This window comes from Rattus norvegicus, chromosome 2 (genome assembly GCF_036323735.1).
Source record: "Rattus norvegicus strain BN/NHsdMcwi chromosome 2, GRCr8, whole genome shotgun sequence".
NCBI classification, from domain to species: Eukaryota; Metazoa; Chordata; class Mammalia; order Rodentia; family Muridae; genus Rattus; species Rattus norvegicus.
In genome coordinates, this window is record NC_086020.1 from 102005509 (window position 1) to 102149687 (window position 144179).

The 144179-nt window shown below is 38.9% G+C and overlaps 1 long non-coding RNA gene and 1 other non-coding gene across 2 annotated transcripts; both read left to right on the top strand.

Annotated features, from left to right (window-relative positions):
• Window positions 1–37128: 37128 nt before the first annotated feature.
• LOC120100778 (uncharacterized) lies at window positions 37129–92858 on the top strand. The gene is made up of 3 exons (XR_005500802.2): window positions 37129–40012; window positions 44514–57760; window positions 89568–92858. It is a non-coding gene; the product is annotated as an uncharacterized LOC120100778 (long non-coding RNA).
• Window positions 45587–45695, top strand: Mir124-2 (microRNA 124-2). Its single transcript, NR_031867.1, has one exon. It is a non-coding gene; the product is annotated as a microRNA 124-2 (primary transcript).
• Window positions 92859–144179: the final 51321 nt, after the last annotated feature.

The window sequence follows — 144179 nt, forward strand, 5'->3', positions numbered from 1 at the left end:
TTACCAAAGTTAAAGCAAGATCAGGTAAACAATTTTAATAGACCCCCTAAGAAAATAGAAGCAGTCATCAAAATCTTTCAAAAAAAGTCCCAGGTCCAGACAGTTTCAGCACAGATTTCTACCAGACATTCAAAGAATTAATACAAATACCCCTCAAATTATTTCATAAATTCAAATAGAAGAATCACTGCCAAATTCGTTGTATGATCACACAGTCACCCTGATATCTAAACCACACAAAGATTCAACAAAGAAAGAGAACTTCAGACATATTTCCCTTATGAACATTGATGAAAAAATACTCAATAAAACACTCCCAAACATCAAATAAATTATCCATCCACCATGGCCAAGTAGACTTCAACCCAGAAATGCAGAGATAGTTCCACATATGAAATTTTATCAATGTAATCCACCATATAAAGAATGTTGAGCTCTCTGTACCCAAATCCTGTGGGGATGAGAGCTGGACTCTCAGAAGTAGGGATATTCCTGAGAGCACAAAGAAACCTGCCTAGTGTCCTCTGGATAAAGGAATATAATAGCAGTTAGAGGCAGGAACCTTCTGGTTTCTGCCTGCATCCGGAATTGAATTGAACTGGTCCCACAGCTTCTTGCACCCATATCTTGTGGGAGAGAGAGCTGGACTCTCAGAAGTGCCGACAGTCCTGAGAACTCAGAGGAGACAACTACTTCTGTCCACATTCCTAACCCAAGAGGAACCCGCCTAGTGCCATCTGTGTCCTCCAGGCACAGGGACCTAGGAGCAGTCAGTGGCAAGACCCTTCTGGTTTTTGCATTGAATCTGTTGATTGTTTTTGTCAAAATGACCATTTTTACTATATTAGTCCTGCCAAGCCATGAGCTTGGGAGATCTTTCCGTCTTCTGAGATCTTCAACTTCTTTCTTCGGAGACTTGAAGTTCTTGTCCTCCAGACCTTTCACTTACTTGGTTAGAGTCACACCAAGATATTTTATATTATTTCTGACTATTGTGAAGGGTGTCATTTCCCTAATTCCTTTCTCAGCCTGTGTATCCTTTGAGTAGAGGAAGGCTACTGATTCGAGTTAATTTTATATACAGCCATTTCGCTGAAATTGTTTTTCAGGTTTAGTAGTTTTCTGGTGAAATTTTTGGAATCACTTAAATATAGTATCATATCATCTGCAAATAGTGATATTTTGACTTCTTTCTTTCCAATTTGAATCCCTTTGACATCCTTCTGTTCTCTAATTGCTCTGGCTAGGTCTTCAAGAACTATATTGAATAAGTAGGGAGAGTGCAACCTTGTCTCATCCCTTGATTGCTTCAAGTTTCTCTCCATTTAATTTTATGTTGGCTGCTGGTTTGCTATATATTGCTTTTACTATGTTTAAGTATGGGCCTTGAATTACTGATCTTTCCAAGACTTTTAACACGAAGGGGTGTTGAATTTTGACAAATGCTTTCTCAGCATCTAATGAGATGATGATGTGTTCTTTTATCTTTGAGTTTGTTTGTATAGTGGATTTTGTTGATGAATTTCCTTATATCGAACCATCCTTGGATCCCTGGGATGAAGCCTACTTGATAGTGGTGAATGATCCTTTTGATGTATTCTTTGATTTGGTTGGCAAGAATTTTATTGAGTATTTTTGCAGTGATATTCATAAGGGAAATTGATCTGAAGTTTTCTTTCTTTATTGGATCTTTGGCGTAGGGATAAACATCAGTGTGGCTTTGTAGAATGAATTGAGTAGTGTTCCTTCTGTTTCTATTTTGTGGAATAGTTTGAAGAGAATTGGTATTAGGTCCTCTTTGACAGTCTGATAGAATTTTGTACTAAAACACAGGATCAGCTTGCTTTTTTATAGAACCCAAGACTATCTGGTCTATCAGTAGAACACAGCTTCTTTGTGCTCTCAGAAAATACTTCCCAGAAGACTTTACCTCATTGATGCTGGTCTTTTCTTAATCACTACTAATTTCTTAGTTCCAGCTAACCAGCATCAAAAGTTCCAGTAATGCAAAGGTTTTGTTTTGTGGTTCTGGTATCTTGTTAATCACAACTGATTCTTCAGGTCCAGCTAACCAAAACCACAGAATCTTTATAATCAAAACAGCAAGAGCTTTTAATCATCCCTCTGAAAATTCATAAGTCAGGACTCCATCTTCTGCACTGTACTCAGCATTATCTCCCAAGCTCCTCCATAACATCCTACAGAACTCTTAAAACCCATGGCTCTTCTAGCCCAAATGTCCAAAATCCTTCTACAGTTCACCCCAAAACATGGTCAGGTTTTCACAGGATACCCCACTATGCTTTTATCAATTTGTCTTCATCAAGGTTTGTATTCAAGCACAAAACATCATAACCAAGAAGCAAGTTGGTGAGGAAAAGTTCTATTCAGCTTATACTTCCACATTGCTGTTCATCACCAAAGGAAGTCAGGACTGGAACTCAAGAAGGTCAGGAAGCAGGAGCTGATACAGAGGCCATAGAGGGATGTTACTTGCTGACTTGTTTCCTCTGGGTTGCTCAGACTGCTTTCTTTTCCTTTTTTCTTTTTTTTTTTTTTTTTTGGAAATTTTTCATTTACATTTCAAAAGTTATCCCATTTCCTAGTTTCCCATCCATAAACCTCCTATCCCATCCCCCAGTGGTTGGCTGCTAGCATTCACCTCTGTATTTGTCATGCTCTGGTAGAGCCTTTCAGGAGACAGCTATATTTGGCTCCAGACTATTTTCTTATAGAACCCAAGAATACCAGCCCAGGGATGGCACTATCCACAATGAGCCCTCCCACCCTTGATCACTAATTGAGAAAATGCTTTATAGCTGGATCTCATGGAGGCATTTCCTCAAGGGAGGTTTCTTTCTGTCTGATAATTCCAGCTTGTTTCATGTTGACACACAAAACCAACCAGCACAATTGACCCCTTGTCAACTTGACAGACAAACACCTCACTATTAAATCTTAACCCTTACTTTCTTATTCATCCACAAGATTTAAATAACTTTAAAAGTCCCACAGTCTTTACATATTAAAATTTCAATCCATTTAAAATATCCAATATCCTTTAAAATTCAAAATCTTTTTACAATTCAAAGTCTCTTAACTGTGGCTTCCACTAAAGTATTTTCCTACATCAAGAAGGAAAATTATTAGGTCACAGTCCCAGTCAAAATCACAATCAGACACTAACCATCTAATGTCTGGGATACACTTATGAACTTTTGTGCTCCTCCAAGGGCCAAGTAACAAACACTTCAAAGAAATTTTTGACATTCTTAGCCCTCAGAGAAATGGAAATCAAAACCACTCTGAGATTCCATCAGAATGGCTAAGACCATAAATACAAGTGACAGTTCATGCTGGTGAGAATATGGAGCAGGAGACCATCCTTTCATTTCTTGGGATTGCAAACCTGTACATCTGCTTTGGAAATCAATATGGTGGTTCCTCAGAAAATTGGATTTACCTCAATGCCCAGCTATACCACTCCTGGGCATATACCAAAAAGATACTTTATTCTACCACAAAGTCACGTGGTCATCTATTTTCACAATAGTTTTATTCATAAACACAGATACTGGAAAGAGCTTAAATTTTCCTCAACCAAAGAATGGATTTTAAAAATGTGATATTTTGGTCCCCAGCTCCAAAAAAAGAAAAAAGAAAAAAGAAAAGAAGAAAAATGTGATATTTACACAGTGGAATGTAACTCCAATATTAAAAAACAAACAAACAAACAAACAAAAACAACCCAATGACATCATAAGTTTTTGCCTGCAATTGGTTAGAACAAGATATGACCATCTTGAGTGAGGTAACCCAGACACAGAAAGACAAATATGCTATGTAGTCATTTATAAGACGATATTAGCTATAAAGTATAGGATAAAGATGCTACAATCCAGTGACCCAAAGAAGCTAAATAACAAGAAATGCCCAAGGGAGGATGCTTGGCCCTCACTGAAAAGAAGAAATAGAATAGACATCTGGGGTAGATGGAGGAAGGGGATTACATTATAGAGGGAAACAGGAGAGATCAAATAGGGGTAGGATGGAGAGCACTGGATTTTTTGGGCGGGGCATCTATGGGCCAAGCTATAATCATAGAACAATGGAAACTCCCAGGAATCTATGAGGGTGATGCTAAATAAGACTTCTAGCAATAGAGAATATGTAACCTGAAGCAGCTCTCTGACGTAACTAGAAAAGACTAAAGACTTCCAATGAAGTAATTGGGACACCAACCCAGGCACAAAACCTTCTACCTGCAATCAGCTATGCCTATAAGACTTACAGGCATAAAAATGGAGCAGAAATTGATAGAATGATCAACCACTGACTATGCCAGCTTGATATCTATGCCATGTAAGAGAGCCCATGGTTTACACTATTAATGATATATTCACACACAGGAACCTAGCAAAACTGTCATCAGAGAGGCTTCACCCACCCACCAATGGAACCAGATGCCAACTGCCAAACATTAGGTGGAACTTGGGGAAATCCTGTGGAAGAGACAAAGTAAAAGTTTGTAAAAGTCAGAGAATTCAAAGACACCACAAAAACTACAGAATCAACTAATCTGGGCTCATAACCAGAGAGTATGCATGAGTTGTACATATGTAACAGTTGTTCAACTTGCACTTCATGTGGGACTCCTAACAACAGGAGTAGGAGATGTCTGTGACTCTGTTGCCTACCTTTGGATCCATTTCCCCTAACTGGGCCATCTTGTCTACCCTCAATAGCGGAAGATGCAACGAGTCCTACTAGCGCTTGATATGCCAAGACTGGATGCCATCAATGGAAGGCCTCCCCTTTCCTTTAAGTTTAGTGTTTTGATTATTTTGTGCCAAGGATACTTTCTTTTCTAGTGGAATCTATTTAATTTTTCTATATGCTTCTTCTGCCTTTGAGAGTATCTCCTTCTATAGGCTAGAAAATTTTTCTTCTATAATTTTGTTGAAAATATTGTCTGTGTGTTTGATCTGGGTTTCTTCTTTTTCCTCTATTCCTATTTTTCTTAGATTTGGTCTTTGCATAGTGTCCCAGATTTCTTGTATTTTTTGTGTCTGGCTTTTTAACATTTTCTTTGACTGGAATATCTATTTCTTCTGTCATATCTTTAATGCTGTAGATTGTCTGTTCCATCTTTGGTTGGTGAAACTTGCATTTGTAGTCCTTGTTTAAATTCCCAAAGTTTTCATGCCGCAAGTTTAGGTTTTCTTTATTGATTTCATTTCTGTTTTCATGACTAGAAGTGTTGTATTTGTTTATTTGTTTTCTTCAACTGTTTGTGTTTCCCTAGATTTCTTTAAGGGATTTAGTCCTTTCATTTCTTCCACCTGTTTGTTTCTGGGTTTTGTTTTTGGTTTGTTTGTTTGTTCTGTTTTGTTTTGTTTCTTTAGTTAAGAAATTTATTCATTTCCACTTTAAAGACTTCTATTATTTGTACACAGACGTTTTTATGTTTTGTTTTAGTTTGAGCTTTTTTTTGGTTTTTTTGTTTGTTTGTTTGGTTGGTTGTTTTTTTTGTTTATTTTTATTGTTTTGTTTGGCTACATTGGAATAAAATATTCAACTGGCATGTTGATTTTCAACACTGGCAACAGTAATGAGGAATAATGTTTAATCTAAGGATAATCATGAAAAATGAAAAACCAGACACCACGAAATTTCTTTTCATAGTAGTAGCATACTCTTGGTGGTTGGCATCAAATTGAATCAAGAAAAAGGCAGAAATGCCAGTCAGGTCTCTTAGTTTTGCCAGACCAGGGAGATTTTACTTAAATCTAGAGCTGTGTTGGTTTACAGAATGCAAGAAATTTTTTACTACAGCTTTGTAGTCAGTACATCGATGAAAATCATGTGCCCCATGTGCTCAACCAAGGCCCTTATAAATAGTCTTATGCTCGGTATGATGACCCACTCCTTTAATCACAGCACTTGAGAAGGAAAGACATATAGATCTCTGAGTTCAAGTACAGCCTGTTATACAGAACAGATTCCAGGAAAATGGAAAGCTAGGACTACACAAAGCAAAATCCTATCTGATTTTTAGGGATGAGAGAGAGAGAGAGAGAGAGAGAGAGAGAGAGAGAGAGAGAGAGATATTAATATAGGCTAATATATTTTGAAAACAGAATTTCAAACATAGCTCAACTATTTATTCAACAAACTGTACATAAACTTAAAGATATCGTCTGTTAAATTTCTGTGTTTGGATTTATTGGCTTTGAACTTGCTCATATTTTTCTCTTAATATTTATCATTGTATTTTCACAAGTCATCCAAAAGTCAAAAGAAGTATATCTTTAAAATAAACAAGATTCTACTGGCCTCCCTTGATGAGAGAATTATAACAACTGGATGTTCATCTGTGTGCATAGAAAAGTGAAAATGCCCATGCCAACTTCAGAATACTATACATTGCATCTTCGCTGCACTATTATTGGGGTCATTGTTACCAGAACATTAAGATCTTAACAGTGAGCCCCTGACTCACCCATTCTGCAGATTTGTCTATCTTAATGGTGTATAATCCTGTGCACAAGTCACACTTCTCTGAGTACTTGTGTGCAAAAACCCTATCTTTCCCCCAATTCACAGCTCTCTAGCAGTCCTGGCACCCTCTGGCTCTTACATATCTGAGCCCCTCTTCTAGGATGATCCCTGAGCCTTAAAGGAAAGAAAGGCCTGTGATGAAGCTGTCCATTTCAAGAATAACACTCCATAGTCTCTTATTTTCTGAATTTGACTCAGTTGTGAGACTCTACTAATCCGTATCTACTACAAAAAGCACATTCTCTGATTAGGGCTGAGAACTGCACTACTCTAGAGTACAAAGAAAAACACATAAAGAGTGGTTTAAAAATATGTCAATTTAGCAGAATAAAAGTAATCAGCTGGCACCCATGAGTATGCTCAGGCTACAGATGAGGCTTATCTCTAGTGTCCTCCACTGCGGTAAAAAGGAGGTCTGGTTGGACTCCAATGAGACAAACAAAATCACCAATGCCAACTCCCATCAGATCAGGAAGCTGATCAAAGAAGGGCTGATCATCCGGAAACCCGTGACTGTCTATTCCTGGGCTCACTGCTGGTAAAACACCTTGGCCTGACAGAAGGGCAGGCATATGGGCGTAGCAAAGAGGAAGGGTACTACCAATGCTCTGGTGTCTGAGAAGGTGACCTGGATGAGAACAATGAGGATCCGGCGCTTGCTTCTCAGCAGATACCAGGAATCTAAAAAAACTGACCACCAGATGTATCACAGCCTGTCCCTGAAGATCAAAGGGAAAAGCAGATTCTCATAGAGCATATCCACAAACTGAAGGCAGACAAGGCCCACAAGAAGCTACTACTGACCAGGCTGAGGTTCGCAGGTCTAAGACCAAGGAAGCACAAACTTGCTGGGAGGAACGCCCCCAGGCCAAGAAGGAAGAGATCACCAAGACTGTCTAAGGTGGAAGACACCAAGAAGTAAAGCTTCTCTCATGTCTGTTCTTAGTGACCTGGCTGTGGCCTTATATGGATTAGCCATTAAAATAAAACAAGCTTTACGAAAAAAAAAAAAGTAATCAGCTCTCCCTTAGGGCTTATGGCCTACCAAGGTGATGTGCTCTTTGTCCATTTAATAGTTCTGTCTTCTTGAACAAGTCCAGTGTATAACTCTACACCCAAACATACAATGGCAGCACTAAGTGGACTCAGAGCTTTAGGAACATTGTAGGCTATTACTATTGTAACAGGGCTCCAGACCTTAGCACAACTGACTCCGTGATGCAAGTACAACTCAGTCTGTAAAACTCAACAGATAGAATCATCAGCCAAAACTAAAGCAGAGGTCTAATTCATTAAAGTTCATAGTTCTGGGGAAATCTCTAAATGTGGCAACCTTGAATTTTGGCTTTCATAGTTCTGCTCCTTGCTGTCTATTCCTCGATAACTGAAGTATGTCAACATGGAACATGCATTATGTGCTTAAAAACTTACCCTGAGAAAGGCTAGTAGTATGCACAGGTATCCTGAATACCCATTGTGGTTGCTGGCCAACTCATAGAAACCTTCCATTGGCTTAACCCATGTCTCAGCAGGCTTCTCTGGTGAATTCCCACAAAACTATGCCAAAGTTTCATGGTTTTACTGGTCTTAAAAACCTATGTGTGTCAAAGCAACTAGGCAGTGCTCATCTGTATGTGGTCAGTCATTTGTACAGGAGCAGCTGAAGCAGATTTACCAGCGCAGGGGTTCTGGGAGATCTCTCAGCTTTTAGTGAGCAGGAGCACCTTATAATGAGAGTCTTTCCTCATTCTTTTCTGGAAGCGTAAAAATAATACATAAAAGGAAAGAAAGTCAGAGAAGAAAATATAGCGAGGGAATGGAAAATGTGAACTAAAACAATAAAGACAGAAATCCAGGTTTATCACTCAGCAAGAAAAATTCTATGCCTGCCTCCCAACTGCCAAGGTAGTACCATGAACCTGCATTACCTGATTCCATTTAATTTTTGCCTGAGTGTACTTATACAAGCCCTTGGGATATGTCAGAGTCTGATACTCAGCAGACAAGGCACACTGAAAGACATTTGTTATGAAGACGATGGATTGTCAAACTAGTTCAAGAGTACTTGAAAACAGAATTCTGAGACAATCTAAGTTGTGTTTTTATCTCCACATAAACACATCACCCCTTATTTTAAGCCTGCCAGCTATGGATCTTCAAAGGCACACTCAATGCTTCTTGTACACTGAGATCATTGCAGTTTCTCTAAAAAAAAAAAAAAAGAAAGAAAAAGTACCATCATTTGAAAAAAGAAAATTTTCTTTGATAAAATATTGCCCTCCCGGTGATTCTGCCGTTAAGAGGTAGAGGAATTCAGTTTAGCTTCCAGATTAATGACAGAAGACTATCTCAGACTTGAGACCATAATATCACAAATTTTGAACCTGTAAGAAATATTAGAGAGTGTTGGATTCAATCCTATTATTCTGTAGATAAAATGGTCAAACCTTTAAATGTCCCTAATATCCAAGGTGCCCATTACCTTCTTTTCTAAAATTGACTGATCTTTTTATAACAAGCAAGACACCAAAGTTTTAGAGAAAAATAAAATCATACCAGATAACAGCATCTCTTTATTTCTAGAATGATTTTTTTATTAGAAATGTGCTTATACATTCAGTAGTTAAAATTGGATGCTGAGTGAGATTCTGGTCACCAGCAGAGGTTAAAGATGTGTGTTGAATGCACAATCCTACTGCTTATAAATAATACCATAGTACCAAAAAAACTTATTTGGATACATGCACAAGAACTATTACCTCATCTATTCATTGAGACATACAGTATTCATTTTTCTCTATAAAATTGAAGAGATGAAACCGTAAATGGTCTATACCAAATTGACAGAGCAAATAAAGTACTAAGTGTGAACTAAAGTTCATAATAAACACTTCTTAGAGGAGTTACTTGGCCATAAGATTAGTGCAAATTATGGAAATTAGAAGTAGGAAGTAAGGATACCAGCCTACCAGATGGATACAAGCATATGAGACTTTATGGATCGAAGAAGTTGGTAGAACAATAGCCAAAACCGATCCCGAACTCTCAGTATATCAAGAAACCTTTCCTATCATCCAGTATATATGGACAACAAGACTGAGGCTATAAGCATTGGCAGGAACTTCTGCTTCCAAATGTGATGTAAAGCACCAAGAATAGGAAAGGCTTATGTATAACCCAAGACAGCATGACACATGGCTATTTGACCCAAACAGCATGCCTTTATGACTACAGCAGACTGACAGAATCAGTCCTGGAAAGGAAAATCACTGGGCTGCACAAAATCCCGGGATCAACACTTCAGATCCTCTGCTAGCTGAGGAAGGTTCTAGAGCCAGTCATGGTTACATATACTTATAATACCAGCATTTGAGTGGCAAGGTTAGTTTAAACTTTAAGCCCAGTCTGAACTAAGTAATAAGACCTAACTTTATGAATTTAAAAAGGGATGCAAGTTTATTATCATCACTGTCTCAAAATGCCAATGTTTAAATACTGGTCATGGGCCCCAAAATTGGTAAAAGAGTCGAAAATAATTAAGAAGTAAATGGATATCCATACTGAGAAAGTGTTTTAAACATTTTGTTTGGGATGCAGCTAGGTAATAATATAACCTAACAAAGACAATGCAGAAAAAGAAAAAGTCCTATTACTAATTATTATCACTATTAATATCACTGAACAAATCACTGTAGGTGGCAATGAGATCCCAAAGAAATAGTCCTATTACTGTCCAACCAAAGATGGGAAAACAAAGACCCAAAAGCAAATAGTAATTATTCAAAACTCAAAATTCTTAGGATGTTTGGAAGTAGTGATGTAAAAAGGCAAATTATAAGCCAAGTCACAAATTAGTGACATGAATTAAATCATATCATAGAAATGTGTTTGTGATTAACCCTGGGGAAAGAAACAAAAGAGAGAGAACATGAAAGATTCCTAACATCCAGTAGATAGCTATGCAAGTAAACATGGAAGGGCTAAGCAAATCTCTTGGTGGTGTCTCTCCCTGATCCAGTAGAAGGGGGGTATATCCCATCTTCCACAAAGAGACAGAGGAAGTCAGATTTTGATTCCAACCTACCAAGAGTGAGAGACAGCCTTGAATACAGGCCATGTAGTAACTTGCCAGATTCCCAATGTACTTGGCACTCAGAGAGCAATAGATGGCTCCTAGAGCCTCTTGACATTTTCTTATTCTTTCATTTGCTCTAAACATCTCTGCACACTTATGATAGGAGCACATGGAGGTAGGGAGCACTAGGAACACTGTATTCGGTTCTCTGCTTTCTAATTGCCAAGTGCCTTTTTTGTAAATGTACAAAAGGCTAGATAATTTTTTATACCATCACATTTAAAGATTAACTAATCAGTCTCTCAATTATAAATTAGAAAACAAAGACATAACTAATTAGAGTCAAAGCCACAGCTAGAGGCCAGGTTTCTGGGCTACTAGCCCAGAGCTTTTAGATTAAATTATGCCATGTCACTCTAACACCACACTAAACTTAGAGGGAATGATGAGGGTAGAAGAAGAAGGGGATGTATTATGCCTCCCAGTTCTGGGAAATCTTTCTCACAACTCTTCCTAAACAATTGCCTTCCAAGGTTGTTTCACTTGGAATGGCAAAAATGGACTGATTTCACATTTGTCTTCTCTTTTCGTTCATTCTTATCCTTTAATGAGAAATTACTACACAATTGATGGTACATGTATACACAAAGAACAATATATGAATGAAACCAATTCTGAACATTATTTTGATTTCTAGGCTGTATCTAAGGTGGTATTTGTTGTTGTTTGTTGTTGTTGTTGTTGTTGTTTTATTTGTTTTTTGAACAAGAAGTACTGAATAAAAATTTGTTCTTTTAATTATAAATTTACTCTCAATAATAAAGTAACTTGAAGATTAAAATTAAAAGCTTAAAATTTCATTTATGGAAAATTTGTAGCAATATATTAACTTTTACATTGCAGGTTGCTTTTATGACTTTTAGGTTTCATAAATATTTAAGGCCCATATGGTGTAAATGCAATACATGCTTCTGAATCACCACTATTGGATTTAATATCTAGGCATAGCACATGCTGACATTTCTATAGTTTCAAGTACATACTGTGCCTGACTTTTTCCACCATAGGGCAGCTGTTGAAAAGTAATAGTAAACTACCTGACATATTTTATACTATACACCAGATCAGGAAGCAATAATTTAAGACTTAAAGTTGATCTCTGAAAAGTCTCACTTCTCCTTACGTAGGACCTACAGCATGATCACAACCAAGACAATTTTATTTTTCATTTTTTGTTAGTATGCAAAATCATGGGTTTTATGATAACATTTTCCACCATATAGCTCATCACATTTTGTTCATATTTGGCCCTGTTGCCCTTTTACTCTTCTTCCTCCTCCTCCTCCTCCTCCTCCTCTAGTATTTTGTACTTCTCTTCCCCTTCCCTTCATCTGTATAATTTCCTTTCTACTTTCACTTTGCAAATACATAGTTTATTGCAAATCTAGATTTTTGCATGAGAGGGGAAAGTCATATTTCTTAATGCTAGGTAGTAAATATAGCTAAGTCCACATCCCTGCTAAGACCATCTGTTAAGTGCAGGAACAACAATCTTTCTCCAGGGGCTTAAGTGGCAAAAGCAGTCCCAAGAGCTGGAAAGTTCTGCTCTTTGAAGTGAAACTGTTTGCCTGCCTCTACCTACTGTGTCCCTCTCAGCGCTACAACATCACATACACATGACCTTCACATAATTCCCTACAACGATACCTTTCTCCATACTTTTTCTATGTGATGGACAAGAGATGGCACTCCTGAGAAGCCCACCATTTTAGTCTAAGTGTCACAGATGCTGGACAACTTCTGGATACATTTAATACTTGAAACTGAAGAGCATGGTGGCAGAGTGCCTCTGCTGGATTGACTGAAGAGAATGCAATCTGCAGAGCCTTTCTGAGAAGGAAGAAGACTATAAAACCCTCGTGTTCTTGGTAGTTAATGTCACTGCTGTATCTTTAGGAAAGCTTGTCCTTCAAGGTTCCAAATGATCATCAATGGAATCTTTTTAAAGCCACTAAGCAAAACTAATTCTTCTATCACACTGCTAATTGTATAGAGCTTGCTCACTATACAAATATGTTTAAAACAATGTAGAATTTTAGCATTTCCTTTCAGTTACATGAGGTTGTATCTCTGAGTGGAAACTGCTATCTATGTATATATGGTTTTTGCTATATTGTCTGATAAATCTGCCTAACAAATTTGTCTCTTTCCTATTCTCTCCCAAGTCCTTCCTCATGGTTAGTTCATGGTATCTTTAAAAACAAAATAACAAGTGTAATCTATTTATCTTACAGTGTATCATTTAGGAAGCAATCCTTCCAAAAGATTTAAATGCTTCCATTGACTTCAGGTCATCCAGACTGTCCATGGAGCCCTGAACTCTGTCTTGTGCACCTGACTTTAGCTAGCAAGACCTAGACTAAACTTTAATGCCTTTGTAACTTACTACTCTGGATGCAAGGAGCAAGAACTCCAGGAGCATAATCAATAAGATGCATATCAAGACTGGCCTACAGAGCTCCTTAAGAAACTGTACTCAGCAAGTGTTCTCTGGTTTGAGCTTTGTGTGCCTGAAAAAAACAGCAAAAGTATTTTTCTGCTTTGTTTCCTTAATAGCTTGGCTGTTGCTTTCAGATCTGCTTTGAAGGCTGCTTCTAAGATCGTCCACTTCCTAGATTTCCCTTGTATTCTTAGGATAGAGGTTGACCTTCATTTTCCTACTTTAAACTTCAATTTTATAATTCTTACACAGTTTCTTCAGACCTAAAACTAAGAGAACTTGGCATCCTTCCCCAGGAACATTCTTTCCCCAGGCATCTTCCATACAACCATCTATGTTCCCTGTAGCCCCACTCCAGAATTCACAATGTAAATTGTACCTATAAGAAATGTTCTGCAGCTTTTTCCTTTCAAGAATTTAAAACTATTTTAGGCCACACGATGATATTTCAACCTTCCTAGGGCTTCCCATAATAGAATCAAGGGCTTTGAAATACCTAAAACCAGAGTATATTTTATAATTTTGTTAACTGCTCGTTTCATGGTCTTGGTTAAACTATCCTAACTATCAAGAATTTCTATAAAAGTTCAGAATCATATGTCACATGATAGGCACTAGAAAAGTAATAACCATTGCTGTCAAGGAAGAACTAGTTCTTCACTAACAGCATTCAAGATGCATCCACAGGAAATCCAGTTGGAAAAATAAAAAGAATTTTAAATCATTTTCATCATCTTGGCCTCCAAACTCAACACCTTGCTTAAAATGGGATCTGCTAAACCAGTTAAACAACCCCATAACTCCTAAGGAAATAGAAGTAGTCATTAAAGGTCTCCCAACCAAAAGGAGCCCAGGTCCAGACGGGTTTAGTGCAGAATTCTATCAGACCTTCATAGAAGACCTCGTACCAATATTATCCAAACTATTCCACAAAATTGAAACAGATGGAGCACTACCGAATTCCTTCTATGAAGCCACAATTACTCTTATAGCTAAACCACACAAAGACCCAACAAAGAAAGAGAACGTCAGACCAATTTCCCTTATGAATATCGACGCAAAAATACTCAATAAAATTCTGGCAAACCGAATCCAAGAGCACATCAAAACAATCATCCACCATGATCAAGTAGGCTTCATCCCAGGCATGCAGGGATGGTTTAATATACGGAAAACCATCAACGTGATCCATTATATTAACAAACTGAAAAAACAAAACCACATGATCATTTCATTAGATGCTAAGAAATCATTTGAAAAAATTCAACACCCCTTCATGATAAAAGTCCTGGAAAGAATAGGAATTGAAGGCCCATACCTAAACATAGTAAAAGCCATATACAGCAAACCAGTTGCTAACATTAAACTAAATGGAGAGAAACTTGAAGCAATCCCACTAAAATCAGGGACTAGACAAGGCTGCCCACTCTCTCCCTACTTATTCAATATAGTTCTTGAAGTTCTAGCCGGAGCAATCAGACAACAAAAGGAGATCAAGGGGATACAGATCGGAAAAGAAGAAGTCAAAATATCACTATTTGCAGATGACATGATAGTATATTTAAGTGATCCCAAAAGTTCCACCAGAGAACTACTAAAGCTGATAAACAACTTCAGCAAAGTGGCTGGGTATAAAATTAACTCAAATAAATCAGTTGCCTTCCTCTATACAAAAGAGAAACAAGCCGAGAAAGAAATTAGAGAAACGACACCCTTCATAATAGACCCAAATAATATAAAGTACCTCGGTGTGACTTTAACCAAGCAAGTAAAAGATCTGTACAATAAGAACTTCAAGACACTGAGGAAAGAAATTGAAGAAGACCTCAGAAGATGGAAAGATCTCCCATGCTCATGGATTGGCAGGACTAATATAGTAAAAATGGCCATTTTACCAAAAGCAATCTATAGATTCAATGCAATCCCCATCAAAATACCAATCCAATTCTTCAAAGAGTTAGACAGAACAATTTGCAAATTCATCTGGAATAACAAAAAACCCAGGATAGCTAAAACTATCCTCAACAATAAAAGGACTTCAGGGGGAATCACTATCCCTGAACTCAAGCAGTATTACAGAGCAATAGTGATAAAAACTGCCTGGTATTGGTACAGAGACAGACAGATAGACCAATGGAATAGAATTGAAGACCCAGAAATGAACCCACACACCTATGGTCACTTGATTTTTGACAAAGGAGCCAAAACCATCCAATGGAAAAAAGATAGCATTTTCAGCAAATGGTACTGGTTCAACTGGAGGGCAACATGTAGAAGAATGCAGATCGATCCATCCTTATCACCCTGTACAAAACTTAAGTCCAAGTGGATCAAGGACCTCCACATCAAACCAGACACACTCAAACTAATAGAAGAAAAACTAGGGAAGCATCTGGAACACATGGGCACTGGAAAAAATTTCCTGAACAAAACACCAATGGCTTACGCTCTAAGATCAAGAATCGACAAATGGGATCTCATAAAACTGCAAAGCTTCTGTAAGGCAAAGGACACTGTGGTTAGGACAAAACGGCAACCAACAGATTGGGAAATGATCTTTACCAATCCTACAACAGATAGAGCCCTTGTATCCAAAATATACAAAGAACTCAAGAAGTTAGACCGCAGGGAGACAAATAACCCTATTAAAAAAATGGGGTTCAGAGCTAAACAAAGAATTCACATCTGAGGAATGCCGAATGGCTGAGAAACACCTAAAGAAATGTTCAACATCTTTAGTCATAAGGGAAATGCAAATCAAAACAACCCTGAGATTTCACCTCACACCAGTGAGAATGGCTAAGATCAAAATCTCAGGTGACAGCAGATGCTGGCGAGGATGCAGAGAAAGAGGAACACTCCTCCATTGTTGGTGGGGTTGCAGACTGGTACAACCATTCTGGAAATCAGTCTGGAGGTTCCTCAGAAAATTGGACATTGAACTGCCTGAGGATCCAGCTATACCTCTCTTGGGCATACACTCAAAAGATGCCCCAACATATAAAAAAGACACATGCTTCACTACGTTCATAGCAGCCTTACTTATAATAGCCAGAAGCTGGAAAGAACCCAGATGCCCTTCAACAGAGGAATGGATACAGAAAATGTGGTACATCTACACAATGGAATATTACTCAGCTATCAAAAACAACGAGTTTATGAAATTCGTAGGCAAATGGTTGGAACTGGAAAATATCATCCTGAGCGAGCTAACCCAAACACAGAAAGACATACATGGTATGCACTCATTGATAAGTGGCTATTAGCCCAAATGCTTGAATTACCCTAGATGCCTAGAACAAATGAAACTCAAGATGGATGATCAAAATGTGAATGCTTCACGCCTTCTTTAAAAGGGGAACAAGAATACCCTTGGCAGGGAAGAGAGAGGCAAAGATTAAAACAGAGACTGAAGGAACACCCATTCAGAGCCTGCCCCACATGTGGCCCATACATATACAGCCACCCAATTAGACAAGATGGATGAAACAAAGAAGTGCAGACTGACAGGAGCCGGATGTAGATCACTCCTGAGAGACACAGCCAGAATACAGCAAATACATAGGTGAATGCCATCAGCAAACCACTGAACTGAGAACGGGACCCCCGTTGAAGGAATCAGAGAAAGGACTGGAAGAGCTTGAAGGGGCTCGAGACCCCATATGTACAACAATGCCAAGCAACCAGAGCTTCCAGGGACTAAGCCACTACCTAAAGACTATACATGGACTGACCCTGGACTCTGACCTCATAGGTAGCAATGAATATCCTAGTAAGAGCACCAGTGGAAGGGGAAGCCCTGGGTCCTGCTAAGACTGAACCCCCAGTGAACTAGACTGTTGGGAGGAGGGCGGCAATGTGGGGAGGGTTGGGAGGGAAACACCCATAAGGAAGGGGAGGGGGGAGGGGGATGTTTGCCCGGAAACCTGGAAAGGGAATAACACTCAAAATGTATATAAGAAATTCTCAAATTAATAATAAAAAAAAAGAAAAGATAAGCTAAAAAAAATGTGATCTGCTTTTTTGCTTACTTTCCTTCAGCCCATCTATACATGGGAAGAGAAGTAAAATAGTTCTCTAAAAGATAAGGAAATCTAAAATGAACTACATATGAGGTTATCTGCATTTGTCATCCCTGTTTCTGTAAACAGTGGTGTTACCATCATTTTGCTTAGAGCATGGATTTAGCATATCCATAAAAAGGGTAGGCCCAAATGGAAAGTTCTTTATTAATTCAGAAATTAGATTAATCTTTTAAGTCAAGTTCTCACCATCCTGATGAAACCCTAAGCTTTAAAAGTTAGCTCAAACATGCTTTCATAGCATAGCACTTGCTTCCACATAAAGCACAATTTCTTCTCAATTTTAATAAAATGAATACTGTCAATCAAAAAAGTCAAATGATGAACATACTCAAGTTATCTAAATTTTTTTATTTTACTTTTTTAACCTCCTAAACTTTAACTACTCCAATGAGTAGTATTAAGAGGAAAATTGGGAAGAAATTTCCTATTGAAAAGGGGACATTAATAATACTGGAACTTATTGGGTGGGAGAACAGTAAAGAACAGTTTTTATAAAATTATCCCATAATGTGTTCCGGCTCCTGAACTTTATAGTTCATATGTGTGTGTGTGTGTGTGTGTGTTTCTGTGTGGGTGTGGTTTTGTGTGTTCATATATGCATATATGACACATATATCATATATATATACACATATACTTATATATATAACCTTTGGCAGATGTCTCTTTAACCTATTCATATATTCCTTGACTCATCAGTATTATTTATTGACAATGTCCTATAGCACAGATACTGTGATATAATGATGGAAATAATAGAAGAAATAAGAAATATTCTCTCCCTGACCTCCAATAAGCATAAACTTAGCTTCTGGTCTCCATATACACCCAGAGCTGGGGGTATTCCACAGCTCTCAGACACAAAACCTTCCTGTAGAGATCTGGTCTGCCAGGAGCACTCTCCCTCCTAAGCCCATAGCCCACAGGTGTAACCGCACTTTCTCTCCATTGACTGTCTAAGGAGAAACCCGCTAGGAGTGCACAGGGCTCAGGAGCCTAATGGTGGCCTAGGACAGGACCCTTATAGTCTCCATTTGCACCCAGAGCTAAGGCAGTCCCACAGCCTTTTGGACCCAGAAACTGCCCACAAAGAACTGGTCTACCATGATCCTTCTCACTCATAAGCCCACAGGAAAAACTCACATTTTCTCCACTTACTGTCCAAGGAAAAACCTGCAAGCAGCACACTAAAGCAGGAGCCACAGGGCTCCTACAGGACCTGTCCAGTCCCCATCTGCACCAAAAGCTAAGGCTGTCCCAGAGAACTCCAGACACAAAGCCTGTCAGCAGATATCTGGTCTTCCAGGAGCACTCCCACTCCGAATACCACAGGCTCAGAGAATCACAGAAGAGACAAGGTACAGTCAGAGAAAGCAACATCAACTTACATCAGAGATAACCACATGGCAAGAGGCAAGCACACTACCATAAGAAACAGAAAACAAGACTACTTGGAATCATCAGAACCAGTTCTACCACAGCAAATATTGGATATCTCAGCATATCAGAAAAGCAAGATTTGGAGTTAAAATCACGTCTCATGATGATGATAGTGGATTTTAAGAAGGACATAAGTAACTCTCTTAAAGAAATACAAGACAACACAAGTAAACTAAAAGAAGCCCTTAAAAAGGAAACCCAAAAATCCCTCAAAGAATTATAAAGAAAAACAACCAAAAAGGAGAAGGAATTGAAAAAAACTGTCCACAATCTAAAAATGGAAATAGACCCAATAAAGAAATCACAAAGGAAACAACCCTAGAGATAGAAAACCTAGAAAAGAGATCAGGAGTCATAGACACAAACATCACCAAGAGAATACAAGAGATAGAAGAGAAAATCTCAGGGGCAGAAGATACCATAGAAAACATTGACACAATAGTCAAAGAAAATACAAAAAGCAAAAGCCTCCTACCCCAAGACATCCAGGAAATCCAAGATACAATCAAGAGATCAAACATAAGAATAATAGGTATAGAAGACAGCAAAGATTCCCAAATTAAAGAGCCAGTAAATATCTTCAGAAAAATTATAGAAGAAAACTTCCCTAACCTAAAGAAAGAGATGGCCATGAAAATACAAGAAGTCTACAGAACTCCAGATTAGATCAGAAGAGAAATTCCTCCCATCACATAATAGTCAAAAGACCAAATACACAAAACAAAGAATACTAAAAGCAGTAAGGGGAAAAGGTCAAGTGAGATATAAAGGCAGACCTATCAGAATTATTCCAGACTTCTCAGCAGAGACCATTAAAGCTAGAAGACCCAGACAGATGTCATACAGACCCTAAGAGAATAGAAATGCCATCTAAGGCTACAATATACGGCAAAACTCATAATTACCATAGACGGAGGAACCAAGATATTCCATAACAAAATCAAATTTACACAATATCTTTGCAAAAATCCAGCACAACAAAGGATAATAGATGGAAAACTTCAACACAAGGAAGGAAACTACACCCTAGAAAAAGCAAGAAAGTAATCTTCTTGTAACAAACACAAAAGAAAATAGCCACACAAACATAATTCCACCACTAACAACAAAAATAACAGGAAACAACAATCTCTATTCTTTAATATCTTTTAACATCAATAGACTCAATTCCCCAATAAATAGACAAAGTCTATCAGACTAGATACATAAAGAGGACTGAGCATTTTGCTACATACAGGAAACTCACCTCAGTGAAAAGACAGATACTACCTCAGAGTAAAAGTTTGGGAAAAAATTTTCAAGCAAATGGTCTGTAGAAACAAGCTGGAGTAGCCATTCTAATATCAAATAATACTGAATTTCATCTAAAAATCATCAAAAAAGATAAGGAAGGACACTTCATTCACATCAAAGGAAAAATCTACCAAGATGAACTCTCAATTCTGAACATCAATGCTCCAAACGCAAAGGCACCCACATTCATAAAAGAAACTTTGTTAAAGCTCAAAGCACACATTGCACCTCATGCAATAATAGTAGTAGATTTCAACACATCACTCTCATCAATCCACAGAACATGGAAACAGAAACTAAATGGAGACATGGAAAAACTAACAGAGGTCGTGAACCAAAAGAATTTAACATTTATAGAACTTTTCATCTTTAAAAAAAAATGTCTTTGTCTCATGGTACCTTCTCCAAAATTGACCATATACTTGGTCACAAAATGGACCTCAACAGATACAAGGAGACTGAAATAATCCCATGCATCCCATCAGATCACCACTCACTAAGACTGTTCTTCAATAACAACAAAAATGACAGAAAGCCCACATATCCATTGAAGTTGAACAACACTCTACTCAATGATAACTAGGTCAAAGAAGAGATAAAGAAAGAAATAAAAGACTTTTAGAATTTAATGAAAGTGAAGGCAAAACATACCTAAATTTATGGGATACAATGAAAGCAGTGCTAAGAGAAAAAACTCATAGCTCTTAGGGCCAAAACGAAACTGGAGAAAGCATACCGTAACAGCTTGACAGCACACCTAAAGGCTCTAGAACAAAAAGAAGCAAATACACTCAACTGTAGGAGATGGCAAAAAATAAACAAACTCAGAGATGAAATCAACCAAGTAGAAGTGAAAAGAACTATACAAAGAATCAACAAAACCAGGAGCTGGTTCTTTGATAAAGTCAACAAGATAGATAAACCCATTAAGTCACACTAACCAGCAGTCAGAGAGACAATATCCAAATTAACAAAATCAGAAATGAAAAGGGAGACATAACAACAGAAACTGAGAAAGTTCCAAAAATTATCAAATCCTAGTACAAAACTGGTAAATCTGGATGAAATGGACAATTTTATAGACATATACCTGGTACCAAAGTTAAATTAGGATCAGATAAACCATCCAGACAGTTCCATAACCCTTAAAGACATAAAAACAGTTATTAAAATCTCCCAATCAAAAAGAGCCCAAAACTACAAGGGTTTAGTGCAGAATTCTATCAGATCTTCAATGAAGACTTAAACCAATACTCTTCAAACTTTTCCACAAAATATAAACAGAAGGAACACTACCAAAATTGTTCTTTGGAGCCACAATGGCACTTATACCTAAAGCATAAGTATACCCTACAAAGAAAAAGAACTTCAGGTGAGATAGCTAAGAAAACTTTTTAGTATCCCATTTTTAGCCCAAGAAAGATCATGAGGTAAACAGGTAAAGATAAGCTAAAAACCAAACTAGACATATGCAGAAACAAATATTTTAAATTGATGTAAATGTGTTTAAACTTTACAACAGCTAGAACAGGGAAGGAATGTGGGAAGACTATTGTCTATTTTTGGCTGTCTAAATTTCTGGTTTTCTTGTCAAAGACAAAGATTGGTTCTAAAATAAGAATGAGAACTAGGTTGTATTTTAGTTTTAATTAAGAAGGGTTGTATACCAGGAGGTGAACAGCAGTGAAACAAGCCATTTTGATTTTTGTTCTAAGAATGGCAGATATTTTAATGAACAGTGATGTTTGTCAGTACAACAGAGTCACATGCTAATAATGACAATGTTGATAGTGACTAACACAGTGAGGGTGCTTTACAGTAGGCACTGCTCTGGGCATTCTACTGGTCATGTCATTGTGTGTTCAAACATTTTATATCATAGGCATTACCATCATTGTACAGAAAAGGAAATTAAAAATATACTGCCTACAAAATTCACTCACAGTCACAAAATAAATAGTTGATGGGGTCATAGGAAGCTGGATCTTTTTCTGTCTTACTAATTGGAACTATACCCATGCCTACTTCAAAATAGCAAGCTGAGAGTGGAGAGCATTGATTCATAAATCAACAAAGGCACAGAGCTCTGATCTGCTGAAGTTCTGGGGCAAGTAGGAATTAGATTTTACAATGTAGACCTTGCCCTATCTCAAAAATAGATATTCTTGAGACAAGGAAAGTGAAATGAATTAAAATTGCATCTCTTATTTTGTTCCTGCGGAAGATATCAATATCAAAAGAGAAAAGAACATTTTATCTTCTTTACAATCCCCAGGCCATAGGCTAGTTCCCCAGAGATCTTTATTCCTTCAGCAATTGTAAACAAAGTATTAATCACTGGTAATTTAAATATATTATGGCAAACACAAAAATATACGAGCTAAATTCATGAAATATACTTTTTAAAAATGACATAAGGTCAAAATTTATATGAACTAGAGAATGGACCAGCTCCTTCTGGACATAAAGGATATAAAGAAGGTGTAGTATATCAAGAAGGGTTGGAGTGTTGTTAACACAATCAGTATGAGTATTAGTAAACTTATTACTCTCTCAGTATGAAAGCAGAATAGGAAAGATGGAAAAGTTCACTAAGGAAGCTACTAGAAAACTTCATATGAGATATGATGAATATTCATGTTCATAGCAGCCTTATTTATAATAGCCAGAAATTGGAAAGAACCCAGATGTTCCTCAACAGAGGAATAGATACAGAAAATGTGGTACATTTACACAATGGAGTACTACTCAACTATTAAAAACAATGACTCATGAAACTCACAAGCAAATGAATGGAACTAGAAAATATCATCCTGAGTGAGGTAATCTAGTCACAAAAGAACACACAAGGAATGTATTTACTGATAAGTGGATATTAGGCAAAAAATAGAGCTCAGAATATCCATGATACAACTCATAGACCATATGAACCTCAAGAAGAACGAAGACCAAAGTGTAGATCCTTCAGTCCTACTTAGAATGGGGAGCAAAATAATCACAGGAAGTCAAGAGAGGGAAGGACCTGGGAGGGACAGGGAGAGGGAGAGGAAAAGAAGGGCAGCATCAGATACAGAAGGAGATAGGAGATGGGTGTGAGAAGTACAGAGGATCAGGAACTTGAACAGAGGTGGGTAGCAGTGGATGATGGGGAACTGGGAGTAGCCACTAGAAAGTCCCAGACGCCAGGAAGCACGAAGTTTTCAGGACCCAATGGTGATGACATTAGCTGAAATACCCAACAAAGGGGAGAGAGAACCTGTAGAGGCCATATCCAAACTTAGGTAGGATCCCTGGTTGAGGAATGGGGCCACCCGCAGATCTCAAAGACTATTAACACAGAATTGTTCCGTCTAAAGGAAATGCATCGACAAAGAGTGGAGTAGAGACTGAAAGAAATGCCATCCAGAGATGGCATCCACCTAGGGATCCATCTCATAAGCAGAAATCAAACCCAGACGCCACTGCTGATGCCAAGGAGAAGCCTGGTATTGCTGTCCCCTGAGAGGCTCTGGCAGAGCCTGACCAATATAGATGCTGATGGTCACAGACAATCATCAGACTGAGCTTGGGAACTCCAATGGAGGAGTTAGAGGAAGGACTGAAGGAGCTGAAGGGGTTTGGAACCCTACAGGAAGAACAAAAATAGTAACCAACTGGAACCCCCAGAGCTCCTGCAGACTAAACCACCAACCAAAGAGTACACATGGAGGGAGTCATGACTCCAGCTGCATATGTAGTAGAGGATGGCCTTATGTGGCATCATTGGGAGAGCAAGCCCTTGATCCTGTCAGAATAGATGCCCCAAAGTAGGGGGATGCTAGGGTGGTGAGGCAGGATGGGGGCTCCCTCATAGAAGGAGGTGTTAGGGTGAAGGAGGAGTTAGGGGGATTTTGGAGGGGAAACCAGGAAAGTGGATAACATTTGAAATGTAAATAAATAACCAATAAGAAAATTTTATAAAACAGTTATAAAAAGACTGGAAAAGATTTCTTGGAAGATTTTTTTAAAAGAAAGCAAAATAAAGTTACCTTGTGTTTAAATACTCCATTAAAGAGAGGACTTTATGCATGAGGAAAGAGATTCTCAATTGAACATCTTACTTGTAGTTTAGTTTTTTAGATATTTAGTTCTGCTTCTTCCCAATACAAGTCCCTTTGCATGTGTTGAATTTTTCAAATTACATCTTGCGGGAGGCTTCATACAATCCTCCTGTAAAGGACTTTTCCTAAGACGAATGACTTATAATACCAGAAAGTCAAAACCTTCCAGGAGGATTTAGGTATGTTTCCTGGATGCTTACTTAAATAAGATATCAAATGCAAACTGCAAGTAGAGTGCCTGGCGCATTAGAAGCACTCAATAAATTTTAGCTATTTTGCCATTAAGGTTTAGTCATCAACATTGATCACAAGCTTTCTCTAGATGGTTAATTAATCATCAAGAATTTTAAACAACATGTATTTATTGAATATGTCCAAAGCTCTCTGCAGGCAACATTGTCTGGTGTGTAGATTATATAGAATTGATTCTGGGATCACAAGTGCACTCTTTAGAAAGATGATATAGTATTAGGAAGGACTTCCACCTACAGATCCAGAGATTTGGACCTCCACACAAAGGACACATGATGTTGATCCAGTCATTATTTGTAGTTGAGGAAAACAGTGTTGTTCATGACCAAATTCATTTGCCTACACATGGGAGATCCCGGCTCTTCTCCTAAATCCCTATATACGGGACTGACACACCTGGTAAAACACTCGTATGAGGTAATGTAACTACCTGCACAAAGGATGCTGTCATATGATTTTTGAAAACCTGAAGCAGAATTACTTAAAATTATACTAGCAGGTCAGAGACACCAATGCCAATTCAAGCCACCCTGCTGAATCCCTGGCAGATATGGCTATACATCCAGACAAAGAATCCATTCTAGAAACTGGAGATTAATACTAAGTAAATTCATTCTAATTTGAAAGTTTGGATATCTAAATGTATGACTGCTTAAAATGAAAATAAAACTAAAGCATAAACACATGGAGAAATGCTCACATGCTTAAGACACATATAAATCTATAGATAAAACCTGTAGAATTCAACATTTCCTACTAAAAGTCTATTATGATCTGATGAACGTAGCTGTGACCTGTCCAAGAAACTCATGTATGTGTTATATAAGCTCAGTACATGTTTAAACAATGCAAACATTGACATCCAATACACATTACATGGTACCATTTTTAATCATATCTGATTTTCTGGAGTTGAAAATAGATCTTTTTAACAGAAATGAAAATAATAAGTATTTTCAATGCCTATTACTGAATATTTTCTGCAAGTAAGGAGTTCTATTTTCATATAGGGATGAAAAAAATCAAGACAACATCAAACCTATACCTGGGATTTGACTCCAAATAAACGCCTGATTATTGACATAGTGTTTTGATCATTGGTATTACAGGACTTTGCTTTCAGAATTCAGATGATTATTGTTCTTGTTGTTTTGTTTTGTTTCGTTTCATTTTGTTTTGTTTACCTTTTCTTCATTTGAACCTTTAATCCCTCATTGGAAGCATAACTACAAAGAGCAACTACGACTGTAAAGTTGAATATCTAAGGTCAGTTTCAGTCATAAAAGCAAACACATCATGTGAGTTCTAATGTTCAATTTTTGTTGCTGAGGTAGTCTTAAAAGTCAGTATTCTGTCTTCCATATTTCTACCTTAGTTACAAAATCACCCAAATTCTACACTGTTAACCATCTGTGTTTTTTAACCTCATATTATCTCTGAAAATTTTTTTAGTTTAATAACATTGATTCTTAGATTGTCTGCATAAGTTCTTTTTTGCAGTAATAGTCATCTGTAGCAGACATTTACAACTTTTAATATGAGAGTCTTTGAAGAAATTAATATTCCAATGAGGAGTAACTCTGAGAAATAATGAGAAATACTCATTCAATGTTCAAAGCTAAAGAGTAAACAGAAGTTTTAGTTTCAAAGTTTTATTTTAGGTTTTATAATTTTATTTTTCTATTTGAAATTACTTTTTTTGCAATGTGGAAAACTTTGTTATTCTTACCTTTTTTAGTTTTTTTTACTGGACATTTTTATTTAAATTTCAAATGTTATTCCTTTCCCAGTTTCCTATCCACAAACACCCTATCCCATTGCCCCTCTCCCTTCTTCTATGAGGGTGTTCCCCCACCCAACCACCCACCCCTTCCTACCTCCCACCCTGACATTCCCTACACTGGGGGGTCCAGCCTTGGCAGGACTAAGGGCTTCTCCTCCCATTGAGGCCCAGCAAGGCTATCCTCTGCTACATATGCAGCTGAAGCCATGGATTTGTCCATGTGTACTCTTTGTATGGTGGTTCAGTCCCTGGGAGCTCTGGTTTGTTGGTACAGAGCCTGCCCCACCTGGGATCTAACCCATATACATACAGTCACCAAACCCAGACAATATTGCTGATGCCAAAATGTCCATGCTGACAGGAGCCTGATATAGCTGTCACCTGAGAGGCTCTGCCAAAGTAGGACAAAATACAGAGACAAATGCTTGCAGTCAACCATTGAACTCAGAATAGGGTTCCCATTGAAGGAGTTAGAGAAAGGATTGAAGGAGCTGAAGGAGTTTGCAACCCCATAACAACAATACCAAGCAACCAGAAATTAGTTATTATTATGTAGCTTATTAATATCTACCAATATTGGTAAATGTTAATTTCTTTGATAAATGATTGTTTCTTTCAAGACAGAGAGACTGAAAGAATAATTATATTGCATTCATATAGACTTATATACTTGTATCTCAAATAAACTGCAATATAATTTGCATAATTCAAAGATGCTTTTATTTATACTTTCTTTAGAATCACATGCTTGGTATCATATTTACTAAATACAAAATAGTGAACCAGAGGCTTGATTGTGTTAACTCTGCTGGCTACATAATGCATAACCTCAATAACAAACTAGCTAAACTCCTCCAAAAGTTCTAATTCATGATTTACTTGTCTAGATTGTGAATTAGGAAATGAAGTAGGGTAGAAAATGCAAGAGTTCTTAATATAAACATTAAAGAACTAGAAGAAGAATCATCATATTGTCAAATTAAATTTCTTACAAGCAAAATTGCTACTACCCTTTCCCAATTCCTTTGTTTCACAGTTGAATGCAACAGAACACTCTGACTCATGTGTATGCTATGAAAAGATTTGGCCACAAGCCCATCACTTCACATAGCCATGAAAATAAAAAGCAATTCAAGCCTATGTCCTACAGAAAGACTCCCAAGCAAGCTGATGTTGGAGTCAGAGAATCAGAAGCTTGGAGGAGGGATGTCTGAAAATGCTGGGTGCCTGCCCAAAGATAACAGTATGAAATAGCCACAGGCCAGGAGGAAAGTGTGGAGTAAGAAGAGTCTAAGACAGATAGACCAATGGAATAGAATTGAAGACCCAGAAATGAACCCACACACCTATGGTCACTTGATTTTTGACAAAGGAGCCAAAACCATCCAATGGAAAAAAGATAGCATTTTCAGCAAATGGTGCTGGTTCAACTGGAGGGCAACATGTAGAAGAATGCAGATCGATCCATGCTTATCACCCTGTACAAAGCTTAAGTCCAAGTGGATCAAGGACCTCCACATCAAACCAGACACACTCAAACTAATAGAAGAAAAACTAGGGAAGCATCTGGAACACATGGGCACTGGAAAAAATTTCCTGAACAAAACACCAATGGCTTATTCTCTAAGATCAAGAATCGACAAATGGGATCTCATAAAACTGCAAAGCTTCTGTAAGGCAAAGGACACTGTGGTTAGGACAAAACGGCAACCAACAGATTGGGAAAAGGTCTTTACCAATCCTACAACAGATAGAGGCCTTATATCCAAAATATACAAAGAACTCAAGAAGTTAGACCGCAGGGAACAAATAACCCTATTAAAAAATGGGGTTCAGAGCTAAACAAAGAATTCACAGCTGAGGAATGCCGAATGGCTGAGAAACACCTAAAGAAATGTTCAACATCTTTAGTCATAAGGGAAATGCAAATCAAAACAACCCTGAGATTTCACCTCACACCAGTGAGAATGGCTAAGATCAAAAACTCAGGTGACAGCAGATGCTGGCGAGGATGTGGAGAAAGAGGAACACTCCTCCATTGTTGGTGGGATTGCAGACTGGTAAAACCATTCTGGAAATCAGTCTGGAGGTTCCTCAGAAAATTGGACATTGAACTGCCTGAGGATCCAGCTATACCTCTCTTGGGCATATACCCAAAAGATGCCTCAACATATAAAAGAGACACGTGCTCCACTATGTTCATCGCAGCCTTATTTATAATAGCCAGAAGCTGGAAAGAACCCAGATGCCCTTCAACAGAGGAATGGATACAGTAAATGTGGTACATCTACACAATGGAATATTACTCAGCTATCAAAAACAACGAGTTTATGAAATTCGTAGGCAAATGGTTGGAACTGGAAAATATCATCCTGAGTGAGCTAACCCAATCACAGAAAGACATACATGGTATGCACTCATTGATAAGTGGCTATTAGCCCAAATGCTTGAATTACCCTAGATCCCTAGAACAAACGAAACTCAAGACAGATGATCAAAATGTGAATGCTTCACTCCTTCTTTAAATGAGGAAAAAGAATACCCTTGGCAGGGAAGGGAGAGGCAAAGATCAAAACAGAGACTGAAGGAACACCCATTCAGAGCCTGCCCCACATGTGGCCCATACATATACAGCCACCCAATTAGACAAGATGGATGAAGCAAAGAAGTGCAGACCGACAGGAGCCGGATGTAGATCGCTCCTGAGAGACACAGCCAGAATACAGCAAATACAGAGGCGAATGCCAGCAGCAAACCACTGAACTGAGAATAGGTCCCCCGTTGAAGGAATCAGAGAAAGAACTGGAAGAGCTTGAAGGGGCTCGAGACCCCAAAAGTACAACAATGCCAAGCAACCAGAGCTTCCAGGGACTAAGCCACTACCTAAAGACTATACATGGACTGACCCTGGACTCTGACCCCATAGGTAGCAATGAATATCCTAGTAAGAGCACCAGTGGAAGGGGAAGCCCTGGGTCCTGCTAAGACTGAACCCCCAGTGAACTAGTCTATGGGGGGAGGGCGGCAATGGGGGGAGGGTTGGGAGGGGAACACCCATAAGGAAGGGGAGGGGGGAGGGGGATGTTTGCCCGGAAACCGGGAAAGGGAATAACACTCGAAATGTATATAAGAAATACTCAAGTTAATTAAAAAAAAAAAAGAAAAAAAAAAAAGAAGAGTCTAAGAACATACACGGTAACTAAATACTTATTTTCTCAAAAGGAAAATAAATTATGTGAGATATATCTGGTTGATGAAAAGGTATATCTGGTTGATGAGAAGGCATACAAATTCTGAAAACAAACTTGTTTAAACTATTATCTAAATTCCAAAAATTGTTAGCTACGTGACCTTGGTCAATATATGAAGCCCCAACCTCAACCTCAGATTATACTTTCTCAATTCTAAAATGAACAACAATTAGTACCCGGACATGTCCTCATGAGATGTATAGAATACCATGCTTATGGAAGAACTTGGTTAAAGCTTTAACACAGGACACTTAATAGAATACCTTATCTTCCCCTCCCATCTTTCCTGAGACATACGATAAGTTAGGGGAAACACTTTAAATTTTTTGTTACTATGCAGTAGCTATGTTGTCTCCCAAGCAATTCATACTTTTCAGATTACTTAACCCCTAGGTCCACTTTATATTTACATAACCACAATCAACTCATAGAGAAACTGCACAAGGATTTGTCATAGGTCGTTTGACTTATTTTGATATATTTAGAATTCATTGAAAGTTATTTTTAGGAAAATATCTTTGTTCCAAATTTCAAGTCATTCTCTTATTTTGACAACTATAACACACACACACACACACACACACACACACACACACACACACACACACACGGAATTATCCAGGAAGAGCTATCTTTTGTCTTTCTAGATTCAGAACTTATAAATCTAGAGAAATTATGCCTAGGAAGTCCCAGAGATACCGTTGACTCAGTAAACTTAGGACTGCCCTATACTAGAAGAAAATCACACTTGCAAATTGACCTTTTGCATGTCCTCAGACTAACCTCTAGATGTTAGAATGTGAGACTTAACCTCAGTAAGGACATTCATCCAAGATGTTGTTTCTTTGAAGAGTAGAAAATTCAGAAGTTAAAAAAGAGAACAAAATCAAGTAGTAATACTTCATTAAAGGTCTTACCCAGTTAATTTTAAAGCATCATTAGCAATGCAAGCTAACCACCACAAAGTTCACATATACCAGTGAGACTGATGCATTATCAAAGAAAGAAAGGAAGAAGAGCAAGACAAAGGGGAAACAGGAGAAAAGAAAATCTCAGAACCAAAAGGGAAGCTAGGTCTTTGAGCACTTTCTCTTTACAGGGCAGAATCACCAGGATTTATGCTAGCAAAGACAGGAAGGTCTGCACTAAAATAATTATTTTCCCAACCACTTTGGAGGAGTGAATCTGCTCCTGAGGCAACGAATGCCACAGAATCCTGAAAAATCAGTCCTGTCAAAGTTTACAGTCCTTTTCTTATTCAAGTACTATCCAAGGTTCAAGACTAAATAGTTTCCCAGATCAAATGTGATCTGATGGGTTCAGTATGCTACTGTCTTTGACTTAGAGCACTTCTAATCAAGTCTATACCCAAAATCTCCAATCCTTCAAAGTGGCCCTGGAATTCTTCATCCCAGGTCCCTGGTGATGTGTGTGTACAAACAAAGCTGTTTATCACTATGTCTCAGAGGATCAGTGAACCAATTTGGGATAAAAAGCTGCTGAGATAGAGTGGAGTCTCAGATGACTGGTTTTATAAAAGCTGTCTTTCACAAGAAGATAAAACTCCAAGAAAAACTCAGTTTATTAACTGTCGCCCTTCAAAAACCAGGACACAGTAAAGACAGTCCATTGCAATTGTGAATTTTCATAGCTAAGATTCCTTTTCTTTTCCCATAACTAAGACCATCCCCCCTCTAATGCTTTGCCTTATAAAATATGTTCAAGTAGTTGTTTCTGTTTTGAGGGTTTTAAATATGGTCTTCAGGAACCTGCAATGTTCATCTAACTACTGGGAAATAAAACATTGTGTACATCCGAAGACTATAACTGCTTCAGACTTGCATGAACTCCAAAGTACCATGGCATGAATTCTGCCTCTGCTTGATACCTTTGCCATCAGATACTGAACAAATTAATTTTATCCAGACCTAATTTTCAAGGATCTCTTGGTACTTAGTAAAAGGCAGAATGATAGAGAAAGAAAAGCTTAGAAATGACATTCCTTACTGATACAAAAAGATTAGTTTGATAGTATTAACAGTGCCACCAAAGCCCTATTTGATGCATAGATATAGTGCCCAAAACTCCTCCTTCACACCTTGAACTACTAAATGCTGCCCCTAAAGTAATCAAACCCATTGATGATTATAAGAGTTTAAGAACATTAGTCTACATTTTAAAAGGCAAAAAAACCCAAGGACTAAATTAATCCCACCAACATAGCTTAGTTTCTTAGGACATTTCCAAATATATTCTTTAACCGAAGGATCAGAGAGTTTGAAACTTAAAATCACTGATTAATGAATCTGTCTGTGGTACTGAAACACTGTCAAGCCAAAAACATAATGAAGAGTAGGACAATGAAGGGGGGAAATAGAAGTTAAAGAAGTAAATACAAAGAGGGGAAGTGTTACATTGCATACTTTTCATTTTATATAAAGTTCTAACATTTGGCTTTGATCTTCTTAAAAAGCTACCATAATTAAAAGGAATGCTATACTCTAATCATTAAAGAGATAATAAACACCAGTAAACCATTAGAATTTGAAGCAGCTTAAGCACATACAAGTATATTTTTAGATAACTTGGTGAAATTCTCTAGAATACTCTGCCTTGTTATAAATGACTAAATAAGCACATAGTTTCCTGATTGAGGAACTGATAACAAGGTCAAAATGGCTTTCACAACATATTACACAAAATCTAATTAGTTGAGAAAAATACTATGTTAAGAAAAAGGGAAATCGTTTTAAAGAAAAGTTTCAGTAAGAATATAGATTTTTCCTTTACTCCAGAAGGAATGAGGTTTGATATCCCAGCATACACAGAAGCATATCACAGATGTTTAAGTGCATATCATATAAAGCTAATGAAATTTCTCTTAAAAATAATTATTAGTATACTCATAAAGTATTTAGATTGTATAATCAAATAAACACATATTATGTGGGCCTATACTCTCTTAAATATAACTTTGAATCTCTAGTGAGTTGGAAGCTTATGAATAAATAAATACCAGGCTGAGTGTCTCTGCAGAAGCCTTAACTGTATACAACTAACCAGAATTCTTTAGCAATTGAGAAATTCATAGGGGAACAACTAAAATTTCTGTTAGCTCCTTTATACTTCCTCTCTATCATGAAAAAACACAGTTGGTTTATGTTTAGATAAAGGGTAAGAAATAAGAACAAAAGCAGCATTTTGGTAGTGTTTACACTTTACTTAATGATAACCTTTTGGTTCTAGTTTGTCAGATCATGTTGATATAAATTTAAATTGAATGTGACAAAGTTTGCTCAAGATGGAAAAAAGAATAGGAGTATATGCAACTGCCTTGAAAGAAAATCAAAGAAAGCCTGAATATGATTCCAAATTTAGCAGGTTGAATATGATATTTTAAACAGCCAACTCTTATGCCATCTAGCCATTCTTTACAGGTTTAAAAATATTCAATTCTATTAAGATATTTGTTTACCTTTGTAGTTGAAATATATTTAAATATCATTTGTACAAGAAGAAAACAATCCAGATGGCCTTTTAAGAGCCAAACATCTAGTTCATGATATTTAGCCTGCTCTCTCTTATCAGTTTGAGAGTTCCACCGGATATATTTTATTTTAAAACCCAACTATGTGTACATACCAGCCCCAAATTAACATTACTGAAAATAATATTAATGATATCATAAAGATGCACCAAATTTAATAACTGTTGCTTTTATGGTAAATACCAACAAATTACATTTTTCTTTTTTAAACATTTGCTGAGTGTATATATGTATATCTTTCTACTTTGACAAATGTAGAAGCTAGTCTAATTTCCATACAAATTCACTGGTATATTTAAGAGACTGTCATTACAATGCCATTTACTTAATTTCTCTGTTTTTTAAGGAGATGGGAGAGGAAGAATGAAGGAAAGAATGGGAAGGTATTAGAATCTGTAATTATGTGGTAAAATGGTGTGCTATGGGGTGATACACACAAACACACACACACACACACAAACACACAAACACACGCAATGCTTTACATACTCAGATTGAAGCTTTCTTTATTTGCTTATTCAGTGAAGCATACAAGATAATATGTGAAAGATCAGCTGCATTCAGCTCCAGCCTACAAATAGAAATATCTATACAAATGGAATATATACTCCTGTGAGAAAATTAGGAAGTCAAACCACTTGCCAAAAGTTAAAAATATAACCAAAAAAAATTGCCATGTCCTACATTCTTGTGTTTAGAATGAATGTATTCTACATCTAAAATATAATTTTTCTGAACAAGTCCAGCTTTCATTTGTGTGTGTGTGTGTAAAATATTAGAACTGTCTTTCTAGTATTTCAAGTGACATACTACTGTGTATTGAACAGTTGCCTACTGCCTCTCTGAATAATCCTATTTGCTCATTTTAAGAACATTTTCTAAAGAAATTATTCGTTGTTCTTATCTATGCATACATTTTAGAAATCATTCTCCACATGTGGACAAAATTATCTTCAAAGTGTATAACAAGAGGGATGACCACTGAACTTCCTCCTGCCTACTACATGTAAGCGCTTGTCAGCATTCAACTCCAAGGCCTTTATTTAACAACCGCCTTTAAATAATTCAGATAACAGTTGATTACTCCATTGCAAGAACTGTTGAGCTCTGCAAAATCTGAATAACACAATATTTTGTACATAAGAGAGCTAATCTTGAATTGTAGGCATCTAAGTAAAATGCACTTCTTGAGACCAAACCATGCAACCTATTTTTACATTTCTAAATATAAAATCTGGCAAATACCAATTTGCTTTACTACCAAGTAATTTTGCACGCTTGCTTTCATTACTAAGACATCTCATTCTACAGCTTAATTTGATCAGTTTACAATTCTTCATAACAAATATTTTCTGGATTTAAAACTTTTGAATCATAGCAAGTGAAATGGTTATTCAATATTCCAAAAGTGCACATAAATGAAAATTTAAACTTAAAAGAATACTTTCACATTCACCTCTACTTCTTTAGTAAACAATCGTTTAATGTCTGTTAACAACCAAGATTCAATATCTCCTGCTTCTGTTCGCTTGTAAACACCACCCTTTACAAAAGAACTTTTCTCATTTGACTAAATTACAACCTGAGTAACTTGAAACAGTCAGGAAAAAAAAAAAAACAAAGGAAGGGAAGAAGGAAAGAAGGAAGGAAAAGAAATGAAATACTGGCTTACAATTTCCAATCAAAAGGTGGGAAAATGTTGCCATCAAAAAATGTCTAGGTGAGTTCTGGGTGGATCATATTAATGCATAAAAGTGAGGTATACAGCACTCTGCCTTGATTATATATATATATATATATATATATATATATATATATATATATATATATATATGAAAGTTTTAATAATGACCATGTAATAAAATAAGTGAAAGACACACAACCAGGTTCAATCATCAAATAAGATCTATTTTTTTTTTTTGAAAATCAATTCTGAGCAAAGAAAAACACTGGCTCTGATGGTAAGGAACATTTAGAACCATTTCTATCTCTGAAACTATTTATCGCTTTCTCTCACTTCAAGAACAGTTCTCTGTACTGTACCAAGCAAGTTCAGTCTTCTATACGGATCATGAAACATCATGAAATACAAAAATCTACAGTCTGCATTCAGTATCAGGAATAAGCACATTTGACGATTGCTCATACCATTTGGAAACCAGTGCTCACATGACGACTGGCCTGACACCTCATCCATCAGCAGGGTGCCCACAGCAGAGTGGACAGTCTTCCTTGCACCATCTCGAGTGGAGGCCCAGCTGGGAAATCAGCCTTTACTTCCAATAGCAATTAGATCTTTAAGATCAGACCTTAGCAATTTGACCTAAAGCCATCCTTCCTTGCAACAAAGTCTTGAAAGTCTTCGGAAGAAAAAACAAGGAACCAGGCAAATGAGAAATGCAAGTCTCTCTGGCCTGATTAAAAACTTTGTTTTGTCAAATAAACTTTGACCACCAGAGGAAAGGACCTATGGTTGTTCTGGTTTTAGAAAGATCTGTCCCAGGATTCTCAATCTTCTCTTCACCTCTCCCACTCTCCCCTCCTCTCTCTCCTCTCTTGTTTCAAAGGGGGCCTCTGGTCAGCGCTGATTAATAAGTGTTTTTTGTTGTGAAGTGTTGAATAATAGAGGATGGCCGGTGACCCAGTAAAGACTGAACCTTGCTCGGTTTATTGTGGCAAGCTGAGAAAGGGGCTTTAGGCCCAGGACCGCAAGCACTGACCCGCACACATCCCGTGGATCGCCTATTCATTCTCACAGCCCTGCAGTCGCCCAGGCTCCCATTGTTTGCCAAGTAACAATGGAGGTTTCGCAAGGAACGCAAAGCTCTTTTCAAACCCTCTCTGATGTTTTGCATTTAGGGAAACACCAACCTTCACTTTTTCTCTCGGCATTTTCCCTCACCGCAGTTAAAGTGGATGGTTTTCGGGGAAACTTGTGTGAGTTTGGCGCTTGTTTGCGGAACACCAGCATCTAGCGGTGACTAGACCGATGTGGGTGCGGGGGAGAAGAAGCCCCAGAGATAACCCCCCTCTTCTTATTACATTTAGAGAACGGAAGCTGCCTCAGGGGAGAAGGGGGAGGGGAAGGGAGAAAAAAAGCATTTCCTTGGCGCGGTTGCCCGGCGGGGGCTCCCCGGCCGAAGCCCAGGCCAGGCGCCCGCCCCTTGTTGCCCAACACGAAGTGGCGGGTCGCCTACGGCAGCGGAAGGCTCTGAAGAGTGGCTGCCAGGTTTCCTTGGTCTGCCTGTCCGGCTCCATGCCCAGAGCTGTGGTCAGTTTCTCCGCTCTCCTAGTCCCTCAGGCCCCACAAGCCCTGGCGGGGTGCGCAACGGGGCAGCCTCGGACTCCCGGTCCTAGGGGCGTCGGGAACTGAGAGCCGACGCCCGGAGGCCAGGACGGCTCCTCCTGAGACTTCCCTCTGTCGCCGTGCTCTTTCGCAGCTGGCGCAGGCAAGCTGTTGACTTTCTGTCGTGGGACAGGGAACCGGCTGAGGGCATCTGGGCTAAGTGAGGTATTGAGGAAACTGGACCAGGCCTGCTGCGACCTCTGCCTCGCCAGACTCCGGTTGTCCGCGGCCCCCGACCCGGCCATGGGCAAACACCTGGGCTCGGGACCCAGGGTCCGCGAGAACGTGGCCGCCTCCCGCGTGATGTCTTCGGCTTCTCCCAATCTCTCCCTGCCTTCCTGCACGTGCAAACGAGGCGGGACAGCTGGTCAGGCCGGGCACCGAGGCCTCAGGGGCTTGGACGGCTAACTGTGGCCCACACTGTGGACTGTCGTCTGGGAGCTTTGAGTGCCCTGGGTAGGCCTATCGCTCGGGGCGGAGACCAGGCCATAACTCCCAGGAGAGGTGTCCTATGGAGCCGGGAGAGACGGTCCCTACCCCTTCCCCCCAGGCCTGGTAGGTGCGCTCGATGTCCCTGTGACCGCTCCTACTCGGCGCACCCTTGGGCTTCCACATTTTCCCTGAACATTGCTAAAGCCGAGGAGCCGCGCGGCCCCTGCGGCCTGGTGCGGGCACTGATACTAGAGTCTGGGTCGCTGCCAGCCGCTCAATGTACCCCAAGAGTGCCTTGATCCAGCTGGGAACGGAAAAAGAAAGAGGACGCATGGGAGAGGAGGAGGAGGAGGAGGAGGGGGGGGGGAGGGGGAGGGGGAGGGGGAGGAGGAGGGGGAGGGGGAGGAGGAGGAGGAGGGGAGAGGAGGGGGAGGAGGAGGAAGGCTGGAAAGCAGAGGGTAAGGAAGGCTGCGAACCCAGGCCAGGGTTGTGGGAGTAGGGCTCTTTGTCCGGTCCCGTCAGTTCAATTGATATGCTAATCTCTTTTCTGATGCGATACAAAGAACACCTTTGCACTTTAAAAAGACTTTTGTGCCCTGGCTACAGAAGTTTATTATCCACTAATTAGCAACAACTTCTGGCAATGAGTTGGGTTTCGTTTTCATAAGCTAGCTCTAACTATGAGGTGTGCAGGGCAATAAGAGGTTCGCATTGCAGAGAAAGCCTCTTCTCCGGGGCTAGAAAGCAATCATTCGCACTGGTTGCTGGACTGAAGTAGGTGGGAGAGCCGGATAGAGAGTTAAAGGTGTCCAAATATAAAGGCTCTTTTGGAAGGACTTTGCAGGACCCAACTCTGTTCCATCCCCTGAGCTGCCTGGAGGCCATGGCTGTAATCTCCCTGTCGGTCTTGGGTGGATGGGGAGTGAAAGTCGTGAGCAAATGTTCTAGCGCTAGCCTCTGATTCTTGAATTTTCCTTGGCAGGTGTATCTTAGGATAGCGAACTATGCAGAAGAGGCCCTAGGAAACGTGAGATAAGCTCTTATACACTCCTAAGGTCTTCCAAGAGCCCTGAAAGTTGATAAGAAGCTAGTATTGCCAGAGATAGAGAAGGGAGAGGCTGGATGAAGTGCCGGTGCTGGGTGGTCTGAAGTCGCTACCACACTGAGCCATCTCTGCTGGCTAACCAAAGCTAAGCACCAGCACAACTTCCCCGCAGCGGGATGCACTGAACACTCTGTGACCTTGCCCCTCCACAGGCTAGGCAAGTCCTTGAGGATCTTTAACAATCACAAATCCCAGGTCAATACACTGAAAACGGATAGAATGAACATGATCAGTGAAAAGATAAGGGCAGAAGAATGTACCTAGTGCCTCCCCAAACCAAAGACCTCTGCCCCAAGAGAAATACCGACCTTGAGACCTGCTTTCTGGATGGACTCCAACCATAGCAATGGTATTTTGTCAAGTAATTCGAGACCCCACTCATCACTTTACAAACGTGTTAAACAAACACACAAGAATGCATCCTTTGTTTTATTTCCTTTTTTTTTTTTCGTTTTGTTTTAGGTCTCCAAGTGACTCTGTAGAAAGCTTTACTGGATATTTCAAACAGACAAAGGTAACAGTTATAGCCCAGTTCACTTAGCTCTAAGCTAAAGGTAAAACATGGCCTAACTCAAAAGCCCAGAGTGACTTAGGATATCAGAGTGAACATTTACAGACAGGAAGTGGTGGCATATTCTGTTTTGTTCCCATTGGGTGGTACCGAAGAAGTTGCACCTCTCTGATGTCCCAATGTGAGGCTTCTTAAGTAGAGTTGTTAAAATGAGAAGTTGGGGTAGGAGTTGACAGAAGACTTAGCAAATTGCCGAATTCAAATATGTTAATGGTATTGGGTCTATAATTTCCCATAAGACAGAAGCACTAGGAACTAGAAAACACTGCTAAATATTTTCCTAGCAGTGGCCTTGTGTGGGATGAAGTGAGTGAGAGAGGGAGAGAGAGCTTGCCAACCCCAGGCCACCTTCATTGAGGAGGAACAATGGCTTGGTCTGGGTTCTTTCTGAAAGAGAAACTGCAGGAATGCAGAGTTGCTCTTTGTGCCCCAACCTACTTAAAGGAGTGGAAGCCACCACCACCCCCCAGCACCAAGCGGTATTTTCCTTATCAGGACCCCTCTGAGACTCAGCCAGTATGATAGCCACCAGCCCTGAAGTCCCATAAGGTCCACTCTGTGGCTGGAAGAAACATGATCAAAACCTATTGAACTCCCTTCAGCAACCGCAGAGCCCAGCTGAAAACATTCTCCCAAGCAAGGCTTGTCCATACAACTCCTCAACCTAGTGTCTGATAGCAAATTCTGATCCCATTTCATATTAAGACCATACTTACTTTTTTATTTAGCCCATCAGATTTTTCCCAAACGACTTAATTTCCTCCCAAGGCAGAGGGTTGATTTAAAAAAATTAAGAATATTTTTAAGAAAAATGTTTTTTTTAATCAAAGAAAGCAAAGGCTCTGATTTAGAGCAATGAGCAATGTTATCAGCGTGACCTTGACATATAAGTGGGGAAGGGGCATGTAGGTTTGAGTCCAGACCCTTGTCATCATGAGTATCTGGGACTTTCTCCGTCCTGACTAAGAACACCGACAAGAGGAGGGATTTGTTTTCAAAGGTTACCATTAGCGGTTCACTCGCTGAGGTTGGGAATTTCTTAGTTTTATATTTCGTGAAATTCATGATTTAATTATACTCCTCAAACAAATTAAGGGCAGGCCTTCTACACAAATTGGAGGCAGCTAAATGCTCTTTTGTGCCTGCAGCTCTCGGATTGTTAAAGAGGCTGCTGATGCATGAGAAGAAGTGACTGATTTAACTCATTGGGATGCAGGAAGCGACCTGCCCTCTTTTGAAAAAAAGTGAGAGAGAAAGAGAGAGAGAGAGAGAGAGAGAGAGAGAGAGAGAGAGAGAGCACTAGCTATAGAAGAGCAAGAGGGTGAGTGACAGAGGAGAGGAGAGGAGAAGAGAGGAGAAGAGAAACACAAGGGGGTGTGTGTGTGCCATACTCCCTCTTTGCGACATTGAAAGCTTCTGAATTTCAAGCAGTAAGTGGAAGGAGCTGCACACAGCAATATTCCTCTTTCCTTGGGCTGCGTGTGCAGAGCGTAGACAATGAAAATCTCCGCCCCCTCCCCCATCCTCTCTAGTCTACAAGATTTTTTTCTTTCCTTCACAACGATCGAAGCTATGTAAAATCAAATATACAGAGATGTACACACGTTTTTTCAAACCACAGACTAACAAACCAAAGGACCTGACCGCGGATTATCCAAGTGCGCACCTGCTGTAAGTACTGTCTTTTCCTGAAATTTTTAGCTCTGCTTCGCGCGGCGAACTGAGTGCTTCTTTTGTGAGCAGAGTTGCTGCCTGTGTCTGGATGGTTTTATTAATAGGGGCTCTCTGGATTGTTTTTGTTTTGTTGTGTTATGTTTTTCTGCACCTAAGCAGCAGCATTTTGCTTAAGCTAGTAATACGGTTTGGTTAGTATGCTGTGGCCTGTAACGGTGGATTGGGGGCAGGGGAGGCGCACAGATCAGGGTTTCCCGCGCTCTGAACATCCGTAAGACCTGCTGCCCGCTCACCATCCTCGCTGCAAGGTTGGTTCCAGTCGCTCAAAAGATCACGGACATCTGTGCCTACAGGGCTACAGGACTTGCTCGGGGGACGGAATGGAATCAGAAGGAGAGATCTTAGATTGAGAGAGGATGTGCCTCCATCCCCATAACACACCTAGCCTGGAGCCCTTTGCAGCCCAGCGCTAGCAACCCCTTTTCTTAGGAAGCTTAGCACGGCCCTGACCACTGAGCCGAACTGAGCCTTTCGTGCGTCTTTTATCTTAAACCTTAAAGATGGGATCTTCTAGACATCAGGGATAATTGAGGATGCCACTGTGTCTGTGTGTGTGTGTGTGTGTGTGTGTGTGTGTGTGTGTGTGTGTGTGTGTGCTCAAACAATATAAATTGCCTTTCGGGGAAGATATTTTCTAGCCTCTTGAAAATGTGCAAGAATTCTGTGGCCCACGCCTTCTTTGTGTGGCAGGCAGCGCCAAGCGCTTTGTGCTTCGCAAGTAGAAAATGGCGAGTCCTATTGTGTTTAGGCCATTTTCTTCCGGTACAAGGATTTCCCAAGTTTTCAATACTTTGAGGGGCGGGAGCAAGAACCAGCCCTCGTATGCCCAGAAAAGCGCAAACGGCTAAGGCCGGGCCCCTTGGCCTGGTGGGTATGGACCTTGCTTTGAAACCAAGGGTCTGTTTCCCTGCTGTCCAGATAGTTGAATAGAAACAATTTGTACTGGTCGGTGCCCTCTAAAGATTTGTACGAGTTCTAGAGGGCAATAGATCATAAGTGTATGGTTAAACACATACATGAAAATGATACCTCTCTCCCGATAATCTGGAGAAAATGAAAGAAAAAAATGCCCAACCATTTGGGGGTGGGATAGAGTCTTATTTTTTCCTTTCTCCATTTATCCCCTGGAAGAAACCCAGGTCAAGATTACTGTTGATTACTGTGTCCCGTCTTTAGATTTTTTTAACCCTAAGATGACATGCTATTGCTATTGGGGCAGAGAACTATTGAATAAGTAGCCTTAGCCACTACATCATCACTATCACGCTGTCTTCACTACCTTAGAAAGTGCAGGAGTTACTGGGGTAGTCTTCATAAATGTCTCCTTGTACATGTGAAATAGCTATCTACACTGCCCACAGCTGTGTGAACATATAAGGAAAACAGAAAGATCTCCCAGATGTACAGTTCTTTCTTTTTTCCTTGGTGTATCATTTTTATACATTTTCCTGTTCTAGTTAAATCATATTCAATAGTAAACAAAGATGACTCTACAAGAATGTCTGTGTTACTTTTCTTAGCCAGAGGGGGGAGAGAGATAGTGGGCAGATGAAAATTCTTTATCCTATTTATTAAAGATCTTTGGATAGGTACATGGAGCAATCATTTGTCAGTTCAGAAATAATGAAATATAGCCCTCACCCCCATTTGTTTCTGGTACTTCATTTGGTGGCAAATACAGAAAAAATTAAAACAGCTGAATGAAGAAGAAAGGAAGGTCACATTCCGTTCTCCTCCTTTTATATAATCTCAAGCTGTTAGGAAGCCAAATGAATGTAGAAACACCTTGACTTAGATTTTTCCAAAGTACTGGCTGGAGCCTGTTCCTTCATATAGATCAAAACCATGGACAGCGAACTAGTTATTAAGCAAAGCGACTCCAGCAAAATTGTGTGTGAAAAGAAAGTTTACCTTCATTTTATCTGTTGGAGGCAAAGCAATTTGTATTATGTTTTGTAATAGTTTGAAATAAATCTTGAAATTAAACTAAAATTAAAATTTGAATTTAAGGTATATATTCTACCAAGTTTTAAGGAAATGATAATTTATATCTTCGAAATCTGTTCTTTTTCATGGGTATGACTTCTTAAAATATCAAACTAAAGGTCATTTCTATTTTATATTACTTGTAAATTACAATTTTAAATACATGCATTTTGGTATGCGCTTTTCCTTCTAAGACTTGCTGCTGAGTAAAGAAAGAGAAATTTTATATTTTGCCTGGGATTAGCTGGACGACACTAGAGCAAATTAAATAGATTTTTATCAGTGACTGGGTTTCTAAATGCATAGAATTGGAAAAATTAAATGCCACTTTGACAGACAGGGATAATATGAATAGAGATATGATGTTCATACCCCATTTACTTGTGAATAGGCATTGTAGTGTGTAGCTAACAGTGCAATGGTTAGACAAACACCTACCCCAGCCTCCAGGAAAGCAACAGACTTTCACATACATACTGATCCAGGTTAGGGCACACGATCACTTCACTGTGGCTCTGTGTCTTTTAACTATATTGTTGTTGTTGTTGTTTTGAATGGGTTTCGTTATCTTACCTTTTCTGTAGTAAAATTCACAACAATTATTTCTCTTGTGGATTATATAATGCACTGAAATTGCTTCCATAAATTTTCACTTTCAACCCTGTGACTTCTGAGTTATTTTGTAACCAGTCTTCTTTGTGACTTGTAAGGCCTGAGATCATATAAATCATAAATGACACACAAATTAGAAAAATAAAAACAATTTACATTTAGATGTGAAATGAAATTAAAGTGATGTTGAGATGTGTAAGGCAATGAATTCTGAATTTTTAGCCATCATACTTGTCCATAGAATGAAACTGCAATTTTTTGAATGTCCTCGTTTCTTAGCGTAGATGATAGATAGTTTTAGACACCCAAATTGAAGAAGAAGAAGAAGAAGAAGAAGAAGAAGAAGAAGAAGAAGAAGAAGAAGAAGAAGAAGAAGAAGAAGAATCTTCAAAGCATTTGAGGAAGATACTAAATGGAATTTGGTGGTATTCTGCTAATTTTCATGATGGGCTCTTGTGGTTCTTGTAATGGTGGCCCAGGGCTCTGATGGAAAGCAGAGACAGGTTGGAAGGGAGTCATTGTTTAGGAGGTGCTGCAGTCAGGCTTCATTCATAAGGATAAGCATAAAAAATATAGACCTTGGCCTAGGGAAAGGACGGTGGTAGGGTTAAGAAGATGCAGATAAGCTTCGACTACAAAATTAAGAGGAGGTCTCTCATCTGGAGCTTAGGCTTACTGTCCATGCCCAAACCCATAGATGCCATATTTTAGATGAGAGTGAGAAAGTAGTTCACTGTCTCCATTTTAGGAACCGGAAGCCAAGTGTGGTGACTTTGACTTGTGTGTTGAGCCAGTCAGGCTCTTGACTGGGGTTTGGGGGTGGGGGTGGCGTTGGGGGTGAGGGGAGTGCTGTGGGGAAGTCTAGGGAGACCGAGGAGCTATGTCTTAGGAAGTTGTCTTGGGGCCAGTGTGCGGCGCCCAGGGGAGTGTAAGCAAGGGCAAGGAGGGTGCCCTTTGCTTTGCCCAGGCGCAGCTCGTGGGGGCTGCGCGCCTTCTGCGGCTCTTTGGTTTCAAGGACACAGCGAGCCGTTCAGGACTTTGGGAGCCAACATCTGTCTGACTGGTGACGTCAGCAGCCCGTGTAATCCTCTTGTGCTGAAGGCAGATGCCTTATTTGTTTGGCTGGAGCGAGCCATTAATCCCTAATTCTGGATCAGCAACCGAGGGGGAAAGACCGGACCGCTACGATCCAGCCCCTCCCTGCCCCCACCGCCCACCCTAAAGCAACCTTAGACCGCGGAAACCGCTCAGCCTTCTCTTTCCTCCGAGAACACACGGAGCAGTCACTGAAAACGCTTTGGTCCTCTGCGGGTTTGAGCAGAGCTAGCAGCTCTTTCGCCTTCGGATTTCTAGCGCTATGCCTATATGAAATTCTTTATTTCATCGATCATTTCGATTTTCAAGCGAGAACTCTTCAGTCTTGCAGTTTGCAGGATTCTAACCCAAGAAGGGGTGGAGATTGGAGAATGCGGTTCTGGCGTGTGGTCTGAGGGAGGGGTTAGACGGGTAAGGGCGCGCGGGATGCGCAAATCGCTGAGACTGCACAGAGGACAATCTGAGGACTCGCTTTCAGGACACCATCTCAGGAAAACACCACTTCTCTGGTCCTGACTGCATCCTCTCAGCTTCCGAAGCCAGGATTGAGTTCGGAACTCTCTTGTCGCCCGGCACATTGCAGAACCCCCCCCCCCGAGGGGGGGTTGCTCAATTCTCTAGGTCCGGTCAGCCGGTCACCTCGGCTCCCTAGAGTGCCTCCTTCTGCCTCCTGTCCCTCCTCTCCACACCCCCCCCCTTTCCTCCATCTCCTGCTCTAATTCTGCGCTTTGATTCTGTTTTTCAGGGAGAGCGCTCTGGGGGTCTCAGCACAAAACCAGCTCTTGAGCCCTTTGGCTTCCTTCAAGCGAGCGCAGTCCGTCCATCCCTCCTGGCCCACCCAGCCGCAAGGGATGCTGTGAAAAGAGCCGCTGTTTGCCGCCTCCTGCCCGCCGTCCAGAGGGCTCCGCCCGTAGAGGTCAACTCCCCTCATTCTTCTTTCCATCTTGCCCTCCCTCCGCCGATCCCAGACTCGAATCTTCTCCTGACTCCCGCCGCAGTCAGAGAGAGCGCATCTGCTGCGTTGCCCTTAAATCTACGCCCGGAGCGGGCTCAGACCCGAACTCTGCTCTTCAGAGCCGGAGGAAGCCCGAGCAAGCAGCCTTTACTCTCCGCAGTAAAATCATAGCCAGACCAGATGGGCCCCAGCTCTCCCGGGACTCGGCAGGTGCTGTTGAGTTAATTTTTCTGCAATACAAAGAAGGAGGACCCGGTCGGCCTGGGATTCTGATCTTTTCCCAAATTTTCCTAATCAAAACCGGGCTATCAAAGGCATATACGTGTGTTTGTCGGACAAACAAACACGCATGATTATATCCGCTTTTATATCTGCTAGATTCCTTCTCTGACAGCAGGGAATGAGTGACAAAGATTTCTGCCGCAGAACACTCATGGCGCGGTCCTTAAAGACTTGCCTTTTCTTACAAATGTCTTAGGAAGGGATTCGGGGCGAACCAACTCAGTTAATTGCCTTCAGTAAAATAACACGATTGCGAAATTAGATCTGTACCAGAGGGGTAATTAACTTCGATCTATGTCATCATTTGGAAACTAGATTTATAGACACACGTATGGGTTTTAGGTGCACAGTAAATGGCATGCAGATATATGCATAAGTATCGCAGACTCATGCACCCTCTACTCTTCAACCACGCAGACTAATTAATGGCAACTCTGGCAGATGTGGCAGTAGGAAAGCTGAGGTGGGAGTATTGCTCTGAGTTAGAACTCTAGGAGTAGGGACTACAAGCCTCGAACTGCAAGGGAGGGCGAAGGGCAGAGAGAAAAGTATAGTAGTTGCAGTGAGTCAGTTGCTTCTAGATCAAGATCAGAGACTCTGCTCTCCGTGTTCACAGCGGACCTTGATTTAATGTCATACAATTAAGGCACGCGGTGAATGCCAAGAGCGGAGCCTACGGCTGCACTTGAAGGACATCAGAGAGATGTCAGAAAGGGTGGGGAGAAACAATTGCAGACTTCTAGAATGAACCCATCCTGTGCGGCACACGGACCCCTCGCATGATTCAAAATCATTAGAATGCAAGACAGTCATGTTTTTTCAGCGAGAATCCGGGAAATCCGCATGCATATCCCCAAGGGGAATATTAGAGGTTTCATTGACAGCTGTCAGGAGAGTTGTAGTTCCCATTGGTGAAAATGGTCTAAGAGTCAGCATTCAGAAAGCGCTGGCCTTTTCAAAATAAAATAGATTGAGATTGTTCACAATTCTGAGTCGAATTGGGAAAGCAAACGGATGAGAAGGATGTAGCATTAAAGAAACCCCAGATCACACTGCACAAGTAACCTCAAATGGCTCAATTATGTGTAGAAATAGGACCCCCACCCCAAGCTTATCACTATTCTCCCATTCTCTACGCAGTCTCATGGCAGCCTTGTCTGGCTTTTAAAGATCAAGGCAAAGTGATAATACCCAAATCAGTCATTATTATCCAATAAGAAGGAAAGGCCAAGCCAGAAACTCTAAGATCTGGTAAATTAATTTATTTGGAAGACCATGATGTAAGAGTTAGTTAAGGTAGGTTCACTCCCTAACCTTGAAGCTTAAGGAAACCACTGCTGAGAAAGAGCCTTGGCGGGAGTCTTTGTTCTGTGGTGGCCCATCTGGCCTGGGAACAAAGGAGAGGATGGAGAAGGACATCCCAAAGTGGCCGCACCCTCTGCGCCTTGCTGACAGGACCATCTTCCGTTTCCTCTTCTTCTTCCTCCTCCTTCCCTTCCCCCCTCCTTCCCCTCCCCCCTCCTCTTTCGGTAATTCTGCAAGCAAGGCAATAGAATCATAGAATCATTTCTTCTCTACCTTACCCCAAACCCCAGGGTATTAGGTAATTTACAAATTAAAAACTTGAAATATGGAAAGATAGTAAACAGCTAAACAGTATTTTGCTGAAACCATCCACTCTGACAATCAGTTGATTTGGCCTGAAACCTGAATCTGAGTAGTTAATAAATATACTAGAGTAAGATTAAATATATATATATATATATATATATATATATATATTTTCCTTAAATCACCACCCTGAAAAGAGAAACACAACGATTCTCAGTAGAGGATCTTATCTCAGATGTGGTCACCAAAGATACCTCTCAAAGGACTCTAGAGTGGGCATCAAGACATATTAAAGAGGCTGTGGTTGAGATTAACTTAGTAACCAAAGCAGACAGGAGTAAAACAGCCTGCAAACACTGTGTGGGCTGTCAGCAAAGGCTTTCTATAGGCCTGACTTCCTTAGTAAGTTCTGAGGCCAAGACCCACAAAACAACAGGGTAACAGTGCTCAGAAGCTGGCATTGAGCATCATTTCTAACAGGAAGCACTGCAGGTCTAAGAGGCCTGATTCCCACACTGCAAAGAAAACCATACTGCAGAGCCCAGGTCACTTGGGAAGCAGAAGAGCTTATCAAATCCCATATACTTAAGATTTGCTTTAGGATGTCTGGGTCAAATGTATCTGAACTAATGCATTCAAAATAAATTTAAAATTCTCAGCATTCTAACTTAAATACCGAAAATATTGTATAAACATAATAAAATATTAAATTCTATAGTTAGTTATATTTGCAAAGGAAAGAGAAATAGGCAATAAATTGATTTGAATTTGCCGAGGGCCCAGGAAAGAAAATATTTCATGTTTGAATTTGTTTGTGGATTCACATCGTAAATACTGTTAAGCATTAGTCATAGATAAACTAAGAGAAATTGTACAGACAGACAGTAGCAATGATTTTTATCTAGGCCTGGAAATGGTCCATATAGGAACAATGGCCTAAAAGATATGTTTTTGTAGCATTTATTCTCTTACACCTGAATGGTCGAAATGTGGCCAATAATTCAGGAAATAAATGAGGTCAGAAACAATATCTTCCAGGATCTAACTCCCTAAAGCCATTAAAAAGGTGGATTTTATTTTTGTTTTCGGGTTTTAAAACTGTAAATTAGGACCTTTATATTAACAAAATTTAGGTTTGCATTTTATTTTACACAATACCGGGAGAAACTCCACTGGGACAAGAGCACAAACACAAAAAAACAGAGTTAAGATCCTCTTCTCTTGTGTGACTGAGAAAAACAAACAAACAAACAAACAAAAACCCACCAGAAATGGGAATGGGTTGAAGCACTGAAGTTTGTCACAGATGCTCTTCCTTCCAGTAACCATCTTGTTGTTGTACTGGTGGCCTCTTCTCACAGTGGCCTGAGTCCTTCACAAAGCAAAAGGGGTCTAAGGCTTCAAAACAGTCCTGTTTACATTAGCATAATTCATATTACATAATGAGAGCACAGTAATACTTCCCAACCTAATCTTACTTGTTTACAACAGTCATAAACTCTGGCTTCTGAAAGCTTAATCAGTTAAAAAATACATTTTCTAAATAGAAATGAAATATGTAATATGAGAGAATTTAAAAAGTAAGAAAGCAAATACAGGATTTAATCATCTGATTGCTAAGATTAAGTCCAGTGTGGTTCTTAATTCATAGTAGTTCTATACTTTTAAAATTAATTATTTTCAATTTCTTTTATAAATAATCATCCAACTTAATGTCCATTACAAAATTTTCCTGCTATGAAATTCTGTAATAAGCAGTTTTCCAACAAAACAACCCAGGTGGACAATTAGAGAGCTTTGGTGCAGAGAACCATGGGAGTCCTCTGACAATCACAACTTTCATCTAGTGGTCTGAAATTAGAGCTTCTCGGGATAATTTAGGAACAGCTTGACCCATTGAGACACTCAGAGACAACCCTACTGGGAAATAGTGTGTTTCCTTCCAGGGAGTAAGATGCTAGCGCAGGGAACCGAAGCATCTGGTGTCAACAACGCTAGAGCGCCCTCTGCTGTTCACAAAGAAATAGCACTGTGGTTTCAGAAGCCAGATGGTAAGAGTTTCAATAAGGCCAGGCAGCATTAAGCTCTTAGGATCATTTCATCTGTGGAGTTTAAAAGCTTCCATCATATTCTCCGTCCGAAAAGGCTACCCGATCTTTATCAGGACTGCTCCTGGGATGGTTACCTTCTATTCTAGAGGGAGCGAGAGGTCATTGTTTGAAGCAGATTGTCGATTCTATTGGTTGTATTTCTATGTCCCTTCTTTTAGCAGTTTTATAAAAAATATGAAATTGTAAATCTGAGGGCAGAACCCTTCTTTTAGGCAACAGAAAAAGAAATATTTTTCTTCAGTTTTGTACATAACTGGGATTTTTGTGAAATAAAATATTTGAATTAGAAAAAAGGTACCAAGCACAAGGTGTGTACTTATTTTTGCAGGATGTTGAAACAAAATGCCTTACATAAAGAATGACTGTGCTGCTTCTGTATTGCTATGAACTTCGATTTTAAAGATAGACTTTGACTAAGAAAGTGAGTTACATTGCGGAAGAAGCTGGTGTTTGAGTCAAGTTAATTTATCCCAAATTCCACCATCTTCCTAGTAAACACTCACCTGGCAAAAATGTCAGGAAGTAGAACATTACAAGTAGAAACATCATGGATGCAGAAATGGATGCGATGTGTGCACACTTCTAGGTGAAGTCATTTATGTTTTTGGTATGTATGGAAAAAAATCTATTATGAAGTAAAAAAGAGGCATGTTGGAAAGTTCAAACATTTTTGAATTTTATGTCTTACTGGGCTTATATTGAATAAAATAATGTATAACTGAATTACTGTAACACCATGTTAGATGCTCCAGCCTATCGTGAAGCAGACATATCTTTGCTATAAAAACTGTGACTCGCTACATCAGAGCTGGTGTAATAAAATGCCTCTAATGATGTAGTTGTTAAATAAATGTTCTAAAATAAAGATCAGTCTATTTTGTGATGTCAGAATGAAAGAGATGTTTAATTTTTACTAGATTTTAAAATAAAGCTCATAAAAATAGCAAGCTAAAATGAAAAAAGCTACTTGACTTTACAATTTGTTTTGTGGGGGGGGTCAACTCTTGATTAAATGTTAAATCAACTTAAATATTTAGCCAACCATGTTAAATTCCATATAACATCAGTACATCTGTCTTCTGAAAACTGGTTCTGTGTAGCAAGCATTACCAATTTGTAAGAGAATAAATGAAGAAAAGAAACCTGTTATAATTCCTATAATTTTTTCTAAGCATTCCTTTGGAAATATGAGATATTTTATCTTACATAATTTAAATTTCTTCTTAAGTAAATTCACATTTCATTCGGTAAATAAAAAGCTCAGTAGCATAATTTTTAATATGTATTAGAAGTTTGGAAACAGGTTCTAATAAAATAAAATGTGTAATACAAATAAAAAACATTTTTTCTCCTTTAAAAAACACCCATTCACCAGAAAGTGGGCAATGAGCAGGATGTAAAGTGAATTAATAATAATAATAATAATAATAATAATAATAATAATAATTCACTCTACTAGAGAGAGAGAAAGAAAGAAAGAAAGGAAAAAGGGAAGAAAGGAAGAAAGGAAAGACATTGAGACTGCTTCTCAGAGTGTGATAGATTTTCCTCAAGTTCATAGCAAGAACCAGTATTAACCTTTCAAAGGTGTATAGATGGGCTCTTAAACATGTCCGTTATATTTGTGTATCTGAACTGTGTCTGAAACGTGGTTAACTTCCTTTAGAGATTTAGAAGTCATGGAAACATGCACTTCCACAGAAATAAATACGACCCAAAGAACAAACTACTAATATTTTTAATTAATGATTCATCACAATAGTTATGTGGTTTCATTGTTAAAAGTAACAGGAATTAATACTTGTGGAACACACACGTCCCTACTTGTCGACTTAGATAAGAAAGCCAATTTACTTAGTACCCTCTGTATCTTTTATCCAGTATCCAAACTCTCCTGTTGCTGCATTTTCTATTAGTTGCTGTTAAGTATCAATTCTAATGCAGCCATATGACGAAGTAGGAATTAAAAATTCAATGTTTTAAGAATGAATAAAATAGGATGTAAAGTTGAAATTTATTAATGCAAAACAGCAGGTCCATGACTGCAAACTGCAGAGAAAATATTCATATTTAAGGATAATGTTAGAAGTTAAAAGGCTTCCATATCAAAAGTAGATGGTAATGTGAAGGCCAAACAATGTGAATTAGTTAGGCTGCAATTCATGCGAGAAGAACTGACACCTGACTTCAGTTTTGCTTTAATAAGCCAGGAGAAGACACCAGAGGAGTACATGAAAACCTCAAGATGACTAGACTGCACACAAAGGCTGTTCATTTATTGAACATGCAGCAATTTTGGTTGGCTTTAAAGGAAGTTTGAAAATACATTTGGGAATCCAGTTAAGAAATTCTTTGATTATTCAATTTCTGTGAATTTGAAAGGCAAATTTATGTCTTTATTTCCTCTTTATTAGTCAACTCGAATTTATTAGTTCTTAAAATCTTACTTTAAATGTAACTCTATACATAGTATACATTTTAGAATAGGCTGAATGATAACATGTTGAATAAAATATTTTCTTCCTACCAATTTCTTTACACTTCAAATCAGAGATATGCTAAAATTAAACATAGTTAGGTAAATTGTTCCTTACAGCTTTCTGCGTTCCTAGGCACAATATATTTAGAAAGACAGGGGAAATCGTTTAAATTCAATCCCAACACTTGCTTCCTGCAAGCTCAGGATGCTGTGTTAGTGTAAAGAGTGATGAAGTGGTAATCATAGAGACTCTAGCCCAAAGTCAATCGAAAGGAAGTGCACAATGCTCCCATAAAAGCGTGAAGTGGGGAAAGAGACCTTGTATAAAAGCTATGTGGTCTTATTCTGCCATGCCTGGACATCCTTGATCTGCCTTGATTCTCACTCTGCTTTCAGAAACAAGTTACAGCTTCTGTGTTAGTTATCCTAAAACTATCAGGTAGAGACGAGCTGCAAGGTCTCCAAGAATACAGTCTTCAGCATATGACTCTTACGAGTTAATGTATTTAAACAATAATGATTTCCATGTTACAAAGGAGCAATTTATTTATTCACTGATATCTAGATCCTTTTGCAAATGATAGACAGTGTTCTACCACTAAGCTATATCACTCAGACGCATGAGAAACTTATTTTTACCTAGATTTCAATTCAAAGAAACAAGTATTTATAAATGTCTTCTCTACCTCGGGAAGTTGTTCAAAATGGATAAGGAAAGGAACATTGCGATGCATACGTATCTATGCTTTAGATGCAGCTTGAATCTGTCTTTTCTGCAATTATCTTACCAGACAACCGATATAATTAAATCAAATGGGACAAGAGGACTATTAATAAGGAATCATTAAGAATATCTAATAAAATGGCAGGTTATTCATTCTACTCTGGCTATTGTTATTGCAATAGCTTTATACATTAATTAACATTTTCTAAAACCACAAATGCACTTTCTCATATGGAAAATGGTCCTACACTAGCCTATTTCTGCATACCCTTGTCTCATTTGCTTACCATACTTAGTATAGTAAGGAATTATAACAATAGTCAACAGTATTGAACACACCTATCAGTCCTGGGTGTAAAAAGCAATTGTAGACCACAGAACTTGAACTGATTTTTATTTTAATGTCTCAGTCTGGTCAGAGTTGCAGATTACATAAGATTTCTGAAAATAAAGCACAGATCTGTTAATTCCCTTATTTGGTATTTGCTTTCTTGTGACAGGTCCCCCTTTTGGTATGGAACCTTCCATAATAAAAGGAAGAGACGTGGTTTCTATTGTGGTAGAGCTGGCAGGCTTTCTTAGCATTATATCATCCACTCTCCTGAACAAGATGATGTTTCTGATTTAAAACCTTTTCTTTTAAGTATCCCAATTAGCAATTGGAGGAATGTGTTCATGGTAAGGAACAATTTGGCTTTCAAGAATGAACAAAGTCAGTGTACATACCTTGGCTTTCGAAGCCCCTTCCTTCCTTGTGTTTTCATTAACACGGAACGCGTTTGCTATTCCTTTCAGCACTGAAGAACAGCTGAGGAAAATAGCATCACGATACAGCTCTGATGCTGACTGTGAAATCCTGACTTGTGTCTCAGCTGTGCTTTACCACTCGTGTTCATTTCTGTACTTCTTCAATGCACACAGTTGCTGCCTTCTCGGTAACGTTCTGAGTCAAGAGTCATACCAAACTCAATTTTTTGCTCTTCTCTCAGGTCACTTTATTTGTATTTAATTTGAGGTGTGTATGTGTGGTATATGCATGTGTGTATAGGTGTGCATACTTGTACATGCATGTGTGAAACCCATGTCAGATTTACCGTCCTCCATCTCACTTTTTATGACAAGATCTCCCATAAACTGCAACTCACTAATTGGAGAGAACATAGGGATTTTCTTGTCTCTGCCTCCCAGTGCTGAGATCATAGTTGCATACAGTCACATCCAACGTTTTACATGTGTGTTGTAAAGTTAACCTCAGGTCCTTATATTTGCAAGGTAAGCACTTTTCCAGGGCCTCCATCTGTATTTTATTTTAATGAGCCATTTCATAAGTTGTCAAAATTATATGTATTTTATAATCTACTTTCACTTTATAATATTGATGGTAATAATAATAATAATAACAATAACAATGTTTAGATATCAAAAAAGTAGATGAAAATATGTATAGTTTTAGGCCCAAGTACATCTCCTGTCCTGATCAAAGGAAGTACTAACAGTTCTTTACTTTTATAAAAATTATCTTCTATTTTTGTCAGGACACTAACCATATCATCTTTTAGTTTGATTGTATTAACTAGCAATGTGCTTTAGAATTTTTAATTTAGTTTCTAAATTGTCAATCACTAGATTAAAATTTAATGAATTCATTACTTTAGTGTTTAAAATAAGCATTGATGATGAATCTCTCAAAAGATTATCCCAAAATAATCTCCCATATGTCATTTTAAACCTGTTTAAACCATATCTTTAACTGGGAATTTTTAGAAGCTCAAGAAAACATGATCATTTTTTTACCACTATTGCTTAAATGTTGGCCATCATCTTAGCCAAGTCTTTGAAAACGGTCAGAGCTTTCTGTTAGCCTTTCCAAGGTAATGGCATGGGCCATGTATATCAATGAGATAAAACATCTTTCCCCAATATTCTTATTATTTAATCCATCAAGTACCATGAAGATAGGAACTTCTTTATTTCCAAGACTCTTGTGATATCTTATAGTAAACTTTGTAAATAATTTTTTAATGCTGAAATCTGGTGTTCAGTATTTTAAGCTGAACCCATGCTTTAATCATTTGAGTAACTTCGAATACTTTTCTTTCTGCTGAATTTTGGTATTTGTGTGAACTGATTACTGGCTCTCCAGATTGTACAATTAAAGTCAGAACCAGGTTAAAATGTGAGTTTTGAGGTTCACTCCTGAAGACTCACTTCAGCCTCCCTGAGACCTGTTAAATAAGCACCAGAGCTAGTTCTGAAGAAATTTCTCTATGGGTTAAGAAATTTCTGGTCAGTCTTGTTTTTGGCTTTCTAAACTAAAGGAAATTAATAATTCCAGGATAATTAATCTTATTACTCACTAAGCATGCCCTGAAAGAATGGATATTTTGAGCAAGTGGTAGTCTAAACATGAAAAGTGTATCAATCTAAGTTTTTCAAAAACAAAGGACAAATTGAGGGTTAAAAGTGCATTAGAAAAAAATGTCTGTGCAAGACAAAATGGTGAAGGAAAGAGTAGTTTAGGGGAGATCTCAGATTGCAAAAGTTTTAATTTCCAATAAAAAAAAGAGGCAAGGAGTTGTCGATATGCAATGAACAGGCATACAGGATGTCACAGAGAGAAAAGTCCATTGCTATTATCTGAGTCAGTTGATAACTAATTTGCCAATATTTATTAATTATCATATAAAACTGATTTTATATGAATGAGATCAGTAAAAGAAATAGAAAAATCAAGAAATACAGAATGATTTGTGTTTCTGTCTAAATGTTTTAGGGACAAGTGAGATTATGATGCAGTAATAAGTGAGCCCAATATTTAATTGTTTGAAAGAACAAAGGTTTGTATATTGCTCATTTTACATGTCCACTGTAGGTCAGAATGGCCTCATTGATAAAAGTATCTACAGAACGTTAGCTGAGTGAGGCTTATTGACCATAAATACCATGATTTTAAATTAGGATCTCCTATAACTAAAAAATAAAAAAGCAAAAGCTTCTACCCAGAAAAGATAGATATTATTTCAACTCTGAAGCATTGGTTAAAATTAGCTATGTGAGACTGGCATAAGTCAAAATCCCGTGATTATCTGGAAGTTGACAGATGCTGATGAAGAATGATTTTACCAAAATGAGGCTCTTGCAAGCATTCTCGCTATGTTATATAGAGGCTGACTGTTTCACCTTAGAGGGTGTTGGGATTTAAGATTCTTATGTGACTGAAATAGAACCTGATTTCACATGCTTTTTGCATATTTTGAAGGCAGTGAATTGTGGCAGACAGGGCTTTAAACAAAGGATCATGAAATCCCTTTAGGATAAAAATAGGCCTCCTTCTGAATTTCTGTGTGATTTTAAAACTCAACTGACCTTTCTGAGTCTCTGTTTTCTATTTGAAAACTAAAAAGAATCGAATCAGATATTCAAGATATATTCTAGGATGGAATCAATCCTAATACCAGTCACCTTAATAACAAGAGAATCACAGTAGGGTATAGTATATAATAAACTGCTGAAGGAAGCTGATTTCTATTTCTCATAAGGAACTTGAGACTGCAGTTTTACACCTGGATTCTCGGGCACATTAGTTTCTCTCAAAGTGTTCCTAGGTATTTTGAGAACAAGGGTATTCTTGAAATATCTAGGGGAGCATGCCCAAGACACATATTCTAGTTATCCTTTATAGGTTTAATACTGAGACACACTCTCCCCAACTCCTTACTCCTTAGTCCTTACAGGGTTCAAACAGGACCAAAAAGCATGGTGTAACCAACTCACAAATCCCTCTTGGATGCTATATAGAGATGGCCACATTTCAGTTCTCTGGAATCACTCCCAAAATGTTTCCTGCCTACCAAAATATTTCTCTTAGTCAGTGCTTCCTGCAAGAAACCTAGTCTAAGATTTCAGAATGATATTTGTTAAATAAGAGGTAATAGGATCCAAGAGGAAGGAATTATAATGGTTCAAACATTATCCAGTGTATGATTTCACTGCACAATCATTTTCTACTTCTCAAAAATCATAAAGGGCCAGGCACAATGATACACATCTACAGTACCAGAACTTGGGAACCAGAGCCAGGAGGATTACTCCGAATTCAAGACACGCCTAGTACATTGTAGTAAGTTCCACCTCACCAGTCCAAAAGCTAAAACATAAGAATGTCTGAAAATAAGAGTGAGAAAAAGTCTTCCCAAGCTCTTCCTGCATTGTCAATTATGTAAGCTAAAGTAACAATCTGATTTTATGCAAATATGCATCTAATACAACCAGTGGCAACTAAGTGTAAAGACCCTCAGAAACAGCGAAGGTGTGGTCCTGTTTCCAACTCTGTGATTGTAATGAAAGAGATGGAAAAACCCTAACGGATATCTAGATTCTCACAGCGCTGCAGTGAGTTCTGTATTCTCCATCATTAATTTGATAACTTCTGATGTGCAAACATGAGGAAAAGAGTAAACAATAGAGATCTCTAAAGTTAGTGAATAAAGAATATAGTGCATGTACATATTAGACAAAGAAGCACATAATGCACACAAAGTAGGGAAAATGCTACATGGTGTTGTCTGAAGAAAGCCGGCCACATAAATGATTGCATGCCACTGTGAGGCCAATACTGCAGCTGAGTGACAATGAGCACATGCAAGCTACAGTAAGAAGTCACAGAATTGAAGTACATTTAGATGGCGTACAAAAAAGACTTGTCACCCACAAAAAGGCTGAGAAGAAGGAACTAACACTAACTCCATGTGCATTAGTCATGATTTAAATATACACACACTGAATTTAATAAATAATTTTTCTCTCGCTGGTGAAGCATTCTTAATAATGCTTTTATTTAATTCGGTCAGGATGTGTTCTCAATAAATCAGATGATAATCAGTAGACTTCAGATAAAGCAGGTCTGGTTAGAATGGTATATATTCTCTGGCATTTGGTACATACATAATTATAAAACGGTGTAAGTACTATGCAGTACAATGCATGTGAATACATTACAAATTTTACAATGTTCTAGAGTCAAGAGAAAGTTGTCCTTGTCTCTGTTCTAAGAGTTCAATACACAGTTTTTTTCTGATGAAACTGGGTATTTTGCTAAAAAATTTTTTAGCAATTGCTCAGAATAAATCAGTACCACATGTACGAGCTAAACTGAAGGAGATAAGAGCTCTTGAGAATGAATGATGTTAGAGTTACTCAAGGGTTGCTGTTCATGATTATATAATTGCATAAAACAGCAGTAATCCCAACACAAAAATACTGTAATATTTTCATTATCTTTCTATCCTATAGAATATTATACTTACTATTTACATGTTTAAGTCAATGATACATGAATCCAGCTCCTAAGTAAGTGATGTCTAATTTTACATGAGTCTACCTGACAAGAAGTACGCAATCAAACCAATTACTTCATCTGACAATCAAACACCTCTACAATGCAATAACATTCACATAGTTTTGAAATATTTGCTCTTATATTTTTGTATTTATGTTATTTTTAATTGTAATTCTATTATTGTATTTATATAGACTTCAGCAGTTTCTCCATCCAACAGAGGCTACTGATGTGATAATGCTACAGTTTTCAGTTTTCTTTACTATTGATGTGCCTATGGTTCCTATGAATCTCTTATAATCACAATAACATTAAAATCAAGTTTCTTTGCCCTGATAGTTCCCAGAAAAATTTCACAGAAGTAGCTTCAAAGCCTCACAGCTGTACTATGATATATCTATCATTCTCTTCATGTACAGATGGAAAATGGTGGCTCAATGAAGTGGTAAGAGATCCAAGGAGAGGATGAAACAGTTTTCTACTTACCAAGAGGTAAACCAAGTTGCCTGTTTATAATTAACTGTCCCTACACAGTAGCATTTTTATTTTCTAAAGCAAAGGTCTCACCCGTAATTCTGAACAGGTACTGATTGCTGTGTTTGATATGGAAAGTAACTTCTATTCATTAGAATTTCACAAAACTATAATTGAGTCTCCTTGGAGTATAATTATTTTGTAGAAGCCTCTCTGACTATGCCTCTCAAAGGGGTATTAATGAATAGCATAAGAATGCCTTTCAGCCATAGGGACAGAGTTCCTTTGCTCATTTAAGGATCAGTTTGAAGAATCAAGAAATTGAAATGAACTCAAATGAAAAAAAAATAACCCAAAATATCCAGGAAGTTAGTATTGGAGCTCTGCATTGCATTTCCATGTAGAGTTATCAGACAGGAGCAAAAGAAATCTTAGGTTGTATCCTCTGATAGTTACATTTGGGTTGTGGGAATGACACTTGAGCAATCAGCCTTCCTCCATTGAGCATTATTCACAACCTTTTTTAGAGCAATGTTTTTCAACCTGTGGGTCACAACCCCCACCAGATTCTCTTATATTAGATACCCTGCATATCTGATATTTACAGGATGATTCACACAGTAGCAAAATTACAGTTATGGAGTGGTAATGAAACAATTTTGTGGTTGGGGATCACCACAACATGAAGAGTTGTAGTAAATGGTCACAGAATCAGTAAAGTGGGAACGCTCTGCTCTAGAGCAATATTTTTCCATAAATAGCAAATAAATACTGTCACATATACTAGACTCACTGCCACCCCTCTACATTCAGAGGATGTAACATGGCTTGGACTTTTTGTTTGGTCATGAGTTTTAAACCCGTAGTCTTGGTTATAAAAGGAAAATACTCTACCATAGAGATACCTCTCCAGCTCTTGTATTTTTAAGACAGATTTTCACTGTGGAGCTTAGATCCGTCCTCCATGAACCCACTGTATTTTCCAGACTGTCCTCAAATTTGAAGTTCTTATACACCAACATCCCATGGAATGGGATTATACTTATAAGCTACCACATGAGTGATTTTATAAACATTAAACACATGATCACTCTTTCCATGTGTTTTCTAATTTGCTCTTCAAAGCATGTGTCAGTAATTCTGGTATTGGATTATATTTCCACATGTCTACCTAAGATGTTCTTTTTCTTGGTACTATCTGTAATCTACCATTGTATTCTGCCAATGACCAGATCAAATTTCATTTATTCAGTCTTGCATTTTCTAGATTACATAGTAAATTTTATTGTTAAGAGTATAGATTTCAGGACTAGTACAATAGATTTTGAAACTTGGGTATATTGTAAGCATGAATATTTATAAAATTGTTTACGTAGTAAGCACACAGTGGGTGCTTACTAAAGTAACTGAAAAACTGACAAAGAATTAATGAATAAGGATAATTCCCAGCTCCTTTGATTGTTGTTAAAACAGAAATAGGTATAAACACTTAGTATGACCAATTTATTATGTGAAAGCAAGTAATTTTCGGTTTGAAGATTTTACTAAATGCCTCCTGTCAACAAATTAAAAACAATATTATAAAGTATCTGTGAGTGTGAGTTACTTTCCCTGTCCACAAAATGTTCACGTCCTTTCTAGATTAAATTTACTAAGTACATAGTATTGTGGTTCTCGCATTAAAACTCAGCTATAGTTAATATGACTCGTCCTCAATTATATTACATTTTCCTATTATCTTGATAACCCTTTTGAATTGTCCTGAAGTCTTATGTTTTTGCTCATCACAATTACAAGACTGTGTTCCTAATATTAATGTAAAGACATTTGTATTACAGTTTATATGTAATAATTATAAATACACTATTAGAGCTTACTGGAAGGAAAAGAGGAAGAAAAGAAGGAAGGAAGAAAAAAAGAAAATAAGTATTTTCCCATTTCTCAGCTCTTCCTAACCTTCAAACACACACTTGGACCTTTCCCCTAGGTGGAAGAGAAAAAGAACAAAAACCTTGCAAATTGGGAAGCTTAGGTTCCATCTCTTGGTAACTGCATAGCTGTAGTACCTGATTTCATCATTCACTAAATAGGGTTAATGATTGACACTCTTATTTAGTAAGAATGCAATAGAATCATGCATGGAAAGCAGCTAGCACTGTGCCAGGCACTTAGTGAATCCTAAATAAATGTTGATTTCTTGATTCATTCTCATTGTTCCTGTTTCCCTCACACCTTCCTTTGTAGCCTTCTCCCAACCTCACAGTTCTGATTATCCCCCTTTCTTTTATCTCTTCTAGTACCCTACTGAGATAGGGTGATTACGTGTATGCTGAGGAAGAAGAGAGCCTGCAGGATTATAGAAAGCTTTCCTAGGAGCTCTGTCAGTGGTTATTACACTCCCATGGCCAGCCAGGGCTGAGTTTGATAAAAGCAGAAAGCAAGCTTTGCACAAAGCCTACTGCTGGCCAGTGTGACAAGGTTGAGACTTCGACATGAAAAATAAATCGGGGATCTATTTTTATCGCCTCCATCCCCAATAATAGCATTCAGAACCAAAGGAGCCCATATGAGCATATTAAGTTTTTAGAACAGTTAGACACAAAGCTTCTACACCGATCTCTAAAGGCAAAGAGAGATAATGCCATTCCCAGAGGCCAAACGAGATGTGAAAGTCTGAGAAACTGGAGCAGAGATTAAAGGATTGGTGATGTACAGTAGACAAATGCTCTGACATCCTAGAAGGGGAACTAAATTAGAAGTTTAATGTGGCTTGAGATCTGATAGAGACATGTAGCTGAAGTTGAAATTTTAGATGTAGAAAACCAAGGGGTCTGAAAGCAACTAAAACCTGTGATTTTCTGTGTTAATTTCTCTATTATTCGGAAGACATTAAGAAACACAAAGCTAAGTCAACCACACTGAAGATGAAAGAAACTTCACTAGGCCCCACATCATGTTCCCATGTGACCCCTAAATGAATAACATGTATCCAATAAAGTCCCATGAAATCTCTAAACACTTTGTGCATACTAATTTCACAACTCACAACAACAACCCTAAAAGTTGTATATTTTCTTTATTCTCCTATATTGCTGGTTAGGAAACCAAGCTTTAGATACTTATTTTATTAAAGCTTATATACCTAATGACTAGCAGTACTGAGAAAATCAGACATACACTTACATACCTGTAAGCCCAGATTTAGAAAGGGTAGGGCAGGCAGATCTCTGTGAGTTCCAGGACAGCCAGGGATACACACTGAAATGTAATCTACAAAACAAAACAAAAATATATACTTTTGAACAAATTTAGCCTTTATTTTCATCATCTTCTATTTAAGTATGAAAGGAAAGTGCTTTATAAATCAGTGTTTTAGTTTTCTGTTTGCTTATCTCTCTTTTATTTAAAAAACAATTTATCTGTTCTCTTTATAAAGATTTAATATAATTTTGTATGTGAATTTTTCTCATTAGTTTTAGAACATATTCAATAACATATATATATATATATATATATATATATATATATATATAGAAAATAATGAGCAAATGAATGAGTTCTCGTGTTAACAAGGCCAGTATTTCACATGTCTAAGTCCTTTTAAAAAAACTGCGTGCGTATGAGAGAGGGGAAGGGAGGAGGGGAGGGAGAGGGAGACCCATTATTAGGCATTTTCCCCACTAAGGGATTATTCTCTGTAAAGCACAAGATGACAATTTAACACGAGAAATTTGAAAAATATTTATAGTGGATAACCTTGGAGTACTTCTGTAATCTTGTGAGAATTTTTCTCTAAATTTACCAATTATAGAACTTTAATAAATTCAATAGTAGACCAATAAATCCTGATTTTCTCATCAAGACTTGTAACTCCATTTTCCACTGTTCCACTGGTTGCATTAGCCCTTAGATATTTCACTTACTCATTTACCAACCTCTCTTGTCTCTCTCCAGTTTCATCAGTTGCAAACTTAATCCAAGTTCTCTCACAGTCTCAAGGTCCCTCTCTTTCAGACACATATCTTTGGAAAGCGGGAATATTAACATATTTGATATATGTCTGTGCCGATTAAAAAATGGTTGGAAGTTACAAGTGGAGGTTTTCTCTTCTGAAGCATAAAATAGCTTGGTCAATTAAAATAAAATTACTGCAATGTTTATGGGTACCGAAACTTTCACAACATTTGAAAAAGAAGTAAATTTCTACTGCATATATCCTCCAGCAACTTTGAAATGTCACAATTCAATATATTTGTCTGAAACCTTGTAAGTTGAGACCCTAAGAGCTGAACTTGAGTCCTATAGAAGTTCATAGTATTCCTAAAATGTGAGTAGAGCTGAATACTCTATCTCTGTTCTTAAAGCATAAACTCTTGTCACAGGATGTACTTAGCTGAAGATGTTATAATTTGCAGAAAAATATGTACAATCAATTAAATACTACATACTTTAAAACTATTTTATATATTCCATAAGAGCTAAGTAACAATGCTACTGGTATTTAAAGCCTTTTAAGTATCTTCTAACCTTCTTGATGTTCTTCCTCACCTATCTTGGGATGCCACTATCCTAATTTTTGTATTTTTCACTACATTATACTATTTTTATTTTTTAATAATTCAATCACTTACATGGTCCTGAGGCACTGATGCTTATATTTGAGCCGCTGAGTACAAATCTTGAATTTAGTTTAGTTTGGTTTTGGTTTTGATAGGTGATATCACAGTATTACTCTATCAGAAGAAAGATTCTCAAAAAATAAATGTTGTTGGAGTATGGTATCAATTTATCTCATAGTCTACAATGTTCTTCTGAAGAAGCCAGTGAGAATGTCTTAGCTGAACACTAGTCCCTCATACAGCTGAGATGTGAGCTAGGCTTTAGGACACAGGAAATCCAGACCAAAGAAAACAAGCCACTCTACACGGAGAATTTGAAGCCCAAGTCCTTTAACTTGATGAGAAGATCCAGTATAAATGACAGCAAGGCAATCATAGAATCAAAGGAAAGCAGCCTTAGATGACACAGTAGCGTTAGGACAAAACGGCAACCAACAGACTGGGAAAAGATCTTTACCAATCCTACAACTGATAGAGGGCTTATATCCAAAATATACAAAAAACTCAAGAAGTTAGACTGCAGGGAGACAAATAACCCTATTAAAAATGGGGTTCAGAGCTAAACAAAGAATTCACAGCTGAGGAATGCGGAATGGCTGAGAAACACCTAAAGAAATGTTCAACATCTTTAGTCATAAGGGAAATGCAAATCAAAACAACCCTGAGATTTAACCTCACACCAGTGAGAATGGCTAAGATCAAAAACTCAGGGGACAGCAAATGCTGGCGAGGATGTGGAGAAAGAGGAATACTCCTCCATTGTTGGTGGGATTGCAGACAGGTATAACCATTCTGGAAATCAGTCTGGAAGTTCCTCAGAAAATTGGATGTCGAACTATCTGAGAACCCAGCTATACCTCACTTGGGCATATACCCACAAGATGCCCCAGCATATAAAAAGGACACGTGCTCCACTGTGTTCATAGCAGCCTTATTTATAATAGCCAGAAGCTGGAAAGAACCCAGATGCCCTTCAACAGAGGAATGGATACAGAAAATGTGGTATATCTACACAATGGAATATTACTCAGCTATCAAAAACAATGACTTTATGAAATTCATAGGCAAATGGGTGGAACTGGAAAAGATCATCCTGAGTGAGGTAACCCAATCACAGAAAAACACACATTGATAAGTGGCTATTAGCCCAAATGCTTGAATTACCCTAGATGCACAGAACACATGAAACTCAAGAAGGATGACCAAAATGCAAATGCTTCACTCCTTCTTTAAAAGGGGAACAAGAATACCCTTGGGAGGGAATAGGGAGGCAAAGTTTAGAACAGAGGCAGAAGGAACACCCATTTAGAGCCTGCCCCACATGTGGCCCATACACATCAGCCACCAAACTAGATAAAATGGATGAAGCAAAGAAGTGCAGGCCGACAGGAACCGGATGTAGATCTCTCCTGAGAGACACAGCCAGAATACAGCAAATACGTAGGGGAATGCCAGCAGCAATCCACTGAACTGAGAATGGGACCCCCGTTGAAGGAATCAGAGAAAGGACTGGAAGAGCTTGAAGGGGCTGGAGACCCCATATGAACAACAATGCCAACCAACTAGAGCTTCCAGAGACTAAGCCACTACCCAAAGACTATACATGGACTGACCCTGGACTCCAACTGCATACGTAGCAGTGAATAGCCTAGTAAGAGCACCAGTGGAAGGGGAAGCCCTTGGTCCTGCCAAGACTGAACCCCCAGTGAACGTGATTGTTGGGGGGAGGGCAGCAATGGGGTAAGGATGGGGAGGGGAACACCCATATAGAAGAGGAGGAGGAGGAATTGGGGGGATGTTAGCCCGGAAACTGGGAAAGGGAATAACACTCGAAATGTAAATAAGAAATACCCAATTTAATAAAGATGAAAAAATTAAATATAAGTTCTTACAAAAAAAGAGAAAGAAACAGTGATGATGCTTTGTGGCTTGGGTGCTCACACTCATCTCGTGCATACTTTTATGGGCCTTTATACTATGCTCAGAGCTTTGGGACTTCGTGAATTCACTCTCTTAGAAATTGTTTTTCTATTAGGAGGTGTTTTCTTTTTTATAAAGATATATTTATTTATTTTATGTATGTGAGTACACTGTAGCTGTCTTCAGACACACCAGAAGAGGGCATTAGATCCAATTTACAGATGGTTGTGAGCCACCATGTGGTTGCTGGGTATTGAACTCAGGACCTCTAGGAAGAGCAGTCAGTACTTTTAACCACTGAGCCATCTCTCCAGCTCCCAGGACGTGTTTTCAATACCCCATTACCTTTGTATGTCATTGTTTGTGATTGTTCTTATTTATAAATGGTTATCCTCCAACAATTTCTTGAGAAATTGTTGATAAGAGCTTTCAAACAGGTCAACTGGTTCTTGTGATTCTGAAATGCTACTTGTCTCCCTTTATCCTATCATGTTGGGCTGGAGAAAACCATAGGTTGGGAATAAGATATTTAGTCCATTTTGTATTTCTGAGGCATCTAAGGTCAGTTTTACTCCAGATCTCATTAATCTAAAAGTTACTATGAGTCTTTGATGTGTGTGAACTTTCATTCATATTTTTTTTCAAATTCTAGTGCTTATAGTATGTGGCAGACCCTTTCAGACTGTTACTGTAGGTCTTTCTGGTCTAAGATGTTTAGTATATTGTATGTTTTTTCTCTGTTTTCACAAGTATTTTAATATAAAAAGGTGAAAGCCATATTTCCTTCGTTATTTTCTTTTTTTAATTGCTTTTCAGAAGATTATGATATATTATATTATTTGGGCTTTCTCTCTTCCTTCCAAACCCTCTTATACACTTTTTGCTCTCTTTCTTTTTTTTATTTAATAAGCTTTTATTATCAAATATTCAGACAAAATATAGAATAATATGAAAATTAACTTGTAAATTTATAGGTCATATTTAAGTCTATTTTTTTTTACATTTTATTTTTTTTATTAACTTGAGTATTTCTTATATACATTTCGAGTGTTATTCCCTTTCCCGGTAACCGGGCAAACATCCCCCTCCCCCCTCCCCTTCCTTATGGGTGTTCCCCTCCCAACCCTCCCCCCATTGCCGCTCTCCCCCCACCAGTCTAGTTCACTGGGGGTTCAGTCTTAGCTTTGCTCTTTTTCAAATTCAGGCCTCTCCTTGCCTTCCTCCTTCAATTACCTTTGAGCCTCAGGCTATGTTTGTATCTGTTAGCCTGGATTCACAGACAGGAGCATAGCTGGCCTCTGAGAGCTCTGTTCAGGAGCTGACTAAAACAAATTCAGAGACCCACAGTCAAATATTAGACTGAACTCAGGAAGTCTTGTAAAAAAAATTGGGAGAAGGATTGAGGAACATGGAGAGGATAGGACTCCACATAAAGCCCAACGGAATCAACTAGTCTGGACCCTCAGGGACTCCCAGAAACTGAACCACCAACCAAAGAGCATACAGCAGCTTGACCGAGGTGCCCACTCACATGCACATATGTAGCAGGTGTGCAGGTTGATCTTCATGGTGGTTGTCCAACAACTGGGAGCAGGGTCTTATCCTGACTCTGTTGCCTGCCAATGGAGTTGCCTTGTCTGGCCTCCATGGGGGAGGATATGCATAATACTGCAGTCATATGAGGTGACAGGATGAATTAGTACCCATGGGAGTATTAACGGAAAAGAAAAAAACAAAAATATTTCAGGTTTTTCCTCTCATTAATCATTTTTTCATACACACATGTATATAAATATATATTCATAAATACATAATAAACATTCACAGTCTATACAACATTCCCTGTATGTATATTGGTTCCCCAGTACCAAATTGTCCGCCCTGTTTTTGTTTTGAAAAAATATTTTAGGCAATTTTTGACAAATTCATAAAATTTATTTTGACCATACTCTCTGTTCCCCATCTACCCAACTTTGTGTTCTCATTTTTAAGGCCCATTAAATCCAATTTATGCTTCTCATAAACTATTTTCTGTGTAACCATCCACTAGAGCTTGATTAACTTAGCAGGACTATTACTCTTAAAAAAGACCAAACAAACTTGTGTTTCTTAGTGACTATCAACTGCCAATACATCCTCAGCTAAGAGTGGGGTATTGTATCCTCAATCCTCCATCCTGGGATTTTGTCAGGCTGAAGCTTGTGTAGATCATGCGCATGCTGTCACAACTCTTGTGAGTTCTTATGCATAAGAGCCCTGTTGTGACTGAAAAACACTGTTTTATTTTAGATATCTACTGCCTCTGGTTCTTCCATTCTTTCTAACCCTTCTTCCATGATGATCTTTGAGCCTTGGCAGGAAGCTTTCTAAGTTGTGATTTGTCTATTTCCCTTTTGGAAGATTTCAGTTTCATAGTTTACATTCTGATCAATTTTTTTTGGATTGCTATATCTCTAAAATTTCCCAGGTTTTTAGTATTTTGTTTCTGTTTTTGAATTGCAATTTTTGGCAACTGGGTGTTAATAAGAGGGATTTAAAATTTACTTTATGGAAGCACAATTTATGTGTGATAAAATCTACTGATTTAAGTATAATATTAAATGATTTTTCACAAAGATATACTTCTACATCACCCATACTAAAATCAAGATACAGAGAATTTTCACAGTTTCCAAATTGTACCATTGCTTTCGTTCAGTTACATTCTCTTCTAACTTTTGGTCGTACAAATTTGCTACTGTTTTCCATCTTGTTCTTTGTCTTTCAGGTAGAGAAATGTTGGGTCACCTTGGGTCTGTTTACTATAGATGTAAGGGCTTAAAAGGTAACTATAATACCGCATGTGAGGACTCTTGACTGGAGAGTAGCTGCCTTGTGGTCAGTGTGAGATGTTTCTGCAAAACTACCTGGTGCTGGAGCTTTAAACATCTTCCTTTTATTGGTAGCAGTGAGGATTTTTTTCAACCATCTTCATAGATGAAAAGTTGGAGTGCTCTAGAAATTAAGGATGGGATCTGGATCTTCAACATTCATAGTCAATGTACATTGAATCATTGTCCTTGCTTTGGTTAAAACACACAGCCTTTGACTCTCAAGCACACACATCCCTCACCCGCCTCAACCTGTTTTGTCTCCATACACACATACACTTCTGCTGATAGAGAACAGGTAGTTTGTCCATGCTGTGGACTGACAATAGGATTTCAAGATTGTAATTGTTCTTCACAGATTTCACATGCAAAGACATGGAGGCTGGAACTCTGAGATCTTCTGATCTGATGTATGAAGGCTAGAGTCTAGTCCAAGGGTACGGAGTTACAGAAATGGTAGATGCCAACTGGTAATAATCCCAAATTTAAACGTGGTTTAAAGCCAAAGCTCAACTGGATAGAACAGCTCTAGAAGACAGTGAATCATCCCTTCCACCATTTTTGTTTGTTCCTTGTTGGCCTACCCACATTGATGAGGAAAAATCTTACTTTACTCAATGAACTGACTCAAATTCTAGTCTCTTTCAGACTCATTCAGGGTATTTTGGGGTTTTTTTTGTTGTTGTTTGTTTGTTTGTTTTTGTATCGGTTGCTGTTTTGTTGTTGTTGCCAGCTGTCTGTAATCCTTTAGTTCAATTTAACTGGCATAGAAAATAAGGCATGCCAGAGTCATTTGAGATTTCTTGAATGTAACTCAGGTTAGTTCTCAGGTTCTTGGCTGTGACAGTTTTCAAACTCCGCAGGATAATTGCCACCTGTCTCTGTTTTCCATTATGTAGTTGTTTTTCTTTATCCTGTTTTCTTCATACTGTCACCCTGTGGATTTATGTCTTTTGAAAAAAATCCCCTAACTTTGTTGCTAAAGACATTTAGGGAGAGTCAGTACAGATGTGATATATGTACTTAATATATTATCATTACTCCAAACTTACTACTACAAATTGTCTTATTCTTTAACACACTTGATGAAAGTATCTCTGTGCAGATTATCAAAATTCATAAAAGCTTATGAAAAATTATTTTTGAATAGTTAATATGGCTGATGTGAATTCATCATGAATTTGTCCTTTAACCATTTTCTACTCTTTTTATTCTTAATTTGCTTTAGATCCCCTCACTGCCCCCTTCCTGGTCATGCTCTCACAATATTCCCCTCCATCCTTCCTACCCTTCTCCTCTCATATGATGGAGTACTGCCCTATATCCCCCAACTCTGGCACACCAAGGCTTTGCAGGGCTAGGCGCATCCTCTCCCATTTGGCCAGGTAAGGCAGCCCAGCCAAAACATATCCCATGGACAGGCAACAGTTTTTGGGCTAGGTCCTGTTCAATCTGTACAGGGACGTCATGAAGACCAATCCACACCTCTGCTACATATGGGCTGTGGGCCTAAGTCCAGGCCATGTATACACTTTTGTTGGTGGTTCAGTCTCTGAGAGCTTCAAGGGACCAGGTGAGCTGACTCTATTGATTTTTCTGTGGACTTCCTCTCCCCATCAGGGCCCTCAATTCTTTTACCAACTCTTCCATAAGAAGCTCCAAGCTCTTTCCCATTGTTTGGCTGTGTGTCTCTATATCTGCCTAAATCAGATGCAGGATGGAGACTCTCAAATGACGCCTATGCTATACTCCTGACTGCAAATATAACAGGGTATTGTTAATAGTGTCCATTAATTGGGTCTCAAGTTGGGGTCATTATTGCTGGAACATTCCCTCAGTATCTGCTCCATTCCCCACTCCTGCATTTCTTGTAGGCAGGATAAAATTTTGGCCAAAAGTTTCATGGGTGGGATGGTGTACTTATCAGGCCACTGGGGTTCTGCCTGGCTAGAGGAGATGTTCTCTTCAGGTTCCATATTCCCAATGCTATGAGTCACAGCTAAGGTCATCCCCATTCATTCTTCAGCACCTCCCTTAACCCTGGTCTCTGTAAAGTCCTGAATATGCTCCCTTCTCCCCAACCCCATCAGTTGGAGATTTCTATTCCTACTCATGACCATCTGACCATCCTTCTTGTCCCTCCCCACACCTAATCCTGAACTCGCCCCCTTTCCCCTGTCATCCCCTCTCCCACCCCTTTCCATTCCTCCCTCTGCTTTTTTATGACTAATTTATTCCCCCCTTCTAAATGAGATTCAAGCTTCCTCAATTGTGACTTCCTTGTTGTTTAGCTTCTTTGGGTCTATGGAATGTAGCATGTGTATCCTTTATTTTATGGACAATATCTACTTATAAGTTAGTACATACCTGTCCTTTTGGGACTGGGTTACCTTACAGGACCATATTCTCAAATTCCATTCATTTGCTTGAAAAATTCATCATGTCTTTGTTTTTAATAGCTGAATAGTATATAATTATGTAGATGTACCACATTTTTAAATACATTCTTCAGTTGTACATCTAGGTTGTTTGGAATGTTTGACTATTATGAATAAAGATGCTACAAACATGGTCGAGCAAGTATCTTTGTGGGGTATATTTTAGGTATATGCCCAGGAGAGGTATAGCTGGGTCTTGAGGAAAAACTATACCCAGTTTTCTGAGAACACACCAAATTGATTTCCAAAGTGGTTGTAAAGTTTCCACTCCCACCAGCAATGGAGGAGTGTTCCACTTGCTCCATATTTGATTTATTTCATTGAACGATGCCATGCAGTTCTTCGCATTATTGCTTAGTAGTATAGCTTGAAGTCAAAAATGGTAATTTCCCCTAAAGTTGTTTTGTTGTTCAAGACTGTTTTGGTTATCATGTGTTTTTGATTTTTCCATATGATGTTGGGAATTGCTTTTTCAAGGTCTATAGAAAATTGTGTTGGAATATTGATGGGAATTTCATTGAATCCATAGATTACTCTTAGTAGATAGTCATTTCCACTATTAATTCTACCTATCCACGAGCATAGGAGATTTTCAATCTTTGATATCATCTTCAATTTCTTTCTGCAGGGAATTGAATTTCTTGCCATATGAATCTTATATTGGCTTGGTTAGAGTTACACCAAGATATTTCATATTCTTCATGGCTATTATAAAGGGTGTTGTTCTCCTAATTTCTTTCTTTGCCCATTTGTCATTTTATAGTGGTGGACTCCTGATTTCTTTAAGTTAATTTTGTATCCAGCCATTTTGCTAAAGGTGTTCACCAGCTGTAGGAATTTTCTGGTAGAACTTTTGGGGTAACTCGTGTTTGCTATCATATCATTCACAAATAATAATACCTTGACATCTTCCTTTCTAATTTGTATCCCCTTAATCTCTTTTAATTGTCTTATTACACTGGCTAAAACTATACGTACTATTATATAGATAGGGAAAGAATGGGCAGCCTTGTGCTGTTCCTAATTTAGTGGACATTCATTAAGTTTCTCTCTATTTAATTTCATATTGGCTGTTGACTTAGTGTATACTGCTTTGTTTATGTTTAGGTATGTGCCATATATCCCTGATTTCTCTAATACCATTAATATAAAAGGGATGTTGGATTTAATTTAAAGACTTTTTTAGAGTGTAATGAAATGAATATTTCATTGGATATTAGGACATCTAAACTTACATTTTGGCTTCATTTGCTTGGAAAACTTTCCTAGCCATTTTCTCCAAAGTATTGTCTATTTTTACAGCTGAGGTATGTTTCTTTTCTTTTTTTTATCTTTATTAACTTGACTATTTCTTATTTATATTTCGATTGTTATTCCCCTTCCCGGTTTCCAGGCCAACATCCCCCTAACCCCTTCCCCTCCCCTTCTATATATGCTTCCCCTCCCCATTCTTCCCCCATTACCACCCTCCCCCCAACAATCACGTTCACTGGGGGTTCAGTCTTGGCAGGACCAAAGGCTTCCCCTTCCACTGGTGCTCTTACTAGGATATTCATTGCAACCTATGAGGTTGGAGCCCAGGGTCAGTCCATGTATAGTCTTTGGGTAGTGGCTTAGTCCCTGGAAGCTCTGGTTGGTTGGCATTGTTGTTCATATGGGGTCTCCAGCCCCTTCAAGCTCTTCCAGTCCTTTCTCTGATTCCTTCAACGGGGGTCCCGTTCTCAGTTCAGTGGTTTGCTGATGGCATTCACCTATGTATTTGCTGTATTCTGGCTGTGTCTCTCAGGAGAGATCTACATCCGGTTCCTGTCGGCCTGCACTTCTTTGCTTCATCCATCTTATCTAGTTTGGTGGCTGTATAGGTATGAGCCACATGAGGGGCAGGCTCTGAATGGTGTTCCTTCTGCCTCTGTTCTAAACATTGCCTCCCTATTCCCTCCCAAGGGTATTCTTGTTCACCTTTTAATGAAGAAGTGAAGCATTCGCATTTTGGCCATCCTTTTTGAGTTTCATGTGTTCTGTGCAACTAGGGTAATTCAAGCATTTGGGCTAATAGCCATTTATCAATGAGTGCATACCATGTGTGTTTTTCTGTGATTGGGTTAGCTCACTCAGGATGATATTTTCCAGTTCCAACCATTTGCCTACGAATTTCATAAACTCGTTGTTTTTGATAGCTGAGTAATATTCCATTGTGTAGATGTACCACATTTTCTGTATCCATTCCTCTGTTGAAGGGCATCTGGGTTCTTTCCAGCTTCTGGCTATTATAAATAAGGCTTCTATAAACATAGTGGAGCACGTGTCTTTGTTATATGTTGGAGCATCTTTTGGATATATGCCCAAGTGAGGTATAGCTGGGTCCTCAGGTAGTTCAATGTCCAATTTTCTGAGGAACCTCCAGACTGATTTCCAGAATGGTTGTACCAGTCTGTAATCCCACCAACAATGGATGAGTGTTACTCTTTCTCTACATCCTCGTCAGCATTTGCTGTCACCTGAGTTTTTGATCTTAGCCATTCTCACTGGTGTGAGGTGAAATCTCAGGGTTGTTTTGATTTGCATTTCCTTTATGACTAAAGATGTTGAACATTTCTTTAGGTGTTTCTCAGCCATTTGGCATTCCTCAGCTGTGAATTCTTTGTTTACCTCTGAACCCCATTTTTTTAAAGATTTATTCATTTATTATATATAAGTACACTGTACCTGCCTTCAGATACACCAGAAGAGAGCATCGGATCTCTTTATAGATGGTTGTGAGCCACCATGTGGTTGCTGGGAATTGAACTCAGGACCTCTGGAAGAGTAGTCGGGTGCTCTTAACTGCTGAGCCATCTCTCCAACCCTGAACCCCATTTTTAATATTTCATTTATTTATTTATTTTTTTATTAACTTGAGTATTTCTTATATACATTTTGAGTGTTATTCCCTTTCCCGGTTTCCAGGCAAACATCCCCTCCCCATCCTCCTCCCCTTGCCGCCCTCCCCCCAACAATCTAGTTCACTGGAGGTTCAGTCTTAGCAGGACCCAGGGCTTCCCCTTCCACTGGTGCTCTTACTAGGATATTCACTGCTACCTATGAAGTCAGAGTCCAGGCTGAACCCCATTTTTAATAGGGTTATTTGTCTCCCTGTGGTCTAACTTCTTGAGTTCTTTGTATATTTTGGATATAAGCCCTTTATCTGTTGTAGGATTGGTAAAGATCTTTTCCCAATCTGTTTGTTGCCATTTTGTCCTAATAACAGTGTCCTTTGCCTTACAGAAGCTTTGCAGTTTTATGAGTTCCCATTTGTGGATTCTTGATCTTAGAGCATAAGCCATTGGTGTTTTGTTCAGGAAATTTTCTCCAGTGCCCATGTGTTTAAGATGCTTCCCTATCAAACCAGATAAACTCAAACTGAGGTATATTTCTTGTATGAAGCAGAATGATAGATCCTGTTTGTCCCGCGCTGTCTCTCGCCAGCAAGAATACATGGGGACACACGAATCCTTAGTGCAGCTAAACGTTTATTGAATCTTAAGGAGAGGCCCCACGTGCCGGCATGGCGCAGCTTATATACACCCTAGCAAGGCGCATCCACACCTGATTGGTCACTTACCCATGATCTCATTAGGCATGCCCCGGAGTGGACAAAGACCTGGCACGAAGGCACTCTTGCACATGCGCACACAGTTAACTTCCTGAAAGGAAGTCGGTTGGCGTGGCGGAGGCCAGCGCCATCTTGTAATGGCGAAAGCTATCCTGGCTTTCCACGTGGGGCGCAGTGGAAGCCAGCGCCATCTTGTGGTGGCAAATGTTATTGCGGCCCTCTACACCTGTTTTCACATCTATTTTATTAGTCTATGTCTCTTTATTGGGGAATTGAGTCCATTGATGGAGAGAGAGAAATTAATGACCAGTGATTGTTAATTCCTATTATTTTGATGTTAGTGGGGTTAGTTTGTGTGTGTGTGTGTGTGTGTGTGTGTGTGTGTGTGTGTGTGTGTGTGTGTTCGTGCAGGCACGCACACGTTTCCCTTCCTTTTGCTGGTATGGGATTGCTTGATTTCTATAGTTTCTCAGATATAGATATTCTCCTTGGGTTGGAGTTTTCCTTTTGTGTTTTCTGTAGGGATGTAATTGTGACTAGATATTGTTTGAATTAGGATTTGTCTTGAAATATCTTGTTTTCTCCATCTATGATGATTGACAGTTTTTCTGAATATAGTAGTCTAGGTCAGAATCTGTGGATTTTTCAGAGGCTGCCTGATATCTGTCTAGAACCTTCTAGCTTTTTGAGTCTCTGTTGAGAAGTCAGGTGTAATTCTGTTAGGTTTACCTTGGTATGTTACCTAGCCTTTTTCCCTTGCCATTTTTAATATTCTTTTTTGTTGCTCTGTAGATTTTATGTTTTGATTATCATGTGCTGGGAGGATTTTCATTTCTTGTCCAGTCTAATATGCTACTTGTATGTTTATAGGTATCTCTTCCTTTGGAAAATTTTCTTTTATGAGCTAAGATCCTTCACCTTCTCTTATTCCTATTATTCTTAGGTTAGGTATTTTCATTGTATGCCAGATTTCCTAGATGATTTATGTCAGGAATTTTTGTAAACTTAACATTTGATTTTACTATGTTTCATTTTTTTCTATTTTATCTTTTATGCTTGAGATTCTCTTTTCCATCTCTTGTATTCTATTGGTGATGGTTCCATGTGTTGTTCCTTTTCTCTTCCCTAGGTTTTCCATCTCCAGGATTCCCTCAGTTTGTGTTTTCTTTATTGCTTTTATTTCCACTTTTATGTCTTGCACAGTTTTATTTATTTACTTTACCTATTTAATTGTACTTTACTACATATCTTCAAGGGATTTATTTATCTCTTCTTTAACAATCTCTACTTATTTGATTGAATTTTCCTGTTCCTTTAAGGGATTTATTTCCTATTTAAAGGCCTCTATCATCTTTATAAGATTGGATTTAAGGTCATTTTCTTTTGTTTTGGTTGTTGTGTTAGAATATACATAGTAAGACGACTGAGAAATGAAGGTGTCATATTGCCCTGGCTTTTGTTGACTGTGTTCTTTAGAGGGACTTTAACCATCTGGATGGCTTCAGTCCCTAGATTTTCCTGTTGTAGTAGGTAAGGGGAGGGGGATTAACCTCAATGATCCTGGTATGGCAAGCTGGGTATTCTTGGGCTGTATTGTAACAGATCTTCATGGTTCAGGATTTGCAGGTACAATTAAGGTGGGCAGAGACATGGAGAAAATGGAGGTCTGCTGGAGATAGGAGAATACTGACTGCTCAGGGCAGCTTGGCATTTCCCCAGAAAACTCAGCAAGCAGAGGAGTAATATAAAGCCATTTCCTATTACAATACTTGGGAATACTGATGATTTCAAGCATGGCAGTGATGATCAAAGGCAAAGCTATAAGGGAGTGTGTTAAAATAAGAATTTGATAAGAACTTCTCCTTAGAATTATGGTAATGATGATTATTTTGTTTTATTAAGACAGACTCTAGGCTGACCTTGAACTAACTAACAATCTAGCTACTTTAGTCCCTGAGTATCAGGATTATATTCAGGTACTCCCCACCTGGCCTAAAATGAATTAATATGCTTCATGTTTTGCTTTTACATAAAATGTCACTATATTTATAATTCACATTTATTTACTTATCAGTAATTCCAGACTAAGAGCATCAGTTTTATTGAACTGAAATGCAAGTTCGTGTATCTAAGAATGCAGTAGGAAGGGGAAATCGAAGATTTTGCTTTTTGTGTATTATGACTGATGGACAGGGACTCAAAGCTGCTTATCAAAGACACATACCTTGAACATAAATACACAAGAACACTGCACATATGTGGTATCCTAATGACACTCATTGTGGAAAAAAGCAAAGACCATTTGCATCTGGTTGAGATTTGGGGTCTAGAGATGGCAGGTAAAATATAAGGTGATCAAGTTAGATTTGAATTTCAGACAAATGAGAAATAGGTGTTAGCTGGGTAGAACTATAGGTTGCCTTCCTCTCTCAGAAAATTGCATGTTATCTCCTGGTGCTGTGAAAGATAATCCTCGAGGAGGTTTTTTCTTTTTCAGTGTCTATCTCAAAGCCTTCTGTGCCCTGTGTCTGTAGTGCAAAGTGTCTTCAGCAATAGAGACTCATCTCCCACCTCTAGGGAGCAACCACAGACGATAGCAATGGCTATGAGGGCTCTGCTCTTACAAAGAGCATTTTCATATAACTAGATGCTAAATTTTTATTTAAACTATGTATATGACTCCTAAAACATTATAAGCAACTGCTGTTGCCCTTGGTTGCTTTCCAGAAGTGTAAGATAATCTCTTATTGCTTAAGAGGAAAATCATGTTCAGTAATAGAAATCTAGCTAACTACTCAGTGTTAGTGAAGTCACAGTTATTGGAGAAAAATCTCCAACCACCACTTTACTGAAACCAGCATAATGTGTAACTACTTTTTTTTTTTGGTTCTTTTTTTTGGAGCTGGGGACCGAACCCAGGGCTTTGCACTTCCTAGGCAAGTGCTCTACCACTGAGCTAAATCCCCAACCCTGTGTAACTACTTTCTAAATACCCACAGATAAGTTTGTTCCCTCACCTCCTATCAGAGAAACTTCTCTATGCATCAGAAATAGACCATTATGGAAAATCATAAGCAACAAAAATACAGTTTTAGGGTCTAGTCCCAATGGATATAACTAGATTACATGTACCATACCTAAGGCTCAGGGTTCATTGCTGAATAGGGACAGAAAGACATTGAGAACCCAAAGATCATAAAGTGGCCATGAGACTGTGACTTCTAGGAATGTTAGAAGCTATTTCCATACAGTCTTCGCAACATGGTTATCTAAACATGAGCTTAACAAAATTGACAATAGGCAAACCATAAAAAGGGAAAGTCCAGGAAGGCTCAACCCTATACAAAGAACTATAGGTAACTAAAGAATGTTGAGAGCAGGAGAATAGCCTTCCTCAGGGAAACACACCTCAACTTGTGTGCTTAGTATATGTGTGTGCATTTAATATATATTATATGTGTATTTAGTATATATTTATATATCTAAACAATAAATAAAAAAGAGGACATGAGTTTTAAAAGGAGCAAGAAAGACTATCTGGGAGGGTTTGGAAGGAGGAAAGGGAAGGGATAAATGATCCAATTATATCATAATCTCAAAAATAAAAGAAACTATTTTGAAAATAATTTTAAAAAGAAATAGGTTTAATTAAAGCATGCACATACAATATTTGGGACCTACTTATAATAAAAATATTTTCCATTATTGATATAGATTTCAAATATAACCGGGAGTCCAAAACTCTGGCGGGGAAGCCACAACATCTAAGCTAATAAAATTTTGAGCCAGATAAGCAAAAATTAAAACTCTGTAGTAAAGGCAACTGAGAACTTTTGCGAGTCAGAACAGTGATCAAGAATTTGTAACTGTAGCTGAGTGTCTCATATAACTAACATCATCAAAGCATCCTCTTAATTAGTAGTTAACAAAGAAACCCACATCTGGACAATGTGCAGAGAGAAAGATACTCTAGAGCACTCAGTCTTAAATGGGATGTCTTCAACAAACTCCTTCCCTGAATCCTCAGGGATCTATGAGGAAAAGGAAGTTGAAAGATTGTAAGAGATAGAGGTCATAGATGACCCAAAGAAAGCAGTGCCTTCTAAACACAAAACAGTGAAGCACCTAGGAACTCTGGGAACTTTGGCAGCACAAGACTTGTACAGGTTCAAACCAGATGAGAGATCATCACTAAGAGAGAAAAATGGACACATGGACCAATACCTAACCAAGAAGCTATCTGAAATTTGTATTTTCTGATGAACAAAAAAAAAAAAAATAAAAGAAACATCAGTTTGCTACAATAAGGTCTCATTGGGTATATAAATCACTCTTCAGGACTGACCCCATGCTGAGGATAGTAGGCTAACACAAGATAAACACCGTGATTTACTTGTAAATTAAGAATATAATATCAGATATGTGGAGTCAGGAAGATCTGGGAGGAACTGGGAAAGAGGGAAAAGATGACCATACATTGTCTGAAAACTTTTTTCAGTAAATTTATCAAAGTAATGTAATAAAAATGAAGATGAGGATAGCATATTTAAGAATTGATTGCAGGTGAAATCATGACTATTTAGAGGTTGGGGAGTCAGAGGAGATATCCTGAGTCCCCTCAGCAGATGAAAAAGAGTCAAAGGAAAGAGCATTCTTATATGTTCATAGGGTATATGTCTTTGCTCTAGGAATTCACTGCACTTAGTGAGAACAGGAGATCCAACATTAGATGGCACTGTAACAAGCATAGCAAAATACTTGGCCTTGAGAGGACCAAGTTTAGAGAGGATCATAAAACATATGTTCTTTAAAATACATTGAACTTGTTATTTTGGGATTCAGGGTCTCACTGCATAGCTCAGTCCTTCCTTGAGCTCACCGTGATTTTTGTGCTTTAGCCTCCTAGAGTTCTGGTGTTACAAACATCCATAGCAAATAATTCTGTCTCAAATAACATTTCTTTTGTTAGATTCACACCACTCCTTAGTAGTTTCATATTTCTCCAACCCCATGCTCTTTTATCTGTTAGTGCCTCTAGGTCAAGATTTAGTAGGCTTTCAGAAAGTCTTTGTAGTTTCAAAAATTCTTCAATGTTGCTCTTTAAGTTCATCTGCAATTGATTTACCATCTCTTAGATATTCACTAAGCACTTAATTTTCATGCAATAGCCTATGCTTTTGAGAAGACAGAGGGTGTTTGTTTGCTTGTTTGTTTATTTGGGGGATTTGCTTTTGTTTTAAGACAAAGGATGAGGGAATTCCAAAGTGCCTGACCTATCTCTTTTCCCAAGAGCATTAAGTCCACTATGCACTCTAGGTTTGTGAAAGGTTTCTTCTGGTTATCTGGATACCTTGGAGTTCTACATCAGAGCTATATAGGAAAGTATAGTCAATACAACATATATGATACATAGGAGGAGATACATCGTGGATATTGGCTCCTATGGAGACTGAAACTAGAGAGATCTCTGATCTTCCAGGATGAAAATCACATAATGTTACTTCCTGTGAGTAAAGATGAGATCATCTTCCATTTCTTTCAGATATTTTCAGTATTCTATTAGCTTGAAATCAAAACTTTTATTTCAATTTATTCAAAACTAGTTTTTAAGAAATTATTGAACTGTCTTGAGTTATATTTCTATTGCTGTGGCAGCACATCATGACCAATATATCTTTTTAAAAGAAAGTATTTATTTTTGGTTTACAGTTTTAGAGGATTAGAGTCCATGACCATTGTAGTGGAGAACATGGAAGCAGTCAAGCATGGTGTTGGAGCAGAAGATGAAAGCTAACATCTTGGGAAATTGCCATGAAGTCGATTAAGGGCCACTGAGAATGGAATGAGTATTTTAGAACCTCAAATCCACTCCCCAGTAAAACCTCCAATAAAGGCACTTCTAATCCTTCCCAAGCAATTCCACCAACTGAAGATCAAGTATTCAAACATATGAGCTTATGGGATCATTAGCATTCAAACCACCACATAACACTAAAAGTAAATACTCAGTGTTCACTTTTCAGACTTTGTCTGACAGAAAAGAACTATGAGGCTAGATGTTCAGTAATCTCTATCCTACATCTTCAACCCTGAGCTCTATATAGCTAAATTCCCCTTTACTCGTGATAGGGAAAAGGAAAATAATGACACAATAATTTTATTTTTGTTAACTTCTTTAAAATTACTTTTTTTAAATTGCTTGAGAATTTCAAACATGAGTATAATCTGTTCCAATCGAATCTACTTTCCAATCCCTCCCCTCTAAAACCCTGATTCTTATGACACCAGCAGCCATCAATTACAAAATGGCTCCTTAGCTAAGAGACAGGCTTTTTGAACATTTTCCCTTTCTGTTCTGGGATTATAGGTGATTTTATCTTGTGTGGGTCTAATGCACATAATCACAGCTACTGAGAGTTTATGTGTGCAATGGCTCTGCCAAGTTCAGCAAATACTGTTTCCCCTCAGATGTCTACTACCTCTGACCCTATTCTGTGACAACCCCTGAGCCTTGGGGGAGGGGATGTGATAAAGGAGTGCTCTTTAGAGCTGAGTATTGCAGTCTCTTATTACCTTTACATAGACTCCTTGTGTTTCTCTATGCTAAATATTATCTATCTACTGTTAATACATTAATTTAAAGTTTCCTTTACACAAAACAGAGTACAATAATTATGTTAATATCAAATACAAATAAAATAATACATATTTAATTCTTATTTTAGATACATGTTTGTTAAAAATAAGTATGACAAAGCTGGGGACAGACCACTTGCCCAGCATGGGTTTGAGCCTCAACATGGAATATATATGCAAATAATATATCCCTTCCAAATGCTTCCAAGTGTTGTCAGATACACTGAGAATACACGTCCTCTTATTAATTTTTTGTTATATGTATATAAGAATATATAGATATGCCTAAGAATGACCTGCTCAGTCTATATAATCTTAATTGTATGTATGTTTCATGGCTGAACATTTGGTATTGGATAACTAATTGATGTGCTCTTTCCTGGGGAAGACTATTTCTTCCATTCTAACCATTCCTTAGTTGCTTGCGGTACCTTTCGTAGGGTTGAGGCCTCTTTGACTTTCTCCTGTCTACTTCGGCATATCTATTGTTGTCCTTGTTCACCTCTTGTTTAGGCATCTATGTTATTGAGGCTTCATGGGAGTTAGTGTCTGATACTGCTAGGAGACACAGCTCCCAGGGACCCCACTTATCTTCATGCTCTTACAATACTTCTGCCCTGTATTCTTTAGTATTCCCTGAGCTTTAGGTATGGGAGTTGTTTAGTTCTCTTAAAGAGTAGTAAAGAAACCTTATTCACAACCTGTGAATCAATATCTTCTTGAATCTAACAAGATTCTGCATCCACAGAGCAGATAGCTGTCTCATGTACTAAGAAATGTTGGCTTATAATGTAGACTCCAGTGTGGTTAGAAGTAAGCTATACCTTATGCTAACTTCGTTCATTAAGAACTAAATGATAGAGTCTGTTGGGGTGGTGTCCTAGTTTGTTTTACATTATACTAAATACCATGACCAAAAGAAACTTGGAGAAGAAGAAAAGAGTTTATTTGATTCCTACATCCCAAACACAGTCTATTGACAAGGGAAATTAAAACAAAATAATCCACACGAGAGCAGAGAAAAGTTCATAGAGGAATACTGCTACTGACTTCCTCCCCTTGACTTGCTCAGTCTGCTTTCTTATAGAACCCAGAACCACCTGTCCAAGGTTGACATGGGCCACAAAGGGATGGGTCCTTTCACATCAATCATTAATGAAGAAAATGAATGCCCAAACTTGCTTACAGATGAATTTGAGTGATGCAATTCCTTATTTGTATTCTCCCTTGTAAGATGACTGTGGCTTGGGACAAGCTCACAAAAATTAGCCAGCACAGGTGATTTTGCCAGTTCATGTAACTGTTTGCTTATTGCTTCATTGTTGTTTTCAGATAGGATCTTGCTATGTATCCCAGACTAACCTCAAACTCATGATGCTCCTGCCCTGGCCTATGAAGTTCTGGGATTATATATATGAACCTCTACTCTGGGCCAGAGTCCTTATTGCAAAACATACTTGTAGCTTACAGTTTCAGAAATCAGAATACAAATTAGGTACTACAAAATTATAATACAATATAATGTATTTCAATGTAAAATGATAATGATAATATATAATGTATAATGATAATATTACAAATTAAATACAATAAGAGGTAATATTGAACTCCTAGAATATGATAAACCAGATGCTTTCATTTACAAAAATCCATTCTATTTTACATCCATCACACTTGTTGGATACAGTGATTATATAAACCATAACAATTATCATCGGCATAATTTTATCCATCAAATAGTATACAATGTAGAATCAGGTATTGGTATTAATAGTGTTATTGGTAAACATTTTAGTTATGAGAAATTGTTTTTTTGTCTTAGCATCTACCTAGATATGTAGTATTCAAGATGCTGTTACTGACCATATGTGGCTATTTATATTCCAATCTAAATTCAGTCACACAAAGCATGTCTTTGATCACATAGGGTTCTACTGGGTACCTATTATGCTAGAAATGTTATATCCAGACCTATTTAGTTCAAAACCTTTCATTTTGACCCCCCATACACTTTGAGCATTTTTTCTCTCTAGTTCCAAGAAGACAGTGAGATCTGGTAGATAAATTAGAACACAGATAGATTCTTCGGAGCTCCAAGTACATTGAAAAAAGTATCAAAATTTTAACCTTCATTGACTTTTCCCCTATGGCTACATAGAATTCATCAACCTGAAACTTAATAGGCTTTTTCAGTAAACCCTCTTAGACAGAATACCCAGGAGGAATGTCTGGTGTCGTCAGCCTGGGATACTTTAGGTCTCTTAGGCTTTAAGTTAGAAACTACTGTGCTAAGCATAGAACACTACTTCAAAACTCTCTTCAAAATATTCTTCTATGTTTATTTCTCTTAGTCATCCTAGACATTCTGGATATGTATTTTCCCCCATCCTCTCACCAGCTAATACCAATTTGCTCATCAATGACTACATCTCCAAATTTTTAAGTAATACCTTCTTCCAACTTGAGACTGAATTGGCTCTCCTACTAAATGCTTTTAGAACACAGCATGACTTTACCTTATGGTGACTGTCACATTGCCTCCAGGATTATTTGACAGAATAGAATTCTTATCTTCCTCTCTCAGTATGCTATAACTTAAAATGAGAACCAGGGTGCTTCTCCTCAGATATCTTCTGATACTCAGATGTGGGAACAAAGCAGGCACAAAACAGGCACTCAGTAAACTATTGGCAAACCAGTTTCCCTCAGTGAAATGAGCAAAATACAGTCTGAGAATTAGTATGGATTTTAATGGACAATTCAAAGGAGTTAAGTGAAGAAGGTTTTCCTGAGTACAGAAATAGTGATAGACTTTACCACAGGTGTATGAAATGGTGATGGCTGACAGGATAAACACTGCCAAGCCTAGAACCAGCCCATCTAGGTTCAAAGCCAGACCCGCTATTTGCCCTCTGTGGTAATTTGTAGCAATAAGCTACAAATAATAAGCTGGTTGCCTTATTTTTTGTTTTCTCTTCCAGTTTCTATGTCCTCTCACCTCAGCCCACCTCATTATCTTTTAATGAAAAGGTGACCTCCACTCTCTTGTCAAAACAACAACAAACTCCAAAATAAACTTACATCACGGAGGTGGCTCAGTCAGTAAGGTGCGTGTTTACAAACACCCAGATCTGAAGTCCATTCCCAAGTGGATTTGGTCCACTTGGGACCACATAACCGCATCATAACCACAGCTCTGGAGAAGTGGAGACTGACAGATCTCCAGAGCTTATGAACAAGCTAGCATCGAGTTACTTGGCATGAACTTACTGGCAAGTTCAAGGTCAGTAAGAGACCATGTCTTTACAAAAGTTTAAAAAGTAAAAAGGTGTATGGTGTCCCAGGAACAATAACCCAGACTGTCCTCTGGTCTCCATATGCACAGACACACATATGCACATATACCCAAACACATATGTGAGTGTACTTACACATGGACATGCATACACACAGATATCTTTTGTGTTCTGGGTGTTAAGTCTTTTGGGAACTGAAGGGACACCTTGTTTTCCTTTTTTAACAATTTTCATAGTTTAGATTTTGTTTTTATTTTGTCCTGTTTTGTTAACATGGCACAGAGGCTATCCATGCTATCCAGGTTCTCCTCTAACTTGTGACCTTCCTACATCTGTTCAGCTCCCTGAATGCTGGCATTTATAGCCGTGTACACAACATTGAGCTTTACTTGGAGATTTTTTTTACATTTAACTATTTTTCTTTTTATCTTTTTGTTAAATCTTTCCCATCTCAGCCACTCTGTTCTCTACATCTAAGTTTCTTTAAAACATTATCTGAACCTCTGTATTAGTCTGCTCACCTTCCTCAGCTGGTGGCCTAGAATATTTTTAATGGAATAAAAAAAAAGTTAGCTTTATTTTGCAAAAGTTTACTGGAACATGCCTAATACTTATCTCAATGTAACATCGTTGCAGTACTCAGGGGCATGGATCACTTTGTTCTTTTTAAAACTTTCTCACAGACTCTCTAAGACAGATGCCCCTTGGGTGTCCCTTCCCACTCCTGCAGTCCTCTGAAGCTCCTCTATCAGAAAGGCTTCCTTTCCATGCCAGTGTTGTTCTTCTCAAAGATCTGCCATTCCTGCCAGATTCTCTTTTACTTTCCAGTAAATAGTGCAGTTAAAATTGATTTTTTTTTTCAAGAATAAAAGTTCCCCGGCAGCGGCAGCCATCTTTCAGTATCTCACCAAAATGATGAACACAAAGGAAAAGACAAGAGGCACTCGGTATATGTTCTCTAGGCCTTTTAGGAAAGATGGAGTTGTTCCTCTGGTAACATACATGCGAATCTACAAGAAGGTTGATGTTGTAGACATCAAGGGAATGGGCACTGTTCAAAAGGAATGCCCCAAATGTGTTACCACGGCACAACCGGAAGAGTCTACAATGTCACCCAGCATGATCAGTGTGTGGATTGAGCACATCAAGCACTCGAAGAGCAGAGACAGCCTCCTAAAGCGGGTGAAGGAGAATGATCAGAAAAAAAAGGAAGCCAAAGAGAAGGATTCAGCTGAAGCGTCAGCCTGTGCCACCCAAAGAAGCACACTTTGTGAGGATTAAGGGAAAGGACCCTGAGGTTCTGGAGCTCATTCCATACAGATTCATGGCCTAATGGACAAAAAAGAAATAAAGGATCCGGACTGCAAAGTGTTTTCCTTAGTGTGGTGTCTTCTCCCTTAAAGAAAAGGTTAAAGCAAAAGAACAAAACAAAAACAAAACAAAACAAAACAAAACAAAACAAAACAAAACAAAACAAAACAAAACAAACCAGCAAGGCAGTAGTGGTGCACACCTTTAATCCCAGCACTCAGGCAGGTGGGTCTCTATGAGTTCCAGGCCAATCTGGCCTAGAGACAGTCAGGGTTACACAGAAAAATCCTGTCTCAAAAACAAACAGGCAAAAACCAAATGAAAATTCCCAAGCACACTGAAGGAAATGGATCAGCAGCACTTTGTCACACAAACCTCCAGACCTGAACGTGGATTCTCAGAAATCTGATATGGGATTGACATCTGTAATCCTAATACTACTAACCATGTCTCTCTGCATGGACCACTGCAATATCTGACTCATCAGTTTTACTGCATGTCTGTCTGTAATTCATTCTTCTTCAGCACATAGGGTTCCTACAAAACTACCACTCTGCGGGATCCGAGACACCCACTCCTCTTGTGATAAGCAACAGACTTACTGTCTGTCTTCCTTCAAGAGAGAAATGTTCCGTGCCATTTCCCCTTGCATGTCATGTACTCTCCTGAGCATTTCCAGGTACTGTTTCCTCCTTCTACCTCTTTTCCCCTCAAGTATACTATCTTTCTAGGGGAAGGCAATTTATATCTAAGAACAGGCTAGACTAGTACTAATGGCTTTGACTCTCCCAGTTGCACTCCCTCCTGATTTTCTTTATTAGACTCTAGCTTCCACATGGACATAAGCCCAGTGAAGAAGGAACTATGGCTGCCCCACGCAATACCTTCTCAGGTGTCTTTCCCCTGCTGTTTCTTTACTCTCTTCCTTCTTTTCTCTCTAACTAACATTGGATCATAAAATGTAACTTAAGTGTTATATGAGTAAGTATCCCTTCTCCACAGAAAGACAAGCCTGACAGGGCCAGATCTGTGGGAAGCAGGCATACATCTTGAGGAAATGAATCTGGATGGTAAGGAAATGTTATTTCCATTGGTAGAGACATTGGAGCCCTGTGTTCAGACAGAGGGAAGATTTAAATGCAGAGCAAAGCCTGATATAATGGGGCAAACTGATTAACCAGTTAAAATACTCAGGATAGAGGTGAGAGGAAAACACGTAGGTGTGGTCTCTCTGTATGGATTGCGTATGGTGATTCAACTCATCTTCCCAACCTAAGGCAGCAGCATACTTTAAATGACAATCACAGAAACTCATGGGGAAGTGGGCAGTCATTTGTGACTGATTAGGTGAAAGTTTGTCCTTGTATAGATTTCACTCTAGCCTATGGCTCTCACATTAGATCCTGTTGGCTTGAGGTGAGCAAGGGATGTGAGGAAGTAGGAAATCGAAGCCTGGCAGTGTATACACAGGGTGCTGTCATCCAAATGTGCAAGTCAACACAGCTGCCACTTCTGAGTTTTTGCCCTGCCATCTATCAGACAACTGGAGAGGAAATAACATTCAAATAGTCTCAGAATGAGGAACCAATTTAGGATGAAGGGCAAGAGTGAATCGCTTGGAAAATTCAACATAAGGACATGACTTTTGGATTGAATTATATTAACAATATGTATTTATAAAGGTTTTGGTGAATGTAGACCTTTTTAAACTTGCAGATTTAATCACTCTTTTTTAAAAAAAATTGATTGAAAATGTTGTTTTGTGACGAATATTGAGACTGGACAGTATTTTGTTTGAAATTATCTGCCTCTGATTATGATAAAGCCAAATAGCAAAATTACATTTATAGCTATTTCCTTTCCTTGAATAATCAAAATCTTCCATTCTAAGAATGAATGACAATCTTTCCTCCGAGGTGCAGGCATGACAAACTTTTATTCAGTGTCCTCACTTCCTAGCTTAGCCGCTGCTGCCATCTAGTGGCTAGTCCTATCCGTTTAAAAAAAGGTTAGTTCAGAAAAATAGCATAAGAATTTACAATTCTTGACAAATGGGATCTCATAAAACTGCAAAGCTTCTGTAAGGCAAAGGACACTGTGGTTAGGACAAAACGGCAACCAACAGATTGGGAAAAGATCTTTACCAACCCTACAACAGATAGAGGCCTTATATCCAAAATATACAAAGAACTCAAGAAGTTAGACCGCAGGGAAACAAATAACCCTATTAAAAAATGGGGTTCAGAGCTAAACAAAGAATTCACAGCTGAGGAATGCCGAATGGCTGAGAAACACCTAAAGAAATGTTCAACATCTTTAGTCATAAGGGAAATGCAAATCAAAACAACCCTGAGATTTCACCTCACACCAGTGCGATTGGCTAAGATCAAAAACTCAGGTGACAGCAGATGCTGGCGAGGTTGTGGAGAAAGAGGAACACTCCTCCATTGTTGGTGGGATTGCAGACTGGTAAAACCATTCTGGAAATCAGTCTGGAGGTTCCTCAGAAAATTGGACATTGAACTGCCTGAGGATCCAGCTATACCTCTCTTGGGCATATACCCAAAAGATGCCTCAACATATAAAAGAGACACGTGCTCCACTATGTTCATCGCAGCCTTATTTATAATAGCCAGAAAATGGAAAGAACCCAGATGCCCTTCAACAGAGGAATGGATACAGAAAATGTGGTACATCTACACAATGGAATACTACTCAGCTATCAAAAACAACGAGTTTATGAAATTCGTAGGCAAATGGTTGGAACTGGAAAATATCATCCTGAGTGAACTAACCCAATCACAGAAAGACATACATGGTATGCACTCATTGATAAGTGGCTATTAGCCCAAATGCTTGAATTACCCTAGATCCCTAGAACAAACGAAACTCAAGACGGATGATCAAAATGTGAATGCTTCACTCCTTCTTTAAATGAGGAAAAAGAATACCCTTGGCAGGGAAGGGAGAGGCAAAGATTAAAACAGAGACTGAAGGAACACCCATTCAGAGCCTGTCCCACATTTGGCCCATACATATACAGCCACCCAATTGGACTAGATGGATGAAGCAAAGAAGTGCAGACCGACAGGAGCCGGATGTAGATCGCTCCTGAGAGACACAGCCAGAATACAGCAAATACAGAGGCGAATGCCAGCAGCAAACCACTGAACTGAGAATAGGTCCCCTATTGAAGGAATCAGAGAAAGAACTGGAAGAGCTTGAAGGGGCTCGAGACCCCAAAAGTACAACAATGCCAAGCAACCAGAGCTTCCAGGGACTAAGCCACTACCTAAAGACTATACATGGACTGACCCTGGACTCTGACCCCATAGGTAGCAATGAATATCCTAGTAAGAGCACCAGTGGAAGGGGAAGCCCTGGGTCCTGCTAAGACTGAACCCCCAGTGAACTAGTCTATGGGGGGAGGACGGCAATGGTGGGAGGGTTGGGAGGGGAACACCCATAAGGAAGGGGAGGGGGGAGGGGGATGTTTGCCCGGAAACCGGGAAAGGGAATAACACTCGAAATGTATATAAGAAATACTCAAGTTAATAAAAAAAAAAAAAAGAATTTACAATTCTTTGATATCACTAATAATGATACCTCCAAAGCTAACTATACCCTGGTAATAATTATTCTATATCATTTAAAGTTATAACACAAAGAAATAGAAAAAACTTATCCACTCACATATATAATTTGTAATTAAAATATCCTGTATTGAGATTAAATACACACTAAATATTCTGGGAAAATCCCTTGTATATTAAACAGAAAGATAGGAAAAATGATGAATTAGTAAAACTTTTCCAGACTTTGAGATATAGGTTTTTTAAATTGAGTTATGTAGCAAAATGGAAACCGAATCCTTGCCTGGAACTCGAAATCATTTGTCCTAATTAAGAGATAGAATGGTAAGGTCTCAGATGTGAAAACTCATCTGTAGGATTACTTTCTCCTTAGGCTTTTGGCTGATGATCTTAGACTGTGTACATGAAGACTTACTTGGGGATCTAGCCTCTGTAGAGTGATAGCTTCAAGAATCTGAATGGGTCCGACATACCCTGGGTCTTTACTAGAGTGTCCACTTCCTGCACAGGACCCTCAGGTTGAGGTGTTAACGTATCTCTAGATCGTTCTGAGGAAACTAAAGTTTCGAGGGCTCCTTGGCTTTGATTAATCTCTCTCTCTCTCTCTCTCTCTCTCTCTCTCTCTCTCTCTCTCTCTCTCTCTCTGTTTGTGTGTGTGTGTGTACATGTGAAATACATGGACCCATGTGGTGTATACATGTGTAGCATACACATGTATGTGTATAGCATATGTGGAAATGCATGACTGTACCCACATACACCAGAGGAGTTGGATATATATCCTAATCTATGACATATTTTTATAACCTTGAGACAAGGTCTCTCACTGAACCTGGACTTCAGAGTTTACCAACTTTTACAGCTATCCTGAAGGCCAACAAGCCCATACAATCCTCTAGTCCCTATGAAGCCTCCTACTGCTGGGAAAACAGACATAGAGGACCACATATGGCTTCTTATGTGGGTTTTGGGAAACTGATCTCAGCCCATGTGCAAGCACAGTGAGTGTTCTTAACATCAAGTCATCTTCCCATTTCCAGGTTAGTTGTTGACATTTTGTTATTAAACAGATGCCATCACCACATTCCTTTTTTGGGCAATAGACTTGCTAAACAGCTAGTTGAGTGATAATCAGAGCCACCCAAGAAGGTAATACCCCCCCACCACACTGCATTCTTCTCTCTCACTTTAGCTTTATAAAGGACATTAAGAATTAAATGCATTTGATACTTGTACACTTATTTAGCCAATTATTAGTTCCTTAAATATCTAGCACAAGACCACTGTGCAAGAACCAGTATGCACAGGACAGTGAGGCCAAAGTCTCCATTCCCAAACAATGACGGGTTTTAAAAAGGTACTTTAGGGGCTGGGGATTTAGCTCAGTGGTAGAGCGCTTACCTAGGAAGCGCAAGGCCCTGGGTTCGGTCCCCAGCTCCGGAAAAAAAAAAAAGAGGTACTTTATTTTAGTAACAGATAGCATTCACCAATGGAAGCAGACATGATAGAAATATATGTAAGTTGTGATGGTTTGCATATGCTTGTTCCAGGGAGTGGCACTGTTAGAAGGTATGGACTTGTTGGAAGAAGTGTGTCACTGTGGGGGTGGACTTGGAGACCCTCCTCCTACCTGCCCGAGGATGCACAGACTATTCCTGGTTTCCTTCAGGCTGAAGATGTAGAACTCAGCTCCTCCTGCACCGTGCTTGCCTGGATGCTGCCGTGCTCCCTCTTGATGATAATGATCTGAACCTCTGAACCTGTAAGACAGCCCCAATTAAATGTTGTCCTTGATAAAACTTACATTGGTCATGGTGTCTGTTCACAGCAATAAGACCCTAACTAAGGCATAAGTATTCATGGATTTTAGATGCCAGATAAAACCCAGGAAGTCAAGAGGATAGGAAAAACGTAGGAGAAATGTTTTAAAGCATTGTCATATTGCTTATGCGGTGAAGAGCGTGTTTTGGTTTGGATACATTTGAGTATCCCACACAGGTCCATATTTTCAAGGTTTGATCTTAACTCTCACGGTGTTGAAAAGACATAATCTTTTCAAAGATGGAGGCTAGAGTGGGATAACTAGATTATTGGGTCACTGCTCTCAGGGAGATGAATCAGCTGTTGTCATACATTGAGTTATGTCTCACAATCGAAGGTTGTTATTAAGTGACAGTCAGGATCACTTGTCTCCATTCCCCATGAAACCAGGTCTCTTTCTCCCTAACCCCAAGCTACAATCCAGCCAGGGTGACTATCCCAAGAGGCCAACCTAATATAGTTCTTCCATATTGACTTTCAGCCTTCTAAATTATGAGTTAAGTAAGCCTTTTATTCCATAAGCTATTTTATAAAGATATGATCCTCAAATATTATAAAATAGCAATAGAAAATGAAGTAATACAATTTTATTGTATGTCAGAGGAGATAAAAGGGAGGTAAGATATTTCTGTAATAGAATTGCCAACATAATGGGCCAACAAGTAACCAATTTGCCTACATTATAAACAAGTGTTGATTACCAGTGGCATAAAAGTTAGACTGTAGAAGTCCAAGGACTATATTTGGTTGTGAATAGAAACAACAAAATTTGTAAATAATCAGGAAAAAATTTAATGGAGTAGTCATTTGGGAAAGTTAATGAAAAGACCAAATAAAACTGCTGAAAAAACATGGTGGAGAGCAAAGAAGGGAGGATGGAATTTCATATCTGATGGGAACTGTCTCTGTAGAACTGAAGGGATGCTCATATGAGCATCCTCAGAGATAGGACAGACAGAAGTTGGAACATTTAGGTTTGGGGGCAAAAACAGAGGAAAGAAGTTGAAGACAACTCTAGCTAAGAAGCCTAGAAATGTGAGAAGTATGATAAAATCAATAGCATAATGAAAGGCATAGGGGTGAATGACCTTGGAAGAAACACACTCCTGAAAAGGCATGTACCACAAACCTGTACACTATTATCAAAAACACACATTGTACTAGGTCAAAGAATCAGAACTCTGGAAGATGTCTGTAAGATTTAAACGCCATTACCATGCATGCAGAACCCATGACATAGAGGCTCCCATAAAGAAAGGTAAGAACTATTTCAATATATCCATGGTTAAGCACCTCAACGTACTAGTTGAGTATCACAGCATACTCAGTCTATTTATTAAAATTATCTGATTCTGTCTCTTTAAACATTCTTAATTTTTCTTTCTGGCTCTATTCACTGATCAACAAAACATTCTCATTTATAAGATATTATCTCTGTTATTTCACAGTGGTTCAGATCTTCATTTTCCTTCTTTTAGATAAACACTTACTAGTCTTTTGATGCATTTCCACATGCAAATTTCTTTACAGGTTGGCATCTTGATGATTGAATAAACTTGTTTATATCTTCTTCAATATGTTCATATACCTCAGACATACCTAACCCACCACTGAGAAAATCTTCAGTATATACTATGTTCCTGTCTTGTTGTAGAGTTCACCTCCTAAATGAACATACAGTGAGCATCATTATAGGGATAAAAATCTATATGTAAAATTGAGTTTAGGGTTATGAAAAGATACCCCTTGATTTAAAGTTTTTACTTGACTCAAGAGGGTCTTTCCTTAGTATTTTAAAAGTGCTTTATAGATCATTTCTAGTTCAGAGACTTTAGTTTGCGCACAATCAGAAAAAGGCCTTTGATGTTATTCCATCGTTACTGTACTAGACTGAAGCATCTATTACTCAAAGTCATGCTGTCATGGCTTTACCAGTACCAAGAAATACAATCTTTGAGATTCAGTTTCTAAAATGACACACATGGACCCAGATTGAATAGATCCTCTAAATACTATATCTAGATGTGGATCAATGATAAAAAGCTGTCTAACATCTAGAGGGCTCTGTGTTAAAATAATTAAAAAGAGAGCACTATATAAAAACACAACTTTATATTTGTTTCACAATTATATGATTTTAATAACTTATATGAGGAACCGAGGAAAGAGCTGAATGTCTTACATGAGATTATATAAGTGCAGAGAGATTTCTGCACCATGAGAATGTAGTTGATTTGGAGAGAATCTCAAGAAGTCAAAGAAGAAAGTTAGGAAGAAAAACCTTTAGAAAAGTGAACTATCAAAGTTGCTATCCTAATCAATGGAGATGTGTGTCTATCAACACATCTAGAAACTGTGCAGTGCCTTTTTTTAATGGTCTCACATAGGAGACTTGGCCGTATGTTCTCTGCCCTTTGCACAAGTCAGTTAGACTCATCAGGGGGAAAAAGAGAGCTCAATGCAAAAAAAAAAAAAAAAAAAAAAAAAAAAAAAAAAAAAAAAAAAACAGGAAATGGGAGTGGAGGGCACACATGTGAGGAAGGTGCTGTCTTGGATGCCCTAAGCTTGCAAAGATGCCCAGCACAAATATGAACGAACTAAAAAACACAGCCACTGAGATCTGCCAGGTGACTCCAGACCTTTGCTATATATATTCATAGAATTCACTATACATACAAACAATTACCAGCAATGGTTGTACCTAGGACTTCTCAACATTACCATGTTGAGAAAGCGATATCAACACAGATAAAACTGTACTTTAGTTTTGAACTTTTAACTCATTCATATAAAAGGGTGTTTGAATAAAATCTATGTCTTTTCTTGATATTTTGATTTTGTCAGCAAATATCTTTGTTGCTTTCTAGTCACCTGTGTGTTTTTCTGCACTTAGCCTAGTTAAGTATTTAAGATGCTAAAACAGACTTATAAAATTAAAAGAGCTGAATGGATTCCATGGCTACTCACTACTTGGAGCTTTGTTAAACAAATGAATAAAAAGATATCTCACTTTTTGGTTTCAGCATTCCTGTAAATCTTTAACAATCGAATATGTTGAAAAGCATGTATGAATATAAATTATATCTATCAAAGTCTACCTTAGAAGAAATTGAAATTGTACATCATTAAAATGTATCATAAAATCACTACATATTAGAATAAATATCAAGGTTTTCTAAAAATAACTATTTTGTGACAACTTTGGCATTGTTCTGTGTTTTAGCAAATGTCTTCTAGCATCCGGATTAATAGAAGAGAGCAGAGTGCTCATGTCTGTCTCTTCATTGATCTGTTCTGAGATGTAGTTTGGGTTGAAGTATATGAAGAAAATCTAACCTTACTCCACTGTATAGTAGAAACAACAGTGTATTGTGACAGACACAATAGGTAAGTTGAATATTCTTTGATACTATACCCAAAACCCACCAAAAGGGAATTCCTTAAATGTAGATGCCAATTCTAAGCCTAAAAATGTTTTTGTTTTTTTGTTTTTTTAAATATTTATTTATTTTAGGTATATGAAACACTGTAGTTGTCCTCAGATGCACCAGAAGAAGTCATTGGATCCCATTACAGATGGTTGTGAGCCACCATGTGGTTGCTGGGAATTGAACTCAGGACTTCTGGAAGACCAATCAGTGCTCTTAATCACTGAGCCATCTCTCCAGCCCCCTAAAAATGTTTTTAATCTTCATGTTTTGGTCTTCAGGAAAACATTGGTTCATTGACTTATCTATATTTCTAAAATGTTCTAGTTTAACTCCAAATTAAAATAACACTTGTGAATAACATTGCCTTTTGCACTGGATTAATTTTTCATGTACTGGAAAGCTGTCATTCTCATTTTGTTGATTTCAGATTCTTGTAATGTCTAATTTTAATTTGAAAGTTTGAATTTTATTAATGGTAATAAAGACCGTGATGGTCTTTCCTAAAAGAGATAGGCACCTATTTTTTTGTGTTTTTAATAATTTGCATATCAAATATGCAAATCTGGATACAGATAATTTTCCTGTCATTCAGTAAAACCTGACGCTCTGTGTATTCATAGGTCTAGATTTAATAAAATAATACCTGTTACACTCTCATTAAAACCATTTCCAGTTTCTTTTCCTTTTGTCAAAAGGTGTGATATTGAAGAAACAGCAAATAAAGAATGAAGTTAGAGGCCACTGTCATTCTTTTGACTCATACGATTTTAATTTTTGCATCATTAGTACAAGTGTCAAATCGGTGAAAAGAGCCCTGTAACATCTTGATATTCTTATGACAGTTATTTTGGCCTTAGGGATACCCATAGTCTTTAGGATTGACAGAGACCCACAATCCAGGCCTGGGGAACTGCCAAAGTAGAGGACAAATGTGTCATATGTCATTTCCACCCTTAAATTTTTCTCAAGAATTCATTAAGATGCATACCCAGGTGGGATCAAACCCACGATCTGAGGACATCTAAATCCCAGAGTCCATAATCACTCAGTCCCTTGTCACTTTGTCACTCATCCTTTCTAACTTTGATCCACTTAGTTGCAACCTGGATGCTTTAACTAGATATACTGCTTATTACCTTACATAACTAATGCTGGACAAGAAGATCACCAATCAATGGTAATGATTGTTTCTCTTAAAGTTTGCAAGTTCACTGTGGTCTATTGAAGAATCATGAGATGGCAGTCAGGTGCTTTGGCTTCTTGTAAATGTCTAAAAGGAGGCTTATGAATGAACACATTGGTCATAATCAAATTCAAGTTCTAACTCTCTCCTTTGGACCAGATTAATGTGCAAGCCGTCAGAAAGACTAGGAAAAACTCTGGAAAAGTTACAATAAAAAGTAAACTTTTCGCCTATGTTTCTTGAGCTTTGTAGGGTTTTAAGGAAGAAAGGCTGTGCTTTTTACCAAGGAAATAATGAACGGAAAATACACAGTGGCTGTTCTGATAAAACAACACCAAAGAATTACAGTTGACTTGAGCTAGGCTGATTTTCAAGACTGGGTAGTCCATATGCTTGGGAAAGCCATCTGGTACATGCTCTGACACTTGACTCAAACCTCATAGTTTACAAGTACTGCCATGATATTTGCTAATCACATAGACTGTACTCATGAGAATCTTTATTAGCTTAGTTGGCTAGATAATAGTTACAGAACAGCAGAGGATAACAGATTCTGTGATAATCAATTAATGTATTGTATTACTTTTTTCATGGCTATAAGAAAACATTCAGCAGAAATAACCCTTGGAAGGAAGGAATTACTTTGGTTCTTGCTAAGGGTTTCAGTGTATCTGTACAATGGTGAGACAGAACATCTTGGAGGGGGACACAGGGAGGAAGCTGTTCACTTCACGGCATGTTAGGAAGCAGGCAGAGAATATCCATGCAGGCTAGTACCTTCCTTGTTACCAAGTTATATCACACTTGTACCACCACACATCCAGTGTATGGATGGTGCTTCCCACATTTAGAGAAGGTCTCCTTTAATTAATCCTCTGTATACATTCTTAGATACAGTTCGTCTATACTTTACTGAGTCCCTGTGTCCATCTCAGTTCAATTCAGTTGATAATCAAGATAGCCATTTGTAACCTTTAAATTTTCCCAGAAACCTTATAGATTGCTCTGTCTCCATGTAGTGATGAGAAGGGAAAGCAAGGACTAAGAAGAAAAACTTGCCGAAAGAAAGCAAGATCTTAACTCAAATGACAGAAAATAACCAAGGAAGGAAAGAAATAGAAGGGAGGGGGACAGGGAACGATGAATATATTGGGGAAGAATGTATAATCACCTAATCTTGCTTAATATCACACAATTAGAAAAGGATAAAACATAGACTAAAAATCCATTTGAAGTTGAAGCACTTTACCAATGAGAATTTGCTTTAAAAGATATAGTTACGTTATTTGACCTGTGTAGCCCTTAAGGAGTGAAAGAGAACGTTATTTAGTCACAAGCAAAGGCAGCACCCCCTCCTTTGTGCGTGTGTGTGTGTGTGTGTGTGTGTGTCTGTGTCTATGTGTATGTCTGTGTGTGTGTTTGTGTGTGTGTGTGTATGTCTGTGTGTGTGTTTGTGTGTGTGTGTCTGTGTGTGTGTGTCTGTGTGTGTCTATGGGTGTCTGTGTGTGTGTGTGTGTGTGTGTGTGTGTGTGTGTATACTAGATTCTGTAGAAAGTTGGAGTCGCAGAAAACAAGCTTTTGATTTCCTACAATGTTTCCTATACTCATTACTGACACTGGAATAATTTTGCTGTGGGCTACATAATGGTCAAAATAATGGGTGCTAGGTAGCTGAGATTTTGACTGGAAGTAAGCTCTACTTCTGGTTATATTCTCCACTCCTTGCTGGCTCCAAATATTGGTGACACAAATAATGGTGGCACTGTTGATTGCTGCTCCTGGACATGTGTAGATCTCAGATAAAGTCATATAACTCATAATTCTGTCCTGAAAGGCAAATGTAGTCCCTGAGAAGGCAATACTCATATTTTTCAGGCTCTAGGGGAATCATTTCTCTAATTTCAAGTATGAAGACTGCTGGGGCAAGTTTCCTCCATTACTCTCAAGCCTGTAACTGCAATCACATTGATTCTTAAGGAGTCATAAGTCTTTCATCGAGATAAGTGCATACTCTTTGCTATTTTAGTGGGACCTCTTCTAAAAATCACTTACTGGTTGAATGAACTGAATCACACTTCTGTACAGCTGCTGTGTGAGCTTAAGTAAGCCACAGAATCCTGTTGTAATTGTTACAGTGACCACTAGATGGCAGTGCTGGGAGTTAACTGTCATTTTAAAGTTCCCATTTTTCAGCATTTTAACATTGTTGCTCTGTCTTCACACACCACTCCTGTGACCTTAAAACTATGACTCCAAATATTTTCATCTGACAAAACTGATATTCAGAGACACTCATTGACTTTCCCATCCCCAGACTTTAATAATTTAGTAATTAAACTTTCTTAATCTCTTTATATTTAAAACATACAGAGAATCCAGAATTTTTAAACTTGAATATTGGGAAGAGAGGCTCCAACTCCTTGGAAGGCTAGCTAATGGAGATCATTTGATCCTGGACATTGGTGAGGAGAGAGAGAGAGAGAGAGAGAGAGAGAGAGAGAGAGAGAGAGAGAGAGAGAAAGAGGAGGTACAAAAAAGGAAAGGATAAGAAGAGAAGAGCGAGGTTCCTCAGAAAATTGGACATTGAACTGCCTGAGGATCCAGCTATACCTCTCTTGGGCATATACCCAAAAGATGCCTCAACATATAAAAGAGACACGTGCTCCACTATGTTCATCGCAGCCTTATTTATAATAGCCAGAAAATGGAAAGAACCCAGATGCCCTTCAACAGAGGAATGGATACAGAAAATGTGGTACATCTACACAATGGAATATTACTCAGCTATCAAAAACAACGAGTTTATGAAATTCGTAGGCAAATGGTTGGAACTGGAAAATATCATCCTGAGTGAGCTAACCCAATCACAGAAAGACATACATGGTATGCACTCATTGATAAGTGGCTATTAGCCCAAATGCTTGAATTACCCTAGATCCCTAGAACAAACGAAACTCAAGACGGATGATCAAAATGTGAATGCTTCACTCCTTCTTTAAATGAGGAAAAAGAATACCCTTGGCAGGGAAGGGAGAGGCAAAGATTAAAACAGAGACTGAAGGAACACCCATTCAGAGCCTGCCCCACATGTGGCCCATACATATACAGCCACCCAATTAGACAAGATGGATGAAGCAAAGAAGTGCAGACCGACAGGAGCCGGATGTAGATCTCTCCTGAGAGACACAGCCAGAATACAGCAAATACAAAGGCGAATGCCAGCAGCAAACCACTGAACTGAGAATAGGTCCCCTATTGAAGGAATCAGAGAAAGAACTGGAAGAGCTTGAAGGGGCTCGAGACCCCAAAAGTACAACAATGCCAAGCAACCAGAGCTTCCAGGGACTAAGCCACTACCTAAAGACTATACATGGACTGACCCTGGACTCTGACCCCATAGGTAGCAATGAATATCCTAGTAAGAGCACCAGTGGAAGGGGAAGCCCTGGGTCCTGCTAAGACTGAACCCCCAGTGAACTAGTCTATGGGGGGAGGGCGGCAATGGGGGGAGGGTTGGGAGGGGAACACCCATAAGGAAGGGGAGGGGGGAGGGGGATGTTTGCCCGAAAACTGGGAAAGGGAATAACACTCGAAATGTATATAAGAAATACTCAAGTTAATAAAAAAAAAAAAAGAAGAGGAGAAGAGCGGAGGAGAGGGGATGCAAGGACAGGCTGGCAGATCATTGGGTGGGATCTGTGTGTCATTTAACCTGCTTATTTTTTAAGTAAGGAAGCAGAGTCCCAGAGAAGTTTAGAATCACCTTCAAAGTCACATAGCTTATTTTCTGTCTGGTCAAAACTTAACCCTCATCTTTTTTATTTTTTTATGTTTTATTTACTTTACATCCAGCCCACAGCCCCTTCTCCTCTCATCCCATTTCTACTCTTACAAATCCCTCCCCCTACTATCCTCTTTCCTTCTCCCCAGAGAAGGGGAGGTTCCTTGGGTACCACCCCATCTTGATGAATCTATCTAATCCCAGTAAGACTAGGCACATCCTTTACCACTGAGACTCAACGAAGAAGTCCTGGTAGGCAGAAGGGGATTAAATAGCAAAGGACAGAGACCTAGACAGCCCTTGCTCCATTTGCTATGAGACCCACATGAACACAAAGCTGCATATTTGCTACAAAATGTAGGGTGTCTAGGTTTAGCTCCTACATGCTTCCTGGTTGGTGGCTGAGACTTTGTGAGTTCCATGGTCTCAAGTTAGTTGACTCTGTGAGTCTTTCTTTTTCTGTGGGGCTCTGTGGTGTCCTTGAACCCCACTGACTTGCTCACTTGTATTCCTCACTCTTCCACAAGACTCCCCGGGCTAAGCCTGACTTAACTCTCATCTTTAAAAAACATTTTATTGGTGTAGATATGGTGTTCTGTGTACACTGTCTCAGCAAGTTTCAGTTGATGAGATAGCATCTGTAGATTTCAACTGAGGCTGTTAGTAAAGCAGCATCTGCTAAACATGAAGATGTTTAAGGCTCTCTGTGGGGCCTGAAGTGAAAATCCAGTGGTTAAAATGCTGATGAGCACAAGGATCTGAGTTTGGAGTATGGATTCTACATAAATCATGAAGGCTACAGCACAACACACACACACACACACACACACACACACACACACACACACACACACACACTTGTGCCATCTGCAGTGATAATCGAGACCAGAATCCACCTACACTCAAAGACAATTTAAGAGCCACAGTTCTCTTCAGGTGAAGAACAGGTGCTGGGATGAAGTGCGTGGGTCTTTTGAATTCCTGCTAGATGTTCTACTCACACATAATGAACTAGACATCACAGTGCAAGAGGTAAGCACAAATAAATAAAAGAAACACCTATGCTGCCACAGCAAAATCAATGTCTATAGCATTCATTGAAAACTCATGGTTGCCATAGGAACAGGAAGCAATGGTGTCATCATTCATAGGAACACATCCTTGAGCTTGTACAGAATGTTGCTCATGCTAGAAAGCCCTGCTCCTGGTGTTTTGTCTTCCTTCCCACTACCGTTCAATGCGTGTAAACTCTGAACATCATAACGCATTTACCTTGGTGGAGTTTTAGCTCAAAACTTAATGAAACTTTTTATTCTTCTCAAGTGATATTCTTCAATGCATAATAGTTCTATTGTTAGTTTTATCTATGTTAAAAGTTTTATTGATATTGAATTATCTTGCACCATGAAGTTTCAGCTTCATAAGAGGGAAATAATCAGGCATGATGTGCTCTGTGTAGTAAGAAACAGCATGATATAAAAGGAACAGTCCTGGTGAACAGCCTTGCTGAGAGTCTTACTTGGATGACTAATTATGATAGGATTTTTAAATATTAATTTTTATTATTTTTCTGTTTATTAAATCACTGTCTTAGTTAGGGTCTTTATGTCTGTGAACAGACATAACAAAGGTAACTCTTAAAAATGGCAACATTTATTGGGGCTTATAGGTCCAGGCTATTGTCATCAGGGCATGAGCATAGCAGCATTCAGGCAGACATGTTACTGAAGGAAATGAACATTCTACATCTTTATCTGAAGGCCACTGGGAGAAGACTGGCTTCTAGGCAGCAAGGAGCAGGGTCTTAAAGCCCATGCCCATCGTGACACATGGTAGAGGGTGGTTCTGATGTTTTAATTGGGAAGCTGTGTTTACTGACACTGAAAGTCCTTACCCTCATTTGGTTTTTGATCTATCAATAAAGTTGTCAACAGCCAATGACTGAGCATGGGGTGGAATACAAAAGAGTTGTGAGAGTAGGAAGCAGGAGACTCAGGAGAGACTGGGAGAATGAGGAAAAGAGGATGAAGTAGTGGAGGACATAAAGCCAACCAGCCATGTGAATTTCAGCTAAGTGGCCTCTGGTTACATCCCTGACTGGGCCTAGGATAGCACGGGAAGATTTAGGAGTGCAAAGTCACTGAGTTAGCAAAGGCATTTTGACGAAAACTGGCATATATGTGTGTTTTCTATTCATGGATTTGAGATAGTTCCTGGGTGGGTATGTGTGCAACTCACTGGGAACATAAAGAGAGGTAGCGAAAACTACACATGACAGCGCACTTTCTCCAACGAGTCCATACCTCCGAATAGTGCTGCTCCCTAGGCCAAGAATATTCAAACCACCGCATCCCACTCCCTGGCCTCTATAGGCTTGTTCAAACATGAGTCTATGGGGGTATGGGACCCATACATAAACATAGCGTAATGCAGAATACATTTAGTCCAACTTCAAAAGCCCCCAGAGTTTATGGCAGTCTCAACAATGTTAAAAGTACAAAGTTCAAAGTCTTTTCTGAGATTTATCCAATCACTAAACTGTAATCCCCAATGCAAGACAGGAAACCAGCTGGGCAAAGTCCAAACTCTGCAATTCCATGTCTGATGTCAAAGTGGTCTTCAGATCTCCAACTCCTTTTTCATCTCCATTGCAACAAATTTCTTTCTCCTGAGATGGTTCCAGTCCCTGTTAACAACTTTTCTCTGCAGATATCCCATAGTTTTGGCTTCTTGAAAATTTTAGGATCTCCAAGGAAACCTCAACATTACAGTTTCCTGTTTCGGTGTCTGGGGTCTACCCACAAACTTCTGGGATCCTGCACAGGGCTTGGGTCACATCTCCAGCTCTGCCCTCTGTAGCACTCTAGGTTCTGGTTGATTCTACTCTTCTGCTGCCACTGCTGTTCTTGGTGATTATCCAGTGTTAATGGCATCTCCAATACACTGGGGTCTTTTGCTGCACATAGGCTTCACCAATAGCCTCTCATTGGTTCTTTTCATGCTGCGAAGCCTCAACTTCAGGCCTGGGCCATCAACTGCAATTGAGGCTGTACCTTCACCAATGGCCTTCCCTGGTCTCTCACAGTGTCAGCCCACAGCTGCTCCCTATGTCACCTTTATACCTTCAAAACCAGTACCATCTGGGTAATTCTTACACAATACAAAATACATCTGCAGCACAGTACAACCTTGGCTATCTCTGGAACATAGCTTCTTTTGCTCTCAAAAAGCATTTGCCAAATTTGACCTCAGTGATGCTGGTCTCTTCTTAATCACCGCTAATTACTTAGCTCCAGCTAACCAGCATCAATTGTTCCAGTAGTGCCTTCTATTCTTAACTCTAAAGCCAGAACTACATGACAAAAGATGCCAAGTTCTGCTGCTTGCTGGGGATCGAACATGGTCCCCCCTATTTTGTTATTTGATTTCCAATTTCTATGTTCCTCACTGCCTAAGCTTGACTATCCTGAAACTTGCTTGATGCTGAACTCAGTGATCTGTTTGCCTCAGCTTCCTGGGATTAAAGATATATACTACTTTGCCTGAGCTTAAGCTCTTCATGTCCACCCTGCCTCAAGAGCTCCATGTCAAGATCCACATCAGAAGCCTATGTCTTCCATTCGCAAGACCTGGATCTCAGCTGTCCCTTCCATTTCTGGATTGTAGTTTATTCCAGATGTTAGTCAGGTTGACAACTAGCAATAGTCATCACAATCGTTTAACTATTTCTTTAATATTTATTTTATGCATAAAATATTTAAGAAAAATAAAATTAAAAAAGATTTATTTATTTTATATATGTGAGTACACTGTAGTTCTCTTCCGACACACCAGAAGAGAGCATTGGATCCTGTTGCAGATGGTTGTGATCTACCATGTGCTGGGAACTGAACTCAGGACCTCTCGAAAAGCAGTCAGTGCTCTTAACTGCTGAGCCATCTCTCCAGCCACCAGATCACCTCATCGTAAGAGCCAATGGAAATAAAATGATAATATGACCTCCAGTAGCATTGGTTCAGACAATTTTGTACAGGTAATAGAAACCATCTTTGAATAGATTTAGAAATGTTTACAAATTTACTTTAGGAACAATGATCTGTTAGCGTGCAGTAAAGAAGCAGAATCTCAGGAGAGGCCAAGAAATACAAATACACAACATCTTTTATTGTCACATTCTTGATTTCTTTAACTTTTTCTGGTACTCTACCCATGACAAGAATTGATGGAGAAGGTGAAAGTGCTTTACTTTTCTTTTCAATATAGTTTAAAGACAGAATCCATCTATAATTTCCAAGATGCCAGACAAGATATGTAAGAGAACCAAGCTCTAGAATCTGTTGCGTCAATATCCAAGTACTTGGCTACAGTTATATCTAACCAGCCAGTGATCTCCCTCTTTTAAAAATTAAATAAATTTATGTCTGTGAAATGTTTTGTAGTCTGTTGATGCACCGTTTTGTTTGTTATAAAGAGGTGGAACCAGTCAAGCAGGTTGGTGCATGCCTTTTAAGTATGCAAGAGGATGAGGTGAGAGAATCATGAGCTTGAGACTAGCGTAGGCTATGTAGTGATACCATCTTAAATATCAAGAGAGAAATAGAGACAGAGAAGCACACACAGAGGGCGTGGTCATGTAGACTTTTCTTCAAAACTGACACCAGTAACATGATCCTTGGTTTCAAGAACACTCAGGCACCTCATTCATCTCTGTTATCCTCTCTTTCTTGCTCTTTTCCCTCACTCCCTGGACTGCCTTATGCCATATTATGATATCACTGAAGGATCTTAACAAATGCTTGAACCTAGATCTTCCCAGGTTCTGGAACTATGAATAACACTTTTATAATTATTACAAGTAACCTGGTCTGTGATATTGTGTTTCTACAGCACATAGCAGACACATGACAATAGTTTAAGAGCCAAAGTTAACCTATAAACCCTACTTGCCCAAGGACAGATAACTTTCTGGAATGCTGGAGATCATTGTTTACAGACAAGAACAAACCACATGTTTTTACTCCCCTAAACAAGTTTGTTCAACACAGTTACACCAGATGTGCTTGATCACATGTAGATTGGAGATTGTGAACAGGAAATACATCAGTATGCAGGCTTACCCCTGATTGGATGTAGGCAGGAAGTACGTAGGCAGGAAATAACAAGGTATGTGCTTGCCCTGATTAGACCTCGTTAAAAAATACAATGACATTATGGGTGTGCTTTTTTTTAAGGCTCCTCCAAATGTGACTGATGCTCCTTTCCTGAGAACCCTGGAATAGATCTGGCCAGAGTCCATCAATCTGGCCTGTATTTAATTAAAACTTGCTTCAAATTTGGCTTGAAATTGTGGTAGTGGTCTTATTATCATTAGACGTGATTAGCATAAGTACACTTTGAAGATGACCTGCTGGTATTAGATAGCTACAGGTCAGAAAGTAGACTTATACCTGAACTCCACTCTTCCTTAGCTATAGCACCTTAAGTGTTTAGTGACAATACACTAAGGAAAGTGGGTTCCCGTGACTTGGATACAATCTGGAGGATATATGAGACTTTCCTAGAAACACTGAAGAGGCACTGAGAGAAAGGGGAACTGAATTCACAGTTAGAAGGATGATATGTGCAGAGACATGCAAATTTATAGCATCATGAGAAGAAAAGCACAGATCACTGTCATGAAACAGAAGGAGGGACTTGAACACATGGGAATTAAGACGTTATAGCTACACATCATCAGGCACAGCTCTGAAAGTCATTTAAGGTCATTTGGGCTTCAAACTGTAGACAGTGAGATCAACGAGATTTTGAAGCAGCAAATTAACATAACCAGATCTTCTCTTTGCATGTATCCTACACTAGGTAGTAAGAATGTCTCAGAAGTAGGAAGAAAGCAAGCAGGGAACTAGACAGCATATCATATCACATCAGCCCAGTGCAAATATGATTAGTAACTTCTTAAGGCATCTGAAATCATGGAGCAGAGTGACCCAGATTCAAGAGAATTTGATTCTGCATGAAGAAACATTAGGTCTTTGTAGGAGGTTCATATGGCATTGAGACAAGAGAGAAAAAAATGATAACATCTTGAATTTCTAAGATGGAGAATTCCTTAAGGAAATAGATACAACTTTATATTATATTTTTCTCCTTTAATTATTTATATAGGGCATATATTGAATGCTTGTTCTGAGCCAAAATTTTTTGCTAGATGCTGTGGATAGAAAAATGAGTTTGACAGAATGTTTTCTTTAGTTAAGGAGACAGACACATATGTAGACAATTTCAACACAGCGTAATAAAAGTTACCATAAAGAGATGAACAGAAATTGTATTCTGGTGTGATTATTCATTTCTACTGCCAGGGTGTCATTGATTTATCTGTGGCCCTCAAGGAAACACAAGAGCAATGTCCACTTGACTTTGAGACAATTATTTCAGCTATCACAACATATATTTCTGGAGATAGTATCTCTAGACTTGTCAGAGACTGAGCCTCACTTTGGCTGAGACAAAACTGTTTTCCACCTTTAAAGCCCCCTATAATCCTTGCTAAACCTTAAAACTTAATTAATCAAATCACTAAACAATTTTCTCAGTTCTCTCTAGGCCTTCAAAAAAAAATGAAACAAAACAAGACAAAACAAGCCATCCTGAATAAGACCATATCTTTCATTATAAACCCATAATATGTACTTAGTTTAAGTAATTTCTTTGGATATTTATCTAAGAAAAAAGGCATATGGTATTTTCACTCCATGAAGAATCATGGACTTTTAGTTCTTGTAGAAATGTTAGCCTCAATTATTTGTAAATAAGCTTAACACAATGCTTATTGATCAAACATTGTTCTACGTAATTCACACACACACACACACACACACACACACACACACACACACGCCCCACAAGATGTTTCCTGTCATTGCTTTCTCCACAAAGTTATCTTCCGGCCACTTCTGAGCAGCTTGCTGTCTCACATGGGATTCCAGGCCCACGACTGAGCACACAAACAAGGAAAAGCAATGTAGCTTCCTATGACTGCACCTAGAAGGCACACTGTGCCCCTTAAAAATCGCTCTCTATTGATTGAAATAATAGCCACATCCTAGATACGTGCTAAGGAGACAAACTTCACAACTAGGTGAGCTTGGCAAAGGCACAAGGAAGGGCTGGGATGGGATATGTCTCTTGAAATTGCAACTTGGTACAATACTTAGAATGAATTTTCGTTTCTCAAGCACTTCAAGTTTTTAATATTTTTCACATTACATACTACATGTCCTAATGTTCAAGTTCTCACAGGTATTACTAGCTGAACATTTGGTATCTGAAGATAGCACAGTGGTTTTCAATCAGCTTAGAAAAAAATCACAAGATATAGTTATGTAATAGTAAATGACTTCAGTATCCTGTAGTACCTCTTGATAAATTTTATTCTTTTGTAATTTAGTGGTATGTTAAAATTTGTAACCATTCCAAAATGTTGCCTCATACAAACGGAGAGACCATAGCAGAAAAGCCATCCTTGCTCAGTGAAAAAGTAAAATGAAGGAGTCACAGGAGGAAGCTGGGGGCAATTTCTGTTTGAATCTGAAATATTTCCATGGGCTTGTGGTCAGAATTCTTTTTACCAACCTGTGACATTCTCTTCTTCTAGGTTTGATGTCATGTGACTAGTCACCATGTCCTGTTTCTACCACCAAAGATAGATTGTCTCATTCTTGCTACAATGGACTGAAATGACTTGAAATCTCCCCTTAAATTGTTTGTGTCATATTGTGGTCACAGAAATTCAGAAGTAGCTTGCCAAAGATTAGTACTAGGAGTGGGGGAGTTGTTGCAAATAAGCCAGACTATTTGCTTTTTATGCTTTTGGAGTTACAGGTCAGAGAATGTATAAAATGATGTAAAAACAGGCTAGTTATAAAAAATGTCGACTGCAAAACCTGGGCTAAGAAGTCTCAAACTTAGTATTGGGTATACAATATAGTTACTGTTCAATCATTTTAGCTTGGTGTGCAGTAAGAATTAGGACAACAAATAAAATCATTAATGAAGAACTAGAAAATGGTCAGTCTGATAAAAGATGGAACATAAAGAAAAAGTAGCTGTGATTGTTAATTAAATCAGTGTGTTAAAACACAATCCGTGGCAATGGGAGACTACTCTGAGGATAAAGCACTTGCTATGTAAAAATAAGGAACTGAGTTCAGATCTTCAGCATCCCTCTAAGTGCTGGATGGGTCTGATTGCCCTCCCATAGTTCTAGCACTCAAACTGTGGAAGAACTGATTTGCTCTCTTCTTTCTCAGGTTCGTTGACTTGTAGCCTGATAATTAGACTATCAAAAGATACAGTTAAAAATATACAAATGGGTGGACATTTGCTAACATGAATATGGATTATATATTTGGGATCCCTATGATGAGCAGGTAAGGGACATGGTTGGAGTTAGGGGGTATATTTTCCAATCTTTTAGGGGCTATAGAATTAGAGAAAAAGGCCTTTTTTTAAATATAAAAAAATAGATGATGTTTTGCAAAGAAAACCGGACAGTTGTAGATGAATGGATAAAAGATATGATATTCTTGTAAATCACAAGATGCCTGATAGTTTTGAACAGTGATAGGACATAGTCTTCCTCCTCTAAACAGGCTCTTCTTTTAGGCAAAAAGCAGAGTTCAGTCTCTTCCTGTTTTCACTGAGTATCACACATCTTCAGCCCAAAATAACCCTCATGCCAGAGTTGCATAATTTAGGGTAGCATATTTGAAAATCTTAAATCCATGGAACTCATTCCCTAGCCTGGGAGCTGGCTGTAGGCTTAGAATCTTTCTTGTCACAGCACAGAGAATTTCTCCAAATTTATACGCTAGAAGAATCAGTGATTCTCATAGATAGCAAACTATTGATAGGGGCTCTCTTTGCAGAGGGACACACTTGGTTTATACAACTTCTGGGTGTAGACAGAGCAAACATCCCAAAGTTTGGAAACTTACTTTCCAGCACTCCTCTCTCCTTGCTATGTGACCTCACCTTGAACTCTGAAACCATCACGTGACTGAGATCCCCATCAGAGAACCGTGCCTGAAGTTGATTTTGTTTTGTTCAAATGGAACCCAGATTCGAGGTACATAAATATGGCACCCGGGTGTTATTATCAGCACACGGTGGCTTTGGGATGAGAGTGAGCACGTTCAATTACATTCCATTCCTCCCTGTTTTAACCTCAGCTGTGCTCTAGTTATGAAAAGCTCCGAATGAAACCAGTATTTTCAGCTTTCGTCTGCTTTGCTTCTTTTCAGCATATTCTTAGTTTAAAGGTCAAAGGCAGTTCCTGGTACTCAGCCATAACTTACCTGGAAAAAAAACTTCTTGGCTTTTCCCAACCCTAGTTGTGCTTTCTAAAGAGAGGCTTTGAGACCCCTGCACATTCTCCCCTAGAGCAGTTCCCTTTCCCTCCAGCCTGCAAAGGGAATGTTCAAACGTGATAACTATATGCCTTTTGCTCACACCCCCACCCAGCCATATGTTGTTGTTTTTCAGAACAGTTAGATTTTTTTTTCCAGCATGGCAATATGTTGTTTTTTCGGGTTGCCGCTTGTTTGGAAGTGCTTTTTCTGAGTCTTGTGGTCATGAGAAATATGCTGATTTCTGGGATCAGCCTTTTTGACCAGACTCCATATTTCATAGAGGCTGGCTACTGTCTGATTAAGGAACCTCAAAACAAAAAGGAATTTTCTCCACCCCCAACCCCCCGCCGGCCCAGAAAATCCTCATCATCTTTATTCATCAGCTTGCAAAAGGCCTTCAACTTCCCCCACCCCCAGGAAGCTTATAAAATATGTCTTTGGTTTTGTTATTTGTCTTAGTTCCCTTGTCACATTCAGCTGTAAGGCCAAACTTCCTTAAACTTTCACTTTTTAAATATTTTCTGTTCTCAAGTGTCCCTTAGTAAGAGCACATGCATTTTTTTCTCTGCTTATCACGCTTTCACTACCTGGAAAACCCATCATAACACCTCTGTTTATGGAGACTGAGTTACTGAGATATTGAGTTATTTAACTTGCCTGCTCTCAGAGCCACCTAGTGGCAAAATCAGGAAAGTGCAGATACTGTGTTTCTGTAGTCTGTATTTCTGGGTAAAAATCACTGCTGAGAACCCCTTGCCCTCCCCCTCCTCCCCCAATAAAGCTGACCATGATCTGCCTCCACATACAGCTTCTTCCTTAGAGTCTTCCTTAGAGTATCCATCCTGAATTTAATCAGATTCTCACTATTTATGGATGTATCTTACCATAAGTTAGATGTAACGATTTTGACTTTGCTCCTGCCTTTATGCTGTTAAGTGACAAATTATATTGGTTCTAGACTCAAATAGACCTGAATTTGAATCCAGGACCTCAGATACTAATAACCCAGACATGTAAATGGAGGAAATGCTGTATTTGGAGGGAGAGAATTATTGCAACAATTCACAAAGTATCTACAGATAGAAGCAGGCATTTATCACTTTAACATACATTACTCCCATGTTTAGTCCACTAAAATGATGTGACACTCTTGGACGTTGTTTCTAAAGCACCAACTGTTTGTAAACAGTTTGGGCCGTGTTTTCCAAAAATATGACTCACTTGTACTAACCTTGGAGCAGCACAGTGCAATTATCATTCTGTCCTCTGAACTATGGCTACTTACATCATATCTTAACATGAGTAGAACCTTCAGTATGACTGTACTACTAGAGAAATAGTTTTCCTATTGATAATAACTTTTTTGTTAGTAGTTTGAGATTCTTGCACAATGTGTTTTGATCATATTCACCTCTCCCACTCTTTCCAGACCTGTTCTTTTTCCTGCCTATGCAAACTCTCCTCCTCCTCTTCTACTTTCTCCTCTTTCTCCTCCTGGTCCTCCTTCTCCTCCTCCCAAGTCCAAGTTGTGTTACATTGGTGGCCATGGAGCTACTGGCAAGCAAAAGCTGCTGGTAGAGTTGTTTTTCTTTAAAAATGTTGCCTGGAGGAAGTTGATCAGGATCAAATGCAAGATCTGACATCCAAGAAAGTAGTTCATATCTGTAAATGACGAATTGTAAAATGTATCTGATCCAATATTATTTACAGAGTACTTTCTGCATTATTAGACTCTTTCTAAATTCACAACACTTACTAAGCAAAGTACAAGTATTACTATATTAATTATGCCATGCACTGGTTTTTATCTGTGTTCTAAAAGACTCTTGTGTTTTTATTTTAAATCCTTAAAGTAACTCTTTGAAAATGAAGTTATTGTTATTCCAACTTTGCAGAAGACCAAACTGAGCCAGGACTTTAAATTCACAGAAGTGTGCACATTCAGCATAGAGCTTGATTTGAACATAGGGCAGTCTGACATGTTTTCCCCTTCATGATTAGCATTTCTTCCTATATTGCAAATCTTTGAGATTTGTGACTTTAAAGTAAGTTAAAATAAAAAATAAATAAGTAAAAAGAAAGCTAGAAGTGCCTAAGGATTTATTCTATACTTCATTTGTCTAAAAGTCGTATACCAAGACACTGAGCTAAACCCATCTGACCCGTGAGATTTCAGTTTAGTGACATTTAGCCTTGCCATAGGACAAGAAGGGAAGTTAAGAAACAACTATAGGAAGAACACTGGCTTGATCCAGTTAGAAAACCACATCCCTATCTGGTTAGTACAACAAATGTAACTCCTGAGTGGGGCCATGTTGATTTGTCTTCCTACTGTTTGAAAAGAGAAAATTTTGGCAGCCACATTTACTGTTAAGTACTGCACTAATTACCATATGATTAGCATTACTATTAAGCAAATCTCTGCCTATAAGTATACATTAACAATACTTGTTGAACCCTCATTGTTAAACTTGTAGGGGGAACTAAGGAAAGATCCAAACTTAAGTTCCAGGAAACTCCATTCCTGTACCAGAATAATAACACCACTTTCCACTGGATTTTTATTTAAAATCAAGGTTCCAAAGAACCTCAAGCAGCTGTCCATTCTCTTGCCTGCCTATCAACATGTTTGGAGACTTTATTTTCCTTTGCTTTAATAAACTTAAAGTCCTTTCAATTAATTGTCCTTGTGACCAACTCTGAATTCTTTCTCCAACAATACCAAGAAACATTTAATAGAAGGAAATGAAGAGACAAGAAGTAGAAAGGAGAAACTTGTATATCAATTCCTGTCACCTAAGCAGATAGACAGAATAATCGTGCATTTTTAGTTTGTTTTCACTTTAATGGCCCATCTCAAACTTCTGTGTCACATTCTTGAGAATAAAGTTTTGAATTTCACAGATATCCTACACGTATGTAATCTACACACACACACACACACACACACACACACACACACAGAGAGAGAGAGAGAGAGAGAGAGAGAGAGAGAGAGAGAGAGAGAGAGAGGATACTTTATTCTATGAAAGAATGTTATAAGGAGAAACACTGTGACACAACTTGAGTTTGGTTTACACTGTATTTACTGTGAGTTTCAAAGTGTCTTCCTGTTTTCCTCTCTGGATCAGTTATGATGCCCTGGGCACAGGGAAGGTGCCCCCACATGCTCTGTGTTCTGCAGAGCCATCACAGGTGCATGCACATGACACTTGCAAGATCCAGTTCCTATTTATAACAGATCTATGCAATTGCCTTCCTTGCCAGAACCTTTTCTCCTTTCCTTGTACATAAAGAAAAAACTCAAACTTCTCAGATCCTTATTTCTGTTGCATCTGAAGATGCTCTTCTGATGCTTTGAAGCTGCCATTGATGTTCTGGTCTGGAGAGAACACAGCAGAAGCAAAGTGTTTCACCCTGCTGGCCCTCTCATGTACATGAAGCTAAGCCCTGGACATGGGCAGCACCCTTCTGTGATTCAGAAACTTAAAAGTACAGAGCTAGCCTTTTATGTTGGCTCCAGGACAAGCCTGAACTTTTACACCTCTTTTTTTGCTGTTGTTGTTCATGATTTTCATGATTTTCTTTTTGGATAAAGTAGCTTTTCCTCCCAATTTTCAATTTTACCTTTGTAGTTTCTTTCATCTTCAGGGATCAGTCCAATGATGTAATAGGATAGAGAAAAACATGGCACAAAGGCATGACAGAGCGCAGTAGTCATGGAGATTGGTTTTAAATAGATTCAAGGGGTAAAACGGTCTGAAAAAGTAGTGTGTAAACAGTGGTGACATATCACCCAGGTAATGGACTGAAAAAGGGTAAAGAAAATTTTCCTCTCACCCCTTAAGACACAAAAAGCAAGTCTTTTAACAGGATTGTTTATATGTATCATACAGGGGAAAAAGGTAAGTAGGCCAGCATTCAGCGAGATTTCAAAATCTATGTACCATTACTTAGAAGAGAGAAGTAGCACCTATCGAAAGTTTATAGAGATGAAAGGTCAGATAGCCTTGGACAGATTGCTTTGGCGCTGGGTAGCATCTCAGCTTTGCTTCAAGTTTATCTTCTTTCATGGATTACAGGGATGGTTCATGATCATTGCCTTCCTTCTGGAAGAACAATGATAAGGAATCTTCAGAGACAGTGCCTCCCTGAGCTTTGGAAAAGGAAAAGATGGAGATGGGGAAAAGAGAGTGAAACGATCAAAGAGACCCAACACTGGCCACGAGGCTACTTTGGGGCAAATAATGAGGGCAGAGGAAAAGCAAATTTCCTGACAGGTCAATCTAGCTTTGGAGTAGCATATACAGAGAGAAGCCGGAGCTGAGGAAGCATTGGAGAGGAACACAGGAATGTGAGAGAGACCTCATGCAGATGCAATTCACAGTTACTTGCATACTACTGTGGTACAGTAGAAAAGTCCACTGTTTGGCAGTTATCAATGTAGTAGCTTCAGTTCTGCTTAGAGAAGTGTTCACATCCTAACATGTCATGGGATAGCATCATGGTATCTTTTTCTCTGTATTTTTGTTTGTTTGTTTCATTGTTCCTTCCTTCCTTCCTTCCTTCCTTCCTTCCTCCCTCTCTTCCTTCCTTCTTTCCTTCTTTCCTGCTTTCTTTCTTTTTTTCTCACATAGTCCATCCCAATAGTAAACCCTTTCCTCTCCACTCCTCCCAGTTGCCATTCCTTGCCTCCCCTCTCTCTCAAATCCAAACCTCCCCATACCCCGCCCCAGTTTTCTTTCAGAAAAGAGCAAGTCTCCCAAGGATATCAACCAAACATGGTATAACAAGACTAGGTACAACCCTAATACCAGGGTTGGGTGAGGCAACCTAGTAAGAGGAAAAGGGTTCAAGAATATGTGATACCATTAAAAACACCTCCAATACCACTGTTGGGAGTCACACAAAAAAACACCAAGCTAACAGCTATAGCGTATCTGCAGAGACCCATACTATTCAAACTCATTCAGGTTCTGTGATTGCTGCTTCAGTCTCTGTGAGCCCCTATGAACTCTGCTTAGTTTATTTTATGGGTGCTATTTGAGCCAAGGCTTGGGGTTACCTTTAGGGAATGATATTGAACTACAAAACCATAAGGTGATGAAATTATATGACAAGGCTACTGGGAAGTGATTCATTTTATGAGGATGAGGTGCTCAAAATGAAATTAATACATTCATAAAGAGACTCTGTAGAAGTCCCTGTCCCTTCCTTCCACTAGCTAAGGAAATAACAATCAAAATGACTGTGCATTATAAAAGTGGACTATCAGACACCAAATCTGCTGGCATCTTGGTCTCATATTTCTCAGCTTCCAGAGATACAAGAAATAAAATTCTATTTTTATAGCCTATTCCATTGCATCTTTTCATAATAACCTTAGTATCCGTGTGTGTGTGTGTGTGTGTGTGTGTGTGTGTGTGTGTGTGTGTGTCCGGGAATAAGTTACACAGTGCATTTTTACCTGGTTTTCTCACTGACAGAATAAGAGTGGTGAAAAGGGGGCTGATGGTACCCTTTGTTTATTGTACATTTTGAAAGAACAAGCTACTGTTTCTGAAAATATTTTTAAATATAAAATAATTAAGACAATATTATTTTTCTTTTAGCCAAGAAGATCTCTAAAGAAATGTAAATGCTATTCAGAATTGCCAACACATGCAAGTAAGCTATGGTTTATCAGATGGCACAGCTATTATCGTCCTGAAGCCTTTTTTTTTTTTTTTGTTCTTTTTTTCGGAGCTGGGGACTGAACCCAGGGCCTTGCGCTTCCTAGGCAAGCGCTCTACCACTGAGCTAAATCCCCAACCCCCGTCCTGAAGCCTTAAAGCATATTATTCCAGCAGATGAACTTTGATGATGTGCTGTGAGAAATGTCCCTAAAATGCAAGGTGTGCTCAGAAGAGCATCACATTGGATGCTTGATCTTCTTGCCATAACTGTAACAAACTACCCAAAACAAGGAGACCCATACCAGTCCAAAAGTATTATTCTACCAGTCTTACAGGCCAGAAACCCAAAATCAAAGGTTTACCAGCCCTTTGATTTCTCTAACAGCTCCCAGGAAGGATCTGCCATGCTGCTTCTGCTTGCTCCGGGCTCAAGTAGTGCCTGGAGATTTCATAATCTTGGCCTCTTTTTCCTGAGTGTTTCTTCTCTTCTGAAGACATACGTCCTTTAGAGCCCTTATGAGCAGGTAGGTAAAGCTATGAAATTTGAGTGTACCCTGAACTAAATGGTAACTTTGAAGAACAGGGTGAGACTCACATTTTAGAAAATATTTTCTGGCTATGAAAAAGAGGTCATGAAGGTAAAATGAGGGAAAGTTGTTATGGTTTGGTTGTTGTTGTTGTTTCTTTGTTCTGTTTTGTGTCAGTGGCAAGTATATGAAAGAAATAATATAAAAAGGGAAATTTTTGTTTTAGCTTATGATTCCTCCAAGGTTGCTAGCACATGTAGCTTGGGTTGGAGGGAAAGTAGAGCATCACAGCAGCATGAGCACAGGAAGCTATCTCAAGTCCTGGAGGAGAGGAAGCAGAGCGGCTAAAGAGAGGGTATGGTTGGATATAGTACCAGTGGTAGAGAGGGCGCTAATGACCTAATTCTCCCAACTGTGCCTTAGCTCCTACAGCTACAGATTCTCACCAGACAGCACTACCAGCTAAGGTCCTAGACTTCCACCAAAATGTGGTATGTATATGTCAGTGGTAGAGGGACATTTCATGCTCAAATATACAAAAGACTATTTAAGATTTACTGGTAGTAAAAACTAAGGTTATATCTAGGATCGTCTTAATGAGATTTACCTTTACTGTTCTGTGATTATCATGAAAAGTTTATAAATTGGTCACAGTTCAGATGAGGAGACTGAGGGAGAGACAACCACAATCTTTTCAACTGTTTGGTAGGTACCAGTGGATACAGGCAGATTGGTCAAGGGATTGGACCCAGAATGTAGGAGTACATCAAAGAGACTATATGACCAACAGGGAATCCCCAATGGGCTAATTTTTTGAAAATGGAAGAACCAAGAATTTTTCCTAAAGCTGCATTAAACAGATGGATAGAATGAGGTAGGATTCTGTGGTCATAAATAGTTTTGAAGAACAAGAGATTCATTTTAGAAAGTTAGTGTTTCTAGAGAGTCTAAACTTGATTATACCACCATATGCTATTTTATGATGAACAAGAAATATACCAGTTTTCTTTTTTCATTATGCTTAATGGAGACATACCTCATCTGCTACCTGGCGCAAAGTGATGAGGGTTTTCAAGAAATCACTAGAAGTACATTTTCGTTTATTAATTTTTATGAAAAGAACAGAAATAATTTTTCTTTTATTCAGCCATTAGTCTGTCTTCTTTCCCCCTTTGCTCTTTCTTTCTATTTCTGAATACAGCCTATATCATATACCATATAAACCATTAATAAGGTGAACAACTGTGGCAGCAAACTTCCACATATACATAAAGAGGAGGAACATGAGCAGAGACCCTTGAGGGGGAGGTTGTTCTGAGACCTTAAGTTATTTACCCTATATACAAGTTGAAGAGTTCTTTCTTCTTAAATTTTCTTTGATTCCATTGATGCCATTGATGTCATAGATGTTTACTGAACTTTGGGAACAAGTTCCTGAGGTGTCCTGGGATATCTGATCCACTCTGAGGAAGCAAGTCCATGGTCAGCAAAACTCATCAGGCTGGTAGAATAATCAGACTATAGCAATTAAAAGCATGCAGCCAAATGTGGCCACCTCCAGCTGCTCCTTTTGATAAGAGCATTTGTATCTATTCTAGTTCTTCTCCAGCTTGTTGCCATCTAGTGACATACTTACTTTATAAATCTGGACTAAGTGGAAGTGAAACAAAAATTACCCATTCTTTCTTTTTCCCTGAACAATTAAAAGAGAAATGTAGGTAATTTTTTTATGAGAACCAATGAAGGGTAAGCTATGAGTCTTTGAGTAGCAAAAGAAGTAGTTATGTTAAGTTTCAAACCAAGGGTTAAGTTTCAAACCAAGGGTCTCAGGTACCTATTTAATATATCAAAGCAGACCTATCATCCAGATTTTCCCACGAACTTTCAGCCCTTATCTACTACAGAGTATGGCTGGAATACCCTACCCTCAACCCTGAATTCTATAGGCCTTGGGCTGCGCTGCTATTTTCTCACAGACTATTCCCTATATAATTCAGACATTTTGGTTACTGCTCCCTTTTTTTGTACCCATTGTTAACTTCAACTTCCTGGCTGTTACTTTCTCACCCTTCTCCTTCCCCTCATTCCACAAGATTCAGAGTCATGACCTCTCTGGACTTTACCAGAAGTCTCTGGCTCTTGCTACGTTCATTCACATATCTATAATAAACTTTTCCCTCCACCATATCTAGGAAGAGTCATGTCCTTTCCTCTTCCTTCCTTCCTTCCTTCCTTCCTTCCTTCCTTCCTTCCTTCCTTCCTTTCTTTCTTTCTTTCTCTCTTTCTTTCTTTCTTTCTTTTTCATTCAAATTAGAAATAAAATTATACTCAGACAGACATGACTGGGCATGTCTACAATCCTATCTCTTGGCAGAAGCAGAGGCAGAGGCAGAGGCAGAGGCAGAGAGGCAGAGGGGCAGAGGGACAGAGGGGCAGAGAGGCAGAGGAGAGGCAGAGAGGCAAAGAGGCAGAGGGGCAGAGGGGAGGCAGAGAGGCAGAGAGGCAGAGTGGCAGAGAGGCAGAGTGGCGGAGTGGCAGAGAGGCAGAGTGGCAGAGTGGCAGAGAGGCAGAGTGGCAGAGTGGCAGAGAGGCAGAGTGGCAGAGTGGCAGAGGGACAGAGGGGCAGAGAGGCAGAGGAGAGGCAGAGAGGCAAAGAGGCAGAGGGGCAGAGGGGAGGCAGAGAGGCAGAGAGGCAGAGTGGCAGAGAGGCAGAGTGGCAGAGTGGCAGAGTGGCAGAGAGGCAGAGTGGCAGAGTGGCAGAGAGGCAGAGTGGCAGAGGGGCAGAGAGGCAGAGTCGCAGAGTGGCAGAGTGGCAGAGGCAGAGGCAGAAGGATAGTTTAAAAGTCAGTCAGGACTACTAGCAAAATCATAAGTCAAACAATATCACCACTACCACCACCACAACCACCACCACCACACACACACACACACACACACACACACACACACACACACACACACACACCCCGAAAACAATGATGAGGTGAAATTAAGTTGCTCTTGAACTCATCAGCTTCAGCATATTCTGCATTTGGGAAATGTGTATGTGACTTCTCACTTATATCTCCACTAGGTTGTAGAAAAATGTTTCAGGCTAAACATACTAAACTCACTTTCCACCACCCAACTACTAACATCATTTCTTCCTCTTTGGCTGGGAAAGGAGCACAAGCATTCAGTTACTCAAAAGTAATTTTTGATTCTTCTCAATTCTTTACATACTAAACTGACCTCTAAGGTCTAATGGGTGAACCCACAAAAACACACAAGGTATGATGGTTGACCTTGATTGCCAACTTCATTGACTCCGGAGTCAACTAAGAGACATGCTTTAGGGAAGATCTCTGAAAGCATTTTCAGAAGGATTAACTTTTGGAAGAAAACTATTCTCCAAAGCAGGAAGAACATTTGGGAGGTGGCCCACATAAGAAGAGGTCATAGGGAAAACAATATTTCCTATATTCCTTTGGTTCTTGCTGGTAAAGACAAGTACCTCTGTTGTTTCTGATAATGCCATTCCTCGCTGACATTGAAGTCCATCTTATTTTGATTTTAATGTGAACTGAGTACCACAGCTATCCAGGAGTTTCAAAGTCTTCCTCATCAGATTGGAACTAATTAGGGATTCAGATTCATGAACTGAAGAACTATTAGTTTCTTGAACTCTCCAGTATGAACTGGCTATTGTTGAACTACTCAACCTGTATTGGTTGTGTGCCATTCTAGGAAATACTTTTTATAGTACATATACTATTGGCTTCGTTGCTCTTGAACACTGAGTTGCTGAGTATAATAAGCATTGACCACCTCCATATCTCCAACTATAAACTCATTTTTTTTGATTCTTGTCCTGTTTCCTATCTAGTCATTCTGTCTCCTTTCTTTCTTTCTTCTTTCTTCCTGTCCTCTGTCTTCTATATCATTGATTTTCAATAACATTTTCAGTAGATTATGCCACATGCTTCAACATCCCAGTGATTTCCCATTGCAACTGGAATAAAGAATGGTTTTATTCTGAAAGCCTAACAGTCCCTTATGCTGCAGCCTCTACATATCTGACCAACTCGCATCTCTTTGATTCACTACCTAGGATCTTCTTCTTTGTATCCTCTAGAACTTCATTCTTACCATCTGTATTCTGAAGTGCAGGCCTCTGCATTTGTTGCTCCGTTTACTTTGGTTGCAGTTAAAGCACCACCCTATTTGACTGGTGCTTAGGTATCATCTGAGCTGGATTCTCAATCCAGTAACTTGCTACTTGCTCCTTCACTTTATCTTCTTTAAAACACTGAAATGGATCTGATGAAATCCTCCTCCTCCTCCTCCTCCTCTTCCTCCTCTTCCTCTCCCTCCTCCTCCTCCTTTTCTTCTTTTTCCTCCTGCTCATCAGAATGTCTCACTGTGTGGCCTCTGCTATTCTGGAACCAAGGATGATCTCACACTCATGATCCTTCTGCTTCAGTCTTCCCTTTCTGGGATTATAAATGTAGTCTAACTTGCCTGGCATGGTATTTTTTCATATCTGTTTGTTAATAAGTTTGATATCTCTTTCCAGGACAGAGATGAAAGTTTCTAGAAGGCATGACCTTACCTGTACCTAAGTCATAATTTTATACTCAGTATCCATAAGAAGAAATCATTATTTGTTAAGTGGCAGGCCAAATTATATATGGATTGACTCTTCTTTAATCTCGGTGGATACTTAAAAGAAGCAATTAGAATGATAAAATATATTTGGAAATATGAGAGATACAATGCAATACACTGACTATTTTGCAGGAGACACTTTACAAATACAGGGAAAGAAATGGTGATATTTTAAAAGGAATTTAGAATATTCTGTCTTGAGAACTAACATTTTTGCTATGTCAATGCACATTAGATAAAATAGTTGTTACTAGCTGGCTTAGTGGGGAGGTTTTAAGAATATGGGCTTTGGTGGGGCTTACATTCAACTTGAGGTGTCACTGATCTTCAGTAATAATCCTGATGAAACACCTTGAGCATTCCTGTATAGTAACCTCTTGGGCTTTACACTGTACTTATAGAAATAAGACCTCAGTCCTTAGAAAAAAACAGTGTTTACAGGGGTCTTGGATCCTTTTGTGTCTGAATAAAAATTTTTATGATAAAATGAAGATAGATAGTCCCCTAAGTGTACTAGACATGGACTAGGACAGCAACTGTTCATAAGAAAAGCACCATTAAAAGGATCTTTAATTTAATATTTGTGAATTTCAGAAAAATATTTTTTATGCAGCCTTAAGTGATGTAGTTAGAGTCAAAAGCAGAGTGTGAAGATCTGGGAGAAAATAAACAAGACAGCAAGAAGAAATGGTGTCTGTTGTACTTTATGTTCTTTATTGAATCTCATGTTCTGGGTACGTAATAATGGAGGGCATTGTGATAGAGTTCAAGATGATATCCACCAGGAAATATAGACAATAATCTAAGTCCAAGCTACATGGAGGCCAGAAAGAGAAACCTACTGCAGTGACTAGAAACCCCCAAGAGTCTGTAATAGGAAGGAAGTATCTACAGGAACCAGTTTGACAACGTGCATTACAGCAAATGAAATACTTCTGAGAGTGGAAAGGGAATCCTTGGTTACATTGGATCTTCTCTGCTTTTGTGTTAGCCTTTATCTCTAGTTTTCATCCTCAAGCTTCATGAGTCTACAAATACTTAAACTTGTCTTCAACAGGAACTCCTCATATCTATAGGAGCAAGGCAAATTGAAAACTCAGAGCATTCAGTTTGTAAATAATGAAAGACAGAATAGCATCAAGCAAAGCTTGGGATACTTCTAGACATGATGTAATATGGGACTTAAGCATCCCTGCACCTTTTCTGATTTTGCAGCATTAAAAAAACCAATGACTGTAACTCATTATTTTAGATATGTTTTGAAGACTTTATGACCAGTTTCTTAAGAGTATCAATTGTTTTGGTCAACTAAAATTACACTTATATTTATCATTGTATTGTGTCATTTTCCTGATGATTAAAAGTAGATTTAGATAAATTTCAGTACTTATACTCATGCTGAGATGACATTTGAGTTAGTTCCACTAAATACCACAAGGTAGAAAACCAAAAACCACAAAGATTCAGCATATTAAGTCCCATTCCATATCTTTGTTTCAGGACAATCAACCAGGCAGTAAAAGTTTCAGGTGGTTTCTCTGGTATGCACCACCTTCTAGTGCTTTGTTCCAGGAGTAGTTTCCTCATTGATGTGGTCTAGTATGATTATTCATAGGTAATATAGGGAGGTGTAAAGGACCTTAAATATAGTCTTAGTGATCCAGAAGGCATGACATCTCAAAAGTATTTACCGCCTTGGCAATATATTATGTGTTGGGAATTAATTGTAATGTTTTGTATTATTTCAGCTCCCATAAGCCACTCTACTAGACCTGAGGGTCACTGCCCACAGCTGGCTTTTGTTGATAATAAACAAGTGCCACACAGTCAATGACTGGACAGGGAGACAGGACAGAACTTTTAGATTGCATGGGAAAGGAACAAAGAGAGAAGAGGAGACAGAGAATCACATGATGTGGAAGTAGAAAGATGAAACTTAAAGATTCATTAGCATGTAAGGTTCCAGGAAAGTGGCCCTAGGGGTAGCAGAAATGAAATATAGATTTTAAAAGGTGATAACTCAGAAAATACTGGAGAGGAGTGTTTGCTAGCTTTGGGAACATTTAGAAGTGGCTAGTCATTGAGCTAGTCAAGGCACATCAAAATTAGCTGGAGTGTGTAACTTTCATTCACAAATCCAGAGAGCAATTGTATGGGTACAGCACACTTGCAACCCACTGGGAGCTAAAGCCGTTTAAGTAATTTACTGCTACACTTATGCCCTCTTTAAAACTCTTCTTTTAGAGAACTTGCAACATATCTCAGATGATTGGCATAGAATGTCCCAGTAGAAAAAAAGATTCAGAGCTGAGGTTGTTGTTTCTTTCTACAGCTAAGTATATTCATACACTTTATCTCTCCAGCCCCCATTTGAAGTTTTTTGAGATAGTGACTTTTAAAATCTCATTCATAGATTTATAATTGATCTTTAAAAACATAGTGTCTTACTCTAGGTAATTTTAGAAAGTTTCCTTAGACCTCCACCTTCTAACAACTAGTGTGCATATAAGACCTTTGACTTCTGGCAAGGTTATCCTACTCATGGGTGTGAGAATGTTTCCTCCCTATCTCTCTCCTTCGGGTGTGTTCCAATTTACCCCTGGGCATTAAGGCAACATGACATAAGAATATATTTTCTAAATTTGCATAAAATGAGAACTTCACAGATGGGCAGCACATGCTTCCCATAAGTCCAGTGTGAAAATGGCTTGATAGCACTTGTCGCTACACACACTCTTTCCACATTTCTGGCACACATGCATCTTAAACAAACAGGAATTGCGACAAGCAAAACAGATGGGCAACAAAAAAAAAGTTTCCAAGGCACGCTTCCCAAAATTCTCCCTTGAACACGAGACTGCATCACTTGTCACAATAAATCTGAAAGTAGTTTGGGTATTAACAGACAGCCTTTGCTGAAGAGGAAAGCTTGAGATATTCATTTTCATAACTCAAGGGAAAATGTTGAAAACACCTTTGCCTCCTCTGATTATGGAGAGACAAGCTCCTGTTCTCTCACAAATCGGGTGGCTTGCTAATTGTGTAGGAAGCTTTCTCTGGTATCCTCTGTTTTTTTTCACATTACCAAAATAGATGTGGTATAACTAGAGAGCAGAAGGGGGCTAAAGCATATTTCTTACTCTCTACACTGTCAAAAAATGATTCATGACTTGCTTATCTGAAGCTATGATGAAACAGGTATCTCCTACCCAGTTTCCCACATACCCATGTTGAAAAATAAGACATTGTTATAGGTCTAACACTGTCACTAAATTTCTAAAATTTCTTGGAATGAAATTGAAAGAACAGTGGCTGGAGAATCATGAAATCAAGGCTTTTGTCCTCCATTTAGTAGAAGTTCACTCGTGTCAACTTAGCAAGTCCCTTGAGCTTGCTGGACTTACAGTGCACTTAGACAGTTGGTCCATCAACCTATTACTGGTATTACTTTTAATTATTACTTTAAACTCAAATCTTCATAGAAATCAATGGTCTTTGCAATCACTACTGCTGTCTAGACACTGATTTCTCTGGGTACCAAGTCAAGGCCAATTGCCTCAGCTATGGTAGCCTACAGACACCAGAGAAGGCAAGAATACAGTTGAGGCCACACTGTAGATCAAGTACATTTAACTTCTGTGGAACTTCCGCTTTTCATAATGCTCATGTCTTTGGATGTGAAAAAGTGTCATGTATGAGTTCCCTCTGTGCACAAAGCATGTCAATCACATCACAGCTCAGCAGTATTTTTCACAAAGGCTGAATTTGTTCAACTATGATTTTTTTAACATATCAAAACAAAGTATTTTGAACTCTAAAACCCAAAACTGTCAGTAATTTCTCAAAAAAAGTCACTTCTTTAAGTATTTCTTCTTAATGGCCTGCTTACATTAGGTCACTTGTGACATATATGTTTACAACTTCAATAAATGAAATGAAAGAGCTAATGTTATCGTCTATGGTATGCCAGGTACTGTTATGAGCACTTACTCTTTAAATCCATGTAGGAAACCCATGGGGTAGATGTTGTTGTCACCTTCAATTTACACAGCAAAATATGAAAAAGTAACAAAGGCAATCCCATCAGTTGCACAGAGGAGAAGCACAGCTGTTTACAGATTTGTCTGAGAAAACTAATGGTCTAGGTAAGTTCTGTTGTTTTGATTTTCTTCTTAATCATAATATTTTCTACTTGCCTATTTTACATCATAAAGTACTGTTAAAGTGAAACAAATTTCCATTTTTCCAATTGTGTATGTTCAAATGTATCATGACAGCCTGATGCTGACATTGAGGCCCTTGGATTCACCCATGTTCTGTTATGAAAGAAGGAAACTCATCACTTTACTTATTAATGACAGCAAAGTTGTTTTCATGGTTGTTGCTGTTATTGAATGATTATTATTGATGTGTGTGTGTATGTATGTGCATGCATATTGCTAAGATGCTAACACGGAGTCAGAGGACAACTTCATGAAGGTCTTTCTTTCCTTCTACTATTTGAACTCTGGGGACGGAACTTGGGCCACCACACTGGGTTAATAGCAAGCTTTTTTACATTCTAAGCTATCCTGTTGGCCTGGTTTGGTGTTTTCAGACAGGTGCTCGTATAACTCAAGCTGCCCTTGAGTTCCTGGGCTTCCTGCCTGTGCCACCTCATCTGGCTAAAATGTGTCAGTCCACTTGCTTCATTTTCAATGCTGGTATTACAGACATTACCTGTGTGTGTGTGTGTGTGTGTGTGTGTGTGTATGTGTGTGTGTGAATGTATGCATGATCTGCAGTAATAAAGGCAAAGGAAATCTTTAATTAGTTCTTGTATAATATTTATTTTGTGATATATATATACATACATATATAATATTGGCTAAAAATCTTCCTTTTCAGAAGGTAGTTTGTTATGCTAGTGTAAAATAAGCTTATATTGCTATTAAGTATGGACCATAATGTTGTTAGGAATAAGAAATATGAAGTGTAGCAAAGGAAGCTAATCTAAACAAAGCATGTGACTTGGGCAACCTGCCGGGTGGGAAGTCTACCCACTGATTGTCAGCAGTTAATCATGGAGATAATTAAACAGTCTGAAAAAAACACACACATTTTGTAACATGGATTTCTAAACTCATTAAAATTATAACACTCAAAGTTCTGATGTTTTCTAAAGTCACTTTATTTTAACCTACCAGGTTAATCTTCTAAACTCTGAATTTACCCCTAAAGTTGATTCTGAGAAAATGTCAGTGTGACATCATGGTAGGCCTTTGGGAACAAATTCCAATAATTCAGAACACTATGGTGGAATCTTTCCTTCCTGTTTGCAGGAAAAGGCAAGCTCAGGGAGCCAAGTCCCTCATCCAGATAATTAGCAACTCTCCAATCTGTTAATTGAGGACATGTGTGCCAAACTTTCTTGGCAACCTCAGTCAAACAGTTGTAGGTGGTCAGTCCGTCAGTCACAGTTGAGGAGTGCCAGAGTGTGTTCGGCCCTGCATTAAAACTCTGCATTAAAGACAGATCTGATGTGCTCTTTGACTTGAAAAAAAATACATGTGCTAAATTGTTTGGAAATTGACTGTTCTCAGTCCTAAATTTGGTGAAGCAAAGAAGAACGTGATTTCATTAATCCTATCTCTTTCCATGATCTTCAATGGAAAAATTACTTCCTTCTCCATTTTTACTGTCAATTTGGAGGAAATCTCAAGAGCTGGGTATAATTCTGTCTAAATGCAGGTGACTAAGCAGAGAAGGATATGAATGCTAATGTGAAAAAACAGATCCTGGCAAGGGACCATTCCCAACTGGAGTTATCCAGAACATTCCTCCAGTTTCTAGCATATTTCTACCGATCTACATGTAGTTACTTTTAATCCCTTCCCAGTGCTCATACACAGTCACCATGCAAGAAACACAGACAATCTTGATTAAAGATGGAGGGAGGATGAACAACATAGAGAGGGACACTAGGTGAATACCACAACAGGCACATCAAACAGTCCATGAACCCAAGATAATACAGAAAAAAAATAATTATCTGATTTTGGGTGTCAAAAAAAAAGAAATGAATATATGTCTTGGCTCAAATAAAAATCTGTATGTGTGTCTGTGAGTGCTGTGTAAGTTCTCTGAAGCCAGAGGCAGAGCTTAGTGCCTGCAGTATTCCTTGACACTTTATTCCACTGAGGTAAGATCTCTGGACTTGGAGCTAGACCAGTAGCCAATAAACCCAAGCAGTCTGCCTATGTCTGCTTCCAATACCACTAGGGTTAGAGCTGTATGTATCTATGGGTGCTTAGGTAATCATGTATTGTAAGCACTCCTGCCCACTAAACTACCTCACAGCCCCAAAACACAACCATATGTTGTGAGAATAATGTTGATGCCACAAATGAAGTGTGCATCCTTGCTTTTAAACTGTTTTCTACAACTTAAAAATGGACCCACTCAGTTTGCGTTGAGCTTACAATAGAAGAGAAAGAAAGCACAGGCATTAAACACTGTGAAGGCAAGTTCAGGGTTAAAAACTCCCTGAGCAAACACAGAACTCCTGCTTGCAAAACATGGAGCACAAGAAAGTTCTGTGGCTCAGCGAATATTGAACAAAGTCATTGTGAATTAATGTGCATTTAAGGTTTTCAAAGTTAAGGTCAGTTTTAGTGAGTTGCAATTTGCAAGGAGAACATGTTTGTGAAACATGTGAAGAGTGAGTAGGATTCAGCCATAACTTATGTGCATGTGCATACCTCAGCTGTAACACATTTGCAGGATTGTTTTAGTGTGCCGTTAGCTACTTTACAGTTTTAAAAAAACTTACTTGACATTTGAAAGTGAAATGATATGTGCAAAACATTAGTCAGATGGAGCCTCTCACTTTGTGAATGAACTATGTGTAGTCTGAACAAACTAGATCTAAGGCTTGGTAGCATCGGCCCTTCAGTCCACAGACATAAACCACATGCCCATAGCACCGGATACTTTTACTTCATTAGACTGCCCAAATCAGAAATGCATTGATAATAAGAGCAGCTTACTAAGGAAATAGAAGGAGAAACTCAGCGAAGAAAATGTTGATCTATGCTGCAATGCTTAAACTTCAGTAAGAGAAGCTTCAACCCTCTCTTTGTGATATGTCTTCTTCACAGTAGGACTTGCAGCAAACAGTAAGTGCACAATAAATCTCCACAGACTTTGGATCCTTTGTTAGAACTATAATGCATTCATGTCTGAAACCTTCACAGTAGAGAAAAAATGAGAGTTTTATCCTATCTTCATACCAGAGAGTCAAGAATATAATCATTACACTGACTCAAGGCATACTACTTAGAAACACATATTCTGAGGAAGGGAATGAGTTCAAGGGTTATGGATGATTAATGATTTACACACTCATATATTGATTCCATGATGTCTGTTTGTAACTTGTCATAGGACACTCACAGGCACCAAAATCTTTAAATGCTCTAATTCTTTATGGGAAATGGTGTAGTTTTACACACAACTTACACAACCCTCTCATATACCCTTAATTAGTTGTATTACTCATACCATCTCCTAGCATGTTATTGTTGTGAAAACAGCTATAATACTGCATAGTTTATGGGTTATAACAACAAAACCACCTGTATATATAGGTAGAATTCTTTGTATATTATCTGGGGGAGGGGATACATTGTGTACAGTGTGTACATGTGTGTTTGGAGGCCAGAAGTTGAGAGAGGTTGTCTTCTTCAATAGCTTTCCAATATATATATATATATATATATATATATATATATATATATGTATGTATATATATATATATATATTAAGGTTTTTTGCTTCTTCTGGAGCTCTTCAATTTGGCTGTCTAGCTAGCCAGTTTGCTCTGAGGATACTCTATTTCTGCCTCTCTTGTGCTGAGATTACATGTGGGCTACCACACCAGCTCAGCACTTACACGGATGCCAGGTCCACTAGCTCTAATCTTCATACATGCACAGCAAGTGCTTTTCCTAGTTGTTCATTGTAGCAATAAATAATAAAAATAGAAAAAACACCAACCCACGCTATTGCCAGCACTGGCAGGCCACATGGCATCTGCAGGGTATTTTCATCTCAGTCAGCCAGACTTGGCAGACTTCTGGTCCAGAACTCCCTAAGTTCCCAATTTCCATCCCACAGCTGGCTACTCTTGGACCACGTGGTGATCTCCCCACTACAGTTAGCCTCATCAGCGGCCATCCGTCTAGTTCCCAAGGCAGGTCAGTGCCACACTAATCCCATGCGGAGACCACCTATCTCAAGGCTTTATGCTGTGGACTTTGCTCACATTCCCAGCAACCCAGTAAAATCAAAACTCTAGAGACTTATAATTTATCAATTAGATTTGTATCAGTAAATTCTAACTCCACAAAATGTCCTTACAATAGACTCAGAGCCAATTAATATTGATATAAACTGCTCACGTAGATAAGACAAATTATCCTGTAATTATTCATTTCTTATAAGACTTTTATTTGTTTATTTGATTTATTCTCTTGAATCTACTTCTTCTGGGAGTTCCCCTCTGTCAAATCTGATCCACATAGCTCTGGAGCCTAGTCGTCTTTTCTAAAAACACAAAGACAAAGCCTCTTTCCCAATTCAGTACATCTTTCGGTCTGCAACCAGAAAAACTTGTATCTTGTATTTTTTCCTCAGAGAAATATTATTATCACAAAACTCAAAATCATACTCATTTTGAAATTAAAACAATTCAAAGTAAATGAAGTAAACTAAGCAATACTATATGAGCCTATTTTTAGGCATGTTCTAATTTGTCTTGTCAAAATATTAGCCCAAAATTCCCATGGAGCCCAGGAACAAAGAATATTTACCACTATAGTCCATCTCCCTTTTAATGCTTTTCATCTACAATTAGCTGAAATCGGTGACATGAAATTTGTAGGTGTAGATGGACAACTCCTTCCAGTATGGTAAAGAAGAGGACATCTCTCACTATCCATAAATATGTATCACAATAGCAGAAGCTCTGTGGTGTATCTAGTGAACAGGGAGTGAGCTTGTCATTACAGTGATCCCACAGACAGTGGGATATCCATTTGGTGTCTTGGTTTTCTACCAACATGATGGCATATGCAGAAAATACCCCATGACCTCATAGCCTCACATACCCTATTTTGAAAATCAGTGACTATAAGAAGAGCCTGCCCAACTACTGTGCGGGATGATATGCATTTTACAACACCTCAGCAGACTTCTGAATTTAGAAAGGTCTCCTAAGTGAGTACTGAATGCAATTTTAAAAGAAATAAGTCAGAAAATTATCTTGCTGAGGTAAAACAAATGCACTTTCTAATTAATTTAATCATTGGTTAATCATACTGGTTAATTTAAAAATATTTTGGCTAAAAAGTCTTGACATTACTTAAAAAGAGAAAGGGAGAGGGGTAGAAAGAAGAAAAAAAAGTGGGGCTGCTGTCTTAATCACATTTCAAACATCCCAAATGTCATGAGAGATTACATTAGTTCATTAACATATGGGACAACTTACTGAATACAATAATTATCAGATGTATTCTATGTATAAGCATTCGCCATCATTTTATGGAACTAGATATTACTACTTTGACTGCTGCATGATTTTCCTGCAGCATGATTGTGCCTATGTAGCTTCAGAATATTGATGTAATAGACTTCCAAGCTCTATTTTCTGAACTTCAAATTGTGAAATCCTAGCCAGAAAAGGAAGTGAACAAGGCCAGAGTATTTCTTTAAGGCTACCGTAATAAAGTACCACAATGCTAAATAATTTAAAACAACAAGGATGTATTGCTTTAAAGTTCCACAGCCACAGCTAGAAATCTGTATATGAGCACATTGTAGCTGTCTTCAGATACACCAGAAGAGGGCATCGGATCCGATTACAGATGGTTGTGAGCCACCATGTGGGTGCTGGGATTTGAACTCAGGACCTCTGGAAGAGCAGTCGGGTGCTCTTAACCACTGAGCCATCTCTCCAGCCCTCAGCTAGAAATCTGAACCAGGGTTTCACCGTGGCTGTGCTCCTTCTGATACTTGCTCAGTAACTTTTCCTTGCCTCTCTCCAGCATCTAATGGCTTCCTGACTACTCTTGGTATTCCTTGGCTGACAGTTGCATAATTCTTATCTCTGCTTTCATCTCTTTTTGGAGTGTTTTTCATGTGTCTCTGTCTACACACAGCTGGCTCCTTATAATGATACAAGTTATACTGGACTACGGATCCGTATTGTTTAGGGAAGCCTTATTACATACTGTATTTATAGATTCCACCAACAGAATTTAAAAGTATCAAATAAAAGCATTGTCATGCACAGAGCTGTCCTTGGTTATATGGCTTAAACAACACAGCACAGATGTACATACTGTTAGTAATATAAGTAATACAGAGGTGATATGGTTTTGTCTATGCTGTATGTAGACAAATGGACTTGAGGATCTGTAGTTTTTGGCAGTTTTGGATATGTAGTTGGAGTTTAATTCATATTTTATTGTAGACAATTTACTTTGTAATCTAGGGTGTTGGAGTTTGACTACATTAATCCATGTATCATTTATGGTCCCCCATGTTAAAAATACAAATATTACAATGAAGACAGTGATGAGTAATTAAATGCTAAGTTACAGATCAAGAAACAATAAATAAGACCAACATTTTTCTAAATAAAAAAAATAACTTCTGAGAAGAAAACACAAGATTAATTTTTACCTCAACATATAAAGAGGGATGGAATTAGGAATTACTGGGGGCTTTCTGCATGGATTCTCTTAGTGAACATTTGCCCATACAAAAGCCTGGAAGTCTGAACTCAAAAAGGGAAACAGCCAAAGCATGTGTGCTATAGACTATTCCCTGCCTGACACTCAGTGGTGACTGTGGAGAACTGCAGCTTTTGACCTGTGGGCTCAGGAATGCAGGACTTGATGGAAACACATATCTGTGGGAGTTATTGTTCTTCACATCCACACAGTACTTGTCTTATCCAAGAACCCAAACAGCTTGCCAAGAACTGACCCCAGAGAGCTGAAAGATGGGTCGTGGAAGCACGTCCCAATTAGTATGTGGTGACTATTACAAGAAACTACAAGCACATTCTCCCATTCAGGCATGCACTGTCACTTCGCGCTTTTTTAATCTCAATCTTTTATGGGTGATATAATAAAGTCAGCACGAGGGGGTAAAATCTGGGCAAGAATTTAACAACAACAAAATCCAAGTAACTGATATTATATTTGTGGAACATATTTGATAATCCAAATTGAAAAAATTATTTACTTTTTTATTCAGAAATCCCATTTTTATGTATCTATTCTTGTGAAGGAATACTTTTTCCAGTAAAATGCACCTAGGGTTTGGGTAGAAAAATAAATATCACATCATGTTTGTTTTGCCAAATTGGGGTGGGGCAAAAACTTATAAAGAAATTTTTCTTTCTAGTTAATTTTTATTGAAATAATTAAATATATGATCATTGTGTCATAGAAAAAATGAGAGAGATAGAGATAGAGAGAATGAGAGAGGAGTGGTAGAGATAAGCATACCCAAGGTTTTGGTATGCTAGACTAATGTTTCTACTGCATCATACCCACAGCACTTCATACATATTTAGCAACAAAAAACATAATCAGACATAACCAAAAGTTTTAAGAGAAAGTTTGTATAAAATTTTGTACTTGAAAAAGATAATTCTAACGTGGTAAACATCAAAATATTAACAATAGTTTTATCCAGGAGTGACAATATGAATTAAACTACAACTATAATAAAACATTTGTTGTAAATATTTTTAAAAAGTCATGCCTCTAATCCTATCACTCTGAAGCTGAAGGAGAGGAATTATGAGTTCAGTGCCAGTTTGGTCTTTAGAAGCCAAAAAACTAAAAATGTAAGGAAGGAAGGATGTATGGGACACAGAGGTCCTTGTGCTCACTGATTAATACTAGGGAAACCAGGAATGTTAAATGTGTTGTTATCCATTCAAAAGAAGAAATGTATAACCCATTTCTGCTCTGAAGGCTTAGAATTGAGGTGGTTAATAGCCTGGTTACCTCTGCAGTCTCTGTATGACCAAGGTCATACTTGGCTTCCCCAGACTGTTATGTTTATCAGAGTCATCTGCCACAGACCTCTATCTTGAGCATTGTCTCTCACTAAATAGAACCAGTCTTTATGTGAGATGTCACATGTGCTTTTACAAATGGGAGCAGAGGTGGTTAATAGGTTGGTGACCTATGTGTTATCTGTATGACAAAAACACACCAGATCCTCTCCCACACCTCTAAAATTTTATCTGTAGCCAATCCCAAGAACCCATCTTTATAGAAGAGGTCACATGTACTTTACAAAGAATTTTGATGTAGCCATTGCTTAACCTTTGTTGTACATAAGGAATTGAGTTTATCATCAGGAAACTCTTTTCCAAATTGGACTCTATGTAAACATGGCTAAAATAAACTGCCTGTAGTCAAACTCTAGAAGTTTGAAACATTACTGGACACTAAGCTGTGTTGAACTGGACTTCCTTCTTGCCTCATGCAAATCAACGGTCTGCTGTCTGTTGTGGTCACAGAGATTCTGCACAGAAGAAGGGAGGAAAGGTTAGAAGGAGAGAGGGAAGAAGAAAAGTCAGTAGACTATGTTATCTTAAAACAGAAGAATTTGTAATTTAAAAAGTCCCCACCAAAGTGTATTGGCTAGATGGAGAGAAGAATGTGAGTACTGAGACATGAAACCCACAATCATTAATAGAATTCATACATTCAAATGTATGAAGAAAGACAAGAGTCCTTAATGATCTGGGGTAGAGGAGGCATGGAAACCACAGGACATTTGATGAAGACGTGTGAGAATTCATATTTTTTTCTCATTCCGTCCTGAATCCAGACTCCTAACTGAATGTATGCTAACCCCTATCTTCCTATGCCTGTGTGTCAGTATATTTCATGAAGTGTTTGTCAGGAAATATTTCATAAACATTCTGAACCTTACTGGAGCAATTTATAGTACAGGAGACTTTTTAACTTTTCTGAGGACCTTAAAGTGTTTTGGAAAAGAAAAGCTGGACAATGCAACATGTTAAGTACATACTTCAAGTTACCTACACACAAAACTCCACAAATTGATCTTTAATCCCACCATTTTACATAATGCCTATGGTCAGAGAAGATATTTCATGGGCTGTATTTCTGAGGACCAATCCAAACATGCGGAATGAGGAAATAACCAGATATAAACAACATCTTTAGATGTTATTTTCTTTATGCTCAGGTTGGGTTGACAAGTAAATGGATGTTTCTTAGTCTTGAAAGAGAAATTCAGTTAGCTGTATGATGCTTTTCAATCAGTGATGTGACTGATATCATTCCCCAGAAGCAGAGTTCCTGATGATTTGAGAGACAATCTGTTGGGAAGGAACCCAAGGCCTCCTCCAAGCCTCAAGTAAAGTATGGGTGGACATGTATTTGGCTAGTTGGTGGAAAAAAGGACTGTGGCTTTCAAGGTAACTCCAGAGAAATGTGATAGATGCTCCTGATGGTGAGGGTGGTGGTGATGGTAAAGTCTATCTCTCCCTGAGAATATTGCCATGAGGAAGAATCTACAGCTATCCCTGATGTTGAACAAGAAAAGGAGTACACAATCGCAGCTAGAAGGAAGTGCTTTGATGACTGGTGATATAGACAAAGTGTTGTCTGCGTGGAAAGCCTCATATGAGATAACAGAATCCCACTGATATCTAAACAGAAGTGAAGCCATAGTCTTCATTATTGGTATTTTTTTTTCACTTTTTATTGGATTTTTTTATTTACATATAAAATGTTATTCCCTTTCCTGGTTTCCCATCCATAAGCCCCCTATCCCATTTCCCTAACCTTCTTCTAAAAGGGTGTTCCCCCTCTACAGCCACCCTCTTTCCTGCCTCACCGCCCTGACATTCCCCTACACTGGGGGTCCAGCTTTGGCAGGACAAAGGGCTTCTCTTCCTACTGGTGCCCAATAGGCAATCCTCTGTTACATATGCAGCTAGAGACATGGGTCTGTCCATTTGTAGTCTTTGGGTAGTGGTTTAGTCCCTGGGAGCTCTGGTTGATTTGGTATTGTTGTTCTTATGGGGTTGCAAGCCCCTTCAGCTCCTTCAATCCTTTCTCTAATTCCTCCAATGGGGATGCAGTTCTCAGTTCATTGGTTTGCTGCTAGCATTCACCTCTGTATTTGTCACACTCTGGTTGAGCCTCTCAAGAGACAACTCTATCAGGCTCCTGTCAGCATGTACTTCTTGGCTTCATCAATATGTTTTGGTGGTTGTATATATATGGGCTGAATCCGCAGGTGGAACAGACTATGAATGACCGTTCCTTCATTATGTGCTCCAAACTGTCATCATGTTTCCTCCTATGAATATTTTCATTCCCCTTTTAAAAGGACTGAAGCATCCACACTTTGGCCATCCTTCTTATTGAGCTTCCTGTGGTCTGTGGATTGTATCTTGCGTTTTTGGACTAATATCCACTTATCAGTGAGTGCATACAATGTATGTATTTTTGCGATTGGGTTACCTCACTCAGGATTTTATTTTTCTAGTTCCATCCATTTACGATGAACTTCATGAAGTCATTGTTTTTGATAGCTGAGTAGCACTCCATTGTATAAATGTACCACAGTTTCTGTATCCATTTCTCTGTTGAAGGGCATCTGGGCTCTTTGAGCTTCTGGCTATTATAAACTAGGCTGCTATGAACATAGTGGAGCATGTGTCTTTGTTGTATGTTAGAGTATCATTTGGTTATATGCCAAAGAATGGTATAGCTGGATCCTCAGGTAGCACAAAATCCAATTTTCTGGGGAACCTCCAGGCTGATTTCCAGAGTGGTTGTATGAGTTTGCAATCCCACCAACAATGGAGGAGTGTACCTCTTTCTCTAGATCCTCCCCAGCATCTGCTGTCACCTGAGTTTTTTTTTTATCTTAGCTATTCTGACTGATGTGAGGTAGAATCTTAGGGTTGTTTTGATTTGCATTTCCCTGATGACTAAGGATGTTGAACATTTCTTTAGGTGCTTCTCAGCCATTTGATATTCCTCAGTTGAGAATTCTATGGTTATCTCTCTACCCCATTTTTCAATAGGGTTATTTGATTCTCTGGAGTCTAACTTCTTGAGTTCTTTGAATGTATTGGATACTAGCCCTCTATCTTATGTGGGATTGGAAAAGATCTTTTTCCAGACTGCTGTTTGCCATTTTGTCCTAATGACAGTGTCCTTTGCAGTTTTATGAGGTCCCATTAGTCATTCTTGATCTTAGAGCATAAGGCACTGGTGTTTTGTTCAGGAAATTTTCCACCATGCCCATTTGTTTGAGGCTCTTCCCCACTTTTTCTTCTATTAGTTTGAGTGTATCTGGTTTGATGTGGAGGTCCTCGGTCCACTTGGACTTAAGCTTAGTACAGGGCAATGAGAATAGGTCAATTTTCATTCTACATGCTGACCTCCAGTTGCATCAGCACCATTTGTTGACAATGCTATTCTTTTCCACTGGATGGTTTTAACTCCGTTGTCATAGATCAAGTGACCATAGGGATGTCGGTTCATGTCTGGGTTTTCAATTTTATTCCACTGATCTATTTGCCTGTGTTTGTACCAATATCATACAGTTTTTTATCAGTATTGCTCTCTAATACAGCTTGACAACAGAGATGGTGATTCCCTCATAAGTTCTTTTATTGTTGAAAATAATTTTTGCTATTCTGGATTTTTTGTTATTCCAAACGAATCTGCAAATTGCTCTTTCTCACTCTGTGAGGAGTTAATTTGGAATTTTGATGGGGATTGCATCTAATCTGTTGATGGTTTGTGATAAAATGGCCATTTTCACTGTATTCAACCTGCCAGTCCATGAGCATGGGAAATCTTTCCATTTTCTGAGGTCTTATTTGATTTCTTTCTTCAGGGTTTTGAAGTTCTTGTCATACGGACTTTTCACTTGCTTGGTTAGAGTCACAACAAGGTATGTAATGTTATTTGGGACTATTGTAAAGGGTGTCGTTTCCCTAATTTCTTTTTCAGCCTGTTTATCCTTTGAGTAGAGGAAGGCTACTGATTTGTTTGAGTTAATTTTATACCTAGCCACTTTTCTGAAGTTGTTTATCAGGGTTAGTAGTTCTCTGAAATTTTTGGCTCACTTAAACATAGTGTGATATTATCTTCAAATAGTGATATTTTGACTTCTTCCTTTCCAATACGTATCCCTTTGATGACCTTTTGTTGTGTGATTGCTCTGGCTAGGACTTTGAGTACTTTATTGACTAAGTAGGGAGAGAGTGGGCAGCCATGTCTTGTCCCTGATTTTAGTGGCATTGCTTCAAGTTTCTCTCCATTTAGTTTGATGTTGGTTACTGGTTTGCTGTATATTGCTTTTACTATGTTTAGGTGTAGGCCCTGAGTTCCTGATTTTTCCAAAACTTCTAAAATGGAGGGGTGTTGAATTGTTTCAAATGTGTTCTCAGCATCTAATGAGAGGATCATGTGGTTTTATTCCTTTGAGTTTGTTTACATAGTGGATTACATTGATGGATTTCAGTATATTGAACCATCCTTCGTCCTTCATCCTTGGGATGAAGCCTCCTTGATCATGATGGATGATAGTTTTGATGTGTTCTTGGATTCCATTTGTGAGAATTTTTTCGAGTATTTTTGCATTGATATTCATAAGGGAAATTGGTCTGAAGTTCTGTGTCTTTGTTGGTTCTTTGTGTGGTTTAGGAATAAGAGTAATTATGACTTCATAGAAGGAGTTGGGTAATGCTCCTTCTGTTTCTATTTTGTGAAATAATTTGGACAGTATTGGTATGAGGTCTTCTATGAAGGTCTGATAGAACTCTGCACTAAACCCATCTGGTATTGGGCTTTTTTTGTTTGGGAGACCTGTAATAACTGCTTGTTTAGGAGTTACGGGAATGTTCAGATTGTTTATCTGATCCTGATTTAACTTTTGTCCCTGGTATTTGTCTAGAAGATTGTCCATTTTCTCCAGATTTTCCAGTTTTGTTGAATATAGGCTTTTGTAGTAGAATCTGATGATTTTTTGAATTTCTTCAGACTCTGTTGTTATGTCTCCATATTCATTTCTGATTTTGTTAATTTGGATACACTCTCTGTGCCCTCTGTTTAGTCTAATTGTTTATCTATCTTCTTGATTTTCTCAAAGAACCAACTCATGGTTTTGTTGATTCTTTGTATAGTTCTTTCTGTTTCTTCTTGTTTTTTGAGCCCTGAGTGTGATTATTTCCTGTCTTCTTCTCCTCTTGGGTATATTTGCTTTTATTTGTTCTAGAGTTTTAGGTGTGCTCTCAAGCTGCTAATATGTGGTTTCGCCGGTTTCTTTTTGGAGGCACTCAGAGCTATTAGTTTTCCTCTTAGCACTGCTTTCATTGTGTCCCATAAATTTGGAAATGTTGTGGCTTCATTTTCATTAAATTCTAAAAAGTCTTTAATTTCTATCTTTATTTCTTCCTTCACCAAGTTATCATTGAGTAGAGCATTGTTCAACTTCCATGAATATGTGGGCTTTCTGTTGTTTTTGTTGTTATTGGTGATTTGATAGGATGCATGGGATTATTTTAATCTTCTTATATCTGTTGAGGCCTGTTTTAAGATCAATTATATGGTCAGTTTTGGAGAATGCACCATTAGGTGCCAAGAAGAAGCTATATTTTTTTGTTTTAGAATGAAATATTCTTTAAATATCTGTTAAATTCATTTGGTTCATAAGTTCTGTTAGTTTCTCTGTCTCTGTTTAGTTTCTGTTTCCATGATCTGTTTATTGATGAGAGTGGGGTGTTGAAGTCTCCCACTATTATTGTGTGAGGTGTAATGTGTGCTTTGAGTTTTAGTAAGGTTTCTTTGATGAATGTAAGTGCCCTTGCATTTGGAGCATAGATATTCTAGACTGAGAGTTCATCTTGGTCGATTTCTCCTTTGATTTATAGGAAGTGTCCTTTCTTATGTTTTTTTTTTTTTTGATAACTTTTGGTTGAAAGTCAAGTATATTTGATATGAAAATGACTTCCAGCTTGTTTCTTTAGACCATTTGCTTGGGAATTTTTTCTGTCTTTTTTTTTTTTTTTTTTTTGAGATAGTGTCACTGAAGTGTGTTTCCTGTATGTTGGGTCCTCTTTACATATCCAGTCTGTTAATGAATTTTTCTTGGGACACTAATTCCATTGATGTTGAGAGATATTAGGGATCAATAACTGTTGTTTCCTGTTCTTTTTGTTGTTAGAGGTGGAACTCTTTTTTTTTTTTTTTTTTTTGGTTCTTTTTTTCGGAGCTGGGGACCGAACCCAGGGCCTTGCGCTTCCTAAGCAAGCGCTCTACCACTGAGCTAAATCCCCAATCCGAGGTGGAACTCTTCCTTTGGGTTACTTCAAATTATATTACTTTTTTGCTTTTTCTAGTGTTTAGTTTCCCTCCTTGTATTGGAGTTTTCCATATACTATCCCTTGTAGGGCTGGATTTCTAGCAAGATACTGTGTTAATTTGGTTTTGTCATAAAATATCTTGATGTTGTCTCCATCTATGTTAATTGAGAGTTTTGCTGGATATAGTTGCCTGAGCTGGCATTTTTGTTTTCTTGTGGTCTGTATGACATCTCCCCAAGATCTTCTGGCTTTCATAGTCTCTGGTGAGAAGTCTTGTGTAATTCTGATAGGTCTGCCTTCATATGTTACTTGACCTTTTTCTCTTACTGCTTTTAATATGTTTTTTCTTTGTTTCGTGTGCTTGGTGTTTTGACTATTTTGTGATGGTCCATCTATTTGGAGTTCTGTAGGCATTTTGTGTGTTTATGGGCATCTCTTTGTTTAAGTAGGGAAGTTTTTTCTATAAATTTTTCGAAGATATTTACTGGTCCTTTAAGTTCAGAGTTTTTGCTCTCTTCTATACCTACTTTACTTAGGTTTGATCTTCTCATTGTGTCTTGGATTTCATGTATCTTTTAGCATTTTATACTCTTTTTGATGGTTGTGTCAATGTTTTCTATAGTATCTTCTCTCCCTGAGATTCTCTCTTCTATCTCTTGTATTCTGTTGGTGATGCTTGTACCTATGACTCCTGATCTTTTCCCTAGGTTTTCTATCTCCAGGGATGTGTCCCTTTGTGATTTTTTTATCATTTATATTTCCCTTTTTAGATCCTGGGTGGTTTTGTTCAATTCCCTTACCTGTTTGGTTGTGTTTTCCTGCAATTCTTTAAGGGAATTTTTTGTTTCCTCTTTAAGGGCTTCTACTTGTTTACCTGAGTTGTTCTGTATTTCTTTAAGGGAGGTATTCAAGTCCTTCTTAAAGTTCTCTATCATCATCATGAGATGTGATCTTTAAATCCAAATCTTGTTTCTCTGGTTTGTTTGGATATCCTGTATTTGCTTTGGTTGGATAACTGGGCTCTGATGATGCCAAGTAGTTTTGCTTTCTCTTACTTAGGTTCCTGTGTCCTCTCACCATCAGGTTGTCTCTGGTGTTAGCTTTTTCTGACAGTGTCTTGACCCTTCTGTAAGCCTGTGTATCAGCCCTCCTGTAGACCTGTTTTCTTTCAGCCTGATCTGGGAACAGATTGCTGCTCCTTGGTTTGTGTGTCCCGAAAGCTCCATGCGGGTCACTTGGAGCAGAAGTGTTGGTTTTACCTCTGGTTTCTGATATTTCAGTGCTCCAGGAGACTGGCTTTCAGGTCTGGGATCTGGCAGAAACGAGAAGGGTCCTGCCCCTAAGTGTTCCTAGGTTCCTATATCCAGAGGGCACTAGGCAGGTTTCTTTTGGGCCAGGAATGTAAGCAGAAGTCATGGTCTCCCTTGAGTTCTCAGGATTATCTACAGTTATGAGAGTCCAGCTCTCTCCACCACAGGATTTGTGTACAGAGAGCTGTGGGAGCTGTTTGGCTCCAGACAAAGGCAAAAACTGAATTGTCCTGACCCAGACTGCATCTGCCTTTGTGTGTCCTGAGGTCACCAGGCAGGTTGCTTGGAGCAGAAGAGTTGGACTTACCTCTGCTCTCAGATATGTTGGCGCTCCTAGTACCTGGCTTTTGGCTCTAGTAGGCAGAAACCAGAAGGTCCTACCCCTGAGTGCTCATAGGCTCCTGTGTCTAGAGTGCTCTTCTTGGGTCAGGAATGTGGACAGAAGTAATTGTCTCCTGTGAGCTCTAAGGATTGTTTGCACTTCTGAGAGTCCAGCTCTCTTCCCCATGGAATTTGGGTACAGAGAGTTGTGGAACCATTCAGGGGGCAGGCAAAAACTGGAAGGTTCCTGCCATGGATTGCTCCTATATTTCTGTCTCTAGAGGGCACTATGTAGGTTCCTCTTAGGCCAGGAATGTGAGCAGAAGTGGCAGTCTCCCCTGAGCTCTCAGGACTGTCCTCACTACTAAGAGTCTAGCTCTCTCCCTACTGGATTTGGGTATAGAAAGCTGTGCATGTCTTCATTATTATACCAGTATTGCCTCTAAGACAGGCAGAAAGAAATGAAATCTGTAAAGGACAAAGGGGCATATGAGTAGCAGAATAGGAGAAAGATAAAATAGGTCAGAGCAGTGTGGAGTGTTTCAGGTTACAGAGGAATACAGGTGGTCAAGTCTCTTGTATTAAAGGTTTATTATTTGTATATAACCTACAGGTCTCTTCACATTACTTTAAACCATCTTTAGATTGTTTGTAATATAGAAACAATGTAGATGCTATTTTGCTCTAGCTTTAGGCCCCCCAGACAGTCCTGGGGAATAGGGGTCAAGAAGGTGTAGAATCAATGACATTGATTCCAGAAACCAGTTGAGAAGCAGAAGCAGACTCATTTATTGTTATAGTGGAGAGTGCCTTTATACTTACTGCCCATGTCCCCTCCATTAGTAACTGCTTGTCTGGCACCATTCTCCCCTCCCCAGCTGGCAGCAGCAGATTGGTTGCTCCAGTAACATGCTCTCTTTCTGTCTGTCTCTGGGTGTCAGGCAGGTTGTGGGTTGATAAATTGTGGAAAGCCATAATAGCTTCCGCCGTTACAAGATGGCGCTGGCTTCCGTTGCGGCAGCCTGGCTCCTCCCTGTAAACAAACTGTGTGTGCATGCGCAAGGGTGTGTTTACGCCAAGTCTTTGCCCACCCCGAGGCGTGCCAGTGAGATCATGGGTAAGCGACCAATCAGGCGTGGACCCGCCGTGCTAGGGTTTTATAAGCAGCACCTTTCTGGGCCCCGGGTGTCTCCTCTTCAAGATGCAATAAACGCTTTGCTGCAGAAGGATCCTGGTGTCCGCGTGCGTTCTTGCTGGAGAGATGATAGCGTGGGACAATAAATGTGGTAGCACCTGCTGTGCATTCTTGGGCCATTACAGGCCACTAGTCAGAACATGCTGACCTACTCCTCCTATATATCCACCCCATTTCATTCAGAAGTTGGCAGTTCAGTGGAAGTTAGTGTTCTGTGCTCTGACCTTGGTGAACCCAACTCAAGGGGCAACTAGCATAGGGAATCATGCTTGTCTTAGGTTGCCCTGGCTATTGGCGTCTTACTTGTCATTGACTACCTGCTCTGGAAGGTAGATGTCCCTGGAGAGCATGCCCGGGGGGGAATACGTATGCCTACTGGGACTCCTTTCTTATCTCTGAAAACCATGCTTATATAAATTCTGGAGGGCTCTCTGTTCAGGATGTTCCAGGGTCATCAGTACTTGGAGCACAGTCTTATTGTCTATATGTTGCTAGCACAACATATGCTGCATAACATACTTACAAAGAATGATTACAAACAATAAAATACACTTTAACATTGCTTCAATGACTCTCTGAGAAGAATCAAAGAGTCTTTTAAGGTTGTCCCATACTTTAATGATAAAACTTACTTCAAAGAGCATAGCTAGAGGTCTTGTGACATTTAACTTATGTATTTTCCCCTGAGGAGTATAGAAAAATTGAGGAACTTGGTGTGCCATGTCTTCTTGATGTAATGGACCAACTATAGCCTCTCTGAGGTGGAATTAGGTACCTGGTGGGGAATCAGGTTAAAAAGACCTAAACCTAGGGCCATATGGAAGAAGAAACATCTCCTGTACCATGTCCAGTTCTGACAACCTCCTGTAATATATGGATGGACTGATAAAGATGTTGATTAAGCATTTCCTGTGCCAGGAGGGCATAGGCAGAGCTGGCCACTACTCGGTCTATAATTTCTGCCATTGCTACAATTTGCATCAAGGCCACTGCTTCTGCAATTGAACCTGCTACAGCCACCAGTTGGTATTGATAGCCTCAGTGATGCCAAAATCATGTTTGACCTATCCTAGGAGTTGAGGTCAATTTTAGATATCAAAGTGATAGCATAGACATGAATTGCTTTAGTCATAGGTATCCATATCTCAGCAGGAAGCTGTAATTAGCTGTACATTTAAACCATTGCAAGCTGGATCAGTTAAAGTCCCATTAAAGACACTATCACCACTTAATAGGAGGAGCAGTCTCAGGTGGACACATCTGAAGGACCCCTAAGCTCCCAGTTTCCTATAAAGGTATTATATAGAGTCTGTGTGAATGATCTATGGCAATAGGGCTGGTTCTTGAGTAGTAGCCAGTACCATAACCCTAAGATGTAGGGGGTCAAATTGAGATTGTTGATGTTAGCAGTATGTATCTCATACTCCTGGACTGGGTGAGAGTGGGTATCAGGTTGACTATGTTTCCATGGGATTGGAAGTTTGACTATGGTGGGCATTGTACTCATAGGGGAATAGTGGGAGGCAGTGGGGTGATAAATACCCCTCTGAAGTAGGGAGAAGTCAGGGTTGGCATAGAGCCAGATGGTGGGGGCAAGCATCTCTAACACATCATCTTCCAGGAGGTTTTAGTATCATGAAAGTCCCCTGTTGTGAGGTATCTAAGTAGGATACAAGAGGCCTCTCAATACCTATCACAAAGCAGATGGTCTCAGCAACAGTCCAAGTGCTGGTAATCATCTACAGGGTCCATGAATGGGAGTCCCAGTGTGTCATTAGCTGTAAAAAGTGCAGGGTACGCAAGGTGGTGTTGAGAGACCTGAGTCAATAGGCAACAATAAGGTGGCAAAGGAACAAGGTCCCACAACTCCTCACACATACCATGAGAAAGTAGAATCAGGAAAAGAGTCAGACTCCCCCAGTGTCCATGGCTCCTCAAAGTCTTCCATGACAGGTCTCATGTCCCTGATCAGCACCTGCCCCTGCCCGCAGGAGCTTCGTAATTTACAGGAACCGAGGGGGATCCAAACCTGAGGAGGAATGGGCGAGAAAGAGGAGCGAGACCAAGCAGTGTCCTTGTCAAGGTCTGTTTATTGAGAGGAATGTACAGCATTTAAAGCTCTGAAGCAGGGATTGAAGCAGGAACTGAAGCTTAGGACTGGGGGAGAGTACAGGGAAGTGCCCAAGGACATAAGGTGAATCATTAAACTGCAAGATATTCTCCTTAGACAATGAGGCAACAGACTTCCGGGGACAAGTTCTTTGAAAAGGTCAAGCCCTTCTCAGGAATCTGCTCAGGGCAGGGCTCTAGCTTTGCTTAATTTGGACGTCCAGTCCCGGACCAGCACCCGTATTGACATTGTGGATCTCTGGGGAAGTACAGAAGCATAACTTTGCCTTAGTATCAGAAGAGAGACGGTTGCAATTGCGAGATAAGTGGGTCTCTCCAGCTAACCAGACAAGAGGAGTGCTGTGGGACAGTGAGGCCCAGTGTTTATAAGCAGAGCTAAGGACCTGTAAGGTAAGAAAATTCATGTAGAAAAGAGCATCCACCAAGGCCAAATGTGGGTCTCAACTGGCTTCACATGACATGATTTTTGCCACTAGGGCTTTGGGAGATCTGCCTCTCCACGATGGCCTGTTTTTGTGGATTGTAGGGAATGCCAAAGGCATGATCAATTTTCCAGGAGGTCAGAGAATCATCAAGTTATTTAGAGGAGTAGATGGGTCTCTTACCAGTTTTAGGGGTTATAAGTTTTTACTGGCAGGGCTGACTTAAGGGCCTTAGTCACATGGGGAGCTTTTTTTTTTCCTGCAAGTGCCAGAACATAGACATAAGAAGAACAGGTACCTACTATTATGTACACATAGCAGTGCTTATGGATAGGCTCTGCTGTTTCATTCAGAGATTTTCCTAGGCTCAATCTGAAGAAAGTACAGTATGTTCCCCCTTATGTGTTTTTGGGATTCTGTATTGCCAATCAAATTCAGCCTCTGTCATTGGACACCAAAACTAAGGAACTACACACCCCGGCCAAGCTGCAATAGCTATGTAGGACTGATATGTGAGTTGCCTCAAACTATTCTTGCCTATTCCAGACCAAGAAAGATGCACCACTTGTTTTCCGCTAGTGTCTCCTTCCAATCAGGCTTACAACAGGCAAAGGAGCTTCTCAAGCAAGTGGCCATCATCTGGCCTCTGCTTCTCTGGACCATCACAGTTCCTCCAAACCTCTATTGTTTATTATCCTGTGAACTGTTAATGGTATATTTGGGGGGGATGCCATAGAAGGATGGTCCACTGATACAGCTGCACCAAGACTACTCTGCCCTTCACAAGATGAATTCCAAATTTGAACTGGCCTTTTTGCCTCACTCTAACACACAGGCAGGGGCCAGGAGGACCTACAGTCTACAAGCGAGAGCCCGATAAACTCATTTTGTTGTCTCCCTGAAGCACTTGCAGCCCTCTTCATCAGATCCAATTAGCTCTCAAGAGATGTTGACTGGATTTCCCTCAAGCATTAAACATCCACCTGCCACAGGATAGGCAACTCTCTGCCTTACCCCTCCTCCTCTTCATAATTAAGCCTCATAGCATCCCTTCCTCTTCTCTAGTACAGTCTTGCTTTCCCCAACTCTAACAAGGTCAGATATGGCATCTTGATTCAACACCTCGACAAAGAGGAAGTTGCCCCGGTATTGCACAACCCTGGGTCAGTTCAGCTGTAAGAGTTATTGCTGATAGTAAAAATTCTTGAAATATGCCAGAACAAGACTGTTAGCATCTTTTCTGATAGTAAATATGTAGTTCAGGTACATGTCCTACCCTTTTCCCAGATTAAAGTGTGCCTTAAGACCTTCTATCTGACAATGACCACACTCCAGGAACTTCTATGGCAAAGAGCCCATCCTTGGTGTTTTTCCCACATTAGGTCACATTTGGGGCTCCCCAGTCCCTTGACTCAGGGAATGATTGTACGGACTGCATGATTATGACTGTGAACTCCTGGAGCAGGCCCAGACACTGACCAACAATTTTGCCTGTTACCACAGAGACTTCACAAACTTATCTTAGGATTCTCATTGTCTCATGGCAAATATCTGACTCTTGTTCCTATGGCATTTGCATAGCTCTGATGCCCTCGGGCCCCCTCAATTGGGGACAGGGGACAATTGCCTGGATAGGGGTCGAGATCACAGTATGCCCATGAACAACCTATGGATGTCCTCATTGTGGACAGCGGCCACCGCATTGGGGATAGGGGCATTGAAACCCTCTCAAGTCAGTTGCTTTATGAGCATGTCTTGGGTGGGGCCAGGATCCACCTGCCTCTCTACAGCCTCTGTGACTCAGGTCAGGAAGTCGGTGACGGCCTCCCCGGCTTGCTGAATGAAGTAGTGAAAGTATGCAGAGGGGTCATCATAG